General features: G+C 44.3%; 2 protein-coding genes and 1 long non-coding RNA gene across 4 annotated transcripts; 2 read left to right on the top strand and 1 right to left on the bottom strand.

Annotated features, from left to right (window-relative positions):
• The first annotated feature begins 33,120 nt into the window (after nt 1–33,120).
• Nucleotides 33,121–56,380, top strand: OSTM1 (osteoclastogenesis associated transmembrane protein 1). Its single transcript, XM_066613193.1, has 6 exons — nt 33,121–33,543; nt 38,577–38,691; nt 43,814–43,911; nt 49,649–49,810; nt 50,161–50,326; nt 50,934–56,380. Exons 1-6 carry the CDS (start codon nt 33,160–33,162, stop codon nt 50,987–50,989), a joined length of 981 nt encoding a protein of 326 aa, XP_066469290.1. The 5' UTR covers nt 33,121–33,159; the 3' UTR covers nt 50,990–56,380.
• Nucleotides 56,381–89,587: 33,207 nt separating this feature from the next.
• LOC136639178 (uncharacterized) lies at nt 89,588–104,938 on the bottom strand. Its single transcript, XR_010793653.1, has 2 exons — nt 104,826–104,938; nt 89,588–89,887 (listed from the first exon to the last, which is right to left on the bottom strand). It is a non-coding gene; the product is annotated as an uncharacterized lncRNA (long non-coding RNA).
• Nucleotides 104,939–105,094: 156 nt separating this feature from the next.
• Nucleotides 105,095–143,844, top strand: SEC63 (SEC63 homolog, protein translocation regulator). 2 transcript variants are annotated; one of them, XM_066613178.1, is made up of 22 exons: nt 105,095–105,118; nt 105,368–105,429; nt 113,712–113,811; nt 114,134–114,248; nt 116,422–116,534; nt 117,988–118,049; nt 120,169–120,227; nt 121,267–121,317; nt 124,107–124,215; nt 125,462–125,556; nt 125,639–125,771; nt 127,543–127,635; nt 131,580–131,734; nt 132,638–132,785; nt 133,072–133,154; nt 135,208–135,267; nt 135,980–136,156; nt 136,705–136,860; nt 137,574–137,675; nt 141,507–141,605; nt 141,707–141,811; nt 143,433–143,844. In XM_066613178.1, exons 3-22 carry the CDS (start codon nt 113,756–113,758, stop codon nt 143,574–143,576), a joined length of 2,115 nt encoding a protein of 704 aa, XP_066469275.1. In that variant the 5' UTR covers nt 105,095–105,118; nt 105,368–105,429; nt 113,712–113,755; the 3' UTR covers nt 143,577–143,844. The 2 variants fall into 2 exon arrangements, with proteins under 2 accessions (XP_066469275.1, XP_066469268.1); XM_066613171.1 differs by lacking the exon at nt 105,095–105,118 and having other exon boundaries at nt 105,289–105,429.
• Nucleotides 143,845–144,179: the final 335 nt, after the last annotated feature.

Raw genomic sequence — 144,179 nt, 5'->3', positions numbered from 1 at the left:
TAGAAACTTCATTTTTCTCTTCTTTTTTTTTTTGGTAAGAAAAGCAGGAGAATCAATTACACTTTATTTAACTGACTTTTTCTATGCTGAACTGTTGACCTAATTAAAATAAGCCTCAAATTATATACACAAAACAAATTATAGAGTTCCATATTATTTTTTTTATGGAATAAATATATACATGTATATGCTCAACCTTGTGCTGAATCTGATGTTTGACATTTTGCAGAATCTGAGAACTTCATATTTGGGCACAACACAGAAACGCCATCTCTAGACCAGGAAGCTTTTGAAAAGCTTGTCATTTCTCCCCCACCCCCAAGTTTCTCCACAACTGTAAGAGTTGGAAACTTGTTTTATTTTAAAGAAACTCAAACCAGGATATTCAGGAATGTGAAGCAAGGTTGCACTTTCTCCCCTCCATCCATCACTTCAGGTAGGAGGGGGCAGTGAAGTCTACCATGCTAAATGCCAGGTCAGTGGTAAGCAAAGCCGTAACTAATCCACATTGTGATTGCAGATGATTTTATCCTTCCTGTTCCAACTCATGCTTCAAGAGTGCTTACTTCAGATAACCTCGATTTGATTTAACATCTTCCAAGCTGTTTCTTTTTGGTAACCAAAAAAAAATTGTTGGATATTGATTGGTCACAGGGGTAATGTCAGGGTTGGCCTGGTCAGGCACTGGCCAAAGGCCCATTCTCATTAGTGGCGCCACCTGACTGGTCTCCCTCAGTGCCAGTAGCAGTAGTAGTGCCCAATGTGCCATCAGAGAGAAGGGCAAAGAGGGAGGCACTGGGGGGGCTCCAGAGCCCACAGCAATCTGGTACTAGTATTGGTTGGCCCATATCGCAAGAAGGGATGGTCATTTTTTCCACTTCTGACAAAGGGTTATTTTCCCCCTCATTTAAGAATGGGATTCTAGTTTCCTGGGAGATTTGATTAGCTAGTCATTTCAGATTCATGTCAAGATTCAGATTTCAGTTGATGCTTCATTTTCTTCTGCTTGTTTTGGTGAAAAAAATTCTGGTTTACTTGCATGTTTTTGATTTTGTTCCTGATTAACATGCACTTAGGGATTATGAATGCTGTTTGTTTCCTAAGCCTTGGAACTTGGTTTTGTAAAGTGGACACTTAGTTGTAAGTCAAGTAAGCATATACCCCATATCTTTAAGGGTGAGTGCTTTTTAGGAGGGGGAAAAAAAGACTTATTTTATATTTTGAAATCCAAGTGGTCTGATTTCCTAATATTAAACATACATTTATTATACATCAGTGTACTCGTCTGTCAGTTCTCTCGTATTTATTATGCATTAACGTACTCATATATCAGTCTCAGCAAGCGCTAGACTTCAAGCAGTCAGGGTTCCAGAGTGGGAGCTAACTGTTACGCCAACTGGGCAAGAAGCAGGGCTTAAAACAGGCAGTTGGTGAGTTCCACAGCAACAAAGACTGTCAAAGGCTCCAAACCAGCAGTGCTGATGCAGCAAGGCCAAAAAGGTGTGGCATCCAGTAGCTGGGGGTGGGAGGGTTGACCTGGGGGCAAACAGAAGGTAAGTTTAAAAAACCTTTAAGCCCTTGGGCCCCCTATGGGTCTCCTCAGATGTACTTCAGTTCTTTTGTGGCATATGTCTGAGGAGAGTAAAGGGGTGGGAAGTTCTGAAATGGAGGGAATAAAATCCGGCATGCACAGGATTCACCCCCTCCAGCCTCCTCCCCCTTGGTTCTTCCCTCTCCCCAACCAGTTACACTCTCATCCTCTCACTCCTTGTCCACTCTCACTGCTGACTTATCAAACCCAGCAGGTGGGTTCTGGCGGTGAAGCTGGGGCACTACCACCTCCTGCAGAAGGTACTTGCCATCTTCTGGCATTCTGTGACAGTAGAAGACTCTTCCACTGTCATAAACCCCTCCTCCTGACAGCCCAATCCTGGATAGAATAGAGCATGCACAGTCAAAACTGGACAGAGATCAAGATCTTAGAAAGCAATCCAGGAAAGGAAGCAGGAATTTACACCGTGTTCTCACACCACCAGTGGCAAGTTACTCAAACTGAGAAGAAGCCATCTCAAGGGAAAGCCTTGATAAGGGCAAGAAGATAAATATTGACCCTTAAGGTTGGCTGATGAATCAGGTGATTAACTGAGGCAGTCTGTTGCTGCAGCCTAGCCCAGTGGTTCCCAAATGTTTTAGCACTATGACCCACTTTTTAAAATGGCACTCTATTGGAACCCACCTAGCTTTACAAGACTTAAAAAAAATGTTTCACCTTACCAGCTGCTGAAGTCTCTGTTTGTACTGGGGGGGAAGCTGCCTTCTGAAGTATTTGTTGAGCTCCACGTTCATTGGATCAGGGCCATTCTGGTGGCATTGTACTTCCCTTCAAAGTGAACTAAGCCGTGTTGCTTATTCATGAGTAAACCATATGTGCTGCTCCATTTCAGCTTTCATAGGGTTCAATACATTTTCCTTCTCAGTGATTAGTTTTTCAATTCACTGGTGGGTTCCAACCCACTGGCCTAAAGGGTGCCCTTGAACACTGAACTCAGACTGCCAAGCTTTCAGGAGAAACAAAGCATTGATTGCACAGGAGATGCCTGATGGTTGGGAGTTCTACAGGGGGCCCTCCTTAATGGGTGTTCCATTCCTCCTCGAACCCCATGTGGAGAACCATGCCTATTGAAACCTCCACTCCCTGAGCCTGACAGAAGTGGGACTCCAGTCAGGCCTGGAGGGTTTCTGAGGCCTGCAAGTGTGTGACCACCCCCATTTGCGAGTCTCAGAATGCCCCAAAATGCATAAAAACCTTTTCTATTGCCTTATAATGCATTCTGAGGCCCACAGCTGCCTTAGTTTTTAGTGACCTTGTGACCCAAATCCTAAACAACTTTCCTGCACTGACATAGCTATGTCAATGGGGCATGTGCTGCATCCTGCAGTTGAGGGGCAGTCCTGGAGGCCTTCTCACCTCAGAGCTACATTGCCCTTACCACGGTGCTGGAAAGTTGGCTAGGATTGCGCCCTGTGTCTCTTCCCCCCCCCCCCCAAGCTGATACAGCATAATTGCTAGGAGTTAATGTCCATAAATGTTTGGCCTGTGCTTTCATGTTGCATTGTTTATCACTTTATCTACATACTCATGATAAAGGTGGGTTGAGGGCACATCCAGCTGCTGATTATCATAGTGCCTGCAATTATGAAGTAATGATGGACAGTAATGCAAGTGAATGAAATGTTTTGCTGATAGTGCACACTTATTAATTTCAGCTCACTTTTGCTACTGTGGTTCAATAAAAGTGTATTTGCTTTGACTAAAGACCATAGTCTTACAGGCCAATCCTGAAGGCAGCAGCTCCACCAGGTACAAAGGTGCCAAAACAGCTACCACTGCATCCAGTGGCAACTCCAAGGCCACCAGAGTTCTCATCAGGGGAAGTGGACTTTTGTCCCTTTCCCCTGGCAAAAGCCCCAGGCACTGCAATGGGGCTTCTCAAGTCTGCACTGGCTATTTTGCCAGCACATATGTGAGAGACTCCGTGTCAGGCCTTCTGGCCCTTCACGAAATTCAGGATCCAGTGGAGCAGAGTTCCACTGGTCCCACCTTCTTCCGGCCCTAGTTCCCCCTTCCCCCCAGGCCCTCACTGCTCTCCAGAGCTCTTACCTAGCCCTGGGCACTGTCTGGGCTGCCTCCACACAGGGTGTCGCAGTTGTGCTTTATGGCATGTTTGCAACATCCAGCATAGGCACTGCGTGTCTTTAGGATTTGACTTTTAGTGACTTGATTTAGTAACTAATATATTAATATCACATAAAGTAAAACTGTAATACATAACAATGTAGTGTAATAGCAACAGGGAGTATTAAACATGGACTGGGGAGATGTGGATTTATTTAAAACTTAATCAACCACAAAGCTCACTTGGTGATCTTGGGCTGGTGACTGGACCTCTTACTAGCTGACTTCACTGAGGGCATGATCCTAGCCACTTCTACTCAAAAGTAAGTCCTATTTTGTTCAATGGGGCTTACTCTCAGGAAAGTGTGGTTAGGATTGCAGCCTGAGTTGTTGAGAGGATAATCATAACACTATATATGTCATCCTGAGTTCTGTGGGAGAAGAGTGGGACACAAATGTGATTTAAAATAAATGAATATTAAACTAATAATACAGCAAAAGAAATTTTAAATAAGCATATCTTTCTTAAATAAATAAATAAATAAAATCCTTTGTGAAAGACATGACAGTGCTTCTTCTTGTTCTAGTCTAGTGACATGTAGAAAAAGAACCTGATGCTCTTATTTCTCAAAAGAGTGAAAAAAACTTTAAAAAGTTTGTTTATAGTAGCAAAAGAAAGTTACTTCCCACTAAGGATTATATTATGATAGGAGTTAACTGGAGCTTTGCAGTAAATGAGAAAACTCTCTGATTATTCCAAATTGAAAGGTCTCTGAATTGTAGCCTTTGAGCTTGTGTGTGCTGGCGTTTTATTGCTTATTTTCTGAGCCTGAGGAAAGAAATGGCATGGATACGAGTTTTGCATTTGTCCCCTGAGAAATACAATCAGAAAAAGAAAATGTACCCTGATTGTAAGTTCTTTGGGTCAGCCTGTCTCCGCACTTCAGAACGACTAGCTGGAGCCCTAGATACAAAATATAGCAGATCAGATCTTGGGAACTTGCAGTATCTCCTCCTGCTACAAAAGAGCCATTTTAAGGATGGTCTTCTGAACTGCGCAAGGAATGGGTAGCAACTGCACATTGATTGTCCTAAAGACAGATCTCTTGAAAAAAACAGAAGTCATGATAATGGATGTATCCCTTTCCATGAAACTGGCCTGTTTGGTATCTGAAAGCTGTTGGTTTTTTCAACCAAAATTAAAAGTCAGAGACATCAGTACTGCTACTTCCTTCTTATTTTTTTTTTTTCTTCATGGAAGCTGCCTGTTTCTCCTTTTGAGAGAGAGAGAGAGAGCAGGGAGGAGGAGTGGGTGGGGAGAGAGAGAGACATTTTCTTTCACACGAGCCCTCAGAATTATAGTTCATGAACTATTCAGTAAACTGACCGGCCTGAACCTCCCCTTCAACGGCCTAATCTAAGGGGTGGATCTATGTGTTTTGTTGCTTGTCAAAAACAATCACTCCTCGGCCCATTACATTTACAGCACGTCGTCCTTTAATTGGTGTAACACACTGAGGGCTGAAAGGAAGAAAGTCCCACAAAGGAGCCCGAGTGAATGAACCCTGACTCACACAAAAATACTCTTCAGAAGTTCAGAGCCGGGCACTAACAAGGAGATAGAGAGTCCGCTTGAAAAGGGGTGACGTTTAGAAATGTGCCACCTTGAAGATCCTCCCATCAAAGCCATGATAACATTGACAAGATGAAGGGCGAAGAAGTTAATCATTCCTGGGCTTGAACGGGGGGGGGGGGTTTGAGCAAAATAGGGGATCGAGAGGATCCCTTTGCCTCCCCCCCCCCACATCTATTTCTTTTGAAAGCATTTTTTCCAAAGGCCTCACTGCTTGTAGGTTTCTTTCTCTCCCAGATATGCCCCCCCTGCTATGCCTACAGTCGCTGGTCCTGATTCTTCCCTCGAATTAGCCCGATGACTTTTGGTTTGTTCTAAAGGGGAAGCATCTGCAAGGCAAGGATCCTTCTGCAGAGGTGGGAAAGGAAGAGACTGGAGTGGTCCTAAGGACAGGGGCGAGCAGAGTGAAGGCTGGGCCATTGATGATGGAAGAGGACGGGAAGGAAGAGAAGGAGGGAGACGGGAAAGGAGGATAAATAGCAGGGGGTGGGGTGGGAGGTGGGGGTGGAAAGGAGGGGGGCTGGGGGGAGGGAAAAAATCGAGTCCTTTCTCTGACAACTTTGATTACTGTGATCCGCATGCAATAATTACAACATATCTTCTGTGTGCCCAAGTCCCAGGGAGACTTTTCTTTCTCGGAGCTCCCAGCCATCTCTTTGCTTAGGGGCTGTCAGGGAATTGGTGAAAGGAGAGGAGGAAGGGGGGGAGGGACGGCAGGCGGGGCTGGGAGGGCCTGGCCGCGCTTTCTGGAAGGCTGCAGTTCAGCAGAGCCGAAGAAGTCAGATTCCTGCGTTCTCCTCGCTTGCCTCTCGCGCGCAGGGATGGGCGCCCGCCCCGCCCCGCCCCGCCCCTGGAGCTTCTTCTCCAGCCTCGGGCGCCCACCCCAGCTAGGAAAGAGGAAGGGAGCAGGGGACGCGTTTGGAGCGGGGCAAGAGATCCTGCGGGGGGGGGGAAAGACCCAACTGATTCTTCGGGTCGTCCTGTGTGCCACGCAGTGACCTTGCCACTGAAGCCAGCGGAGGATCAGGCCTGGAGAAAGGCCCCCAGTGGGTGTCTCTGCCAGGAGGGGCGATGACAGGGAAGGGAGCTTTCCATGAAGGGCGGATCAATGTCTTTGAGTGCAGCTCTGCTCTCACAGGGGATAAAGTCAGCTCTCCCTTCCCCGCTCGCATCATTCCTAGCTTTAATGAACTCCACTGCATTCCCTTTCTCTTTCTTTCTTTCTTTCTTTCTTTCTTTCTTTCTTTCTTTCTTTCTTTCTTTCTTTCTTTCTTTCTTTCTTTCTTTCTTTCTTTCTTTCTTTCTTTCTTTCCCATTCGGATGTAAATGCCACCTTTTGGGTGGGTGCCTGGAGTAGGGAGTTAATGATCTCTTGGACTGGTCTTCCCCTCCCCCCCGTCCCGTTTGCAGCATGTTAATACATTAATGCACCTTTCATTGCTGCTACACGCAGGCAGACCCCAGCTTTGTGCCTTGCGGACTGACCCCTGGTCCCTTTGTGGCTGAGCTGCCCCCATGCTCAAGCTGGGGCACCTTTATTGGGGGGAAAATAAAAAGGAGGGAAAAATCCCTCCTTCCCCCTCCCCCCCCCGCCCAGCCCAGGTTTGTAATCCGTCAAAAAGCCGCTGATTGCTGCAAGCGTAACTTTTCAGGAGGAGAAGCGCGGAGCCCTTGGAGAGAGCGCGGCTCAATGAATACATTGAGCCCGAAGGCTGCCCGCCTCCCCCTCCCCCCGCCCGCGCTTGATGAGCTTCTGCGGCCCTGGCGGGCAGCGGCGGACGGGCAGCGCCTTGATCCCCGCCCATTGTGAGCCCGGTCTGGGCCACTGGGACCGCCAATGGTGGGGAAGTCAGGGCTAATCCTCCGGAGGAATCCCGGGCAAAGAAAGGCAACAATAACCAAGTCAAGCGTAAAAAATGAAAGCGAAATCTCTATTCTCCGCCGCGACATTTCCCAGCGACGTCCCCAGAAATCCGCTCGCTTGTCATGCGAGTCAGACGCCCGCAGGAGGAGGCGGGTCGTGGCGGGTTGGTCGACTCACACGACGGCCGGAGCAGGGCCTCTCCGCTCCGCTCCGCTCCGCTCGCCCGGCCGGCCGGCCGGCCGGCCCTCCTCGCGTCCGCCCCGACCCTTCAGTGCAGGCTGACTTGATTCTCGAGGCGGGCGGGGGGAGCACCAGAGTCCCCACTGCGCCCAGCCTCCTCCTCCTCCTCCTCGTGCAGCTGAATGCACTGCTGCAAGGAGTGTGTGTGTGAGAGGCAGAGAGAGCGCCAGGGAGAGTGTGAGAAAGTGCGTGTGTACGTGTGAGAGAGAGGGGGGAGAGGAAGAGGGAGAGTGTGTGTGTGTGAGAGAGAGGGAGAGAGACTGAGAGCGTGTGTGTGTGAGAGAGAGAGGGAGATCGTGTGTGTATGTGTGGGGGTGTGTGTGAGAGAGAGAGGGCGAGAGAGAGAGTGTGAGTGAGAGAAGGAGAAAGTGTGTGTGTGTGTGTGTGTGTGTGTGTGTGTGTGAGAGAGAGAGAGAGAGAGAGAATAATAGCGAATGACAGAGAATTATGAATTATCCCAAAGGCAGCATCTGGTGCAGATCCCTCACTCTGGGAGTGTGAATGATGATGTCGTGCATAAACGTGGATAGAGCGTGCGATGTTTGTGCTACACTAAAGGAAAACATGCATTCAGTGCAGTACTGTAATTCTGAAAAGGAAACACCATGAACGAGGGGGTGACAAAATGCGTGGACACGGCAGACAGAGTGTGCAGCAGGGAGTGAATTCCGGAGGAGAAAGTTCACCAGGAGTGTGAGAGTGGCAGAGAAGTCAAGTTATCTGAGCCTGGTCGCCCTTTTCGTCACCCAAACGAGAGTGTGTGCCTGTTGAGAGAATGGAGGGTGCCCCTCTGCTCGTGTTTGTGGCTATTACACAACTCCTGAGAGGGCAGCTGAGTGTCTCGTCGGGGAAAGTGTGCTCCAGTGAAAGAAGGAAGGAAGGGTGCGGAGCAGAGTAGCCACCCAAACACAGCTTCTTTTGTGACATCCTGTACTTCCATACACTCCATCATTTGCATTTATTGTTTGAGTTACGCCTTGCGGGTCGCACGGTGGGTGTGAAAGGCTTGCTTTCGTATGTGTGTGTGTGAGGGGGGGGGGATCCAGGGGTTATGCTTCGGAGAGAGTTCCATGCTCGCCTCTTGAGGGGAGCCCAGGCCAGCGAGCTCGAGCTGTCTCCAGCCCTGGCTTTGGATACCAGAGCGTGAGGGGGGGGGGAGAAGACCGTCGAGCCTGTGCCGTTGGGCGGGAAGCCTGGGGAGGGGAGGGGAGGGGAGCGGAGAGGAAACGCCCGGGGCGGCAAAGCACCTTGTGGCCTTTGCGGAGCGTCGGGCCAGCGGAGTGCCTGAGCGCTGCGCGAACTCCCCGCCTGGCCCCCGCGGCTTCTTAGCCTGCTTGGGCGGAGAGGGGGAGACTTGGGCGAGGCGGCCGCTTTTCGAGCTGACACCTACGATTAACCCCCCCCCCCCCCAGGGCGTGATTCCCCTCCTCCGCAGCCAGCCAAGGGGCCAAGCTGGGCTCAACAAGCCGCTGCCAAGCACTGCGCGGAGGCGGGGAGGTTTCGGCACCTTTCTTGCTGACTTTTTATTTAAAAACAAATTGAGCCACCTGCATCTCTGAGAGTTTATCTGGCCTCGGAGGGAACAGACTTGGGGTCTGTGTGCGTGATTTGAAGGCTGCGCTGGGAAATCTCCTACATCTGCTTTCCGCAGACTCGGAGAAAGGCACCCCTTCGTTTACTGGGCAGCCATCCCCACCCGTTTCAAGTCAGGGTGCTTTACTCCTCAGTCAAACCCCTAACATCCGAGTGTTCTGGCCCCAACTCTTCCACCGCGGTGTGGCTTTGGGGTGGTGATCGTGCCCTTAGAGTAGCCCTCTCTGCCCCTTACTGCTCTCACCAAGCTCCTTGCCTACCACGCCCGCTCCTGAACAAGGGACTCAATCGTTTTAAGTCTTATCTCTCTGGGACTTCCGAAAGGGGAGTGTATTCCGTGGAAATGGCTGCCTTACCAACACAAACGCTACGTGGGGGACCCGACGCCGCCCTGTGAAAAAGAGGGAGATGTTGGGAATGCGATGTGAACCATTGCTGCCGAAGCCCTTCACAGAGGTGCAGACTTCTTCTAGAACTCCCTTGTATTGGTGCAGCAGGTTTGCCAGATAAAGAGTTTCGTGTCACTTCCAACATCTGTGCAGACTTGATAGTCTCTTAATGTCGCCGAAGTGCCAGAGAGTTTAGCTCCAGGAGTCTCTCTCTCTCTCTCTCAACCTGCAATCCTATCCACACTTTCCCGGAAGTAAGCCCCATTGAACACAATGGGACTTACTTCTGAGTAGACCTGCCTAGGAATAACTTGGGTGCTCTCTCTCGATCTATCTCCAGGTGGGCCACCCGGGCTGTCTCCCGAGTCATACTCTAGAGTAGTGCTGCTGCAGACAACATCTCTTTGGGGGGGGGGAGGAAGTAACGAGGATCGGGGCCTGGCTGTCAATCCATCCCCAAATCCTCCGAATCGGGCCACACCGACCGCTTTATAAGTATTGCAGGTGACAAGTGTGGTTTGTGTTTGTGTGTGGGAGTGTGACAGGGTGGGTGGGGGCGAGATTTCCAAAACCACGCAGGCAATCGCCCCCCCTCCAGGAGAGGAAGGTGGAGTTGGTTCGCTTCGGGTTGTCTTGGGAAGCAAACCCCCACCGCAGCCCCGCGTGGTGGGCGCCCTAGTGGCCGACAGGTTGCCCCTGGGTGCCGTCGCTGGTCCTCGCCAAGAGGACCCGGGGCTGCGAGAGAGGCAGCCTTCCGACGGCGCGTCCCGGCCGGGATTTGCATGCGAGCGCGGCCCCGCTCGGGGAAGGTGCTTGAGGAGCGCGGGAGGCTCTCTGCAGTCCCTAATTAATGATTTTTGTCCTCTTGTTCGCGGGCTCAGCATCTCATGCAAATGAACCCTTCAGCGCAGCCTCTCCGGGCTGCGGAATTAACTGACTCTTATCTTTAATGAGATGCCGCGCAACTTCGCCGAGCCCGGCCAGCTTTCTCTCTTGATTACTCTAATCAATAAGGAATGATAGAGGAGAATTATCAACTCTATTGGCTTTTTAAATGCTGCCGACGAGCCCTTCAGAGGCGAGGCGCTTCCCCTTCACTGTTATTTATTAACACCATCTTCAGCTAACGGAGAATGCAAATAGGAAAATGAACGGGGGGGAGGGGGAGGAAGGGAATGACTACACGCGCCAGGCTCGCCCCATGGGACCTACTTCTGCGTAGACGGGCAGAAGATTGGGCTCTGGGGCTCCAGTCCTAGCCACGCTTTCCTGGGAGTAAGCCCTACTGACTATGATGGGACTTACTTTTGAGTAGACAGGCATAGGATTGGACTCTATGGCTGCGATCCTAGCCACACTTTCCTGGGAGAAAGACCCATTGACTCTAACGGGACTTACTTCGGAGTAAACATGCATAGGATTGGGCTCTTAGGTTACAGTTCTATTCACACTTTCTTGGGAGTAAGCCTATACTGGGACATAGACAGGCATAGGATTGGACTCTCAGTAGACAGGCCTAAGTAGGCAGACATAGGATTGGGCTCCCAGTGTCGCTGCTGCCGTTGCCCTTCGTCTCCCGTTCACACGTTCGGCAAGCCAGCCGAGTGTGGATCACACAGGACGACGTTCGCTCCTCCAGCCTGCCTTCCTCCGTCCACCTGTCCAGGGCTCGCTAATAGTTGCTCTCTTTTATCTGGCTCGGGCCTTTCCAATACATTGTCCCTCGGGGTGCAATACACTCCCAACTGGGAGTAAGCTTCAAGGAACACCGTGGGATTTACTTCTGAGCAAGCCCGGAGCGTGGTGCTGACAGGGCTGTCTGACAGGAACGAAGCAGCTTGTTTGGTAGCCCTTCACAACCTTGACCTTAACACGACTTGCTTATCATCAATTGAAAACAAAACCAAACAACCCTGCGGGCCATTTCGTCAGGGCGAGAGGCTAGTCGGGGGGCTCTCTCTGTGTTTGGGTGTAAATCCACCTCCTGACGCCCGAAACTAAGTTTTTGGCTCCCTTAAAGACTCAGATCCAGAGAGGTCAGGACGTGGATCTGTTTACTTCCAACACACGATCATAATGTCTACAGCATCTCCAAGTTCCTGGTGTGTGCAACGCAAGTGAAAAAACTGCACGATTCTTTTAGTAGTCATGATCTAAGCAACTCAAAGGAGAGGGAGAGGATGGCCAAAGGAGAGGGAAAACCCCTTCCCAAGGGACGGAAGCTCGTGCCAATTCCTCCTCACTTTAGCCATCATTGGCACTACCAATGCAAGGAACCGATGGTTCAAGAACCAAATCCAAACGCAAAAGAGCAAACCACACATATCCCTGTCGTAAACACTCCAGAAATCCTCGACGACTGTTCGAACTTCCATCTCCGGCACCCAACAGTTTTCTACAACTAGAGATCAACTTAAAACATTGCAGGTGAGCAGATCACGAAGTGACCACCGAAAATCACCCACGGAAAGCCAAACCGCTGTGCAACACACGTCGCGTGGGTAGGCTGCAATCTCCTGGACGCTAATCCATGCAAGGCATGTTGGCTTTGGTTTTTCCCTGTAGCTGTGTGGTGTCAGGCTGGCAGGGTAAGGCAGAAATGTTGTGATTGCAGGGTGACCAGAGGTCATAACCTCCAAAGAGGACAAGGCCCCCCAAAATGTAGGACATCCAAGAAAAATGTAGGACATGACTCAATAAAAACCGAAAACACTTGTATACTGATTTCGTGCGGTTAATTGAAACACTAGATTACTCATTAAATTTAAAACTATATTACAAAGAATTTATTACAAGAAGGCCATGTGCTGTCTGCAGGAGTCTGCTCACAGGGAAAGGACATTTAAGTTCTTTTCCAGGACTCCAGGCTAAAAAAGAGGACACCTGGTCAGTCAACCTGCGTAATTGACCCAAGAAACATGAAACAAGAGTCCAGCAGCACTTCAGAAACTAGCAGGCCAATCCTATGCATGCCTGCTCAGAAGTAAGTTCCATTATAGTCAATGGGGCTTACTCCCAGGAAAGTGTGGGTCCCCAATTACTTGGCAGTTAAGTCCAATTGATCATAATGGGACTGACTTCTAAGTAGGCGTGCATAGGCTTGGGGAGACAATCCTTGTGAACGTAGTGGGGGTTTTACTACTAAGGTACTCTCGGGCGATGGACCTGCTGGTTCAGCCCTCTCGGGTTCAGCCCTGCTGGTGAAGGAGGCCGAAAGTTGCGTCCAGACCCCGGCGCGGCCTGGGGGGGGGGGGGCTTCGCTGGCGCGAGATCTCTCCTCCTAGCAACGTCCTCGTTATTAGGAATGATGACTCAACCGCCGGGATTATTCTGGACGGGAAGTTATCAAGAGCCCACTAATTTCGCATTAAAACCCATTGACTGCGAGCGCGTGATTGAAGGGTTTTTAACAATTAACATAATCAGAAAATGAGCGGAGATAATTTTTATTCAACTCATTACTTTTTAATCATGTATTTCTTTTAATTAATATCGTCTCGGTGGGGGAAAAGCAAGAGGGAGAGGAAAGGAGAAGAGTCTCCACCGCGTTGGTCCTGGCGGTGGAATAAAAAAAAAAAAATGAAATGGACGAATGAACATTTCAGCCTCGTCCCAAACTTGGGCAGGCCAAAAAGACCCAGAGCTGGAGCGAGGGGGGACGGAAACCCCCTTCCAATCCCCCCCACCGCGCACTGGGAAACCTCCCAGCGCAACTCGAGCGTGCTTACTCCCAAGTAAGTCCCACGCCTAGGAAGGGTGCTTGCGAGGGCAGCCCTGCAAGGGGCGCGTGGCTCCCCAGCCCAGAGATGGGATTATGGAGCCTTTGGGGTGTGCGCAGAACCGGTTGCTGCTCTGCCGGTTGTTTCAGGGATCCACTTTCCCCCAGAGACGCCTTCTAAGGCTTCGAAGGCATGATCAGTGACCCCTAGGCTGGCTGGCCCAAGCTGGGCTCTCTGCATTGCAATGCTGGCGAACGTCGCCTCCAGAACCACACCGGTGGCTTCATCGCCCGCTTCTCAAGCGACTTGTCGCTGGCTCGCGGCTGGGAGAGGGTCTGTGTGTCCTCACGAAACTTACTCGCGAAGCTCTTGGGGACTCTCCGGCACCGCTGGGAACCGTCGATCCAAGACAGAGCCCGAGCCTATGCCTGCCTACTCAGAAGTAAGCCCCGTTCTAATCCATGGGACTTACTCTCTGGCAAGTGTGGCGAGGACTGCAGCCACAGACCTCTCGGAACAAGAAGTGCCCTCATTGCAACCCCGAGCAGCGTCAGATCTGATTTCTACTCCCCCCCCAACTCCCCCCACGCAGTGTTTTTCACACGGCTCAGCTTTGCATTAAATAGATATTGCACCGGCATTCAGAGCCTTCTTCTTCTTTCCTTTTGATGGGTATTAAGTCCTTGCTCAGAAAGCTCTGGGGGACCAAGCAGGCGCTCGCTTGTGGTTTCAGGGCCACCCTATATGCGGAAGAATGAGCGCGTTTCTACCTGGTTTGACAATGAAGCTGTTCCCAAGTTTTATCAGGAGCAGTTGCTAACGAAGCGGACTCAAACTAGGCTGGCTCAATAACTGGCACGCCCGGGCGCTTTCTTTTCTTGGGGGGTGGGGGCTGATGGTGGGGGCGATGTGTGTGGGATGAGCACGTCTCCTAGAGTCGGTTTAGCCAGAAGAAGCCACCAAAAGTGATGGGGGAAACGAGAAACAAAGTCGACCCCTGGTGGAAGAAACGGGAAACGGCCCTTCTTCTTCCACCAGTCAGTCCTAACTCAAGTGCTTGTGAATCATCGTGAACTTTTCACACTTGGAGGAGATAACAGGAGGGGAGGCGGAGAGAGAGCCAATGGTCCTGGAGTGAGTGTAGAAAGAAAACGAAAAAAAAATGTGCTGGAAGGATTCTGATATGTGAAGATGCGCCAGCCCAGCGCTACTTTCCCCTTCAGTCCCACTTTATTTCTGCTCAGGGTGACCAGAGTCCTCTTTTTCCAGGACATGCCCTCTTTTTTAGCCTCATGTCTTGCAAAAGAACTTTAATGTCCTCCTTTTCCTTGCGAGCAGGCAGCACAGAGCATTCATATGATGAATAAATTCTGTGTAATAAGTTCTATGTAATATAGTTTTAAATTTAACAGTAAGGAATATAGTGTACAAATTAACCACATGGAATAGGAGTGTTTTTAGCTTTTATTTTGTCATGCCCTACATTTTTCTTGGATGTCCTACATTTTGCGGTGCCTTGTCCTCTTTTGCTGTTATGAGGGCTGGTCATCCTGTTTTGCGGAATCTTGCTCTCTTTGCCAGAAGAGCCTAACAGCCTGGATCACCTGGGCGTTGTTTACTCACAAGTAGTTTTCCTTGATTTGGGATCGCCTTTCCCCAAGTCAGTGTATTCAGATTGCAGCCTCACAGCCCAAGCCTAGCCACACTTTCCTGGGAGTAAGGCACATTGACTCTACTTCTGAGTAGGCACGCATAGGACTGGGCTCTTAAAGTGCAATCCAGTCCCATTGGGCACGATTTTAGTGACTGAAGTGGAAAGTGGCTTGCATCCAACACATGAGAGATCTCTCATAGGTGGGAGGGCAGGAAGGAGAGGATGGCAGGAAGCAAAGGAGGGGGGGGGAAAGGTTCTAGGTTTCAAACGACCAACATTTTCACTTAAGCCATTTCTGCCCAACGTTGCATATACGCAACAGGGATCAAATGCGTCCACCTGTGGGGTGGGCAGAAACGGGTTAAAACACATAAGAATATTTCCATCCCAGAGTCACGATTTCGGTTGCAATCCTGTGCACGTTTACGCGGAAGCAGGTACCCTTGTGCTCAATAGGGCTCCCTCCTTAGCAAATGGAGCGTAGCCTTCACCTGGCTAAACGCACCACAGAGCAATGACGACTCTCTGATCTCTCGTCCATCCATATGGATGCCTTCCTGAAATCTGTCTCGAGTGTACCCGGAGTTGATACGTTTAGAAAACGTAGCGAGGACTCTCAGAACTGGGCATGCACCTCAGTAAGTTCTCTCAATAGTTGGAGGCACTTTTCCAAGTGGGTGCTCCTTCGGACTGGGTGGGGGGGAGTAACTGGCCCTCCTAACCCCAGCAGTGTCTCTTTTGTGGTTGTCTGCTAGTGTTCTTTTGCATCTTTTTAGATTGTGAGCCCTTTTGGGACAGGGAGCCATTAATTATTTGATTTTCCTCTGTAAACTGCTTTGTGAACTTTTTTGTTGAAAAGTGGTATAATAATAACAATAATAATAATAAACAATCCAAAATACCTGAATGTGCAAAAATATAATAATAATAATAATAATAATAATAATAATAATAATAATAATAATAATAATAATAATAATAATAATGCTAGAACTACTATATATTGATGCCTATCCATCTCCATTTTTGGAATGACGTTCAGGAGTGCTACAGTGTTTACAGCACTGGAGATCTGCCCTGTATTTAATCTGCCAGCCCCTTTCAATGCCTTTCACAGAATCTCCAGCTCAGCCCTCCCTCCCTCCACTTTCTAGCTACACTAACAAGATCATGACACATTAACCTTATGTCTGGAGCATTACTGTCACTTTCTGCATCTCAGAGCGTCCTAGACGTCTTAGACAGCCACCAGCTTGGCTGCAGATTCCAAGGAAAAATCCCCAACTTGGTTTGGTTGTTGCCACCCAGATTTTACAGCTTTCATCAAACGTTCACTGGAGCGTGCCTTAAATGCATTTCTGATGAATTGCCAAAGGGGGACATACCTTAGTAAAGTTTTTTAATTTTATTTAAGGGAATAATACCTTAGTTTAGTGCTTCCTCCCCCCTTTAAATAAAAAACAGAACTCCTTCTTCTGATGAGATTTTATTTTTGGTTATATATAAAGATAGACAAATACAAAATCAATGTATATTGGACTCAAAGGGAGGGGGAAATCTACACAGAATGAAAGAGGCACTATAGAAAACTAATGCTTCCTAAAGTGTGGAAATAAAAACATTGCAGTTTGCATTACAGAAACACGCTTTATGTCAGTTATCTGAAAGTGTGAATATAATTGGTGGTTCATAACACTGAAGACAGACCTACCGACCTAAACATTCAGCAGCATGAGCTGGGAGGCTGAGATAGGCTGCAACTCCTTAGCCTGTGCATGGTATGTTGCAGTGGTCTTGAACCTTTTCTGTGCCATGACCCCAAGGAATGAATGAATGAACAAAATATGAGACTAGGGATCCAAAGCCAATCTAGCCCCCTTCCTGGGATCCAATCTGCCCACTGTCTGACCTGTTGAACCATTCCACCTTCCCGGCATCCTGTGCATCCTCACACAATGGGATCCTTGGTTTTGATAAATGTATCTATATTTTGGTAGCCACAACATTAACTGAGACTATCAGCTTCCATCCTTCAGTCTCGAAAGACTATGGTAGAAGCCTACAGCACCCGGTATTCCCAGGCGGTCTCCCATCCAAGTACTAACCAGGTCTGACCCTGCTTAGCTTCCGAGATCAGACAAGATTGGGCATGTGCAGGATAACAGTTGCTCCATGTGTGAATGTCAACACTCACTGTGCTGAAAGTCCTGTTTCCCCCCTTTTTTGCCTGCTTTTCCTTGCTTTTGACCTCTACGAAGCTCTCCAGTCTAACAGCTCAATCCTGAGCGGACCAGCACACAGAGGAGTAGAATCAAAATGGCTGCAGTGGCAATTAAGTTGGCTGCTGCTACATCCTATGCATGCTGGGCAGCTTCCAGGGTCACCTTATGGGAAGGGCACAGGCCACACAATGGAGCTACTCAACTGTGCACTGCGCAGAGTTGAGAGTGCAGGGTTGAGAGGCCCCATGGGCTGAAAGGCCCAACGCGGGGTTCTGGATTCACTGGTCCCACCCTGTCCTCTCCTGAGCCTTCCCTCCCAACTCTCACCCTGCTCTCCCTTTGCCCCAGAACACCTACCCCACCCCCAACAAACCTCTCCACCACCTGGGTGGCATGTGGCAGGCTTCCTCGCAGACTGGCGCTGAGCCATCGCCAGTGCTGACCCAGCACTGAGTGCCTTATGGCACATTTGTGACACTCAGTACTGGCGTAGGGCTGGCACTAGGAGCTCAGAATTGAGCTCTGTGATGCTGAACATGTTCAGGAGCTTCTGGGGAGTTAGTAGAGTTTGAAAATGAGTTGCCCAAACCCACAAATGAGGCTTCACTACCCCATTGGGGTCACAACCCACAGCTTGAAGAACACTGGTATATTGCATATGCATATGAGCATATGAGCCCTTCCAACTTAAGTGTTTACATCTATGGAAAGTGGCTGCTGTGTGAAGTCACTCTTAATTACCACTTAATAATCTTTATCACTAATTATTAATAACAATCATTTAATTATTATTGCATTTTTTGTTCTATCAGATTTCCAGCGTTTCTTTCAGGGATTTTCAGAAGTACTTAGGAGCTTTCCCTCAAGGTTGGGTTAGGCACTTCCTGGCCTTCAAGTTATTACCTACAAGAGTTCATGGACTTCTAGCTGACACACAACCCAATGGGATTGTTGTACTCATTTGTATGAATTTGTGCCACACATAAGGGTGATCAGGTGTAATTTAGGCCATTGTAATTTATTTTGAGCAGATGCTGAACTGCTGAGATTGTACAAATCACAGCAATAATGTATCCACCCACCTTGCCCAGTCACCAGTGTTGGAGGAATTTCTTTAAAACTGGTTTCCTCTTTAGGGGGGAAGCAGAGTAGCTTCAGCAGCAGACCCCCCTCTCTTGCTGGGAATCAACCCAGGGAGCCTCCCACACCTGGCTGACTGCTAATCAAGAAAGACAAACAACATTGGCTGGTTGAAGTTGCAAAGGAGATTCATTTACTCATGGTTCATTAGAAGTAAGGTTGCAGCATCTGATTGAGATCAGAGGTTACTCTAACTTAAAAGATAACAAGCTGCCTCGTCCTGCATGTGCCATGTGGTCAAGATGGCGGCACCAGCAGAGCCCTGCTGTGTGCCATCTTGTCTGGTCAGTGGTCGGTGAGGAAGAGAGGGCATGCTCGGAGAAGAAGGGATAGTTATTGTGTCTGGGCCATGCCCCCACATAGGTCATCCAAAGGGGACAGGTAAAGTGTAGGGTCACTGGGCTATGGCTTAACCCTTTCAATGGACAGTATCCTGCCACCTGTGGAAGCAGATGGAGTTGTACCAACTCCAACAACCAGCTTATACACCAGCATCTTCATAGGCAGTCCCATATATTCTTGTAGGCAATTATCTGGGAGTTAAGAAGCATTTCAACCAAGCTTCATTTTCTGGTTGTCCTAAATTGTGCTGGTGCAGCCAGGCTGCATGGCCTGCGCTGCATCCAATGCAGTTTAGGAGGTGGCTGGAAATCTCTTTGGGGTAAGGGGATAAATTTACCCTCACCCCAGGTAAAGCTCCAGCCTATGGGGCTTCTTGAATCTCTGCCAGCTATATAGCTGGTGCAAATCTGGGAAGCTCATGTAGGGCTGCCCAGTCCAGGAGCAAGGGTTAAGATATGCAGGAAGAGGTCTCTGCCAACCCAAACTGCTCCCAGGCCCAAACCTGCCCCTGTGCCACCCTACCCACATCCAAAAAAGCCACTCTCCACCTCCATCATGCTCATCCACCACCCTCACCCAGTCCCTGCACTGCTGGGCGCACACTAACCTGCTCCAGTTGACGCAGGGTTGGGATCTGGCACTGCGGAGCCAGAATGGGGATAGCCATGCTGGCTCAAATGCAGGTTTGGTTTGCACCTATTCACCTTACAGTAGACCAGTGATTTTCAACGTTTTTCATCTCATGGCACACTCATCATTCATTGGCATCCTTCAGTCTCGGAAGACTATGGTATGAAAAGTGGTTCTGGAACATGGCACACTGGCAAGGCACTAAAATGGTCAAGGCACACCATCAGCTTTTTGACAATTGACAGGGCACGCTGTGCTGTCAATGGGGGCTCACATCCCCCAATGGTCATATTGATAAATGACCCTCTCCCAAATTCCCACAGCACACCAGGGGACCATTCGCGGCACACCAGTGTGCCACAGCACAGTGGTTGAAACTGGCTGCAGCAGAACATTAGGCAAATCTGTATTCTAGAGATAATCAGACAAATGACTAATCCAACCAGCACATAAGACTGTTTCCCATGCCCAGCTTCCACTGGAGAGATGTGAAATCTGGTGTTGTGTGAGGAGGGTAGGGAGCTCCAACAGAGAATTCTTAGCACTCTCACAAACCACAGTTCTCAAGATTTGTAGAACACACACACAATTCATTGGTATAAACTGATTTGTTTTTGTATTGTATGTAAATGTTGAGAGCACTATGGAAAATAAAACCCTCTTCTCTGGGGATATAATTAGAACACCATTTTGATGCATTTATTCTAACATAGTTTATATAGTGTTGCTTTGCTATTGTAAAGGTAACCATATACTTTGCCTTTTACAATGATACTTGGTGAATGTTTGTTTTGGGATTGCAAATGGGGTCACCTTTTTTGCCATCCACTTTTTGTTTGTTTCTTGGAAAACCTGCAGACTAATCTGAGTTCAACTACAACTAAAGCTGGTGCTACATTATGTAGAGATGGTGCGGGAGAAGGGACAGACCCTCAATTATACTTCCTCTGATAATTTACCGCTAAGGCTTGGGAGGTTCACATATGGTGGGCGTGGAAGTTGTAGTGGGTTGCTAACAGAAGGGCAGTAGGTGCTACTGACAGTACTAGATTCTCAGGCCATGGATGACAGGAGGGCTGGAGACAAGAAGCAACTGACAGACCAGACATAGGCAGGCTGAAAGCAGCTATGAAGCAAACTGGAGACAATTTGGAAGCAGGCTGAAGGCAGACAGACAGGGAGCAGGGTGGAGGCAGACTGACTAGAAGCCAGAAGTCCTAAGGCATCGAGAAGGTAGAACAAGTAAGTTCCCAAGACTGAGAGAGTTCTGCTAGTTTTATTAAACAGATAAAATACAAACAAATTTTATACCTTACTAGCCCTTTCACAGGCCTGCATGTACTTGAAAGGGACCATAAGTTGAGATAAACTTAGATACTGGTATTCTAAGTTCTTGTGTGAATGCTGCCCTGAGCATTCTTTGTTGTTTGCTGCCTCATATCTTTCTTCATTGCTGTGACTATAGGTATATACAGACATACTGTACATTGTTTTAGCAGCTGATGGTGCAAAGCACCCTTGCTGCATATTTGAGAAACATGCAGTCTTCTTCCAAGGATTATGTTTGGGATGAGGACATCTGTTCTTCTACTTTAAAGCAGGACACGGATTTGCACAGTACTGATTGTCTAGTCCAGTGGTTCTAAAACCTTTTAGCACCATGACCCACTTTTTAGAATGACAATCTGTCAGGACCCACTGGAAGTGATTAACCTGGAAGTAATGTCATGGCCAGAAGTGACATCATCAAGCAACAAAATTTCTAACACTCCCCATACAAGAAAATCAAATAAATTAAGTAAATTAAAAGTATACAATAGGTACAAGTTTAAACATTTATTTAGAATAAAGAACCTTCTCTTGACCTCAAAGAGCTCACAGTCTTAAAAAAGACACAATCGTTCATTAGGAAAGAGCCACTGGAAAATATGTTCTGCAGGGATGAATAGGGACAGTTGCTCTTCTCCAGCGAAATATGCAAGAACCACAATTTAAAAGGACTGTCTTTACCCAGTTAGCAGGGTTACTGGGAAATCTCCCATTCTCTGTAGTGTTCACATCAGCACTGAAAGAAGATGACAGATAAACTGGTACAAACCACTTCTCAAAAAAGTATTCAGAAGTGTATGTGGTTTGAGCACATATAATTTAAAATTGTGCCCCTTGAACTTATGTCAATCAGAGAGTGGTATTCCTTCCTATAATTTTTGCTTTAAAGAGTCACTCTTACATGCTTTTATTCTTTTTGCAACACTGTTTTGTTCTTTTGGAAAGGAGCATTCTGTTCTCTCATCACAAAACCTATCTAGTATAACAGTCTTTCTTTCATTTTATAACGAATGGCACAATTATGGCTTAATTAAAAGCATATGAGTAAAGCAACCGGGAGCTTGTCAGAATCCTTAGAAATGACATACCACTAAATTGCTCAGAAGGAGAATCTTTTTCCTTTAAAATCATGTAAACTTATTTCAGGAGGAATCTTTTCAAAATAGCATGATTGCTTATTAAAACTGAACCCTTTCCTTGTTATGCTGTCACTACTAACACAAAACCCTAGTTTTTACCTTAAAAAAACCAACAGGTGCATTGCAGCAGTGTTTTTATTGTGTTCCATTTACAAAGAACATTTTATGTAAACATTTCAAGGCAAGAAGAAGCTTCTGCAGATGCCTACTCCATAAGACTTGCTATTAGAAATTTCTGTAGATAGATATAATTCTTTCCTACCCCAAATTATAATATGGGTCAAATATTGCAATTTTGGTGGTCATAATAAAATCCGACGTACTTCTGACAAATCTTCCAAATGCTCATCCACCTGGTAAAAACAGTTTCTTCACACATTATAATACATAATACATAAAAGTATTATGTATTTTGCATTATTGTGATATCTGCATACTTGTGATACTTTAACACATTCACGTTGATGGTGCCTTGTAGCCCTATTGCGCAGGCTGCGGTTTACCCAGGGTAAAAGGACAAATGTCCCCTTATTCCAAGGAGACTCCAGTTTGCTCCTAGCCAGTGTAAGATACAGCATAGGCTGGCTGTATGGTGCTGCTGCTGGTTAGGATTGAGCTGTGAGGTACATTTGTGATTATGAATGGGGTTCCAGTGGAGGCAACTCCTCATCATGCTCTCTTAAGAGTCAAGGCCAATTTGGCAAAAGAGTGACACTATGATATTCCACAGTTCTACTTCTTTTTTGAAATGGGGGCACATTCTGTAAAGTAACCAAGCTATTTTTGTCAGGCTCATGACTGACAGTGTGATAGAGACATTCAGCTTAGTGTGATTTTAACACTATGTGAAATTACTACCATGGGGGACTGTCTTAACCTTGACAAAAATAAATCAATCTATCTAAACATTTGCATCAAAGCTTCTCAGATTCCAGCTCAATACTAGACACCAGTTATTCTCAAACCTTTTAGCACAGGACCCACTTTTTAGAATGACAATCTGTCAGGATGCACTGGAAGTAATGTCATTAACCTGGAAGTGATGTCATGGCCAGAAGTGACATCATCAACTTAGGCTTCAAACCTAAGCAGTGATCAGCCAAAGGTCCCATTACACAGTGTGCTTTTATTGCTATTTTGCATAGCTCAGAATTCAAATGTTCCCACTTGGAAGTCAAAGTAGAACACCGACTTGGATTTTTATCCAACAACGTAGCCCTCCCTCCTTTCCACTACCCCATCTTCCCACCTGTTCAGGGCAAAGCACCATGCCTCTCTCCCACTGGGAGCCTGTCCTGCCCAGTAGCTCTGTGCCTTGTATGTTCAGCTCTGTATTTTCAATGGCGTCTGAACTAGGTGCTATGCGACCTACCTGAAATTGGCTCACGACCCACCTAGTGGGTTCCAATCCACACTTTGAGAAACATTGCTATACGCATTTATTGTATTGTATTGTATAAATTTATTTATTTATAGTCATAAACCTGCAGCCTTATTTGGGACAAGTTGCAGGTTCCTTGATGACTAAAGTCCTTTTTACATATGCAAGGAAAATTGTCCATGACAGAACAATGTGTAATATATTAGCCAATTTTAGATGAGATGTAGCAAAAAGCATGTGAGTTTAAAGAGTGGGCACAGGAGAACATTCCAAGGGCATATGAAATTTGACCAGTCAATACAATTGTTTGGCAAAATAACCTCTGGTTTAAATGAAGGGAGAACTGAAATAAACTGTATGAAACTCTTTTAGACCTTGTCTACTACATTGATTTTTTCCCCATGTCTGTTTTGGTAACTGAGATCTAGACACTGATCCAGTACAGCACACAACACAAAGGTATGGAAGGGAAGGCACCATTTACTCTAGTGATTTGAACTACGTTGGCTATATTTTTACTTTACTTTCCTCTCTAAATGTGCCTTGTCTTTGGATTACAAACCTTTTGATAAGGCCGTTGTTGTTGTTGTTGTTGTTGTTGTTGTTGTTGTTGTTGTTTAATGTCTTGTGTTGCCAAAGGCACCTGAGTGCTAGAACTAGGGCATATTTCCATTATAGGCAAGGCTAAGAACATAAAAACATAAGAACATAAGAACAGCCCCACTGGATCAGGCCATAGGCCCATCTAGTCCAGCTTCCTGTATCTCACAGCGGCCCACCAAATGCCCCAGGGAGCACACCAGATAACAAGAGACCTCATCCTGCTGCCCTCCCTTGCATCTGGCATTCTGACATAACCCATTTCTAAAATCAGGAGGTGTGCATACACATCATGGCTTGTACCCCATAATGGATTTTTCCTCCAGAACTTGTCCAATCCCCTTTTAAAGGCATCTAGGCTAGACGCCATCACCACATCCTGTGGCAAGGAGTTCCACAGACCAACCACACGCTGAGTAAAGAAATATTTTCTTTTGTCTGTCCTAACCTGCCCAACACTCAATTTTAGTGGATGTCCCCTGGTTCTGGTATTATGTGAAAGTGTAAAGAGCATCTCCCTATCCACTCTGTCCATCTCCTGCATAATTTTGTATGTCTCAATCATGTCCCCCCTCATGCGTCTTTTTTCTAGGCTGAAGAGGCCCAAACGCCGTAGCCTTTCCTCATAAGGAAGGTGCCCCAGCCCCGTAATCATCTTAGTCGCTCTCTTTTGCACCTTTTCCATTTCCACTATGTCTTTTTTGAGATGCGGCGACCAGAACTGGACACAATACTCCAGGTGTGGCCTTACCATAGATTTGTACAATGGCATTATAATACTAGCTGTTTTGTTCTCAATACCCTTCCTAATGATCCCAAGCATAGAATTGGCCTTCTTCACTGCTGCCGCACATTGGGTCGATACTTTCATCGACCTGTCCACCACCACCCCAAGATCTCTCTCCTGATCTGTCACAGACAGCTCAGAACCCAACAGCCTATATGTGAAGTTTTGATTTGTTGCCCCAATGTGCATGACTTTACACTTACTGACATTGAAGCACATCTGCCATTTTGCTGCCCATTCTGCCAGTCTGGAGAGATCCTTCTGGAGCTCCTCACAATCACTTCTGGTCTTCACCACTCGGAAAAGTTTGGTGTCGTCTGCAAACTTAGCCACCTCACTGCTCAACCCTGTCTCCAGGTCATTTATGAAGAGGTTGAAAAGCACCTCCCAGGACAGATCCTTGGGACACACCACTTTTCACCTCTCTCCATTGTGAAAATTGCCCATTGACACCCACTCTCTGCTTCCTGGCCTCCAACCAGTTCTCAATCCACGAGAGGACCTGTCCTCTAATTCCCTGACTGTGGAGTTTTTTCAGTAGCCTTTGGTGAGGGACCGTGTCAAACGCCTTCTGAAAGTCCAGATATATAATGTCCATGGGTTCTCCCGCATCCACATGCCTGTTGACCTTTTCAAAGAATTCTATAAGGTTTGTGAGGCAAGACTTACCCTTACAGAAGCCATGCTGACTCTCCCTCAGCAAGGCCTGTTCGTCTATGTGTTTTGAGATCCTATCTTTGATGAGGCATTCCACCATCTTACCCGGTATGGATGTTAGGCTGACCGGCCTATAGTTTCCCGGGTCCCCCCTCTTTCCCTTTTTAAAAATAGGCGTGACATTTGCTATCCTCCAATCTTCTGGCACCGTGGCCGTTTTGAGGGACAAGTTGCATACCTTAGTCAAGAGATCTGCAACTTCATTCTTCAATTCCTTAATAACACTTGGGTGGATGCCATCAGGGCCCGGTGACTTATTGATCTTTAATTTATCAATGAGGTCTGAAACATCTTCTCTTTTAACCTCTATCTGACTTAACTCCTCGGTCAGGAGGGGCCGTTCGGGCAGCGGTATCTGCCTGAGGTCTTCTGCCGTGAAGACAGATGCAAAGAACTCATTTAATTTCTCTGCCATCTCTAAGTTTCCTTTTATCTCCCCTTTCCCTCCCTCACCATCCAGAGGGCCAACCGCTTCTCTGGCAGGTTTCCTGCTTCTAACATATTTGAAGAAGCTTTTATTATTCCCCTTAATGTTGCTGGCCATGCGTTCCTCATAGTCTGGCTTGGCCTCCCGTATCACCTTCTTACATTTCTTTTGCCACAGTTTATGTTCCTTTTTATTCTCCTCATTAGGGCAAGACTTCCATTTACGGAAGGAAGCTTCCTTGCCCTTCACAGCCTCTCTAACTTGGCTGGTTAGCCATGCGGGCACCCTCCTGGATTTAGTGGAACCCTTCTTTCTTTGTGGTATACACCTCTGCTGGGCCTTTATTACTGTTGTTTTAAGCAGCCTCCATGCACTCTGGAGAGATTGGACTCTTTTTACCCTCCCTTTCAACCTCCTTCTAACCAGCCTCCTCATTTGGGGGAAGTCTGCCCGTCGGAAGTCAAGAGTTTTTGTTAGAGATTTGCCTGGTATTCTTTCCCCAATGTGCACGTCAAAACGGATCGCAGCATGATCACTGTTCTCCAATGGCTCAGTAACATTGACATCTCTAACCAGGTCCTGCATACCGCACAATATTAAATCCAGAGTCACCTGTCCTCTGGTGGGCTCCGTAACTAGCTGCTCTAAGCCACAGTCATTTAGTACATCAAGAAATCCGGTTTCCTTATCGTGACCAGAACACAAATTGACCCAGTCAATATGAGGATAATTGAAGTCCCCATGATTACAACCCTGTCCCTCCTTGTCACCTTCCTGATCTGTTTCCTCATTTCAAGGTCCCCATCCAATTTCTGGTCTGGAGGACGATAGCACGCCCCCAGTATTACATCGCTGCACAAGCCTGGTAATTTAACCCACAGAGATTCTACAGTGGAGTCAGACCCACCTTCAATCTCTACTTTGCTGGATTCTATCCCTTCCTTAACATAAATGGCCACCCCACCTCCAACACACCCCTCCCTGTCCCTCCTGTAGAGTTTATAGCCCGGGATTGCGGTATCCCACTGATTCTCCGCATTCCACCAGGTTTCCGTTATGCCCACTATGTCAATGTTTTCCCTTGTCACCAGACATTCCAGTTCTCGCACCTTTGCTCAGAGACTTCGGGCATTCGCATAAAAGCATTTGTACACGGAATGCCCCAGGGTGGGCTGCTTATTCGCTCCTTTGTCCCCCCATCCTCTCATTGTGCCAAACCGTCTATCACATCCCATCACGCTACCATTCCCAATTTCTTCTCCTACTCTGCCTTTGTCTTGTTGTTCTCTAACCTCCCTGTCCTCATCCCATAGGGATGAGGAGTCCCGAACCGGATGCCCCTCGGCTCCTGTCGGCCTTCCCCCAGGGATCAGTTTAAAAGCTGCTCTGCCACCTTTTTAATGTTATGCGCCAGCAGTCTGGTTCCATTCTGGTTCAATGGAGCCCGTCCCTCTTGTACAGGCCCCGCTTGTCCCAAAACGTTCCCCAGTGCCTAACGAATCTAAACCCCTCCTCCCTACACCACCGTCTCATCCACGCATTGAGACCCCTGATCTCCGCCTGCCTAGCTGGCCCTGTGTGTGGAACAGGTAGCACTTCAGAGAACGCTACCTTTGAGGTCCTGGCTTTCAGCTTCCTGCCTAAAAGCCTAAATTTGGCCTCCAGGACCTCCCAGCTACACTTGCCCACATCGTTGGTGCCGACATGCACCACACCGCTACCTCTTCCCCAGCACTGTCTACTAGCCTGTCTAGACGAGAAGTGATGTCCGCAACCTTCGCACCAGGCAGGCAAGTCACCATGCAGTCCTCACATCCATCGCAAACTCCCGTCTCTATGTTTCTAATAATCAAATCCCCCACTACAAGAAGCCCCCGACCCCCCTCCCGCCGAGGAGTATCCTGAGTGCGTTTGGATATGGGCCCATCCCCTGGAGAAGGGGTCCCCCCTAGGGGAATCTTTCCCTCCTCTCCAGGATGATGTCCTCCAGTCCCGAGACTTCCCACGCGGGCAGCCGAGGAGCTGCACGCCTGAGGTTGGGACAAAGCCTGATCGTCCCCGGAAGTCTCCCCACGGTCCTCCTCTGCCTGCCTGCGGTTCTCCAGGTCGGCCACCAAGGCTTCAAGGGAGCGGACGCGTTCCCTGAGACCCTGGAGCTCCTTGCACCAAGGACACACCCATGACTTATGCCCCAGAGGCATATAATCATACATGTGGCACTCAATGCAGAACACTGGATAGCCCCCTCCCTGCTGCTGGCTGTCTGACTGCATAGCTTTTTTTTTGTTGTTGTTGTTTTATTTAGGGGTCCTTTTAAAAACCCTACACTGGATAGCAGCCCTCTTCTCAAGGGAAGAGGAAGGGCAGTGTATGGGGCCCTGGCCTCCTCACCCTGCTGCTGAACTTTCAGTTTACCTGACACTTGGGGTCCCAGAGGCCACACGCGTCTGGAGAGAGTCTCACGCGATGGCAGGCCTAGCTTTATGCTCCTGGCTGGCTCCTCCTCCCTCCTTCCTTCCTGATTGAAAGGGGGGCTGGTCTTCCCAGGTGAGTTTACAAAAGCTCAGGAAGACAAAAGGCTGCTGATGGGCGTGACCTACTCTGCAGGCTCCTGAATGGAGTGCTTGGATTAGCCTAATGGGGCTCTTATCACCTCCTAAGGTGGTGATGCTGAAATTCTAAAAATGGACTATTTCTAGGTGGTTGGGAATTGCCCCTTACTAGGTTCTTTCCCTCCTAGTTCTGTTCTCTTAGGCTGGACTGTTTTGTAACCTCAAGCTAGTTTTTATTTGAGTTTGTTTAATTATTTATTGCTTTCTAGATCCTGTGTCCCAATTTACTGAACTGTTTAGGCTATGTTCTAACTTAGATTAAGTTTAACTTGGGTTGAGTATAGGGTTAATTTAAAACAAAGTAGAAAAATCTGCTTTCCACTTTATCCTCCTCCCTTCCTTCGATTAGGTGCTAACTTAGGTGCAGCTAACTTTCAACTTTGATTTAAGTGCCTGACCCTTGGGCTCTTACTCACGAGTAGGACTCTGCTCCTGCTCAGAGTAGACCTACATACCTCCCTTAGGTGCTAACTTTCAATTTTGCTTTAAGGTTGATTTAAAGTTAAAGTTAAGGTTAGAAGACAGGGAGTTAGAAAGACAAAGAGTTAGAAAGAGTACACTTACCCTCTCCTTGTCTTCCTCCTCTCCTTGTCTTCCTCCTCTCCTTCTCCACTACTCAGAGGTCTACTTGCCTTCTCCTCGCCCAGATGCTAAACTCTCAGTTTACCTGACACTTGGGGTCCCAGAGGCACTTAGGGTTCCCAGAGGCCACACGCGTCTGGAGAGTTTCTCCAAAAACTCTGAACAGAAAGGCTGTTCAGAAAGGCTGAACAATTTCTCTGGACATTTCCTTTCCATTTAATTGAAATGGAAATGTTATCTCAATTCTTTCCTTCTGAGCTTGCTTGGGAAAATTTTATGTGTCTGAAACAGGTTTCTAAATGCCAATATCCAACATCCAGGATCAAACTGCAGGCATCAGAAAACAATGGCCCAATCTTAGCATATGGCAGCAGATCTTGCAATCTGCTGCCATAAGTTCAGTTACAGCGACACAAAACATGTGCCTTCATCAGGCTCTCTGGAGCTGCCATCACAAACCACCAGAGGCTCTGAACCCACCAATGGCCCACCCAGGCTGCATCAGAGCAGGTAAGGTGGTGAGAGGCATGTTGTGGGTGGTTTGAGAAAGGACTGGGTTGGTTCAGGGGTGGGAGCAGGGTAGATCTTGGAGGCAGCAGTGCATGCTGGAACGTATCGCCTTTCCTGGCTCTGACATGGAAAAGAGCTCACATTAGTCTGAGGAGACCCAATGGCAATCAGGTAGTCTAAATATTTTTACATACCACTTCCAGGCAATCTTGCCATTCTCCACCACCACAGCATGCAGCATATGTTCAAGTCCATAGCATATGCAGTGATCCTGCATGCTATGGACTTGATTTCAAACAATCTTACTTGTTTACCATTCATGTGCTTACCAGTTTATTGTATTGTAGTGGTGGCTTTATTTTTTGAGGTTACTTGAGGACTGGCAGAAGTCATAAGGTAGGGTAAAAATATATCAATAAAAACTGAAACCTTAATAGTAATGTGCTCCCTACTTCTGAGCATTAAAAAAGGGTAACGCTCCATTTTAGTTTCCTTTGGGGGTAAGAACACTGGATACTGAGTGATGTCTCCAAAATACTTGTTTTATTTACAATTCTACAAATACAGCACATTAGAATTGGTACCTTTATCAGGTTTCAACTCCGTCAACCCTGCATCAAATTTCCAGAGAGTTTTTTGTGCAGCCTCCACAATATTGCATACTAGTTTCACTTAATTTCAGCTATGAACTCCTTAAACTCTGTCTCTAAACTCTGTCTCTAAATTAAAACTCCAAATCTGGCTACTGCTTCTCTGCTCTTTCCTTTAGCTCAGAGGACTGCCAATGTCTAAACACTGGGTTCCACCTACCCAGGAAAAAATGTTCTCCAGCATTAAAGACCATTAAAGCTCCTTTTTCAAAGTTCCTGGTTAGTCATTCAAAGTAATTAGATTCATTCACAGCAATCAGACAGCCAAACTCGAACTAATGTCAGAGGTGATAAGGTTAGAATCATTGAGTTGGAAGGGATCTACAAGATCATCCATCTGCCAGTGCAAGCAATCCACAATTATAATATCCCAGCTGGACAGCTGATAGATAGCTGTCCAGCCTCAGCTTAATGACCTCCAAGAATGGAGAGTCTACCATCTGCCAAGACAGGCCAATCCACTGCTAAACACCTCATACAACCAGGAGGTTCTTTCTGATGTTTAATTGAAATCTCACTTGTACTTTAAAGCCATTTGTCCTGATCCTATTCTCCACAGCAACTGAGAACAAATCTGCATCATCTTCCACATGACAGACCCATTTATGGGTACGGATAATGTCACCTCTTAACCATCTCTTCTCTAAACATGTTCAACTCCTTCAACCTGTCCTCATAGGATATGATCTCCAGACCCCACACCATCCTAGTTGCCCTCCTGGGGATTCACTCCAGTTTCCTCAATATTCCTCTTAAACTGAGGATCCCAGAGCTGAACATTCCAACTGGGGTGTGATTGAAGGCTGCTCTCAAGCTCTATACCAATGGTTCCCAAACTGTGAGCTCTGGCTTCCCAGAGAGCAGCGGAAACCAGCCAGAGGAGCCGTGGAATCCTTGCAAAAAACCCACCACCCTATACAATGTACACAACTGTTGCCCTGTTGGGGAGCTGTGGCCAGTGGCTCAGTAGGTCAAAGGCCCCAAAATTTTGAGAACCACTGCTCTATCCCATTTTACAGGAATACCCCCTTCCTAATAATTTGGATTAACTGCCATCTCTGCTTCCCACAACCAGAAAAATCCTCATTTCACTGTATATGTAGTAGGTTGGAAAGGGCGGCAAGAACCCCCAGCCAAGTAGCATTCTCCCATTGCTGGAGCCCTGCGATTATTTAATGGAAAAGAGCTCAGAATGCCAGATGCAAGGGATGGCACCAGGATGCAGGTCTCTTGTTGTCTTGTGTACTCCCTGAGCTGAGACATTTGGTGGGCCACTGTGAAATACAGGAAGCTGGACTAGATGGGCCTATGGCCTGATCTGGAGGGGTTCTTCTTATGTTCTTAGCTTTTCATACACACAGAGCACTTTTCTTGGTAATTAATCAGCATACCTAAAGTGCATCAATATAGATAAAAAGCAGTAATCTAGCAAAAAGGCTCACTTCTGTTTATATTTAGGAGGGGAGCATTAATGTGACCTGTACTATGATTTCTCTTTCAGAAATATAACAAAGCTCTCACCCAGGGCCTAAGAGAGGGGGATAAAGGGGGTAATTTGTACCCAGGCCCAGAGTCAGAAAGGGGGCTCAGGAGCCAAAGATGGGGGCCCAGAAATTTCCTGGGATCTTATATTTTCCTATTCCCCCTGGATTCGCTGCCAGTGAGGGATGTGTTGGACCAAGGAATGCATACACAGTGTCAAATCTGGGAGGAAACTGGCCTGCTGCAGTAGCTCTTTGGTGTGCAGATCCGCTTGCCATGAAGGAATATATAGGAGATCAGGGACACAGCAGAGGGGCTACAGCTGCTGCAGAAGTATGTTGTGGTGCAGACAGGACACTTTCCATTCTGGTGTGAGCATAAAAATGAAGGTGCTAATTTTCTACAATGATTTGCTATATTTAAAAGATTTTAGAGAGGCTTAGGAGTGCATTTGATTTTTTTCATATTACTGTATCTAGCTGCCAACACTGCATGGGCAGGTTGACCTGGGCTCTGCTTTGGGAAGCCCAGTAGATCTGGCTCCAAAGACTTTTCCGGTTGTCATCATCCTCTCCCTGCCCTGTTTTGACCCATCCCTACCCCTGTTCTGCCTGCTCTTGTCACCATCCACCCCTGCTGTGTTTCATCTCCTCCCCTTCCCCTTTGGGAAGGGGCTCAAAAGAAACTTTGTACCCCGTTAAAATTCCTCTTTCTCACCCCTGAAATGAGGAGGCCCCTTCTTCCCCCCTTTCATAATTTTTCTAATCCTATTGTAATAGCAAGAGCTGAAAGGGGGGGGGGGGTAAAGCATCCATTCTTTCAGAACTTTACTTGTGAGTGAAGGGCCCAATCCTAACCAATTTTCCAGTGCTGGTGCAGCTGTGCCAGTGGGGTGTGCACTGCATCCTGTGGTGGAGGGGCAGTCACTGGGGTCTCCTCAAGGTATGGCAACATGTGTTCCCTTACCATGGGGCTGCAGAGTGGCTATACTGGAGCTGGAAAATTGGATTGGGTCCTGATAGTCCAATCCTATCCACACTTTCCTGGGAGTAAGCCCCATTCACTCTAATGGGACTTACTTCTGAGTAGACCAGGTTAGGATTGGGCTGTGAGTCTACTAAGGCTACATGGTCCTATCTATACATTTCCTTGGACGTCCCATTGAATTCAGTGCTCTTTTCTTCCCAGGAAATACTCAAGGGTTTGGGGCTGCAGCTCTTTGATGTGAGACCAGGAAAAAGTCTGGAAAAGAGGAGAAAGTACTTCAGAGTACAGTAGATACGGATAGGACTGGGTTGCAAAAGGTGATCTCCATCTGGAGCACCGTCTTATGCTTGTCTACTCAGATGTCAGTGCCATTGTCTTCAACGGGGCTTACTCACAGGAAAACGTGCCTGGGATCGCAACCTTTGGCTGCAAGCCTATACGCACTTCCAAGGAGTAAATCTACTCTTAAGTCAATAGGACTTACTTCTGAGTAGCCCTTTCTGTTCTGTGAACGATGTATTTACTAGCTGTTGTGCCGTCTAATGAGGATGTTAGCTGGGAGTAAGCAGTTCTAACAAACCTCAACATCAGTGAATCGACCGGCTGCCCTGTGACGGCAGCCGGCGCTCACTCCACCCCGTTCTGCAAGACACTCACCGTAGCCCCGCCCTTCTCACGGGAGCCCCTCCCACCGGCCCGTGGAACGTTGATGGAACGTTACATGCGCACCAGCCAATAAGCGGCCTCGCTCCCCAGTTCCCGAATGTTGCCACACTGCTCTTGCCCCCACGTGACCCTGTCTGGGTTCCAGCCGCGCCCGCAGTCGGAAGGCGCTGCCGATCCTCCTGCGAGCGATGGGCCTGGCCGCGCTCCTCCTGCTGCCCCCCGTCCTCCTGGGCCTCTGCGCCGGGGACAGCGTCTCGCCCAGCCGAGGCTTCTTACTGCAGAGCGACCTGGAAGCCGGAGGGGCTGTGGGAGGCCGGCGCCGCCCCCTGGCCCTGGAGCTGCTGGACGAGGCGGAGGACCTGTCTTCGCTGGCGCCGGGGCTCCTGGGCGACCTGCCGCTGCTGCAGCTGGAGCCCGAGTGTAGGGAGCTCCTGGCCGCTTTCGCCAACAGCAGCGTGCGGATGATCGGCTGCTTGGTGCGAAGTGCCCGGCCCGTCAAGGTCTGCCAGAACTGCTACCGCCTGTACCACGAGGTCATGGAGCAGCTGGAGAACATCACCAGGGTCGTGGGGGTGCGTGTGTGCCTTTCTCCAAGGGGGGAAGAACCGGCTAGCGGAGAGCAACAGCCAGGCTTCCCCTTAGTGCCTGCTGAGGGAGAAAACGGGGCTGGGGCAGGGACTGGGAACCCAGTCCTAGGCAGGTCTACTCAGAAGTAAGTCCCACTATAGTCAGTGGAGCCTACTCCCAGGAAAGTGTGGATAGGATTGCAGCCGTAGAGCCCAATCCTATGCCTGTCTACTCAGAAGTAAGTCCCACTATAGTCAATGGGTCTTACTCCTAGGAAAGTGTGGATAGGATTGCAGTCTGGGACAGGCAGGATTGCCTTATGCTTTTTTTTTTTCTGATTTCCTTGAACCAGGGATTCCTGTTGCAATGAAGAAGACAAGCATGTTTGTGTGACTGAAAACGAATGGCATGTCTAGAATCAAAAGAAATTTCAGAAATGTAAATGAGGAAGTACTCTGGGTTACTCAGTTTCTTTCCTGGCTGTAAAGCCCAGTGTCTTGCTTCCTGTTGTTAGGAAGAGGGAACTGGTGGATGAGCAGAGTGAGGGCACAGCAGCTATATTATATATAGCCTATTATATATGCCCTCTCTTTGTGCCTTGGAAGACTTGAGAGTAGGTAGGAGCTCTGACTTGCAGTCTGGTATGCTTACCCACATCCTTTCTTGCATTTCTGCCCATACTGACAGATGGCATCATGATGGAGTCCAAAAGAACATCAGTTGCAGCTCAGTTGACTGGCTGGCTTTGTTTTCTTTGACACCCAAAGCTGAGCGACAATGGAGACTGTACACAAACACTGATTGCAGACAAGGGCAAGCAACCCATGGGTTTGCAGTTTTCTATTTTGAACTAATTTTCAGGCAGACCCATATAACTTGTGGTCCACCAAAGTGTATGTAATTTGCCAATCAAGCCATTTTTGTGGCTGCTGAATGCTTAATGTCCCTCTTTTGCAGCTCCATCCCAGCAGGAAAACCAGGAGGGTTGAGCCCCAACTGAGCCACCACAGATAGTCTCAGTGGGCTGTGTTGTCACGAATGTGTCACAGGTTATGCATGAGGTGAATTCGAGAAATGTACAACAAACATTCTGATCTTGAGTTGTGATCGCATCTGGAAAATGTTTGTAATCCTGTGGAATCTGTGTGTTGTATATAACTGGACCTATCATTGCCTTGGGTCAGCAAGATCTTGGCAGGAAATAGATTTTGAATGGTTGGAAAATCTGTATGGGTCTGACTAATTATGTCAAGTTGTCCACATGAAGGTCAGTCAGGTGCATGTGGTTAAAGTGAGTGGAACCAAATACTGTAATTTATGCCAGTTTTTTTTAGTATAACTGCTGGAGAAACTGGCTGTTTCTGTTTCCTGGGGTGTTATCCAAAACAAACTGAAAACTCTACATGCAGAGTTCTAAAATTCTTTCATGCAGTGCTCTAGTCCTGTTTTTAGTGGTGCTCTAATTTAGCTGAAACAGGCTTACAGTGCAATCCTATGCATGTCTACTCAAAAATAAGTCCAAGTGGGCTCAGTGGGCCTTACTCCCAGGAAAGTGTATATAAACTTACAACCTTATTGCTCAGTCCTGATAGAGACGAACACCTGTACAGGTTGCTGCACCAGACTAGGGTGTCGCTAAAGCACTCGATGACATCTGGTTAATAAGCAGTGCTGGTGGGAAGGCCTGCGCCATCCTACTGGTGCTGGATCCAGATGGCACATCTGACAGAGCAGATAAGCACCTGCTGGGTAGTGTAGGGCAGATGGGATCCAGGAGTGGGCTGGGATCAATGGTGCTGGTTCATGCCGAATGCTGTTCCCTCTCCTGGGCTTGAAAGCCTGACACAGGGCTTCTTGGACTTGCGCTGGCCATTTGGCAGATGCAGATCTGACTAGCCCCGCTGAGCAAGCTGAGGCTTTCCTTGTGATAAGGGGACAAATGTTCCCTTACTTTGAGGAGACCTCCAGTCTGCTGCTTGCCCACTTTGGATACAGGCCCTGCTTCACCAGCACTGGTTAGAATTGGGCTGTAAGTCTCATTACAGAAGATGGCTATGGCTTGTTCTAAAATATAGTATTGGATGTGTCTGTGAAGAGGTGGTTGTGGTTGCAATGTTGTGCTCCCTGTACCTGAGATTAAGACCCACTGAGTACACTTGGACTTACTTCTGAGTAACCATGCAGAGGATTGCACTGTAAATCTACTAAAACCTAATCACACTCATATGGTAGAATTCTGGGAGGACTGTACCACTGTAGAATACAGGTGGGGACTGCACCATTAATATTGTCTTGTGTTAGACTCACAAAGAGAGTCTGGTCCAACAAGAAGCTGACAGAACATACCAAGATCCAGGTATACAGAACTTGTGTCCTGAGTACACTTCTGTACTGCAGCGAGTCATGGACTCTCCGCTCACAACAGGAGAGGAAACTGAATGCTTTCCACATGCGCTGCTTCCGACGCATCCTTGACATCACCTGGCAGGACAAAGTTCCAAACAACACAGTCCTGGAACGAGCTGGAATCCCTAGCATGTATGCACTGCTGAAACAGAGACGCCTGCATTGGCTCGGTCATGTAGTGAGAATGGATGATGGCCGGATCCCAAAAGATCTCCTCTATGGAGAACTCGTGCAAGGAAAGCGCCCTACAGGTAGACCACAGCTGCGATACAAGGACATCTGCAAGAGGGATCTGAAGGCCCTAGGAGTGGACCTCAACAAGTGGGAAGCCCTGGCCTCTGAGTGGCCCGCTTTGAGGCAGGCTGTGCAGCATGGCCTTTCCCAGTTTGAAGAGACACTTGGCCAACAGTCTGAGGCAAAGAAGGAAGGCCCATAGCCAGGGAGACAGACCAGGGACAGACTGCACATGCTCCCGGTGTGGAAGGGATCGTCACTCCCGAATTGGCCTTTTCAACCACACTGATTCTGTTCCAGAACCACCATTCAGAGCGTGATACCATAGTCTTTCGAGTCTGAAGGTTGCCAACTACAAACTCTGCATACGGAAATACTCCTCTCTGAGTACAGCTTCACATCTGTAAAAGAAATTTTGCATCTTAACTCAATTTAAACTTTCAGGAGGCTAATTGGTCTATATTTATACCACTTTTTGTCAAGTGCCCTCAAGACTATTTATAAAACAAATCTAAGTAAAACACAAAAAATAAAATTTAAAATATAAATAACAATGCAGTCTGCAAAGGATAAAACAGCAAGCGATAGCAAGATAAAGTAGTGACTGAAACCTCCCATACCATAAGTAGCAAGTAACCAAAAAAAAAAAATATCCTCAGTATTGCTAAAAGCTAGTGAGTGTAGAATAGAGTTTGCTTGCTACCAAAATGACAGCAATGAAGGTGCCAAGCAAACACACTTAAGGGTTCCAGAGTTTTGAGTGTTGTCACAGAGAGATCCCTTTGGAGCCACCCACTTAGTTTCCAAGGAGCACACACAGAGCATTGTCTCTGAAGATATTGACTGATGGGCAGGTTCACATATGAGGTGACAGCCTTTTAGATACCCTAGCCTTTTCCTATTAAAGAAATTGAGCTCCTTGTATTGAGATAGCGTATCATCTTCTATTTTGAAAAAGAAGACTTGGTAGTGCTAGTACTACAGCATTTCTTCTGCATCCCATAGTTGGAGATGGGAAATTGAATGACTGAGTGGCAGACTGCAAAAATGAGCTGGTGTGGACAGACTCTTAAATATGCAAACTATTTCATTTCCTTTTCATGGGTGTAATGGACCACAGTTAATAGAATTAAGGCTACAGTCCTATGCATATTTTGTCAGGAGTAAGCTCCATTGAAATCAATGGACTGTTACTTCTGAATAAACATGTTCAGAATTGCACTTTATATTGTTTTCCTACTTTGCTGGTTTATGGATTGGGCTGGAAGCTAAATCAAGTGTTTTGGAGGAAAGTTTTAACATTCCTCTTTTCTGTTTGGGAAACGTTTATTGGGCTCACTTTAAAGGTCTTAGATCTCAAATAGCAGGTTTGAGAAGGACGCTTATCTGACATCTTGGAGAGTCTTCATCAGAGTAGACCAGTGTTTCTCATCCAGTGGTACTTGAGGTGGTGTCTGGTGGTATTTGCGGGACTCCTGAACTCATAAAAAGAGTCCCGCTGGATCAGGCCATAGGCCCATCTAATCCAGCTTCCTGTATCTCACAGTGACGCACCAGATACCTCAGGGAGCTCACAAGACAACAAGAGACCTGCATCCTGGTGCCCTCCCTTGCACCTGGCATTCTGAGGTAGCCTACTTCTGAAATCAGGAGGTTGCACACACCCATCACGACTCCTGCAGCTTGGCAGCGAAACTAGGAATGCAACCCAACAAACAGTGTTAGGAGGCTCCAAAGCATGCTTTTCTGTGCTTGTAAAAGCCCTCCCATCCACGTTGTGCACGTTGTGCATCCATGTGAAGTGGTATGACAAGAGGACAAACGTTGGGAAACATTTGAGTAGACAATTCAGGGGCAGAATGACCATGAATCTGTTATAAGAGAGCTTCATATAATCACTTCAAGAATGTAGCTGTGAACCAAACCAGCATTATGGTTGTTTTGTTGTAATACTTTTCCTGTTAAATAGTTACGGATCTTGTGAAAGTTTTCTCCTTTGTTATAGTCTCAGAAAGAGGTTCTTTTGTTTTTATTTATTTCTGGTTTTTTGTGTATATGTTGATGTAGTTCCTGCTCTCTGCTTGTATCCACCATGCCCTGAATTACCTGAGTTCATCTTCAGAGCATCGTCGCATGACAGATCAGCTTTTGACAGTGGTTTGGATTCAAGGACATTGTGACTTCTGTCCAACCCTATTTATGCTATTTCTTTAATGATTTTCTTTTTTGTCTTTCAATCTATGACAACTTGTGCAAAATGACCATTCTGTTGCTGAAATAATTAATTCTGATAAACTGACCTTGGCTTCTTCTGTGCACTAGAAGTGTTAAACCCCTTTTTAAAAATGTAATTCTTAGAATATGAATTCTAACGATGTCTCTCCCCTGCTTCTTTCAGAACACTTCTGAGAGTAACCCCTGTGCCAAAAGTCTCTTGATGTCTGATAGACTACAAATAGTTGTGATCCTGTCTAAGTTCTTTGCTAACACATGGAATAAAGCAAACTGCGCAAGTATGTATTTTGTTTGGCTACCTTCATGACCAGTATCACCATATCTATTTGATTACTGCTTACTCCACTTATTGAACTCCAGCAGTGAGTTGTTGTTGTTTGGTGCCCTCAGCTTACATAAGTATCACCTTATTCAGAGCTGGTTCTGACCTTTTAAACCTTGTCTTCAAGAAAGGGGAAAAAGAAGATCTGGGTAACTGTCCACCAAGTAGCTTGTTGTAGATACTTGTGATGATGCTAGAGCAAATCATTAAGTGATCTGTTTCTCAGCATTTGAAAAGAAGGTGGTGATTACAAGTCTTGCCTGACAAATCTTATCTCTTTCTATGACAGAGTGACTAGCTTGGTATATGGAAGGGATTCTGTGGACATAATATCCGTATTTTAGCAAGGCTTTTGACTGGGTTTCCCAGAATATCCTTGTGGACAAGCTGATGGGATGTGGGCTGGATGATGCTATTGTTAGGTGGATCCATGGTTGAACTGCACCCAGTCAGACAATGGTTACTTGTCAAGCTGGAGAGAATTGATGAGTAGAGTGCCTCAGAGTTCTGACTTGGGCTTGGTATTGTTCAATATTTTTATAAATGACTTGGATGTGGGAGTAGTGGGATGCTCATCAAATCTGCAGACAGCCAAACTGGGAGGGGTAGCAAATCCTTTAGAGCAGGGATGCTCAAAGTTTTTAGCAGGAGGGCCATGACATCTCTCTGACACTGTGTCGGGGGCTGAAAAAAAAAATTTAATTTACATTTCAAATTTGAATAAATTTACATAAATATATTAGAGACGGAAAATGAATGAATGAATTCAATCCAGTTTGATTCCATTCACCCTGATAAGGGGGGAGGGGAGATCTTCAAGCCAGTTTATGATTCTATTCACCCTAATAAGGGGGGAAGTGTCTTTTCTAGTGGCTGCCTGCTGGTGTTCTTTTGCGTCTTTTTAGATTGTGAGCCCTTTTGGGACAGGGAGCCATTAGTTTCTGATTTTTTTCTCTGTAAACCGCTTTGTGAACTTTTAGTTGAAAAGCGGTATATAAATACAGGTAATAATAATAATAAGGGAGGGAGATCTTCATGCCAGTTTATGATTCCATTCACCCTAATAAGGAGGGGGAGATCTTCCAGCCAGTTTATGATCTCATTCATACACACAAACGGAAGGGGCAGAATCTTCCACAATTTCACACACATACACCTACCTGCTCACCTGCCCCCTCGCCCTCCCTCCTTCCCTCCCTTATTTGCTTGGGTGGTATGTGCTCCTGCCTGGCCCCCTGCTTGGCTGTCTGCCTGCTCGCCCAGCTGCATGCCTGCCTGCCCACCTAACCACCCTTCCTCACTAGCTAGGGCAGCATGTGCTGCTGCCTGCCTGCCTTCCTGGCCAGCCAGTCCTCCCTTCCTTGGAGGCATGTGCTGCAGGCTGGGCTGGGCTCCGCTCCCTTGGGCGGGATCTCTCTCTCTCTCTCTCTCTCTCTTTCCCTCCCTCTCCTGCACTCCCCTGGCTCAGGTTGTAGGAGGGGAGGGGAGCCAAGCACAGCTGAGCGGAGCCCAGCCCAGCCCATGGGCAAGGCAGGGAGAAACCAGCCGGCAAGCGCAGGGTCTTTTATAGTGGGAAGTAACATGAGACCTGCAAATCTCACATTACCTTCCCACTGTAAAAGGCCCTTCACATGTGCTGGGCTTGTCTTTCCTTCACTGCCACTGAGCTCAGTGGCAACGAGGGAAAGCAAGGTGCAGAGCTTGTGCAGCGGGCCAGCGCGAGCTAGGGTGAGGGCCGAGTGCCCATTGGAGATGGGGGGCCGGATGGGGACACACAGCGGGCCACAAGTGGCCCGCGGGCCGGGATTTGGGCCCCCCTGCTTTAGAGGACAGGAACAGGATCTTAGACTACCTTCATTGAATGGAGAATAAAACTTATGTGGAAAAAAATGAACATGAACATAAGTGTAAAATTCTGCATTTGGGTAGGAAAAGTCAGAAGCACATATCTAAGATTTGGGATTCTTGCTTGGGCAGTAGTATGTGTGAAAAGGTTCTGGGTATTTTTAGTGGACCACAAACTAGATATGGCAGTGTGATGCAGCAGCAAAGAAGGCAACTGCAATTCTAGGCTACATCAACAGAATTATAATATCCCAGTTGTGAGAAGCAATGGTGCTGCTGTATTCTGCTTTAGTCAGACCCCACCTGGAAGTTGTGTCTGGTTCTCAGCACTGCAGTTTCAGAGGGATATTGACAAACTGGAACTGGGTCTAGTGGAGGGCAGCTAGGATGCTGAGGGGTCTGGAGACCGTGTCTTATGAGGAAAGTTTGAAGGAGTTGAGTATATTTACTCTGGAGAAGAGATGGTTAAAACATGTTAACTATAAATATTTGAGGGGCTGTCATGTGGATGATGGAATGGATTTGTCTTAGTTACTCCATAGGGTAGGACCAGGACAACTGGGTTTCAAATACCACCATTTAAATTTCATTTAGTTGTTAGGAAAACCTTCCTGATGGTAAGAACTGCTAGGTGGTAGAATAGTTTGCCTTGGCAGATGGTAGACTCTCCATCATTGGTGGTCTTTCAGCAGAGGCTGGACAGCCATCTACCAGCATGTTGTAATTGTGGGTTGCTGCATTGGCAAGGTTAGACTTGATGATCTTGAGATCTTCCAGCTCTGACTTTATGATCTATCCAGTCTATCCTGATAAACTATGTGCTTTGTAATGAAAATACCTGGCAGTTGTGATTTGTCATTGGAGGTCCTTCTCTAGATGCCCTTCCCAGTGACAGGCAGGTGATGCCTAGAGGCAGAGCCACATCTCTTTTTCGCATTCTGATCATATAACTACCTCCCAAGGGAGATCTGCCTGGCACCTCCACTTTTAAACTTTTAAGTGCCAGGCAAAGTCTATGCCTGTGGCAGGTAATTTGGTATATTGACTGTGGGCTGTGTTTTTTGTTTGTGTTTGCCTTTTAATTTTTTAACAACTGGTTATACATAATTATAACTTCTTTTGATTGATTAAATTTAATTACTGTAATTTATGTCCAGCATTTCTATGGTAGAATCTTGTTCAAGGTGGTTTCCAGTTCATGAAACTTTGCTTTAATGTTTAATGTTAAAATTAATGTTTTAACAATTTCAATTTTTTTTACTTTTTACTTTGTTTAACTTATTATGTTGCATAATTATTATGGAGCTTTGTAAGCTGCCTTGGGCATTTGCTTTGGCATGGGAAAGGAGGGATATAAATTTTCAAATAAATAAATGGAATCAAATAATTTGCTTGCAAGAAGCAAAAATGCTTTTATTTCAGTGGTTCCCGGACAGGTGGGTCATGACCCACCAGCCAGGGAAGCACTTGTTCCTGCCCCTTTAAGGGGCGGGGGTGCAGCAACATCCCCAGGATCCCCAGGATCACACTGCTTCCAGGGACAGGATCCCACTGTTGCAATCAAGTCTGGGGAGCCCTCAGCAGGGCTCTCTCACTGCAAAAGTGTATTAAAAAAGAAAAAAAACCCAGCACTTCTGGTTTTGTGCTCTGGTTTTTTTCCCCTCTTTTCAGAGTTTTGCAGGCCTAGGGAGCCCTGTGGAGAGCTCCCCAGACTCCCCCCCCCCCCAGGACTATGGTTGGTTGGCAACCTTCAGTCTTGAAAGACTATGGTATAAGCCTATAGCACCCAGTATTCCCAGGCGGTCTCCCATCCAAGTACTAACCAGGCCTGACCCTGCTTAGCTTCTGAGATCAGGCTGCAGGTAAGTTTAAAAAAAACACCAACAACTCTTCCTTTCCTAGTAGCAGAGCAATCTGAGTATCACATTTCCCACTCCCCAACAACAATTTACTCCCAAGTCCCTTGTAGGAGTTTGGAAAACACTGTTTTATTGTGTTTCATGATATGATGTTAACCACCTTGAATCCTGTTTTGAATCCTGTTTTGTGGGAGAAAGGTGGCATGTACTTTTTAGTGGCATGTACTTTTTAGTGAAATAGGATCAAAGTGTCAGGTTTTTATCTCTTGTTTTCCTGAAGCCTAATCTGTCTCAGGTTTCTTGTAGTTAGTGGCACTCAGGCTTCTATAAGGCAAGAGAATTGTGTTCAGTGGCTTGAATCCAAAGAAATGTTTGAGCTATGGTGTTTAAAAGTACATTACTAAAATGTTTCAAATCTTTTAAGTGGATTAGTGATGAACAGGTTGTTAGACTGACGAAGAAACAGGAATATGAAAATGCACAATGTTATGGCTTTTGCAGCTAGCTAGCTATGTATGAGAACTGCCAAACACCAACAGTTCTCAAATGCTGAACTGAACTTTATCCAGAGATGGGGTGGGGAAGAGGATTTTTTTTTCAGCCTTATTTATTTATTTGGCATGAGCCTAAACTACTTGGCCCACTTCACATATTTTTTCCCTTCTGCACCACTTTCTGGAAAAAGTCTTCCCGAGAGGTGTCATTGTGTAAAGAGTTGAACATCTGCTACCTCTGTGCTGTGGTTCCTAATCTGGATCAGGCTGTGCCTTTCCTGTTGTGAAAATAAGGCCCATACTAGATGATATGAGATTTTGGTTCTGTGTTTGTGTATGCGTCCTGAAGCATGCTCTATAATATACCCTCCATTTTTTCTTCATGCTAATAGAGTGCAGCCCAGGCAGCAGCTCCCTGGACCTTTAAGTCCATTCACCAGGTTTTCAACATCCCTTGTTCTTATCAGCCAATGTCAAGACATAAGCATGTACAAAGCAAGCAAAATTGGTTACCTGTTCTTAGTGATGTCTGTATTTTTGGACTTGGTTCTGAAAAATGCCAGTCCTCTCTCTTCAAATTTGATTTTTTGCTTTCCTGTATTCTTGCACAAAGTTTCTTTATGGTATCATGTAAGACATCCCTTAGTTTCTTAAAAACCAGAGCAAGCCTCTTCATCATGAACTCATTTCCTTATTTCATATCCTTGAGCCCTAACTGTATAACCAAATGACATGAGGACTTCCAGTGAATTAGAGCAGCAGTATGAAAGCAGATTGGATAAGATCTCAAAAAAACGAACAGAAAATACCCTAGTCTTAAAGGGACCTTTTGGAAGTGGATATTGACATATTAACATACCTGTCTTGTCTTCTTTCACAGATTGTTTGAAGAACAACAGTGAAGGCTTATCAAATAGTACTGTGAAGTTCCTGGCTTTATTCAATGAATCGTTGGCATGCTTTGAACACAACCTCCAGGTACTTGTGCTGTTTTATGTAAGGTACAGTTGAGCCCTCTAATTGTGTAGCAAAGACGTCTTATTTTTTCAGAGCAAGATGCAGTGAATACAATTCTCAAACTCTTATGCAGTTTAGGCAGGTAGAACAATTATCTATAAAACGCAGGTGTTCGCAACAGAGAGAACAAAATGCATTCTAATTAATGTTCACCTCCATTTCATATGCAATTATAGCGCTGTTTTGGTCTCACAATAGTTGGTAATTATATAGGAAGAGTCGTGTAATCTCTGCATATAGCAAATCACTTTCCTTCCTTATTCCAGGCCTTGTCACCTTCTGTTTTAACTACAGTATACGGGACTTCTGGTATTTTGTTGTAATGCATGTTTGGCCATAGAGGCCTAGCTACCTGGATACGTTTTGAAAAGTTGTTTTAAAATATATTTGATACAAGCTGTTCAAAACTTCATAATCTAGTTCTCCTGTCAGTGTTGTGAAAATACAATAAGTTTCTTCCAAAAAAGTAGCGTTTGAGTTCGGCGCAGGTGTGCATCCAAGAGTTACATTTTCATGGTTTTCAACCCTAAGTTTGGTTCAGATGATCAGTTTAATTGGTAGCTGTGGAGCTGTTTGCTGCTCAGAAGGATGATGGCACAATTAATGCCAAAAGCTTCCAGCTTTTTCTTGCTCTGAATTGGTTTCACTGGCTTTCATCAGGGCTGCTGTAGAATCCCAGCTCAGCGGAGGGTTTGCCATTTTTCTCTGACAAGGCTATCATCAGGAGGCTTTGACTAGCATCTTTGCGGGGTTAGTTTGAGAATGAATGACAGTGATTAACTGAGGAGGAAAGGGGTGAAAACTGAATGAGGTGACGAATTGTTACTCCTCGTTGTCTTGAAGGCAAAGTAATGGTATGAGCTGACTTCTCCTGCACAAGCATCTGCCAAGGAATCCTGATGGGTTTTTTGGGCCTTTCTTCCTGATAATCATGCTTAGGATTGTAGGCTATGCCATGGAGGGAGGAAGCACTGTTGTTGAATCAAAAACTCGAAATCCCTTCTGGTGTTCAGAACTAGTTGTGCAGCACTTTGGATCCTTTGACTGACTTGGTTTGAAACATGCTAGCTGAGAGTGCAACCCTCTTAATACTGGGAAAAATTGATGGCAGACCTCCCCACCCTCTTGGCCTGGTGTTTCAAATGATCAACTGCACCTGGGTTCTAAACTCATATTTGAAAATAAGCTCCATTGCTTTCTGTAGAAATTACTGTTAAGTAGTGCCCTAAGCAGACTTATACCCTTATTGTTCTGCTTGTTGTTAACTGCCTTTCCTGTTCAAGATTGTGCATGTTTTCAGTTTATCCTGATAGCTTCTCTGTGTCTACAAATGTGTTCCCAGTAATGGAAAATGCAAATAATGTTCGGTGTATGCGAGCACTTTTTCCTCTTCTTTTTTTGTTGATCTTTTTTGTTGAGTATCAAATGTTAAAATGTGCTGTTGTGATGGGATCCGTGTTACCAAAATAAACCACCTATTGTTGATGCACCATCATTAGCGTAACTGTTTTGCATTTATGTTGGAATAGTCGGGAGCTATTGAATAATAAGTGTTGTCAGCAGGAGGTAAATGAAAAGAATAGCACAAGTTGGGGGGAAAAATGGATTTATTGACAGCTTGAAAACATACAAATAAAGTTCACCCAGAGACCTACAAATAAGCCTCTGCAGGAAGCTCTGTTTAGCACATCTTGAAGTACAACATGTATCTTTCACATTCTAAACTTGCCTTTTCTTCTGAAGCTTTCCCTTAAATCATCTTTCCCTGATTTGAGGTGACTTATCCTCTTTACTAGGCATCACCATTACACATGAATTTCCCATCTTTGCATGTAGTGCACATCCCTTTCCACACCATTAGTTCTGTTAATCCATCTGTTTTTTAAGTGTGACGGTGGGGTGGGGTGGGGGAGACAATCATTTGTTGGGATTGTGCATTAAATTTTTTAAAAAATCTTTATTTATTTTAATTGACACACACAAACGTATAACATACATTTAGGAGTGCTAAATACCATATACCTTTACTAATTGATCATGCCGTATCTCCTAATCTACTACTCATCTACTTCAAGCTTTTATTAATTTATCCATTTATTTATATAATATATAATAAATTTTCCCTAATTCCCTATACTATATTTTCTAAATATTTATTTTCTATCAAGCTTAACTAACTTCAATTACTCATTAATATTAAAACAAAATAATCTAGTTACCAAAATATAACAACATATAAAATAATTCTTCCATCTATTGCTGACTCTTCTAATCATTTATATATTTCTTATATCATATATGATAAATTTTCCTCCCTATAATATATTTTCTAAATATTCACTTTCTATCATCTCAGCTAATTTAATTGCTCATTAATATCAAATAAAAATAATTAATTTCCAAACTATTATAAAACCAACTATCTCTTATAATGTATTCTTTACCATTCTCCCATCTAATTTTCCAATACTCCAATCTAATTCTCCAATCTAGTTACATTTCTTTTTCTTTGACATATTAACCACATATAAAACAATTCATCTACACGTTAACATTTCCAATTATTTTTTTAATGCATTCTAATTCATATATATTAATTTTGTATGTATTTTTTTTAGAATAGATTTTGACCATTATTATTAACCAGATAAGATCCTCCAATTTTCTTTAACCTTCAGGTTAACCCTCAGGTTTCTTTTTCTTTCTTTTTTTTCCATTTTTTCTCCTGTAACATCTTTAATAGTTTCTCTATAATAAAATCTAATAGATCCACACTTTCTTATATAAGAGATGTTCATTTTTCCAGTTAACTAGATTATATTTTCTCCTTCTTGTTCCAACAAATTTTGTATTTCGTGCACCCATGTTACTCTGTCCATCTTATCTATCTTGATCTCCATCTGTACCTCCTCTCCATCCTTTTGACTTCTTCCTGTGTCCAGTCTTCTGGTTTCATCCCCCACCAGCTTCCTTTCTGCTTTCTCACTCCCTTGATCTTTTTTATCTTCTGCTTGTTTCTTCGCATCTTCCAATTGCTGCTTGCACACATCCATCTGATGGGAGAGAGTCTCTAAACTGGCTTGAACCTGCAAAAACGAACTCAACTGCTGTCTCCCCATTGTGAGCAGTTTTTCCATATTGGTCAGGATCATTTGAATCCGAATATCTGGAATGGGCTCCATCTTGCAATTTCTCTCTAATCCACAAGATGTCCACAGCATATTATTCTCCTTACTTCCACCACATTTTATCAGATGGCATTCTTTGAATTCTTCTTACATATAACAGTGCAATTAATGGAGAAAAACAAAACGAAAGAAGCAGTCTCAAGAAGACAAAACTCTTTCAAGTATAATAAAAATTATGTCCACAAATAATTCTGGATTTTAGTCCACACACCAAATTATATTTATAGTTATAATCCACAACTGATTTATTCCACTACAAAGATAAAGAGCACTTTCAGCATCCTTAAAAAGTTTCTCATTAACGCCTCCAGTGTATTCAGGGCTTTTAGCCAAATCAGTCAACCTGAGCCAGGGACAATATTAACGCATACTTATCTTAAATTTCCAACTTAAACTTTACGCTTCATGCTTCTTCTTCCATATGGTATCTTAGCACGGATCCAGCAGCTTGATTGCGGACACTTCACCTCCCGCAATACTGTCCCTGACGATTAGGTTTCCGAGAAGAGAGCCCCCCCGCTGGGCTTTCAAACTCTGATACCTGCACCGTGGAAAGATCTTATCTCTCCTGATGAAGATCTTCAGACCCTCTTCAGACCTGCAGTTTTTTGGGGAAAAACAGACTGTCTCTCAGGAGCCCCTGGAGACACGTCTGTTCATCCACTGTTGGCTCCTCCTCCCAAGTCCAGGATTGTGTATTAATTTTTTTAACAGTTTTGAGCCTCTGGCTAGTGCTTTATAAAAACAAATAGCCCCAACTCTTGCTCTTCAAGTAGGCAATGAAACCTGCCTAGTTTCATTCCAATTTCTGTTTCTGAAGTAAAAACCTTACAAAAGGAGGGCTATTTATCAAATTATATTGGTGGTTTTAGTAGCTTTAGACTACACAAGCCCTTCCATTATTTTGTTTTTGGGAAGTTTATGTAGAGTCCGTAACCAGATTATTTTTAATAGTGAATATGCGAATGGTTAGAACTACTTGGATGAGATCCAGTGGCTGAAAAGTATGACTTCAGCAGGGACTGTGGCCTACAGGTCTTCCCTGCTTTCTGACAGTTTGTTTTTCGAAGATCCACTCTTTCAACACATTGCAGTTATACCTGGAAGTCGTTCATTCAACACATGCTCTGCTCTTTCAACCTCTCTCTGCTGTTCTAAAGGCTAAAATTTCCCTCCTCCGTGTTGATTTGCATATGGTATGGTGATTCAAGCTGTTTTGGTGTGTGTGTGTGTGTGTGACAGAGAGAGAGAGCATGCCAACTTTAGCTCCTGAACATAAGAACAGCCCCACTGGATCAGGCCATAGGCCCATCTAGTCCAGCTTCCTGTATCTCACAGCGGCCCACCAAATGCCCCAGGGAGCTCACCAGATAACAAGAGACCTCATCCTGCTGCCCTCCCTTGCATCTGGCATTCTGAGATAACCCATTTCTAAAATCAGGAGGTTGTGCATACACATCATGGCTTGTACCCCGTAATGGATTTTTCCTCCAGAAACTTGTCAAATCCCCTTTTAAAGGCGTCCAGGCTAGACACCATCACCACATCCTGTGGCAAGGAGTTCCACAGACCAACCACACGCTGAGTAAAGAGATATTTTCTCTTGTCTGTTCTAACTCTCCCAACACTCAATTTTAGTGGATGTCCCCTGGTTCTGGTGTTATGTGAGAGTGTAAAGAGCATCTCCCTATCCACTCTGCCCATCCCCTGCATAATTTTGTATGTCTTAATCATGCCCCCCCTCAGGTGTCTCTTTTCTAGGCTGAAGAGGCCCAAAAGCCGTAGCCTTTCGTCATAAGGAAGGTGCCCCAGCCCCGTAATCATCTTAGTCGCTCTCTTTTGCACCTTTTCCATTTCCACTATGTCTTTTTTGAGATGCGGCGACCAGAACTGAACACAATACTCCAGGTGTGGCATTACCATAGATTTGTACAACGGCATTATAATATTAGCCGTTTTGTTCTCAATACCCTTCCTAATGATCCCAAGCATAGAATTGACCTGTTTCCATTCCCAAAGGCGTTAATGAGAGTCCATTTGCAGAAATCTTTGTGTGAAAGCAGGAATTTGCAAGTTAAAAAAGCATTTGCAATTGGCTGTTAAAATAAGCATTGGAAGCAACATTTGTAAACTAAAAAAAGACCAGGTTCTGCTTTTCACCATAGCTCTGGTCCCTAACCTCTCGAATGAGTGGAGGGGTGCCTGTATGTGGAAGGGATTTTGATTTTCCTTTTGCTTTTCCAGATCTTTTCCTTTGTCAGCCATTAGTCAGATCTGGTTGGACATGCAGATACACTGAACTGGGGATTTTAACAAAACCACCTGGGAAGCTAAAGTTATATTTTACTGGGTTTTTTCCTTTGTTACCGGTTATTATAGAGAAAAATGGTCATGGTATATTGTTTGCCTGAAAATGAAACAGGGCAGTTAAATTCATTTTCTTGTTCTAGTTTTATGCTTCAGAATCCACCATGGTTTAAATCATCTTAATTTCCTGATCATAATTTTAGGGCCAGGAAGACAGCCTGCTGCCAAGTAACTATACAGAAGTATGCAAGAACTGTAACGGGACTTATAAAAAGCTGAACGACATGTACAACGACATGCAGAAGAGGGAACTGAAACATGAAGCTGGAGAACAAGCCCATCTGTGTATTGATGTGGAAGATGCAGTAAGTATCTCACTCATTCATTTCCTGCTGTTTACCCAAGCTCTAATATTTTATGATGTCCTACTTAAAAAAAAGAAAAGAAAAGTTTAATCCTCTTCTTTAGTAAAGGTAACTTATACCCAATGTTCAAAACAAACGAAAAACAACACCCAGGCCCATGAAAACAATAAGCGGTGGTAAAATACAATACAAAAGGTAAAAAACATAACCTATGAAGCCCTGAAATTCTTTACATTGTGCTCAGAGAACACTGAAGTGCAGAAGTACAGTCAGTCCTGACCCTGTTGGTGTCTGTGCAGATGATTGTTTGTGATGGATGAGCTTTTTACCAGGAATTCTCCTCTTTTTAGATGAACATCACAAGAAGGCTTTGGAGTACAACTTTCAACTGTTCTGTTCCTTGTAGTGATACCGTGCCGGTGATTGCAGTTTCTTCATTCATTCTCTTTTTACCAGTTGTGTTCTATCTGAGTAGTTTCCTTCACTCAAAGCAGAAAAAACGTATCCTGATTTTGCGTAAGTAACCTTGCCCTATCTTTACTGTTGGGTCTGCTTCCTATAGAAATTAATGCTGTGTGCTGCCCAAATAGTATTTTTTTTGAGATGAGTCTGGCAGACTCGAAACTATTGGGAGCTGTGCTACTGGTAAACAAAGCTGTGCCAGAAATGGCACAGTCCCATTGGCACTGTCATTTTGGCATCCTGGTGCAGTCTAGGAGAGACTCAAGAGACCAGGGAAATTGTATGGATGGCAATAGAGGCATGCAAGCAAGGTGAACTATTTGGCGTCTGGCTGCCCTTCTTGCCCCTCTTATGTGAAGGGATGCTGGTGTGAGCAGGATGAAGCTGTATTAAGCCCCCTCTGAGCCCAAGATTTGACCTTGGGCATCCAGTTGCCTATACCTATAGTTTTGGTCTGAAATGGTACAATCCAGGAAAATCTTCATCATGTGATTCTGTTGGATATGTGGATTGGCTCCAAGTTGCTTATAAAACCCTAGCATGAGGGAATAACTTTGTTAACTGTATCTGCTGCCTTAAATCTCTTGTATGTGGCTGCCCAAATGAATGGAGTGGGAGTTCTGCTTCACTGGGATTTTAAACTCTGTGCTTCTCTTTCTAGCTAAGCGGATCCAGTCAAATGCCAGTTTCTCCAACATTCAAGAAAAATGCAACTGAGCCTACAGAATGGAACCACAGTGGGTTATATAATAGATACATTTAATCACTCTGAAAGAACTTGTTTAAGTTCTTTGCATTGCAGCACAACTTAAACAAAATACCGTGCAATTTTCAATTGGTACGTGCACTGATATGGCAAACATTTTCGTTGAGACACTATGTAATCTCCTTTGTGAAAGAAAATAGAGAATATTTCTCTCCCCCCTTCCCCCCCCAGCACATTGTCTAAGTTGACTTCTGAGTGGTAACTTTTCAATTGTTCTCATTGCACATTCCTCTCATTCACATTTCTTATATCGAATTGATAACGATCTTGTATTAATTTCTGCATCTGAGTTGACAAGTTCGCAACTTATTATTTTTGTTGTTTTTATTTCTAACTTGAGTGCTGACTTTTCAGGTGTTGTTAGAACCTGGAAGTAGGACTACTGCCTTAACTGCTAATAATGTCCTGCCACTTCAGGCCATACATCTTGAACCTTACGCCTCAGACCAAATCACTTCTAAAAATGCCCTTCAGATCATTGAAATAGCTTCTGTAGTTTGAAATTGCCTTATGGCTGGTAACAGAGACAGCACAATTACTAGTTATGCAAATTATGTACTCTTTATGAAATTATTTCTTTGTGGCAATGTTGTGCCTTTCATACTGTCATGGAGAGGGTCCAGACACTTGAGTGCTGTGCTTAAGTGAGCTCTGCCAACATGAATCTGGGTTGTGCAAGAGAATCAACTGTGGGATCGTGCTAACTAAGGGACTGTTTACTTTTTTGTTGTTAAAACAGAGGCTAAAAGTTTGACTTTATACAGTGGCTGTATATTTAATGATTCAAATTATAAATAATACAAACGGTAAATTTTATTAAATTTTCAGAAGTATTTTGCAATTTTTTTGGTTGCCATGGTTGGAGGAGAAGCTACACTTTGGGGGAAAAAAACACTGGAGATGCTAAATTGTTTGGACTGGAACTTGTTTGAGCCTAAGATATAAATAGGTTTCTGTATATTTTGATGGTATTTTTTTTAACAGAGTTTTGAAAATGTCTAGATATGTGAAAGTACTTTAGTAACAAGCAATGCACATAGATTTGTCTGTTACTTTTAACAAGATGTAAAAATGTACTTCAACCTGAAATGTCAACTATTGGTTACTAAACTTTGTGCTATAGCTTAGTCACTGGTTTATATAAAGAATTTAGGTGCATTTAAAGTGCAATTCTATGCACACTTACTGAGGAGTAACTCTCACTGTGTTACAGTATGCACACTTACCTAGGAAACAATCCTACTGAACATATTGGGACTTCTGAATAAACATGAATAGGATTGCTCTGTTGGTAGATTCAACAAACAGTCAACAGAATGCTAAGTTTGTCTTTCCGTGGTGGTTTCCTGTAGCTTTAAAAGAATTTAGGGCAGAATAACAACTTGTGTGCTGTTACAAGATTCTTTTTAGATATTTTTTTCTTATAAAATTCAACCACTGAGGCTGCAGTGCTTTAAAAGGAAAAAAAAAAAAAAGAATTTGAGTTCTAGGGTGGATTCCATGGTTCTAAATAGATTTGGAAGCAATTCCCTTGAAATCTGTCGGACCAACTTCCTAGTCAGTTTAGTATGTTTAGTTTAGTATGCCAGTTAATTCTTAGTATATTTAGGACTGAGATTTCATATGGTTGCAAAACATAACCGAGAGCTCAACTGCCTTGAATGTGTCTGTGTGAGGCAAGCTATAGATTCTGGGATCAGAATAATTACTGTTTATTGTAAGGGCGTTGTATGTAAGGTATTGATTTATTTTACTATGTAAACTGCCTTGTGAACTACTTTTGTTGTGAAAAATGATATAAATATTCTTAATACTGATGTTTGTATCAAAATGCCATTCTAGAAGCTACAGAAAATGAAGTTATATGGAAGTGGTAGAATTCTCTTGTACAAAAAACTGCTTGTATGAAGAATGCTAATATATCAAAGTGGTGACTACACGAAACACTTTTTCCTGAGCTAGGAAAGGGTGCACACAGAGGGTTTTTTTGTGGAGGAACATTTAAAAATGCAACACTGCCCATACTCTGATAAGGGTGGGGCAGTCAAGAATTCTGCCACCTCGTTCTCCATAACTTTAGAAGAGCTCTTGTTTGCTTGTTTGTTGGCTATACATGTGGTAGGCTACAGAAGTGAATCCTGGGCTTGCATAGGCTTCCCCACTGCATATAGCCCTCCACACTCACATGCCAAATAGGCACATGGGTCTTATGAGTGAGGTGTTAGTAGAGTTGGAAGTGCTCAGTCAAACAGCATATGGAGCACATGCCTGAGTAGCCCCCCTTATGTTAAATTGTTATAGCTTAGCGATATCCCAATCAAGTAATAGGAAAACATCTCACCTCGTTTTCCTGGTATAGTTTCAAGCCATACCTTGCAATTGCAGTAATTGGAAAGGTAATGATGCTGTACTAGAACTTGACTGTACTTTAGTTGGTTCTCCCAATTTCCCCCCTCCCCAAATTAATTTGTCTTTGATTAAAGACCCTGTTAGATGTTAGTAAGTACTTGGAATTCTTAGCTTTTCAGGGTTTTCAGGGTTCTTAGCTTTTCAGGGTTCACAACCCTTAGCTGTCCAGGGTTGTGTGCATGTAGCAGGGTTGGCTTTCGGTAGGAATTCTCATGCTACAGAATTGCAGACTTGATTAGAGTCACCCACACCTTTGCTTTGTATAGCATGGTCACTGAAAATAAGTTTTCTTTTTTAAAAAAAAAACATCTCAGATTTGGCAGTGGTGAAAAGTGCTTGCTTTGAAAAGTGACCTGAGGTCTCCCCAGTGGGTGCATGTGGACTGTACTATTAGAGAAGAGCTTGCTAGGAGAGTAGGTATTGCAGCCTCTCAAACTTCCCTTCTTTCTAGGTTGGCCCCCTCCCCCTTGAACCCAAAAACATTTGTTGGAGCAAGGGAAGGCTGCAGACTTGTTCTTTCTGTTTCTACTGAGGGAGCTGTGCGCTTAGGCGCAGAATAGAGAAAACAGCACCATTCCATTCCCAGTTCTGTGCCAGAATGAGATAATCTTTTGTGGAGAAGGAGGAGGAAAACAGTACTTTGTAAATACTGTGCACTGGTTTGATCTTCTTTCCCAGCAGCCCCGTCTCTCTTGCCTCATTTTGCTGCTGTTTTTCTGGAATCTGTTAGTCTCACTGCTGTTGGGCTGGGCAACTCCCTGGAGTGGTGAACTTTAAAGTGTTATACTTTGTTTAACCGCCCCAAGTGCTTCTGGAAGTCAGACTTGCACTATATAAGCAATGCATATGTGAACTGTGTGGTGCATCTAGACACTCATGATGTTTGCAGGACTTGTCTGTGTACAGAGTGGGGCACAGCCAGAAGGTTTCCAGGTTGGGAACTCCAGATGAATGCACCTTGCACCTAGTTCTCAACAATGTCAGCTGTGGGATACCATTCACATTACTGTGACAGTGGGGGTGGCAGTGGAGAGGTAAGCTGTTGCTGTTGCTCTTTTTTGAGCCACAGGCTGAGAAGGAGAGCAGTGGCGAGCCCATATTCTCTTGTCCTGATAAAGGAGTATGGGCAATGCTGCTTTCAAAAAGGACAGTCTACCCAGTTTTTTCTGCCCATGAGGACCCAAGTATACACAGGGCCCAATTCTATTCAACTTTCCAGCACTGTTGCAGCCCTGAGGTAAGGGAGCAAACATTCTTTTACTTTGAGGAGGCCTCCGTGACTGCTCTGTCACCTCAAGATGAGGTGCATGCCCTGTTGGCATGGCTGCATCAGTGCTGGGAAGTTGGATAGAGTTGGGCCCAAAGTCTTTGTATAGCCCAAGTGAGTTGTATTGTCTCTTTCAAGCAGCTGAAGAGGAATAGCAGGAAACTATTGACGTATCTTCCAGCAGTAGTTTAGCTTTAAGCTAGCAGTAATGAAATTCAAAACATACAGCAGTGGGGAACCCATCTACCAGTTGATTGCCAGCTTTATCAATTCTAGGTCAAAACAATCTCTTGATGTTGCTTTGGAGCAGGGGTATCCAAACTTTTTGGCAGGAGGGCCGCATCCTCTCTCTGACACTGTGTTGGAAGCTGGGAAAAAAAGAATTAATTTACACTTCAAATTTGAATAAATTTACATAAATGACTATATTAGCAATGGAACTTGTATGAATGAATGAAGGTCTTGCAATAACTCAAGGCCTCTGAAAGGCCTTGCACAAAGCAAGGCCAGCCTTTCCTTTGCTGCTGCTGCTGCACCACAGATGTGAAACAGCAAGCAGTGAAGGGAGCCCTTTTCCCACAGCTCATTGGAGAGGTCAAACAGTTGGCTGTCATGCTGAGAACAGTTGCATCAGACCAGCGTGGGCTCCACCAAGTCTCTGTAGGGCCAGAGGCTTATCAAAGACTGGGTGTTCCCTGAGGGCCGGATTAGGAATCCTAGAAGCTGCAACTGGCCCCAGGGCCAGGGTTTGGGCACCCCTCTTTTAGAGTAATCCATGGTGTTAGGTACAAATGTTCTTAATCAAGTGAATTGTCTTTACAGTATTTTAAGTTCTTCCTCTAATGCACTAATGAGATCCTCAAACCACTTAAGTCAACAGAATAGCATTTGTGACAGGATAGGTCTGCTGAAGCAGCAGGGCTAAGCTGCTTTAAAATACAAGTATGTTGACACTGGATTTCAAGTTGTAAAACATTCACTTATATAGGTTGGATGGTAGAATTAAGTAATAACTTTAGGGAGCTTACTACCTAAAGATATCTGTACATTATTGATGAGGCAAGTGGCTTGTTTATTTTATTTAAAATGGCTATTTTGGTATCTACTGAATTCACATGTCAAAATGCTTGGATTTAGCCAGCTGTTGCCCTTAATAGCATTACATTGATTTGAGGCATCATATGATGGAAAGCAACTCAAAGCAATCTTTCATTCCTGTTGAGAAAGCCTGTGTGAGTACGCACTTCAGAATGACAGCTCTGCTCTCTCATAAGCTGTGGCTTTTTGAGCGCATTCACATCTAATATGTCTGAAAGTCATTACTCTTGGACATGGTAGTTAAGCACTTTAAAAAAAAAAATAAAGCTGCTTTTATGACTTTCCTAGCTGCTAAGCCAAATGAAAGTACTCATGTGATTTTTATTTTGTTTGCTCCTGTGTTAAGACAATTTAAGACACAACTTGTTTCTAAACAGTTGACAAGGCTATTTTACTGTAAACTGTAATGCAACATTTTTCATGTTGAAAATCTCTACATTGTTCTCTAATCTTTTTAAATGACTTTTCCTGTTTTCTGTGTTTGGTTTTTAACCTACTTCTATGAAAATGTCAGTAAATAGCAGCCAAAAAGATGAATTTTGCAAAATTACTTTTTAAATAACTTCTGTCAGGAGAAATAAAGATTCTTTTCAAGAACTGTGTCTCTTACTTGGTTACAGTATGTGTTTAGGAGGAAACAGACTGTTGAAGACTAACATGAAAAATAATATTTCAAAAAAGGAAGAAATAAAGCATAAATCCTAGGACCACAACATACATTGGCCATATGGCCAATCTATCACCTGCCACCCTTGATGGCTTGAGTGCATTTTTTGTGCCGGGTGCACGCATTGCCTGCTCATGTCTATCTCCTTTGGTTTTACTCAAATGTACTAAATTAATTTACAGTTGATCGTCATTGCCCCTTCACATGGATTCTGGTCATGTGATTGACAGGCCTTCCTTTCATTTTACAAAGGCTTGCTTTATGCATCATGCAGTGGCATAATTACAGGCTCCTGGGTGGGTCCTTAGTAGGACTAGACATCGTAGGCCCCTAGGTGGGGCCATGACTAGTAATTAACATCAAGTCCAGTTAAAGAACTGGTAACTGACATGAGTAATAATAAAACCACTCACCATATTTGCCACAGTGTGTACATAAGGCAGGGGGGAGGGCACAGCTAGATTTCTGGACTGTATGTGTGTCTATATATAAATATTTGGGCATTTGTTCATGGCAGGTTTAGGTACAAACATGAAAAGCTGTGTGGTGGTGAAGAATAAACATGTCATGTGCAAGCTTTTTTCACAGTAAAGGCGGCAAGTATATTCTGGTGGTGATGAAGGCCTTTTATGCGAAATGCTCCCCCCCCAATTATTATATGGGGTTCTGCTTTGGATTAGATCATTCAACAATTCATTAGAGCAGATTCAATCAGTTTTCTTATGAGGTGCTCTGCATTGAATCAGGCCAAATCCAACTTGAAACACTCGCGTGGATTAGAGCGATTAAATATTGGCTCAAAATATTCTATAATACTGACCCTAACACTCTCCTATATCATCTCCTTGATGACCCTTACTTTTCTGATAAACCTTGGAGCGCAAAAATAAAACAATTGGGAGTTGAGCCTGATTTACTTGGTCATTTGTCACAAGCCGAGGCTTTCAGGCTCATTAAAGGGAGACTCCTGGATATTCACTCTTCCAATATTTTATCTGCCGCCAATAAAACTTGTTCACCTTTATATTATCACTTGCCGATTAAAGTAGACGTAATTCCCAACTATCTTTACAATACGTAATATTGTACGATACGATATTACAAGACGTAATATCCAACTATTTTGGAATGCCCAAAAATTAGAAGGGCCTTTTCTATGGCCCGTTGTAATTCTATCCCATCTTCTGTTCTTTGGGGTAGATTTAATGGCATCCCTTTTCAGGAAAGAATTTGTCCCTGTCCTCAGCAGGTTGTAGAAACGTTAGACCACATTCTTCTTCATTGTCCGCTTCACAATGAGGCCAGAAGGAAATGTCTGGCCCTCCAATTTCACCTTAACTCCCTCGCTGAGGATTTTGCTATACTGCAATTTTTATTAACCTCCTCTGATTTTGACATTGTTTCTCAGATAGCTAAATTTATCTTACAAATTGTGGCGACTAATCTGAAGCGTGCCCCTACTCGTTGAAGTGCTTGGTTTATAGGCGTCATTTGTAGTCTGCCACGTTATACTTGTGCACATTTGTATGTTCTTTGTTTGTATTTTCAGTAATGCCTAATAAAGGTGTCTGAATCTGAAAAAAGAAAATGTTATGTGCAAAATTACCCTTTCACAAGAGTGCATCATGTTTACTGAGACCTACCACCCAATCCTCCAGGGCCATAGCACCATGGCAAAAATGCCATAAAATACTTCACAACCACCAGGAGGAGGCAGGCGTCTGTGTGAAGGCCAGTGCAGGTGGGTGCTGGGGCTCTGGGGCAGTCAGAGGGCCCAGGAGCTGAGTTTGCCACTGAGGGTGCAATCCTAACCCCTTATGTCAGTGATTTCCAGCACTGGCGTAACACTGCCAATGGGACATGGGCTGCATCCTGCAGTTGGGTGTCACTCACGGAGGCCTCCTCAAAGTAAGGGAATGTTTGTTCCCTTTCCTTGGAGCTGCTGGAAAGCCCTGACATAAGGGATTAGGATTGCGCCCTGAGTGACACAAGGGCATTCTTGGGCAGGGGAAGGTAGAGAGGGGTTGAAACTGGGTGGGGGAGGGTGGCTCATGGGTAAACCCTATAATTATAAAACTCAACTGCATTTTGAAGAACAAGAAGTGATTTACAAAATGTAAATACACCATAAGCCTTCCACAAAGGCCTGAAGCTACTCCTTCCAGCTGGCCCAACAAAAATTAAAGTGGTGGACCTTGTTTTGCAACAAAGACTACAGACTGTAGAGGACTGTTGTTTGATGGGACTCATTTATTTATTACTGTATTTATATACCATATCTACTTCCTTGTAGACTTGAGTGTCATAGACTAAAGGTGGTTTAAATAGGAAGGCTGACTATAAACCCCCCTTTTCAAATGTTCTGAAAAAGAGGCTTATAGAACCTCTGATGCTCCAGATATTTCCCCTGATAGTGCAGTCATTGTCCTGGCTGCATAGCCCTTGCCTTCAAGCTTCCACAGATAACCACAAATCAAGTCTCAGACTGGCTCTCAAGATGTTACCCATTTCTTGCCAGCTGATTCCTTCAGGAAACTCAGCATTCCAGTTGCCCATCCAAGACCACACTGGAGCAGACCCTGCCTAGCTTTGTTCCATAACTGCAGTGTTGCCACTGATCAGACATAACGTGAGTGCTCATGGGTCTTTCCTCTTGAAAAGGAAGATGGATCAGAAAGGGTCCCCCAAACGCTATAGAAATGAAAATGTACACCTTTAATTGGATTTGGAAATTAATTGAACCCAGACTCAGGTGGGCAAGAATATTTGTTTGCATTCTCCCTGTCAGGAAGGGGATGCACCAGTTAAATAACTCCACACTGTGTGACTTACAGTAAGAATGTTTATAGGCAGTACTGCTTTTCAAAGTAATCTCCATGCAGCATATTTGCTGGGCAGGTGGATCCTAACCTGCCCTGGAGCAGGCAGGCTGGTTGGCCTGCACTGCATCCAGAGCTGGGGTGGGGCTGGCTGTGGCACAATTTGGGGCAAGGGGAATTAATTCCCAAGCAATGTGACAGCGGGCCAAATGAGGCTACTTGGATCTAAAGAAGTGGTGCAGATCCGAGCAGTCCAGTGGGTAGGCCTGGCCACCCAGGAGGGGTGTTAGGATCTGCCCTAAGTGCTGGATCCAGATCCTGCCCTCTCCTGGGTCCAATTCTTCCATCAGCTTGCCCACCAGTTGCCCACCCCGACCCAGAATCACCCTGAAATGCCCTCAACTGCCCTCTGCAGTCCTTAAACCAGATTTGGCCTCCGGAGGCTGGTACACCTCCATGTGCTGGCCTGCCAACTCTCATGGTAGTGTAGAATGTGAATTTTAGTGGTATAGCAAAAACAGTGTATCATGTGGGAGATGATGTCTGCAGGAGGCTCAGATGGGCTTGAAGGAAACATGCAGTCTTCTTATGTTCTCAATTGACATGTCAATAGGCTTTGCATACAACACTCAGAAAAAGCCTCAAAAACCAAAAGCACACCTTCGCTTCAAAACAATTGCATTTCAAACCAGGCAGAATACAGTATAGACTACCTTATGAAACCGCTTTGCATTGCTTCAGATTCTTTTAATAAAATCCTCTTTGCCACTGAAGTAATTGAGTTTTTGTTTTGTTTTTTTTTCCCAGTGGGAGGGGGGAGAATGAGAGGGGAAAAGAACAGGGAAGTAATTTGCTTGTCATTTTGCCTTTTGATTTTTTTCCCCCCAATAATTGCTACTTTTCATCAAGTGATTCTATCCGAGAGATATGGACTGGTAATGGAGCAAGTCTTGTTTAACAAGATTTATAATTGGCATTCCTTCTTAGTATTAAGAGCTCTGAAACCTTGTGAACAATGGAGGATTTAAAAGAAACAGCTTACAGTAAAGGACATTCTTTTTTTAAAAGAAGAAGACATACTTTTTTTTGTTAATGAATTGACACTTCTTGTAAAGAGGGAACTTATTTTGTCCTTCACATTTGATGACTAATTTATAACAAAATGGCTTTAGAACAGAGTGTCAGTGGTATTCTGTCTGGCTCTCATGGCCTGCTTAATCAAGTGCTCTGGACTGTCTTTTTTTCCCCCTCCTAAAGGAAAAATGTGCCATTTCCATTTTGTAGCAATTATGATCTTCACACTGAGTATTGTGTTTTTATGGAAATTTTAAGGAGATTATTGCAGATAAATGTAATGATTTCAGTGGTGTGTTTTTTTTTTTTAAACTCATCTGAAATGGCTGACTCTTACATGCTTAATGCTTTGCTATAAATTGGCATCTTTAACCTTTATTTATTGTTAGGGCTTTCTCTAATCTTCTCTAGATCACATACGGGCCATACTTAACTTCTGATAATTCTCTGGACAATCATCTCAGGCTGCACCCGGAGAATATAGTTTTCGGTGTTGGAAATGGGCCTCATTGCTGCTCATCATATGTATGCTTACTTTCATACCAGGTATGCAGGCCTTTGCAGTGATTTAAAACCTCAGTTGTCTTTCTCTGGTCGCATAGTAGTCTAATAATATTGTCTGGTAATTTGTGGTCATTCTGTAGTTGTCTGCATAGGACTGGTGCCCCGACAGCCCTGCTGAAGATGGTCACCCCTGTGGTGCAGGCTGGTCCTCTTACAATGCAACCCTAGGCATGTCTACTCAAAAGTAAACCCCACTGAGTTCAAAAGGACTTGCTCCCAGGTAAATGTGGTAGGATTGCAGCCCTTATTGGTGAGGTGTGGTGGCTGAGAGACAGCTGCTAATCAAGACTAAGGGGGTTCAAATCTTGCCTCTGTGATAAACTTACTGTGTCAGTGGTGGGCCTGGAGGGGGGAGGGGGAGGAAACGCCCCAGGCACCATGCCCTGCTGCCTCTGTCTGCCACACTACCCCACCCCACCTGCCCGTCGGAGCTGTTCTGTGGGCAGGCAAAGCCCCGTGTGGCGCTCCGAAGCGCAAAAAGCATTTTGAGGCTCCTAGTGTGATCTTAAAGAGTAGTTCCAGTTTCACTGGGAAACCAGAAGAACTCTTTAAAATTGTGCCAGAAGCCTCAGATGGCTTTTTGAGAGCTGTGGAGCATCGCACAAGGCTCCGTTGTGCCTGGGTGAGCTTCCCCTGGGGGTGCCATGGGGGCCACGTCCGTTGCTGGTGTAGTCTTAGGCAAGCCACTCGTTTCAGCCTCAGCTCCCTAATTGCATATAAGGTTAATAATAGTTGTCTTATCAGATAATACACATGAAGTACTTCAAACACTTGAGAGAACTATGTTAAAGATATGTGGTAGTATTATTAACAAATGGATCTTTTGATGGATTCTACAGAACTCTTGGCACCAGACTAATACGTTCCGAACAGGAATTCATAGAAAGTTTCATAGGTGTAAAAGCTGTGTGTGATTACTTCTGTAGGCACCCAATTTACAACTTGGCCACATTCTAGCATAGTTCCATAGTACCTAATTGCTCTCTCCCTTCAGCAGACATCGCTAGCTACCTGCAGTTTAACAGAACAAAGCCCGTTGCTTAACTGTGGTATGTAATCTATTTTCTGACTGTGACCTACTGATGCTTAAAAGCCCATCTGTATTTGGCACTATGTTATACTTGTGTACGTATATTGGCTCACCATCCCATTCATCTTTAAGCCCAACAGTTTGACTGACTTTCCTTCATCAGTTGTGGAGCTCAAGGGCCAAATCAGCCAATTCATGATATTTAAGCCTTCGCCAGTTGAACTGGGCATTCTTTTAGTGACTGTTTACACTTTTGACTAATCTGGATAGTTGGCTTCCTGCCCAGAAGTTTCTCAGGAGGAGTGGGAGAACAGCATGATCAGCAATCTCTGATTTATTTCAGTGTTACTTTTGTTTGTAGGGTAGAGTTGCTTACCACATTTTGTGTGTCTTGAAGATTAGGCTTAGCTGTGCAGTATTCATCATTCGCTTCTTATCTCTGAATTTCCTCTTCCCTCTTAAGGTGTTGAAATGCCACATGAAGAATAAATAGCTCAACTACAGTTTGTTATTGTTGTTGCTTTGTTTAAATCTAGTATTTTAATTTAAGGTGTATGTATGGGTGTTTGGCAGGCAGATTCAGTTGTGCTATATAACCATTTAGATATTTTGGTTCTGTGGTAAAATGCAAGGCTATATTCAGATTTATAGTTATTGACTATTTCAGAACAAATGCTCAGGATCTGACTGGTACCGCTGCCCGAACGGCCCCTTCTAACCGAGGAGTTAAGTCAGATAGAGGTTAAAAGAGAAGATGTTTCAGACCTCATTGATAAATTAAAGATCAATAAGTCACCGGGCCCTGATGGCATACACCCAAGGGTTATTAAGGAATTGAAGAATGAAGTTGCAGATCTCTTGACTAAGGTATGCAACTTGTCCCTCAAAACGGCCACAGTGCCAGAAGATTGGAGGATAGCAAATGTCACGCCTATTTTTAAAAAGGGAAAGAGGGGGGACCCGGGAAACTATAGGCCGGTCAGCCTAACATCTATACCGGGTAAGATGGTGGAATGCCTCATCAAAGATAGGATCTCAAAACACATAGACGAACAGGCCTTGCTGAGGGAGAGTCAGCATGGCTTCTGTAAGGGTAAGTCTTGCCTCACAAACCTTATAGAATTCTTTGAAAAGGTCAACAGGCATGTGGATGCGGGAGAACCCGTGGACATTATATATCTGGACTTTCAGAAGGCGTTTGACACGGTCCCTCACCAAAGGTTACTGAAAAAACTCCACAGTCAGGGAATTAGAGGACAGGTCCTCTCCTGGATTGAGAACTGGTTGGAGGCCAGGAAGCAGAGAGTGGGTGTCAATGGGCAATTTTCACAATGGAGAGAGGTGAAAAGCGGTGTGCCCCAAGGATCTGTCCTGGGACCGGTGCTTTTCAACCTCTTCATAAATGACCTGGAGACAGGGTTGAGCAGTGAAGTGGCTAAGTTTGCAGATGACACCAAACTTTTCCGAGTGGTAAAGACCAGAAGTGATTGTGAGGAGCTCCAGAAGGATCTCTCCAGACTGGCAGAATGGGCAGCAAAATGGCAGATGCGCTTCAATGTCAGTAAGTGTAAAGTCATGCACATTGGGGCAAAAAATCAAAACTTCACATATAGGCTGATGGGTTCTGAGCTGTCTGTGACAGATCAGGAGAGAGATCTTGGGGTGGTGGTGGACAGGTCGATGAAAGTGTCGACCCAATGTGCGGCAGCAGTGAAGAAGGCCAATTCTATGCTTGGGATCATTAGGAAGGGTATTGAGAACAAAACGGTTAGTATTATAATGCCGTTGTACAAATCTATGGTAAGGCCACACCTGGAGTATTGTGTCCAGTTCTGGTCGCCGCATCTCAAAAAAGACATAGTGGAAATGGAAAAGGTGCAAAAGAGAGCGACTAAGATGATTACGGGGCTGGGGCACCTTCCTTATGAGGAAAGGCTACGGCGTTTGGGCCTCTTCAGCCTAGAAAAGAGACGCTTGAGAGGGGACATGATTGAGACATACAAAATTATGCAGGGGATGGACAGAGTGGATAGGGAGATGCTCTTTACACTCTCACATAATACCAGAACCAGGGGACATCCACTAAAATTGAGTGTTGGGCGGGTTAGGACAGACAAAAGAAAATATTTCTTTACTCAGCGCGTGGTCGGTCTGTGGAACTCCTTGCCACAGGATGTGGTGCTGGCGTCTAGCCTAGACGCCTTTAAAAGGGGATTGGACGAGTTTCTGGAGGAAAAATCCATTATGGGGTACAAGCCATGATGTGTATGCGCAACCTCCTGATTTTAGGAATGGGTTAAGTCAGAATGCCAGATGTAGGGGAGAGCACCAGGATGAGGTCTCTTGTTATCTGGTGTGCTCCCTGGGGCATTTGGTGGGCCGCTGTGAGATACAGGAAGCTGGACTAGATGGGCCTATGGCCTGATCCAGTGGGGCTGTTCTTATGTTCTTATGTTCTTATGGTAGTTGGCAACCTTCAGTCTTGAAAGACTATGGTATCGCGCTCTGAAAGGTGGTTCTGGAACAGCGTCTAGTGTGGCTGAAAAGGCTGATTCGGGAGTGACAATCCCTTCCACACTGGGAGCAAGTGCAGTCTGTCCCTGGTCTGTCTCCCTGGCTATGGGCCTTCCTTTTTTGCCTCTTAGCCTCAGACTGTTGGCCAAGTGTCTCTTCAAACTGGGAAAGGCCATGCTGCACAGCCTGCCTCCAAGCGTGCCGCTCAGAGGCCAGGGTTTCCCACTTGTTGAGGTCCACTCCTAAGGCCTTTAGATCCCTCTTGCAGATGTCCTTGTATCGCAGCTGTGGTCTACCTGTAGGGCACTTTCCTTGCACAAGTTCTCCATAGAGGAGATCCTTTGGGATCCGGCCATCATCCATTCTCACGACATGACCGACCCAACGCAGGCGTCTCTGTTTCAGTAGTGCATACATGCTAGGGATTCCAGCACGTTCTGACTATGGCATGACCTATGGGGAGGGGACCATGTGGTGGTGGTTTAGTGGGGCTGTAACTCAGTGGAAGAATGCATGCTTTCTGTGCTGAAGGTCTCCGGTTCTATCAGCCAGCAGCCAAATATCTGACCTGCTAAGTCAAGTCTGTATGTGACGTTTAGTTTCCCCCCACCCCCACACTGCACTTTTGATCTATATTTTCTGTTTAGGATTTCCAGGTCCCAGAGCTTCAGTAAAACTAGCTAGAAAAATTGCCTTTTCAGGCCTAGTAACCTTCAGCCTTTTGGCGCCTGGAAACTTTTACCAAAATACCAGCCTTGTAATTGTATATAGGTCTAGTCCTGTCCCACCTTGGCTTCTCACTCCATATCACTGCTGCCACATATTGTTCCTCAGGTCCTGGTTTCAGACTATTGCTACCTTTGTCCCACCTGCTCTGGCTACCTTGTCTCTAGAATAGACCAACATCACCAAGCCCTTCTATTGCATATAGTCCTTCATGCTCTTGTATGCTTTTCCCCCCATCAAAACCCCATCCCCAATTGCCCCCCTTTTGCTTAAATTCCTTGTCTGCTCTGCTCATTCCCTTAAACCATCTAGTTCATTTTTGAGCTGCTTCAGATGATACATTTGTTGTCCGATTGGTTCCATGAGTTAAAAGCTGTGCTGTTACGGTGACTGTGCACACATCCCGGACCCTTCTCTGCTACTTTAAAAATAGGTTTAGCAGCACATGTGGACCATCCAAACTGTCACCTCCCCCCCCCCCAATTAGGCCAACCAAATGGGGAAGCAGGAGGAGGGGCAGGATGTGTGTGTGCCAGGGATACAAATGTACTTTAACATGAGGGCTCAATTGGAACATAAAAGCACCCAAACTGGCCTCTTTTTATTAATTAATTGTGTGCAAACTCTTATTTTAGCCTCTTTGTCATAGGTCCCCTTTTCCTCGGCTTCTCTGTGTTGTATTTATTTTTCACATTTTTATACTGCCCTTCTTCAAAGGAGTTCATGATGCCTTTCCTCCTTTTTTTCTCCACAACAACCCTGTGAGGTAGGTTAGGCTGAAAGTGACTGGCACAACATCAGTGGCAGAGGTAGCGAGGGGTGTGGGGTGGTCCACCCTAGGTAACAGCCTAGGGGGAGTGACACCACAAGTGACCAAAATCACTAAAATCATGGTGGTTAGGAATAATATCATCATGCTATATACCGTTGGATGTGGAATTTATGGCTGAATGCAATGAAAAAACCCAGGAGTGAAATATTCTATTCTATTCTCAATTCTGTCAAAAATTATGGCCAAGAAACCAGAAAACAAAAATGCATGGAGCCCTATGGAAAGTGAAATTGTGCTAGTCACGCGATTGCTCACAAGTAGGCAAACTTGCCCTAATCCATCAGAAAGGGCAGGTTGAGAGGAGTCCAATGACACCAGAATGGTTCCAATCTGATGAATGCAGCTGCCCAAAAACACCCAAGAAGGAAGTCCTTCCCTCCAAGCTGACAAATGTATTGAGCTCTATGAAAAGCCAGACAAAGCATTTACTTGTGAGTAAGCAAACGTGCCTTGGCTCATGGTCAGGCCAGGCAGAGGGAAATGCGAGGCCACCAGAATGGTCCCAATCTGATGAACGTGGAGCTCAACAAATGCTCCAGAAGGCAGCCCCCTCCCCAGTAAAAAGAATAAAACAGGCTTGAGCTGATAAGGTGAATTTTTTTCTTTTTTAGACTTGTTAAGCTAGGTTGGTCCTGATAGTGATATGGTTTAAATATAAGAACTTAAATTGAACTGGGCCCTGTGTAGGGCTGAAAATCTCACTGATTTTGTATGTGTGTTGGAGGGTGGGGGTGTTATTGGAGGCAGGCTACGGAGAAAATTCACTTCTTGGAACAGGGCTGACTTCCCCTTATTTAATTATTTGTTTTTTTTTAATTTACTTATTTATAATTATTTATTTTAATTTGCTTGATGATGTCACTTTCAGCTATGACATCATGTCCAGTGGAACCCATGACAGATTATAATTCTAAAAAGTGGGTCCTGGTGCTAAAAGTTTGAGAACCACTGCCTTAACTCAAAGTGGACCAATGAGGCATCCTGGGAGGGGGGGAGTGACACCCTAGTGGCCAAAATTGTGGAAATCATGGCTTTTAGGAATAATACCGTCATGTTATATACCATTTGATGCAGAATTTCATCCATTGCTTGTGGGGAAATATTCACTGCATTTATTTTGTGGCTATTATTATTATTCATTTCATGTCAAGACAATTACTATCTCTCAGTCTCACCTACCTCACAGGGTTGTTGTGAGGACAAAATACAGGGAGGAACCATGTGCACCACTGTGAGCTCCTTAGAGGAAGGGTGGTATAAAAATGTGAATTAATTATGGGCTCCAGATATCAAATGACCTAGTTACGCCACTGCTCAACATTACACAGGAAGCTTTATGGCTGAACAGGGATTGGAACATGGATCTTCCAAGACTAAGTACAACACCAGAACCACAACACTATCCTGGCTCTCAAACTCTAAGTTTTGCTCCCAGTAGTCAGCCTGACTTTGTCTAAATTTTTAATCCCAGCTGAACGGAAACCTTTCTCTTGCTGCTCAAAGACTGGACTACAGTGTCTCCCGAACAAAAATTCTCTGGCACTGTAACTGCTCAACTCAATCAATGTCAGAAGCCTCACAATGTTGCTATAAAATATAAACTGCCACAATGTCACTATAAAATATAAACAGCCTGATTTCTGTGCATTGTCCTTTGAGTCTGGTGCTTTTTCAGCTAAACAAGTTATGAAATATTTGTCTACCTGCAAATGAGAGGGAAGAGGGCAACTATTAGAAAGTTATTTAAAATATTTAATGAAAATGAGGCACTTGCTAATCACTCAGTCAAGCTTTAAGTTAAATACTGAAAATTCCACTAAGGGGCCAGCATCATAAGTATCATGGATTGCTGCAATTAAACCCAGTGTCTTAAATTATTCTTAATACTCTTTCTAGGCAGCTTTTCCACCTGCTTAAGCTTCATTCCACAAGTCTTTATTAGACCTGACTGTTGAAAAACACCAGGCTAAATTGGATGGCAAACAAAAAACAATCAATATGATGACTTCTTTCAGCCCAGTCCTGTCCCCTGCCACTCCATAACATGCAGTCGTGCCAATGGAGCTCCACCACTAAAGACCCATAGGACTGGGCCATTAGTGTCTGTGAAAAGATGTGCGATATGAAGACTGCTTTACAGCCCAGTCCTAACTTGCCCTAGAACAGGCAGGCCTAGAACAGGCCTCGCATTCAAGGCAGGGTTGGGGCTAGTTGTGGCTCAGTCTGGGGCAAGGGGAATTCCTTACCCTTGCTCTGGGTAAAGCCACAGCAGTCCCAATGGGGCTACTCAAACCTGCGCCACCTCCTCATAAGAACATAAAAACAGCCCCACTGGATCAGGCCATAGGCCCATCTAGTCCAGCTTCCTGTATCTCACAGTGGCCCACCAAATGCCCCAGGGAGCACACCAGATAACAAGAGACCTCATTCTGGTGCCCTCCCTCCTGCCCCCCCAGATCCCCGTGCCAGCCTAGCTTGGTTGGCGCGGGCTCACCTGCTGGTCCAACTGAGCAGGTCTCATGTTGGCCTCAGGAGGCTGGCTCACATCTGTGCACCAGCTTCCTCCTCTCCTGGTGGTGTGAAAGTGCTTTACGGCACTTTCATGACACCAGTGGACCTGCACCAGCCCAAGGTGCGGTCTGGAATGCACCCTTAGTGTGCTTTTCCTCTTCAATAATTATGTGCGTTACTGATCGATTTGCTATAATGAACACAGCTTTCATCTGGAATAAAATTTGCTTCTTGAAACCCAACTTCAGGGTGCTTAATGGCACAATTGTATACGTTAAGAAAGCCAGTCTGGAGCAGCAAAGGATACGGTTTAAGTCCAGGGATGCAGTTGAAGAAAGTGGTGATGTCATCAACAGAGGCACTTAGGTTTTGCATTTGAAACTTTTTTGCAGGATCTTAGCTAAGATGAGACATCAGACTCAGCAGGAGGCAAACTGAGAAATTTGCTTAGGGCCACCTTCTAATGTCTAGACCAGTGCTTCCCAATCTTCTTCAGTCCATGATGTTCCCTACGCTTCAAACTCAGTGTGTGGCTCCTGGAAGTAACTGGCTATGACATAATTGCTAGTTATTTCTGGGTTTGGAGATCCACTGCGGAGCTTCAAACTGTGGTAAGAGGCTCAGGGCAGATGGGCAGGCTTTTCACACCTGGAGCTCAGCCCATCAGGCTGAGCCTATTACTGGCATTAGAAGTTCCATAGTGAATCTTGCTGCTGGCTGGTTGGTGGCCCACAATGCCCCGAGGGAGTGCCTTGCAATGTCCCAGTGCATTGTGGTACACAGTTTGGGAACCCCTGGTCTGACCATCCTCTTTCCCAAGAGCTGTCTGAAAGGTGGTATTTAGCTCATGGTACATTAATTGTGCAATCCTATGCTATAATTCAGGGGTGCTCAAACATTCAACTTTAGGGATGCTGGACCTTTAACAAGTGTATAGAAGAGAGAATTGCAGCAGGTGCAACTTGTCATCCCACAGATGACAAGCTACACCTGCTGAAATTCTCTCTTCTATACACTTGTTAAAGGTCCAGCATCCCTAAAGTTGAAAGTTTGAGCACCCCTGCTATAATTGATGCCATGCTGCTGCAGACACTGAGAACAAAGAGGCCCCTCCCCTTCAGAGTCCCGCCCTGAGTTGAAACCTCTACAGCTGTTTCAAGGGTTACAACCATCTTATGGACACATCCATATTAAGCATTTAACATGTGAGTCGCTGCTGCCATCACACATGCATCTACAGTTGGGGAAGATGCCGTTTATTGACTTGTCTTTGTAAAGTACGTTTTGATGGGGGAATAAGAGCAAGTTGCCTTTAAGTTGTACCAGTATTAAAATAGCTGCACTGCCTGTTTATTTCACATGGCTATAAGGTATTCTTCTGTTCCAATTTATTGGATCTCTCTCTGTTTCTCAGAGCGTTGCTTGCTTCTAGATGAGACATAAAGCAGATGTGCTTACCATGTTGACCTGTTGTGTGGGTTGCACATAGCCATTTTTGTGATAACCATCAACTGGAGGGAAATTTTCCTCCAGATGGGGAAACTCTTATATAAGTGGATGGAAATTTGATGAAGAAAATCTCTGCCCCCACCCCGAAGATACTTTTCAGGTTAGATTTGCAGATGGGTCTGAGTATTACCTCCTCTGGTCTTAGATTTTAAGCTCTGGACATTTTGGCAGCCTTCAGCTTGGCTGATATTAAATAAACACAGGGAAAATGACTCTGGACTGAGTTAAGTGTGAATGGCTATGTGGCCTGCTTTAGGTTTTCTGCAGCCAATGCTTATTCAATGAGTAACCTAAGCTGACCCTGACCTTAGCAGGATTCATAGAGTTCTGGTTCTGCAAAGATTAAACATGTTTCTTCATTTAGCAGTTTAGCCATGCTTCTTAACTGGCAGCAGGCACATTTCCTGCCTGTGTTTCGATTACAGCATTACTTTAAAAACAGTGCCCACATTGACCTATGCAAATAAGCTTTATTTGCCTGGCTTAATATCTCCGTGTAATTTCTTTCATCCCTAAGCATGTGGGAAACTTTGACACACACACCCTTTCCACTGCCAGTTTATTCATGATCTTGTTTAAGTATTTCTACAGCACTGAGCAGAACAGGGCCCCAGTAAACACACAGGGGTAGCCAGATGAGATGTTCAAACTGAAGTTCTCTTTGCCTCCAGTTTTCAAAGCGTTCATGGGTGGGAGGATGTTCAGAATGGAATTCTGAATTCAAGAGCCCATCAAGAAGACACACCATTCCTGGCCTGACCATATGGTCTATCTCAGTGTTATTGGAGCAATGTGGGACCAGACCATGGAGAAACAGCTTCCTTGTTGCTGCAGTAACAGTAACAGCATGATTCCCCCCATGCCCCCACCTACATCTCCGCTGCCTGGCGGTCCATGCACCCACTGAGTGGTGGAGCTCTGGTGCTCCACTGGTGCTAGCCCCATGCCAGCCAGCACAGGGCTAGCACCAGTGGCATCGCTAGGGGGGTTCGAGGGGTGCGGGCCACACTGGGTGACGCGCAAGGTGGGATGACACGCATTGGGAATGACGTGCTAAAATTGGGGTTTTAGAAGCAACCCCATCATGCCATATACTGTTGGGTGTGGAATTTCCAGCAGAATGCAATGCAAAAAACCAGAGCGAAATAGCTCATTTCCTTCAAAAGTTATGGCCAAAAACCAGAAAGAAAAAAATGCATGGAGCCCTATGGAAAGTGAAACCGAGCCGTATCTCGCGTTTACTCACGAGTAGGTGTACTTGCCTTAGTGTGTTGGAAAGGGCAGGCTGAGAGGAATCCAATGACAGCAGATTGGTCCTGATCCAATGAATGCAGCCCCCAAAAAACACCCAAGGAGGAGGTCCCTCCCTCCCAGCTGCGAGTGAATTGAGCCCTATGGAAAGCAAAACGAAGCCACGTGGCCGTGTTTACTCATGAGTAGGCAAACTTGACTTAGTCCATTGGAAAGGGCAGGCTAAGAGAACTCCAACAACATCAGAATGGTCCTGATCCAATGAATGCAGCCCCCCAAAAACACCCAAGAAGGAGGTCCCTCCGTCCCAGCTGCAAATGTATTGAGCCCTGTGGAAACTGAAACTGCCTCATGGTCGTGTTTATTTGTGAGTAGCCAGACGTGCCTTGGCTTGTGATCAGGCCAGGCAAAGGGGGATGTGAGGGCACCAGAATGGTCCTGATCCGATGGAACAGGAGTGCAACAAATGCTCCAGAAGGCAGCCTCCCCCCCCCCACTAAAAAGAACCGAAAAAAGAGGCTTGAACTGGTAAGGGGCATGTTTTCCATTTTGCACTTGTAAAGGCAGGTGGGTCTTTATCTTGATCTGCTTGAAATAGAAGAACTTTAAACTGGGCATTGGGGAGGGCTGGAAATCTCACTGATTCTTTTTGGGGGGGGGTGTTACTGCAGGCAGGCTACAGAGAAATTCACTTGTTGGAACAGGACTGGCTCCCCCTTATTTAATTATTTCTTTTATTTTAATTTAATTATTTATCATTATTTATTTTAATTTGCTTGATGATGTCACTTCTGGCCATGACATCACTTCCAATGGGTCCTGGAGAGATTGTCATTCTAAAAAGTGGGGTCCCGGTGTTAAAAGATTGAGAACTGCTGCAATAAAGTGTTGGTAAGTGTGTGAGACACTCTACAAGTTTTCAAAATCACTAAAATCAGAGTTTGGAGGAATAACATCATCATATTATATATCTATCAATGTGTAATTTCATGCAGAATGCAATGAAACAAACCACACTGAAATATCTGTGTTCTATCAAAAGGTACAGCCAATAAACCAGTGGGAGCAGGGCGATGGTACATCACTACGCCCACCACCTGGGGTGTTGCCCTGCCCACTGCATGGGGTGATGCACAGGCTTCCCGCACCGGGACACAAATCCTAGTGACGCCACTGGCTCGCACCTTATGGCATGTTTGTGACAGTGCGCACTGGCTTACTTTAGGATTGGGCCCTGAGCTGCCTCACTGGTGAAGGCAAAGCGTTCTGTGAATGTTCAGAAGCACTCCCTTCATTATTTTTTCTTCATATATTTCAGGGCTGCTGTTCCCTGTTGAACTCTGGTCAAATATAAGAACAAATTAGGTTTTAGACATAGATTTAGAATGGTTTATTTTGCTTACATTTCTGTCTTGTCTTGTCTTCCAGGAGTTCAGATGGTATGTCCAGTCCTTCATCCTCAGAACAACCCTGTGATGTAGGATAGGCTGAGAGATAGCAGTGACCGGTCCATAATCATGGTCCATGATCACCCAGTGAGTTTCATGGCTGAATTGGGATTTAAGCCTGGATCTCCCCAGTCTCGGGGTCTACTGGATGGAGTGCTTTGCAACAGCAGAACAAGATGGCCACAGAGTACTCCATTTGCAACCATTTTGGGAGCACTGCTGCAAAAGGCAGCAATTCTTCCTGTCCATTGCTGGACCCTGCTGCAGCCACTGGAGCAGGTAAGGCAGCAGCAGAAGCAGGGAGGAGGTGGGGAAGGGCAAAACTGGGCAGGCAGGGGACAGGAATGGGGGGCAGGGAGGTTGCAGGAGGGGGTGGATGCGGCAGAGATGGGACATACTGGATCCTATTCTCTCCATCAGCAGCCTTCCTGCCTCCTTCCTCTCCTTGGACTTGCACCAGCTACAGAGCTGGCTCAGGTCTGAGGAGACCCATTGCAGAAGGGAAGGCTTATGGAAGTTAAGGGGATTTAAATCTCCTTTCCGCTCTGAAGCCTCTGGACTCCTCCCCACTCCCACAGGATATAGTGCACTCCTTTTCAGTGTGCCGCACCAGCGCAGGGAGAGGGGGAAGATAGAATCTGGCTCTTAGTTTGACAAGTGAACCACTACACCAGACTGGTTTTCATTATGTTATCCCTTATCTTGAAATTATGAGTCAAGTTGAGCCTTGGTCATATTTATAGTAGCTGTGCCTTGACAGCTTACTAGATGCAAGATGTGACGTTCAACCAAACTGGAACGCACATATTCAAATTAGTCCTGAATCAAGCTTTATCCATACATTAACCTTGAGACCAAATCTTGTTTTGATCATCTATCAGAACCCCACTGAACCCATTGGGGCCCTGAGTGTTTTCCATCCTACTTACAGATCTGTGAGATCTGAGCCTGATCTTGATATTCCATGATAGAAATCCAAACAGATTAACCAAGCTCAGGAGAAGCACCAGGCTCTTGCTGGAGAAAGGCAAAGCATGTACACAACAATTATTTTTCAAACCGCTATGCTTGAACACCTGCAGGGTTATTTTTAAAAATGTTTATTCCATACAATGGAGAACATAGAAGGGGTTAACTGTAAAAGGAACCTTTTGATCTCATCCACTAAATAACCATATCAATGGCTCTTTTCAATGCCTTTTCTGTGAAACACATAGAAGTCATGAACTGTGAAGAATCTGCATCACAGGACCAAATTGTGCCAATTATAATGAGCAGGTGCTACTACACTGATGTCAGGGATGTGGAAGTTAGATCTGAATTTGCCTTCCAAATTTAAGGAAAGGCTCATACAAATATTGTAAACAGTAGGCACTAGCATGAAAATTGATAAACACTTGAACAATGGGAGACAAACAACATGGCAGCCTCAATGGCCCCACCTCCCTTTGCAAGAGCCCTCAGGCCAGGATGAGCTGCATCAGAGAAGGGGCAGGACCGCTTACATCTTGTCACAGTTATCACCCAGATAGTCAGGGAGAGATTCCAAACCCTGGCAGGATGCAACCCACACCCTCTTTCACCAGCCGAACCCACCTAGCCCTTGAGGATAATGTGGTCCACTTATAACCCCATAAGCACCCAGGTTCTTTTGAAATACATTCCCTTGGTCAATAAGCTGTATTGCACTTCATCTTCTAAACTGAAGAACTTTATTACAAAAAAAGTTAGTACTTAAGGGAGCCCTTGTTGCTCCATAAACATTAGCATCATACATTTACAGTAGCATTCAAAATAAGAAAAGTTAGCTAGCTTATCTACAGGATAGTAATGTTACTGAGTTACCAACATTGCAGGACAGTCAGCAGCATAATACTCTGTCAGCTGTGTTCTAACATGCTGTAGCATAAGAAATGCTAACCTAAACTTCCTCTGTGTGTGTGTGTGTGTGTGTGTGAACCCACACCCAGGTTTTATACTCCAAATTACAAATGAATCACACATGGACAGCCTCAGTCTTCTACTTAACAACCAGCTTAAAACCTCTCCTAAAGGAAAAGGCCACTTGCCCAACCCCGTGACATCTTCTCCTCTCAGTTTCCCCCATCAGCTTCTTTCATGCCTGCAAAGATCCAGATTAAAGTGCTATTCATTTATTACACAGAACTACACACATTTTGCTATCGTAAAAGTTAGACGTATTCTTGGGTATGTTTGGGCTGCTGAATTCAAAAATAGCATTGGTTTTACCTGATTGGTTCTAGTTTGGGGGCTATGGAACGGCCCCCTTATATGCTGATTCAAGCAGCTTCCTCATGATCCTTGAATCATCAAATAAGGTAGCTATGCTGTACCCCCAAAACTAAAGCCAATTGGGCAAAATCCATTTTTCGGATTCAGCACCCCCAAAATATACTAAATTTGTTCAAACTTCCTTGGCAACTTAGGCCTATGTGCAACTTTTTGTTGCACTTCTGTGCAACGTTGTTGCACAACTTCTGTGCAAACTTCCTGTGCAACTTTTTGTAGGCCTGTGTTATAATTTACATCACACCTGTCTATAGATGACATACCCAAGGCAGTTTATAATAAAAGATCATAAAACACAAATGGTAGCAGATTAAAACCAATCACATAATTTGCAGGGTAAGAATAAGCCTGGAGCTCTGGTGGGGGTAACAGCAGTTTGGGGGAAGGGGAAAGGTACTGGCGGTGAAGGATTAAGAGTCCAATCCTGAGCTTGGTGAACTGGCTTACCGCCATTGTGCACTGTCACAAATGTACTGTAAGGCATGTTTGCGGACCCTAGTGCCAGGCGAGCGCCGCTGGTAGCCCAGTGCTGGCCAGCGCTGGTCGGGCACCTGACCTCCACTGCTCGATGGTTGCGCAGACTGCTGAGCAGCAGAGAAGTAAGTGGGGGCTTGGGGGCAGGCGGAGGGGAGGCATTCCAAGGAAAGGGAAGGTGAGCAGAGAGCGAGGAGAGGGCAGGGAGGAGGCGTTACAGGGAGAGGGCAGGGGGAAGCCTGTCGGGGGAAGGGAGCAGAGAGGGAGGGAGGCAGGACCAGTGGAGCGATGCTTCACCAGATCCAAAGCCTCCGTGTTGGGCTCACTGCCCAACAGTGGTTTCTCGGCACCTCCGCAGCTCCATACCCCAGGCAGCTCAGGTTTGGGCTGTAAGCATGCTATCTCCTTTTGTACCTACTCTCATGTAAATCACCCTTCCTGAGGAGCTTGCTTACCTGCAACTACAGTTTGCACGAAACATGTAGTTTGCTCCTGAATGCCTGTGAATAGACTATGAATATAGAATACCTTTCTCTCTCTTTTTTTAATGTCAACCTGTGCTTTGTGCAAACATTCAATGTTTGATTTTGGTGATTGGTCTAGAAAAATGGCATTCTGTCCACAGTGTACAGGGCTGACCCATCCATGAAGCCAACTGAGGCAGGTAGCAGATTGGCAGTGGAATCCATCTCTGGCCTTTTGCCGCTGCTGCTGCTACTGCTCCTCCAACTCCCTGGACTGGACAATGAAGACTGGGATGGTGAGCTACCTCAACGTTCTCTTCTCCTCCACTCAGCCTCTTCCACCATCCCCTTGGCTAGAGCATCTCTCTGATGCTCTCCTCCCAGTGCGCTTCCTCTCTGTTCTTCTCCTCTTTTTCAATTTTCCAATTCAGACAGTGGGATGAACACAGACTGGCGCAGTGTTAGAGAAGATGGCAGCATCTGACATCCTTTCTCAGGAGCCTGGAGGTCTTGGGCCAACCCAATAAAGGCAGATGGCATGTAAGAGCCAGTGAAGCCATGCGAACAGATGTTTTAAAAATATCCTGAAGAGCTTTGTGCTATATAAGGGTCCAATCCTATCCAGTTTTCCAGTGCTGATGCAGCTGCAATGCAGCCCTGAGGCAAGAGAAGATATATTCTGTTGCCTTGAGGAAACCTCAGTGACTTTCCCCCTACAGGATGCAGAGCATGTCCCATTGGTACAGCTGCATTAGCGCTGGAAAGTTGGATAGGATTGGGCCCTAAGACTGGGAGAGGTGAACCAACAAAGTTTGCAACCATGAAAATGTGTAGACTTAACATATTGGTCTTAGAGGTAGATCGTGACCCCAAATTGGGTTGCACTCCGACCTAAGGAGCATCAAGCAGCGCAATGACACCATCACCATTTTCTTTTTGTTTGTGTTTTTAAGAGGAATGTAAGAGAAAAATAGATGTGAGCATGTTAAAAAAAAGCTGCCATGTTTCAGGTGTTGAATGCTGCTCTGGCACATGCTACTCCTTCTGGGAACAGTGGCTCTTTGTGACGGTCCATGCCTTTTAGTTCTCATTCTCTAAGCCAGGGGTGCTCAAACTTTCAACTTTAGGGATGCTGGACCTTTAACAAGTGTATAGAAGAGAGAATTTCAGCAGGTGCAGCTTGTCATCTGTGGGATGACAAGTTGCACCTGCTGCAATTCTCTCTTCTATACACTTGTTAAAGGTCCAGCATCCCTAAAGTTGAAAGTTTGAGCACCCCTGCTCTAAGCCCATGAATCCATTGAAGCTGCTGTGGTTAGGCTGCTTTCTCTCACAAGCAGTTTTTTGGATGAAGCGTGAATACTCTGCTTTCCTCCTTTTTCATCAGCACAAGTGACAGCTACCCACAGGTCTCAAACTGGCTACAGCCCTCGACAAGTATGCTCTGGGACAAGAAGTGCTTGCTGATTGGTGGTGAAGGTGGTTCTCCCTCTCCAAGCCTTCAGCTGCACGCTGACATGTGATCCGACAGGGATGGTGATGCCACCAACAGCTGACCTATCACAAGACCTTGGAGGAAAAAAGTCAAAAGGAGCCTTATTTGTTCTTTTCCAGTGCACAGTTCCTGGCTCGTTGATGCTTGGAAACAGATTGACTAGCATAATAGAATGATTTTGTAATCTGTCGTAATACCATAAGCTACAGGCCCATAGACTTTGACCCCTCACAGGTATAATAATAAGCTCTTTTATTCAGCTGCACATGCTCCCTTGATAGGGAAGTCTTTTTCTAATTATATATCCAAAGCATATGTTTTGCCCAGAAACAAAACATATATTCATTAGGGAAATCCTATAAGCTGGTTTCTTTTTAGGAGCCAGTTAACTAATTGTCAGTTAAGAAGTTGTATTAATATCGTGCTGTAGCTATTCAGTCACCTAATCTGACAGCTTTATTAAAATTATAGCAGTGCCCCCTTGATGCTGTTCAGGTTAAGAGTTTTAGCATTTCCATTAGTAGTTGCTTCTTTTTTTTTTAGTTTAGAGCTCAGCTGTATAAATTCACTGTTAATATACATCTGTCATACAAAGTCTCAGATCCTGTGTGAATTACTGCGAGGACAGAAAAGAGAAAGGGTAGTTTTCACACCTCACCCTTATTTAGCAAATCCGTCATTTTCATTTTCAGTCATTATTCTGGAATTCAACAGGCAGCCACACTTCGATGAATCAAATCCACCACAAACCAAAGTATTAGCAGTCTGCTGGAGTCATGTAAACTATTCAGTGTAACCATGAGCATTCATAAAAATATCATTGTAGAGACCTTAAGGAACATATTGGCTTTGTGTGTGTTTTAAAACAGCACAGTGGAAGTTACAGTCATTAAAGAATGACTTTGTTGAGCCACTCATGAATGTGTATACTTCTGTTTCCTGTGATAGTTGTGAAGCATCACAATTCTTTTTTCCCCAATGGGGCATTTATGTTTTTCTTATATATTGGTTGTATTCTAAAAATGGTGTTCCCCACCTTTCCCTAAACAAGGCACAAGGTGGCTTAAAGCAACACATTTGCATTAAAAAAAAAAAACAAGCATAAAAACAGACCAGACAGAGAAACAACTTAAAAGGAGCAGCCAAGAGCTTTTAGCATTCAGCATGCAATCCTATCCAATTTTCCAGCTTTGGTGTACCCACAGTGCAGCCCCATGGAAAGGGCACAAATGTTCCAATACCTTAAGAAGGCCCAAGTATCTGCCCCAACACCACAGGGTGCAGCACACTCTCCACTGGCACTACTGCACCAGCACTGGAAAATTGGATAGGATTGGGCCCTGAGGTGTCCCTTCAGTTGCAGGTAAAATTACAGGAATTAGCTTCTCACGAGAACATTTCTTTATTCTTTTCATCATGGTTGCAGGGTTTTGGCATTTGAGTTTATTTTTGATTTCAGGTTTTTAATTGTGATGCCCTGCTATTTTTCTTTCGTTCTTTCTTGCTCCTGATAACTGGGTAAAGGGACACCTTTTAAAGTATCAACTCTTTTATATTTACCAGGGGCAGAGCAACCTTCCCTGCCCATCCCAGGATAGCATCCCTTCCAGTGGCTATTTGCTGATACCTTATTTATACCTTTTATCTGATTATGAGCCTCTTTAGGACGTTGACTCTTACTTTGCTATGTAAAGTGTTTTGTGAACTTTTTTGTGGAAAAGTGACATATAAATATTCTACACTAATTGTGGAGCCTGTGCCCTTACCCGGGGAAGGGGGTGAATGTCTCGTTCCCCTGTGGAGACTCCAGCAGCTCCTGTGGTGCCCATAGGATGCCATGGTATCCATTTTGGTGCTGCTGCTCCTCTGGGCGTCAGGCAGTTTAGGAGTGGGCAGCCCAGCAGCATCTAATGCATGTGGCCAACTAGTTTCCTGCTCGCTCTCTCTTCCCCCCTCCCCCCCTCTGTTTTATTTTGGTGGCAGGGGGAATCTGCAAAAACTTGATCTCATTTTAACAGTTGATTCTGGATGCCCCGGCAATCATCACTTATTGAGGGGCATTCCAGGTTAAGCATCTCCAGTTTGAAATTTCCTTTTTTTAAAGGTAATGCACACTTCTAACCATGTCCTAATCAATGTATTCAGAGTGGGAATAGTTTACTTAATGGCTCTGACTGTGCACATGTGTAAGCTGGGAAGAACAATAGTGAATGCTGCTGCCCTAAGGTGCCTGCCACTGCTGATACCAGATGATGAGCCAGTGCCACCTCCAATGTACGTTTTGCTGTTAGAAGCCAGATTCATCTTTTAAAACTATCTCAAATTACAGGATTCATTCTTTGGGATCCCATAATGAGTTATGTCTTAAACAGGGTTTGGTGGGGATGGCTGTTAGAGAAACTGTCTGAAGGCTCCAAGCCATCAGCCTCAGCTGTTTGTCCATAAAGAATACATTTTCTGGGAGAAACTAGAGTGACATTCCCGAAGGCAGTTGTAGAATCATTTTGACCAGACTGCGTGCAGCACATCCTGGAATCATACGCATGAAAGCATTAGCTGGAAGCTATGACTGGTGACCTGGAATTGACTCAGACATTGAAAAGACTATAAACAAGTGTGGCACATGGCAGGCTACATGCCATGACCCCCCAAGGTCATCTCTTTTTCCCTGGGAAGTGAACAAGAAGCCTTGGATGGAAGTTCCTATTGTTTTGCAGGTCCTTTCCAAGGGAAGAACATTTTGATTGTGGCAGACTCCTACTCCAAATGGCTTGAAGGCCTTAGTCCCATTGCAAACATTTCAGGAGAGATCTGTCTACTGTTGGATTAAAAAAAAAAAAAGGAAAATAGACATTTCTCTTTCTTTGTCTCAATGGTCCTCGCGGAGAGGTAAGAAAATCTACCTTGCATCTAGCAGAAACTCCTCTAATTAAGTCTGCAGAAAACATCCTGCCCTCCGTCTCAAGACTGTTACTAACTGCAGACATTAAGGGCAGTGGTTTCCAAACTCCTACCAGAGAGTTGGGAACCACATTAGTAATTGTGGGGGATTTTCAGTTTACCAAAGGCTTGATTTGTCCTATGGAGGTGTCTGCAGGGCGGCCCGCATGTCCCAGAGGCTGGTGCTAGCTAAGTTAAGTGAAGAAAATCCCCCTGTTCCCAGCTACGGTGTGATCCGGGGGATCACGTCACTGCCATTCCCCCCACCCTGCTCCAAGGGGGCAGACACAGCTGCTTCCCAGGCTGGTGAGTCATGACCCACCAGTTTGGGAACCATTGGTTTAGGGCAGGGGTGTCAAACTCATTTCATACAGTGGGCCAAATATCATTCATGATGCCTGCTGCAGGCCTGAGTGATGATGTCATTTGGCAGGAAGTGATGTCATTAAACAGGTCAAAAGCAGAAATAAGCACTCTGTTGTTGTGGAGGAACTCATTAGCTGCAAATGACAGCAGAGAAGATGCACAAATCTTGATCATATTTCAAGATATGGGGGTGCCCAAATATCATGCAGGCCATCTTTCAGCAGTGAGACCTCAGCATTGCTCAGCAGCTGAGAGCCTGAGGGCCAGATAAAAGCTTCTCTGGGCTGCATCCGGCCCCCGGGCCTTATGTTTGACACCCCTGGTTTAGGGCATTTTCAACAGGCACAAGTGGGGGGAGATCAAAGCCAGTGGTGTAGCTAAGATATCTGGTATGCAGGGGCACAAAAACTTTTTACACCCCCCCCCCCATACAACAAAATCTAGAACTAATTGCAGTGACATAATGATGTAACTGCCAATTACTTCCTGAGGATGTGGACAGACTCCTTTGGAGTGTGAGGCCATCTGCCTGCCTGCTCGACCCTTGCCCAGCTTGGTTGATAAGAGCTGCCCGGGGTGGGCTGGCTGAGTGGACAGGGAGGGTGGTCAACTCTTCCTTGATGGAGGGGACGTTACCACTCGCTTTGAAACGGGCGGTGGTTCGCCCCCTCCTGAAGAAGCCCTCCCTGGATTCCACTGTGTTGGATAACTACCGGCCAGTCTCCAACATCCCGTTTCTGGGCAAGGTAATTGAGCGGGTGGTGGCGTCCCAACTCCAGAGGGTCTTGGATGAAGCGGATTATCTGGATCCTTTTCAATCTGGCTTCAGGCCGGGCTTTGGGACGGAAACCGCCTTGGTCGCCTTGGTGGATGACCTACGCCGGGGACTGGACAGGGGGAGTGCGTCCCTGTTGGTCCTGCTGGACCTCTCAGCGGCTTTCGATACCATCGACCATGGTATCCTTCTGGGCGGATTGGCCGAGTTGGGAGCTGGAGGCACTGTTTTGCGGTGGTTCCGCTCCTACTTGGAGGGTCGGTCCCAGATGGTGGTGCTGGGGGATGCCTGTTCGACACCCTGGCCCTTGAGATGCGGGGTGCCACAGGGCTCAATTCTGTCCCCCATGCTATTTAACATCTACATGAAACCGCTGGGAGAGGTCATCCGGGGGTTTGGAGTGGGGTGCCATCAATATGTTGATGACACCCAGCTCTATCTCTCCTTTCCTACAGACTCCAGGGTGGCGGTTGAGGACCTGGAGCGCTGTCTGGAGGCAGTGAGGATCTGGATGGGGGCTAACAAGCTGAAATTAAATCCAGATAAGACAGAGGCTCTCCTGGTTAGGAAATCCTCGATGCAGGTGCTGGACTATCGGCTTGCGCTGAATGGGGTTGCACTCCCTCTGAAGGAGCAGGTCCGCAGCTTGGGGGTCCACCTGGACTCGCAGCTGCTCCTGGATTCCCAGGTGGCGGCTGTGGCAAGGGGGGCCTTCGCTCAGCTTCGGCTGGTGCGCCAGCTGCGGCTGTACTTGGATCGTGCAGACCTGGCCACGGTGATCCATGCCTCGGTGACATCGAGATTAGATTACTGTAACGCACTCTATGTGGGGCTGCCCTTGAAGACGGTTCGGAAACTGCAACTAGTGCAGAATGCGGCGGCCCGTGTGGTTACTGGAGGTAGGCGGTTCGACTCTGTCAGTCCGCTTCTCCAGCGGCTGCACTGGCTGCCCATTCATTTCCGGGCTCAATTCAAGGTGCTGGTATTGACCTTTAAAGCCCTATACTGCTCTGGACCAGGGTATCTTAGAGATCGCCTGCTCCCGTACAATCCGGCTCGCCCTCTTAGGTCATCAGAGAAGGCCTTTTTACAAGTGCCGCCGCCTAGGGAGGTACGTGGGGCGGCTGCAAGAAATAGGGCCTTCTCAGTAGTGGCACCAACACTATGGAACTCCCTTCCCCTTGACTTAAGAATGGCTCCCTCTCTTGAGACCTTTCGGCAAGGCCTGAAGACCCTTCTGTTTAAACAGGCCTTCTGAGTTCTTGGCCTTTTAACATCTTTTTAACATCTTTTAATATTTTTTCTACAGGCCTGATTCTTTTATGACTTGCTGCTGCTCTATGCTCTTTTTACCTATTTTTTTTACTCTGACTGCTGTTTTTAGTATGTGTTAATATGTTTTTATTTGTTTTTTAAATTGTTTTTAATATGTTGTAAGCCGCCTTGAGTCCCTTCGGGGAGAAAGGCGGGGTAGAAATAAAGTTATTATTATTATTAAAGTTATTATTACTTCCAGGTTATGGTGTGCTTGTCATGGTTGCGCACAGCTCTGAGCGATTGACAGCTTTTTTTGCCATTTTTTTTCTTGAAAAGCGTGGGGGGGGGGAGAACAGGTCACTCAACAAATTGGTAACCAGCAAAAAATTCAGTGTCCAACTTGATGACACTCACACAACTGAATAGAAGTACAAATATTAGCTTTGATTATGATTATTAAGAATTAAGAATTATTAAGATTATGAAGAATGTATGTACTGCTTTTCCAGAGGGGTTTGCATCACCCAGTGTGAGAGCTCATTGTGTCACCTCTATGATGGACCTCTTCCCATACCAGACCATACAGAATAAATTACAATATCATATGGACAACCTAAATTCAGTGGCATCACTAGGGTTGGTGTAACCCCCATTAACTTTATTTATTTGAATATATAACAATACAGTTTACCAAACAAATCAGTAACCAACCAAAAAACGACTGGCCAACTTGATGGCACTTGCACAACCGAATAAGAGTTCTAATATTAGCTTGATACATGGAAATGAGAGCTGACTCATACTAACAACTTATTGGTTCCCTGCTGTGTCATAACAACACCTTATTAGCTCTCAGAACAGTCAATCTCATTGGTCAATTTTGAATTAAAGAAATGCACTCTTTGTTACCACTATGGGACTTACTTCAGAGTAGACATGCATAGGATAGGGCTCACAGGCTGCAGTCCTACCCACACTTTCCTGAGAGTAAGCCCCATTGACCATTATGGGACTTACTTCAGTGTAGACATGCATAGGATTGGGCTCACAGGCTACAATCCTACCCACACTTTCTGAGAGTAAGTCCCATTGACCACTATGAGACTTCAGATTAATTACCGTATTTTTCGCTCCACAAGACGCACCTGACCATAAGACGCACCTATTTTTTAGAGGAGGAAAACGGGAAAAAAATATTCTGAACCAAATAGTGTAATAAAATATTTATTATTATTATTATTAACAGTATTTATTAACAGTATTTATATACCGCTTTTCAACTAAAAGTTCACAAAGCGGTTTACAGAGAAAAATCAAATAACTAAATGGCTCCCTGTCCCAAAAGGGCTCACAATCTAAAAAGATGCAAAGGAATACCAGCAGGCAGCCACTAGAACAGACAGTGCTGGGGTGAGGTGGGCCAGTTACTCTCCCCCTGCTAAAAAAGGGAGCACCCACTTGAAAAAGTGCCTCTTACCCAATTAGCAGGGATAAATAGTTTAACAAACTATAACATAATAACATTTGAACCATGTAAAGTGAACAGCAGTCAACAGTGGCATTAAGAACCATTATCACTGTCATTAACAAATGGAGAGACTTAAAGGTTTGGGTACTCTAGTTTTCTGGAAACCCCAAGAAGTCATCATCGCTAGAGTCAGAATTTATGAAGCTCATTTGCTCACAATCACTGACATCACTTTCTTCGCTGTCTTCATATAAGATCCCATCTTCACTTCCATCTAAGGCATTGCTAATGCCACATTTTTTGAATGACTGTACAAGGATCTCCTTTACTGAGTCCCATGATGTTTTCACCCATTTTTTCAGAAGTCTTCCAGGACGTTCAGACCACACCTTTTCAACCCATATTCTCATTCCATTTTCATTCATCCATCCTGGCATGAAGATTCCCCCCCCTTCTTAGGGTGAATGTGATCATAAACTGGCATGAAGATCCTCCCCCTTCTTAGGGTGAATGTGAGCATAAACTGGCATGAAGCATAACATGTGCACTCTTTTTTGCAGTATTCGCTCCATAAGACGCACACACTTCCCCCCCCCCCACTTTTTTGGGGGGAAAAAGTGTGTCTTACGGAGTGAAAAATACGGTATTTATAATTATTTATTTTAATTTGCTTGATGATGTCACTTCTGACCATGATATCACTTCCAATGGGTCCTGGACAGATTGGACAGTCGGCATCCTTCAGTCTCGGAAGACTCTGGTATCGCGCTCTGAGTAGTGGTTCCGGGACAGTGTCCTCTCCAGTGCACGAAGCCTGGGTAAGGTAGATATGGAGGATAGACTGTTACCCATGCAGCAAATCCCCCCTCTCCACGTCGCTGAAATGGTCCAATGGAAAGGCAGAAGCCAATACGGTTGGTTCCAGTGGTGTCGCAGGAGTTGCCAGAACGTGACTGTGTTCAGCCATGAACTGCCTCAGGGACTCCGGCTCCGGATTTTGCCTCGAGGTTGACTCCTGAAGCCTTTTCCATGACTGGATGTAGCCACAAGGCAGTAGAGGTTTGGGATCAGAGTTTTCCTTCTCTCAGATGAGCTGCCTTTCCAGGCTAATGAGTCCCATCTACCTGGGACAGATTGTCATTCTAAAAAGTGGGTGGGTCCCAGTGCTAAAAGTTTGAGAACTGCTGCAATAAGGTGTTAGTAAGTTGACACGGGATGTGTGTGTGTGAGACTCTACAAGTTTTCAAAATCACTGAAATCAGAGTTTGGAGGAATAATACCATCATGTTATATATCAATCAATGTGTAATTTCATGCAGAATGCAATGAAACAAACCACATTGAAATATCTGTATTATAACAAAGTGTACAGCCAAAAAACCAGTGGGGGCGGGGCAATGGTACATTACCACGCCCACCTGGGGCATTGCCCCACCCACTACATGGGGTGACGTGCAGGCCTCCCGTACCGGGTGACTCGAATCCTAGTGATGCCACTGCTCTGCTGGCTTGAGCAGCCAGCAAAGGAGACGATATTATTGTTTTGCAGCAAGAACTGAAGATGGGGATCTGTGAGAATCAGTCTGCTTTCAATGAATGTTAATATTATTCTGCTTTGCAAAATTGTTTGCTCTTTCCCACGCAAAGTTCACTCTTTTGCAAGCTAGTGTTATTTTTATCCCCCACCAAATTATACAAAGAGAAGAGTGAAAAGAGGTTGTGAGACAGGAGTCACAATCACTTCCATAACTTTGTAGCTGCTGTTGTCATAAACAGCTCACCCATCAACTTAGGGCCCAATCCTATCCAATTTTCCAGCACCGGCATAGCCGCAGTGCAACCCCAAGGTAAGGGAATTAATGTTCCCATACCTTGAGGAAGCCTCTGTGACTGTCTCCCCACTACAGGATCAAGCACATGCCCCATTGGCATGGCTGCACCGACACTGGAAAATTGGATAGGATTTGGCCCTTAATTACCTAGTTTGGGCCCAAATCAAATCTGGAAGAACAACAAGAGATGGGAAGGGCTGTCATCTCTAGGCACACCTTGAAAAGCCTGCTACTCACATAAGTACTGGCTGGTTCTGTACGTTTGTATTCTAGCCCTGGAATCTGTATGAAAACTTGGGCTGAAGTCCTCCAGTTATATATGATAAAAGGCTAGGCTATTGGGCTACAGTAAATTAGCAGTCCTGTTAGATAAAATAAGATATGATGCACTGTTTTTCTTTTTTAATTTATAAAGCACTTTCTGAACTCCAAACATGCCAGCAGCGGCCACTGTGGTGTGCCATTAAAGTATTTAAATCACTATGGTTGACAAACCAAAGTATTGGAATAAAAGAGATATAAACAATGTTTTGATGCCAAAAAAATGAATTCAATGAGACTGAGCAAAAGGTCATTTCAGCTGTAGGGTTGTAAACAATTTGGGAAACATCTGACCATTGTCTAGCGAATGATTCATTTTTGTCTTCCCCAAAATATGTTAGCAATATGGATGCTGTTAGAGCACTCTGAACGCTCATTGTTTACAAACAATCAGTCACTCACTTTTGAAATACTTTTTTCATTTTCTAAAATGCTAGACCACTCTTAAGACACTAGCTTAAAATTGCTAATTTAAACAAACAAGGGAAAATGAGAAAAAAGGCTTTTGAGATAATCCACTTACTACATCTTTGTTGTGCCTCTCCTCATAATTCCTGGGGCCCCAGTTGCTAGAATTAATCACAACCCTTGTTAATTTCCAGAGATGAAGCAGTGGCCTCTCCAGCTTTCATTGTCCTTATTTACAATATTGTCGTTCTGTTCTAATTCCTTTGAAACACAGCAGTAAATCCGGTACCTCTTAAAGTGCACAGCCTTATTGGAATATGAAACCCATTCTCTGTGGGGAGCTGCTCTCTTTGTGGATGAGATGGGAAGGGGGGATGGGGAGGAGAAAAGAAGAACCAGAGCCGCCACCCCCATAGTTTTATGAAGCTAGAGAGAGACATCTCTTGGATGGTGGAAAAATATAAAAGACAATCACATTGTAAGTTCCCAAAAGTATCCGCAAAGCTCCAGGCCAGCCAAGCCAATGCTACTGGAAGACAAACCTAATTACAAGAACAATACATCACATCTCCTTGTTCCACTACAGAAGTTGCTGGATCCAATGAAAATGGACAGAACATTGTTAGATTAAACAAAAAGCAACAAATTCAAAGCAATTTGTCTTCTTGGGGGTAAGACTAATTGCCATAAAGAGACGCTGAAACAAAAAAAAAGGGTATCTATAGATTTTTATATATGGAGAAAAAGCTATCTAACTTGCAGTGCTTATCATAAAACAAAACCCCATCTAATGTTAGCTGTTAGGCTCACCAATAATCTCTCCCTACTAGAGATTTGGATCCAGTTTAAACAATCAACAATAAAACTTTTTTCCCCAGGACTGTACTACTTCTAGATACAGGTTGGGGGAAGGCTGCATGCTGGAACACCCTCCCACAGATAAAAGTTCCTGCATATAGGCAACTATAATTCCAGGGGGAAGCGTAGATAGCTTGCCATTTGCTGAAGGCCATTTTGTTTCTTCTCATGTGAGAGTATTAAAAATGAACACCTCCCTGGAAGTCTAAAGTGCTACAGACCAAGAAAAGTCTGACCATTTGCGTTTGCTGGTTGTATACACTGGGCCTCAGATGTGAACTCAATGATGGAGAGAGGAAGATGATCCAGCTTGGTCTACTGCTGGGTTCTTGAAACAAAAATGCAGATTGCAACTGAACAAACTGATCCATCTTTCCTGCAAATTGAAGTATCTCATCTCAAATTCAGTTTCATTGATGCAACTGCACCGGAAATGGGCATGCTGTATGGGGGGGGATCTTCTGAAGGGAAAGGGGAATAATTAATTTCCTTTTACCCCTCTGTAAGCCTCCCTCTGCAGTTGATCTCCTCAGACTTGTGCCAGTTTTGACCTGTGGCGCCAGGCCTGTGGTGCAAGTCACAGGAAAGAAAGGGAGTCGAGAGACTTGCAGAAGGCTGGAAAGGATCTGGCACCTGTTATTGCCACCGGATCCACTCCATCCCACAGCCTCCCCACCCCCTCCACTGCCTAACCTACTCCGGCAGGAGCAGCAGTGAGGTCCGGGGAGCATTGCTCCACTTATGGCAGCGCTCCCAAAACAGTCATTGACGGAGTGCTCCGTGGACTGTAGGTGGCCATTTTGCAACAGTGAAAGCATGTTCACTGTCCACTCCAACTGTGCACTCCAGCTGGCAGCCCAGTTCTGGATAGAAGGGTTAAAGTAACTCACAGAGGAATCCTACGCTGATGCTGTGCCAGTGGCTCTGCTACAACAATGTAACATTGGTGGGATGCCTGCTGTAGTCAAAGCCCATCCAGCACAAAGGGGAAGGAGGAAACAAGAGCCCAAGTTGCACCCCACTGATGCAACCCTACCAGTCACCCTACCAGCATCTATAGCAACCCTGACACAGCCCAGCATGCTGCTGCCTAGGCAATGAAGCCTGCCCAAAGATGTCCCCATAAGCAGCGGCACCCAGTCAGTGACTTGACATTGGGCTGATATCAGCTGGACCCTGGGCTGATATCCCACCAGTCAGGAAGCAAAATTCCATACCCAGATGGAAACTCCATTGACGTTCATGGGTACTACTCCCAAGTAAGTATGCACAGGATCATAGTTGGACATGGCATGCTCAGTCATGCAGCCCTGTAAGCCCCATGGGACACTGTAGGTCCCATGGCTGAGTAGACTTTTCACATAGTTGGCTGGAAACATCCAAGGCAAGGGCAGGAGAGGAGGTGGAGGCATATCTTGAACCCACGGTGGAGTCATACAGAGATCACCTTTGGCATTTAGCATTCCCAGCATCACAAACAGGTGCATTTGGCTCAGGGACTGTAGCATATGGCCAATCAGGGAGAGCACTACAGAAGCATATTCCTGCATGTGACCCAGGGCAACTGTGGTAGCATCCCACCCATGCAGTCTTACATCCCTGTTGCCCCATTGCTGGCACCTGCTGCACAGAAGGCCCCAATGCAACTGACATTCTGCTCTCTTATAAAATGATCTGCCTCCATTCATCATGGCAGCACTGAACAGGCGAACTGCGACCAAGAAGGGGCTGCTTCTGTCTTGGGCCGAAGGAGTCAGAGACTGGTGTTTCTGCAGGGCCCTGGTGGCAGAGCCCCACCCTGAGGCTCACTGGTTAACAAGTAGGGTTGGGAGAAGGGATCTGATAACAGACCAACAAAGGTATGATCAGGTGAAAGTTTTTTGTTTTTTTAATTGCACAGGAGGAAAGAGAGACATCTTTCCTGGGGAACTCACAGTGGGGTTGCCAACCATCTCCTCCTAGAAGGGTATTTTGCCTTTGCAAGGTATATGAGAAAAAGTCAAGGTCTGGCTGTACCAGTTAGTTTGCTGTCTGTACTGGAATTTGCAAAGCCACAGGAGCCTGTCTGGAACAAGTAGGTCAGCAGCTCATACTGGTCACTGTAGGCAGGTGGTGGGCTTCCCTTGGGGTATACCTGGAGTCCTTCCCTGTTGGATGGCTGCCTGTGTAGAGCAAGAAAAAACACAGAGAATGGCAACAGCATCAGCAACACAGTCTCTGGATGGGTGTGCCTCATCAGTATTTGTGAGAGAGCAGTGCCACCAGCGTGCATATGCAGAAGTGTATAAGAACGGCTCCCTCTCTTGTAACTTTCCGGCAAGGCCTGAAGACCCTTCTGTTTAGACAAGCCGTCTGAGTTCCTGGCCTTTTTAACATCTTTTTAACATCTCTTAACATTCTTTAACATCTGCTCACAGGCCTGATCCTTTTCTAATTTGCTGCCCTATGCTCTTACCTGATTAGTTTTTATCTGACTACTGTTTTTATGATATGTTTTTATCTGCTTTTAAATTATGTTTTTAACTTGTTTTAACCTTGTTTGTAAGCTGCCTTGAGTCCCTTCCGGGAGAAAGGCGGGGTGAAAATAAAGTATAATAACAATAATAATAATAAGTGTACCGTTGCGATGAGCACATGGACTCTCTTAGCAATATCTTTCCTTCCCTGGTGGGGGTTGCAGTGGACCTCTGTGGGAACTCTCGGTGCTACCCCATGTTACAATGCTGCAAAGGAGCTCTCCTTATTCTGAGCCATTACAAAAGGAAGATCTGGTTACACAGTTGACAGTAAAAACACATCTGATGGTACTGAGGGGTCAATATGGGGAGAAGGGACATCTTCACTACTTTCCTGTGGGAGTGCAGTTTCCTTACTCCCCTGGTGGGAATGTTGGAGTGGAGATCCTACTGATGTGTGGGGCCCACACATCAGTGTGTGATGTGTGTGCTTATGTGTGGTGCCCACCTTCTGGGGCAAGGTGCCTGCAGTGACAAATCTGGGAAGACAAGGATTAACAGAGTATTAACAGACTGTTGTGAGGACTGCAGGCTGTTTGTGTAGATAGCTCCCTTTATACACCAAATGCCCTTTCTCCACAGTTCCAGTGTGTGTGATGCCTGTGTGCACGACATGGGGCCAGGAAGGTATAGCTCCGTGCCACACACTGTGCCATCTGAGTTGTGTCTTCCTGGCAGGTGCTTTTATGCTGGGGCTGGTGTGCTATGATTGGCTGCTGTGCAGTCTGTACCCTATGCTCTGCTGTCTGACTCTGGGCAGGGCAAAGGGGGTGGGTGGTAGTGTTGGGATTTTCAAGGGTTCCCTACCTCCCCGTAGTTTTTTAATGGGTTTCACCCTTCCCACTCCAATTCTAGCCTTTTTCTGGCATTGGGGCAGATATGGCATATATTGACTCTCTTTTTATCCTGCCCATGTAGCCGACCCATTTTGGGTTGTATGCCAGTGGAAGTTGTGCCAGAGGCTGAAGTATGTTGGCATGTTGCTGCATCAGCATTCAGGTCGGACACCAGACTGGCTGCTATGCTTGTGGGACATTCATTGTGCCAGCATTTGAGGACATACGTCATGGTACTACTATACCATGGTACTAGCATACGTCATGGTACTACTACTATAGGACTGCACCTTTAAAACACATATATATTCAATTAACTGCATCATGTATTGCTCCATAATGGTTCCAAAACTTGACTATTTTATTCTAACTACATATAGTAACCTATATTTTAATTTGCACCATCATTTTAGGATTCAGCTGCTCTAAAGAGTTCTCCTAGTTCTTCACCTCTAGTCACGCCATTCAAATCATGCTGCAGGAGTGAGGACCAGCTCACATATGACATTTGGAAACTGCTTGAAATGGCACACCACCCATGTGTAGCAACTCAATGTATGGGGCTGGGCAATTTTTCTTCAGGCAGCCTCAAATGAGGGTCTTCTCAATCAATTTAATAATACACCTAGAACACTGGTAAATGTTCTTTTTAAGGCTGCATGCTTTAATCAGTATTCCACTAAAGCTTTACCTGATTAATCTGAGGGGGTTAATTTTGATTGGTGGGGCCACGAGTTAAGGGCAAACTTGTTTACTTTTTTGAGGCTATTTTTGTTTCTGTTGTGCTACTGTAATAGAGGAAAAAAATATTAAAGGTGGCCTTTCCATCTGGCAATGGGTGATAGCTTTTGTTTATTACACTGTAAGTTATCTTAAATTTCAGTATCTCAAAAAGATACTGAAAAAAAAAACATTTATGCTGAGTTTTTGATATGCACATTTACTTACATTTAATCAACTGGTGTAAGATCAATCAACTACAAATATTTTAATCAACTGACAGCTCCTACTTCAGTATTTAGAGATGGGTAATTGAAGCTGAGCAATTGTGATTGTGACTCCCAGATGCCAAAGCTGAATCTGATCCATGGACTTCCTCTTGAATGTTTTCATGCGGAGTTACATTCTATTTGCCTATTGTATCCTCTTTTGCCCCATCTCTACTGGAACACAAAAAGACCAAAGTACTCGCAAAGGAAAAATAGTCATGTGTGAAAGGTGGCTCGTCTGAACACAATGATGGAAAGGGAAACCTTTATTCAACCTTCCTTCACCACTGGTTAATCCTAGACATTTTTCTGGAAACATTAGCCAGTGTGCAGATTAACCCTATGATATCATTATATGACTACTATTTTAACAGGAACTACACATGCAGTCTGCTACTAAGCATATTGTTTGGAAGTAAGCCAGCAGAACCTATGCAAGAATGGCAGCCTTCTACTCACAGTTTCTAATGTACCAGAAAATCTGGCCTGGCCTGTTTTAGCCTATCATGACAGCTTCTTATATAGGAACTAGCAAGCAGGGATAGAAATTCGAGTCAGATTACTCAAGTCCAAGCTGCAAAAGTCAGTGTTTTTTGCTGACTCATTGAGACTCGAGTCACCCATTCCAATGACTCAGGCATTGACTTGAATCTGAGGCCACTTGACTCAGCACAGATTCCCCACGCATGCACACTGGAGTCTGTCTGTGTCTGGGTGTGCAAGACCTCATGGAGCCATCATTCAGACCAGGCAAGCAGTAGGGAAGTTCCAACCAGAAGACAGGGAAGGATTAATGTTTTGCTTTTGCATCGTGCAGGAGACAGGAGTGGGCTCTGTTGTCCATCTCTAAAAGAACCGATGGACATTGGACAAAGGATAGGTGGTCTGGTTTTTTTCTTTGGATGAGGTAAGGCAGAAGCAGGAGCCCAAGGGCAGTTCTTGCTTTAGGATTGGCTGGATAAGCCCAGGGAGGTGGAGGAGGCAGGGAAGAGGAGGGGAGGCAGTTCATAGCAATCACGCTTTCCAACTCATGGCTTGGGTGGAGGAAGCCTCATTGAATGACCGGTGCAAATTAGTAGAGCTGCAAAGGATTGGGTCATTCTGGTAAGCCTCACAGCTGCTGCATGTGGCCCTCCTCCTTCTTGCTGCTTCTGTCCTGCTTTCACACAGTCCATCCCACCCCCTCCCACCTTATTTACAGATGGGATGGGGACATCAGGGGAGTGTTTAAAGAGAACTCCAACACACACACACCCCAGCAGCAGCCCCTTTTTTTCCACAGCTGGCTTTTTAAAGGGAATGACTCAAAAGTCCCCCATTGGCAACCTTCAGTCTCGAAAGACTATGGTATCGCGCTCTGAAAGGTGGTTCTGGAACAGCATCTAGTGTGGCTGAAAAGGCCAATTTGGGAGTGACAATCCCTTGCACACTGGGAGCAAGTGTAGTCTGTCTCTGGTCTGTCTCCCTGGCTATGGGCCTTCCTTCTTTGCCTCTTTGCCTCAGACTGTTGGCCGAGTGTCTCTTCAAACTGGGAAAGGCCATGCTGCACAGCCTGCCTCCAAGCGGGCTGCTCAGAGGCCAGGGTTTCCCACTTGTTGAGGTCCACTCCTAAGGCCTTCAGATCCCTCTTTGTATCACAAAGGACATCTGCAAAACTGGAGTCTTTTCAAGTTGCAAAAACTCAGGCAACTTCAAGTCTAGGCAACTCAGAAAGTTATGACTTATTTTTGAGTCAAATTGCGGGGCTGGAGACACATGACTTGACTCAAACCGTGCCTGACTTGCCTATCCCTGCTAGCAAGTTAAACTTTTCACACATGGGGAGAAGGTCACTCTTTGTTAATTGCTGACAATAAAGCACCTGTTAAAAACCAACCTACAGTTGCTAACTGAAGAGCTGGTAACCACTTGATACAGCATGACATCTTCTTTGTGATTGCCTAAAGAGGAAAATTAAATTATGGAACTAATATAAAGAATCTTTCCTATTGCTGATTGAATATACATGGCAGAAAGGCCAAAGAAAGATGGAGAACAAAGACACTTTAAACATTGCAGATGAAAGTCACTGCCCAAGGCTGATCTCAAATATGCCACAAGGGCCTACACAATGTTTCCTGTATTTCATCTAGTTACAGGTGCTTCTGAAGGGTTCACAAAGAACTATTCCATCTCCTATTTCTGTCTCTAAGAAGAGTATGTCACATAAATCTGTTTGCTCACACTTCTTGCTCTCCTAAACATTTTAGAAGTTATAATGTCCTTCACTGTTAACCCTAGATATACTACACTGGAACAACATCATGTTAAAAGATTTGCCCTATTATTCCATGTTGGAGAAATGCAAGTATTTAGTGTTCGTTTCTGATTTGAAATCCATCTTATTTGACCTAGTTAACAACTGAAATGGTTTGGGAAGCTGGAGGTTTAGTGTAGTTAGAGTGCCATCTGCTGAACGCACACAATATCTGAATAGTCTGTATGATTGCTGATAAGTACGAAGCTGGTTTTGATAGTGGTCCTGAAATCATAGGAGCAAAATGACCTAGGCTGGAGTCACATGTGTGCTATCAAGTGATTTAATAACTTAGAAATCTTTCACCCATTTCAGTTAAAGATATATGTGACCACTGTTCATATTATGGTTCTCCTGCTTTAAAAGACAGCACACTTACTTCAGCTAGTACAGCTTTTCTCAAAACTGTGGGTGGGGACCCAATTGGTGGGTTGTCACCCAATTTCTGGTGGGTCCCACAGAGCCTCCAACAAAAATAAGTGAGATAGAAAGATCAGATAACTAATTGCCCCAAGCCCTGAGGCTATTCAAAAATCAGATCAAAAATCAAAGCTGAGATCCTGCCGTTTGCAAGCTTGTGTAAATAAAGGGAGATAAATGTTTAAGTGTCTTATTTCTGGTATGTTTTTTCCAAGTCTGTCAATGACAGGTAGTGGGGGCAGGTGAAGGATGGATCACATAACTAAGCCCTCAAACCTTGAGGCTATTCATGGGGCTGCCACATTGTGAGAACTTGATTGAGTTTTTTTTTGCAAATAAACACAATATTACTTGTGAATAAATAAAAATATTATTTATTTCTAGATCACCTGTTTTTTAAAGTTTTGTAAAGCTATAAGAACATAAGAGACCCGCTGGATCAGGTCTAAGGCCCATCTAGTCCAGCTTCCTGTAACTCATAGTGGTCCACCAAATGCTTCAGGGAGCACACAAGACAACAGACACAACCTGAGTCCTGGTGCCCTCCACTACTAGGTGGGTCCCAATAGAGTGTCATTTTAAAAAGTGGGTCCTGGTGCTAAAAAGTTTAAGAATCACTGAGCTTGTGCATGGGAAAACATTCTTCCATTTATCCATCACAGATATAGGTCCATACTGGTCTATGACTTGGACAAAATCCCATCATGCCAGTTTGACAGTATGCAACTCCCTCTTTCTTTCAATGCCTGTCCCATCACTCTTTCCTTCATTTTCACCTCTTTCCAGTGAAATCAATATAGACAGGAGAAAATCTTATTGGTTTCATTGATACCGATTTCCTTCATCCTGTATTTTCACTTGATTCGGGTGAAAATGACTGGTATTGTGGGAAACTTTATCAAGCTTTTTAGAGTATCTTTTAAAAAAGTTTTATTATAACAGCATGAGTATACCACAAATACACAACCTTCTGAAATTAAAAACCAACACATGGCTTCAACTTTGATTTACAGGTTGAGTCTCATTACTCGGAGGGTTCCATTCCCAGGCCACAAAACATTTTTGTGGGCGGCAAAAAATGCACTATAGCAAATCAATTTTAAAAAACAAAGTCTCTTTCCTCTGGTGATTTGAAAATAGCCTGGCTGACCTTTGTAATGCACACAGAGGCCATCAGTCTCTCTCTGAGTTTAGGGTTCACTAGGAGGCAGCAATCCCTCCCTTCACCAGGAGCCCCAGCAAAGGGGAAAGAATGGAGAAGGTGATAATCACTGCCATTTAGCCTTCCTTCATCTGCTCAGGGGGAAGGGAGAAGTGAAGCCTTCAGAGAGAATGATTGATGGATTGTCAGGAGACTGCCCTCTCTCGCATTATTAAAGGATTGTTTTCCTTTAATTTAAAGGGCCCTTCTCATCAGCTTTGAGATAGAAAAATCTGTGGATACTTAGGTTATACCTGTAATCACTTGTATTGCCTGTCTCTCTGCAACAGTAAAAAGCAGTTTTTTAAACCGTGATTTTAAAGGGGTGCATTTTTCCCCTTCTCCAGGGATCAGCACATTCCTTCTCATTTGCAGGGGCCATTCGTGTTGAGTCAAATCTGTGTATAAAAAATCCATGTATAACAAGGCTGGACCTGTATTGGCAGCTACAGACCATTAGATCCATTTTTCCATTAGCACCCTTTTCAGTTAGCTAGCTATCATACAACTGTTTTTTTTTTCTTCATTGCAAGGCAGCTTTCTACAGTTATTGCGGAGATTATTTACATGGATCTTTGTCATATACCTGTTCAGCATGCGGCAAACTAAGGCTGTAATTCTAAATATAATATATTCAGTATTCCTTATGCAAAGCTGCTAAACAGAAGTATAGTGTTACCAAAAAGGCTGTTTTGTTTAGGGGAATTAGTATATTAACCTTTTGGAAACTTTTGGGACCATAGGCTGGATAACAAGACAGCATAAAGCAAAGAGATCCCTTGCCTAGCTTAATGAGGAGACTGGGAGAAAGGTAACTTTCAATCAAAGGATTATATTTTTATTGCAAAAACATACAAAGGTAAACATAATACACATGGAGAATTGATAAGTATAGATTTCTAGTACTTGTGTATAGTGTACCTAGCTAGTGGTGGCTGCATGTGCTATGTATTTGGGTGCATCCGAAAAGGAATCAGAAACGGATAGGGTGTAGGGAAGTATTTTATGGGTTCCTTAATCTGCTAAACCCAGTTGCTGACTAAAGATGGGGGAGAAGGGAGGAATAGATAGGGAAGAAGGGAGGGAGTTTAGACGCAAGATATATTTACCTGTCCGGTGAGGGGGCAGTTGGGGGAAGAGTCCCATGTAGGACCACTCCCGCAGGAGGGCAGTCAGAGAGAGCGAGACATGTGCTCTCAGCTTACTCTTAAGGGGTTGTCTGACCTGGAAGTTGATCTAGAATAACCGGAAGTATCCCAGAGCTGTGCACATGCTCAGTATACACACAGGTAAAAAAAAAGGTGGAAGGGTTCAGCAATCAGCAAAGCCTTACTCTGGGGGAGGGAGGCAATCTGCATAAGGTGCTTAAGAGTACAACAAAAGAACAATAGACCTTTTCCTCCGGAGGTGCAGGCTTGTTTTGCATAATCAGGAGACATTCCTGGACTGGAAGAGGGGATGTAATCACAACTTGTGACCTTTACCAGGTTTTGGGAAATTGGGCTTGTTTTCTTGGCCTGCATGATATCTTAGTCCATAATATATATACAAAATCACAACTTGGAAGGGAAAAGGGGATTTTCACGTAACAATAGTACAATGCTATCTGTGCAGTGCAGTTATTAGCTCAGCCTAACTTTGGGCTCTGCTTTTATTTTGGGCCTTACTTGCTGCTCCTACCTGTTTTTCTAGCTCCTAATTTGACTGCAGCCCCTCAGGTTTTGATCTGGATTCTTTACAGCCCTGATAATCTTACCTATTGTTTTCCATTTTTCCCCCTCTGGCTTCTCCACTATCAGAAATTAGCAAGTACAGATGCTCATTTTATGCAATGCTTTGTCTATGTCTTTGTGGTTAGACAATTCTTCTGTGCTACATCTGATGCTGCATCTCTTCCGTATATCAAAGCACTTTGCTTGTTCACCTTTCATTGTTGCACAGGCAACTTTTCTTTCCAATATCTGCAAGCAAATGTCACTAGCTAGGTTTTTCAAGTGCCCACTAAGATGCACTTTACTTTTCAAAAGATCTCCGGTCATATTCAGAATTTCATTTGTTCAGAAATACTAAATAATACCAGTTGAGAAACATACTGAATTGGTTCAATATTTGCTTAAGTTTTGGGATGAGAAACATATTCAGAAAAAGAACTTCCAGAGGGGTAGCCATGTTAAGACTGTTGCCAGTAAAAATAAAAAGACTTGTGGTACCTTAAACATGAACCAATTTATTTCAGCACAGGTTTTCATGGACTACAATTCACTTCGTCAAATTAACATTTTAACACTGGTTGAGGGAATGGCTGAACAAAATCATAAGAACATAAGAAGAGCCCCGCTGGATCAGGCCAAGGGCTCATCTAGTCCAGCTTCCTGTATCTCACAGTGGCCCACCAAATGCCCAACACAAGACACAACACAACCTGCGTCCTGGTGCCCTCCCCTGCATCTGGCAATCAGAGGCAGCTTGCCTCTAAAACCAAAAGCTTACACATACCTGCTATGACTTATAACCTGTAATGAACTTTTCCTCCAGAAATTTGTCCAATCCCTTCTTACAGGCATCCAGGCAAGATGCCATCACTACGATGCTGGAAAGTTGGATAGGATTGGGCCCTAGTGTTACATATGCCCAATTCATTTGATAACAATCTTCTTCATGGTTGCTACACATTGTAGTCTTGATAATGTTAGCTAACTTATTGAGAACATCTAAGTTTCTGTACTATTTTAGCTGGTAGGACCAGATGTAAGCTACACAAGATTATTTACCCCTGAAGAAAATTGCTATTGAAACATATTGAGCAATTTACATGCAATAATAAGTTTGGAGCACCAGTTCAAAGTTCTGCCTTTGTTTTCCTCTTCTTCTGGTGCTCTCTCCCTCTTTTTCCTATTTAAGATTATTAGGGAATTAGCTTTTCTCACAGCCCCAGCTCCCTGCTCTCCACTCTCACATTATGAAGAGAACAATAATGACGCAACTTACAGGGCAATTGAAAGGCTGTTATGTGACTCTAAATTCTATTACTATGTTCTTTACATAGGTGTTGTTAACACATTCACATTTCATTCTTAAATCTAAGTTTAAGAAAAATGGGAACCAAGTTCAGGCCCATATGCCTTCTTAGGATGTTTATTCTAGAAAAAAAGGATTATCTTAACATATTTATATCACACCTTTTTTCTGCCTGGTAATACACTTCAAAAGCAACTGACATAATTTATATAACATATTCAATAAACAAGCTTCAATTCAATTCAATTCAATTCAATTCAATAAAGAAGCTGACGGAACATACCAAGATCCAGGTCTACAGAGCTTGAGTCCTGAGTACACTTCTGTACTGCAGTGAGTCATGGACTCTCCGCTCACAACAGGAGAGGAAACTGAACGCTTTCCACATGCGTTGCCTCCGACGCATTCTCGGCATCACCTGGCAGGACAAAGTTCCTAACAACACAGTCCTGGAACGTGCTGGAATCCCTAGCATGTATGCACTGCTGAAACAGAGACGCCTGCGTTGGCTCGGTCATGTCATGAGAATGGATGATGGGCAGATCCCAAAGGATCTCCTCTATGGAGAACTCATGCAAGGAAAGCGCCCTACAGGTAGACCACAGCTGCGATACAAGAGGAAGATTCTGCAAGAGGAATCTGAAGGCCTTAGGAATGGACCTCAACAAGTAGGAAACCCTGGCCTCTGAGCGGCCTGCTTGGAGGCAGGCTGTGCAGCATGGCCTTTCCCAGTTTGAAGAGACACTTTGCCAACAGTCTGAGGCAAAGAGGCAAAGAAGGAAGGCCCATAGCCAGGGAGACAGACCAGGGACAGACTGCACTTGCTCCTGGTGTGGAAGGGATTGTCACTCCCAAATTGGCCTTTTCAGCCACACTAGACGCTGTTCCAGAACCACTTTCAGAGCGTGATACCATAGTCTTTCAAGACTGGAGGTTGCCAATACATTCAATAAACAATGTCCTCTTGTTCAAGTTCCCTCAAGTTTATAGCCCTGTCACACAGGGCTATAAACCACTGAAGACAGTAGTCACATTGCAGACTGAAAGTGATGTCAATTTATTTTCTTTTTCACATCTGTTAAAAAAATCAGCCCACCCCACTGCTAACTTCAAATTCTAGGGGTATCTCAGCAAACTACCCAAGCTGCTTTTCTACCATCACTTCCACCCCTAACTTCAAGTTGTAGGGGTATTTCAGCAAACTACCCAAGCTGCTTTTCCACCATCACACAAATGTTGTGAATCCCTGACACCACCTGTGTAGTCACAATGGACCCTAGCAGCTCCTCAGTGATGCAAACACCCTTATAAAAGCACCAAGAGAACAGGGAGAGGAGTTCTGGAGCTTGCCCTTCTTTTGCTTTTGCTTTTCTGGAGGTGATCTTGGTGCATACACTTCCTGCTCTGTACCACTCCTGTTTCAAATGAACAGGGTTCAGATCTAACTTTAGCATGGGGGAAACACAATTGCTCAGTTTCAATTATCCATCCAAAAACTTTCTTTTTAGAAGTGTACACCTTGCACTTCCCCACAATCCAAACCCAACCAGACCTATCTGGGAACACATCTATCAGGTCCACTCCCATCTTCTCAAGTTTATCCCAGAGTCTATCTCTATCTATGGAATCAAAGGCTGATTTTAAATCTAAAAAGGCCACATACAGTCAGGATTTATTCTGAGTCCTTTGTTTGGAGATTAGGTGGGATAGTACCACACACTTCAATTGACTTATTTGGCCTAAAACCCACTTGCTCTGGGCCTATGATGTTATGATCAGAAATCCAGGCCAAAAGGTTCTTCAGTAGATGGGAGGCATACATTTTCCCTGCTAGGTCTAAAAGGCTGATTGGCCTATAGCTGGGGGGAAGTTTTTTATCCCCTTTTTTGAAGATGGGAACCAAGATAGATCTAGTCCAAGTGTCTGGAAGTACCCCAAATTTATCAATTCTGGTGAATAGTTCTGCGATTATTGGGGCCCACCACTCTGGTGCTTCTTTATAAATATTAGGAGGAATTGAGTCTGGTCCTGCTGCTTTGCCCAACTTTAACTGATTAATGAGAGAAAGAGCTTCATCCACTGAGACTGCAGGCCAATCTGCGAGATCTAACGGGAGTGGCATATTAACGATGGAGATAGGTTTAGAGTCATCAAAGAAGATTAATTTAAAATGTGCTTCCCACATTTTAGCTGGAATTGCTGTGAAACCAAATGAGTTTTTATAGAAACAGCCTGATATAATTTGCCAAAAGTTCTTAACGTTTTTAGATCTCACAGATTTAATTAAATGTGACCATCTCACTGTTGCATTGCAGTGTAATGAAGTTTTAATAGCCTCTTTGAGTTGGGCAGACAGCCTAAAATAGTGTTGTAAATTTGATCTATTATTAGTATCTCAAAATTTATTGTAAGCACTTCTTACAGTGAACTTCAGTGTCAAGCAAATCTACTCTAACTTGGTAAAATTCTTTCTCCCGCCCTCTGTTCTTTGAGGCGGAGGTATCCGGCCCAGTTTGTTCTGGAGGGTTGATATTAAAGCCTCGAATAAAGTCACAATCCCTAATTGGTTATCTGGATCCAGAGTAGACAACTGGAACATGTCCTCAGTTTGTAGCAATGCGCCAAAGGACTCTTTAGTGGTTGTATCCCATTTAATTCTTTTAATTATGTCAGGATGACCGTCTTCCACCTGAGTGTGAGAATTGTGATAGCAATCTGAGAAGTAAGCCAAATCACATATTAAAGGTAAATGGTCACTAGACTGTGGGTATCCAATTCTAAAATTCACTATCTGTGGGAGGAAATAAAAGGGAACCAAAATGTAATCAATAACACTCATACCTCTAGTTGAAATATGGATATACGTTCCTTTATCCCCCAGATAATCTAGGCCATTTAACCAAGTGAGGCTATTGGTAATACAAAATTTAGCCAAAAGAAGCCCAGCCGCATTAATTGTTTTATCTTTCGACTGCCTTTCAAAGAGACAAAGCTCTGGTAAGGTCATATCAATAGGCAGATCTAAGATTTGATGAAAGATGTCATTATTGTGTCCCAATATAGAAAGGCAAGAGATTTTGGCAGCAGCACAAAAAAAAATGTTCGCCCCTAAATTTTCTTCTTAACAATACCTTTGGCAAACAACCAAAGTACCTGACCTTCTTAGAGTGCCCCTTTGCAAGTTGTTGCCTTCTAAAGACCTACTTGGTAGGTTTAGAAATGCCCCAAAGGAAGAACGATTCTGCAATTGTGGCCTCAGAGAGGCAGACTCTCTTCCACACATTGTTCTGCATTGTGTTTTCAATCAAGTGCTCAGAGACCAGTATCTCCCTTCATTGTCAAGAATCAAAAAAGGTCTCTCTGAGAACACCTTTTTACAACTTCTGCTGGCGGGTGAATCTGAATTAGTGACCCTTCCAGTTGCTAAATTTTTATATTTGAGCAACTTGAAGCGAGCTAAGCTGCTGGTCCTAAGCAACTTGGAGCAACCCTGTAAGTAAATTGTTGTGTTTTAACCCTTATTATTATTGTTTTTTTTTTAAATCTCTTTTTTAACATATACTTTCATACATGACTGTCTGGAGATATTAGTTGTAAAACTATATGCCTAATAAAGGTTTGTTGTATGTTGTATGTTGACATCTATCAGGTTCTTCACACAAAGGCTGAAATCCTATCTTCACTTACCGGAATAAGCTCCACTGAATATAATGCGACTTATTCCTGTGTATACATGGAATAAGTCTTATCTTCTAACATCTTCTAGAGATTATGATGCTTCTATTTTTTCCCAGTACAGCCAAAAATATTACTTTTCCTCTCCCTTTCACTCAACATACACAGGCAAGCAGACCCTGCCAGTTGGGAAACCTTATAATTTTATCATTTCCAAACCCCAGTTTGCATTCCTGTTTAAAACAATTGCATGTCCTAATTCACAGGCAATGAAATTATTCACGCATCAGACTGAAACCACTTAACAATTCTCATGAATTAGACATCACTGCTTCCTTCTTATTTATACTGAAGAGACAGGCAGACACTGATTCTGTAGATAGTAGGTGGCCCTTTTTAACCAGCTTGGGTGTAATTGCTATCTAGACTTAATTAGGAGTAAGCACTGTTGAACTCAACTACTCACAGGATTGAGCTGAAGAAAGCCCTGTTAGAGTTAGTTCAAACGGCTTACAATTTCATGCAGCCTGGTTTTATGCATAGGGTGACCTGGGACAAAGTGCCTATATCAGGGCACTTCATACAGAGGGCCAAATAGCATTCATTATGGCTGCTGGAAGCCAGAAATGATGTCATTAAGCAGGAAGTGATGTCATTAAGCAAGTCATGACCAGAAATTGGCACATTTTTCTCACTTAGGAACTGTAATGGAAGATCAGAAGATCATCAGGTAGATGATGTGGTGTTGACAGCGATTCCCTGTTTTGACAGATGGTTGACAGCTCTGGGAAGGGCAGGTTGGCTCCACAGCTGTAATCAATCAAGGCCAATGGAGACCTGGTTGGACACTTGAGCTTCATTTGACCTTGATGGTACCGGAGCTGAGGTAGCTCACAGCTGAGCTGCATTTGGCCTTAACAAGGGGCTGCAGGATAAAAGGCAGCTTCAGAAGGTGCAAAGGGCTGACCCAGCTAGGAGTAGGATGCTGACCAGAGGGAGGAGCCTGACCCAGAGGGACACCCGGATGTACTCACACTGGGAGAAGGGGACTGCCAGAATTCTACTGGAGGACACGCAGAGGAGAGGACTACCAGGACCCTGCTGGAGGAGACACTCTTCTGGAGAAGAGAGAGGAAGGGACTGCTGAGGCTCTGCTGGACACACACTCTGCTGCATTGGACTGCTACTGGGAAGATTGGATTGCTTTGGAGATTGAGCTGTGGACTTGGACTGGAGGCGTCAAACCTTCACCCACTGAGTTAAGTGGAGTTTTGGGGAGGGAAAGCCTCTGGACAAGAGGACTTGCAGGGAGTGTCTGTGTTTGTAGCAATAAATTCTTGTTAATTGCTATAGATAAGGAGTTCTGTGTTCATTCCTTTGCACACCACAGCTGTTGTTTCTTGGAAAAGGAGGGTGTTAATTAGCCAAAAAGCAGGCATTAGAAGGGAGTTGGGATATTTGGATGGGACAAATTGGCGTAGTTGGCAGGAGTCAAAAATCAGGATAGGACAGAAACACAGCTGCAAATGACAGGAGAAAATATGCAAATCTTGATCAAGATATGGGAGAATCCCATTGTTGTGTGGGCTATCCTTTCAGCAGTGACAGCAAAGCTCAGCTGCTGAGAGCCGGTGCTGGGAGAGCCTGAGGGCCAGATAAAGAGCTTTGGGTGACAGCATCTGATCCCTGTGCCTTATGTTTGACATCCCTGGCCTATACCTTTTAACAATGCTACAGAAGAGGAAATTTGGCAGGTGCAGCTCAACCTGGAAGGGTTTAAAGAGCTGTACCTGCCAAAATCCCCTCTGCAGGTCAATGGTTAAACCCATTTCTGCCCAGCCCAAAGGTGCACACATCTTATCCTTGTGGCTAAATGCAATGTTGGGCTTAAAAGTAGTGGCAGTCCCCCTTTGTATCTGGTCACACTACCAAGGCAAATGCATTCAGAAGTAAGTCCCACAGCACAGAGTTCAAAGGCCTTAGAGCCCAGTCCTCTGCCTGTCTACTCAGAAGGATGTCCCATGAGAGTCCATGGCCTTACTCCCAGGTAAGTGTGGCTAGGATTGGGCTGTGGGTCAGGTAAGGCGACAGGCAGAGGAGGCTGCAGCCTATCAACGGACCACGTCAGGGCCCCACACAAAGTTCGCACCTCTCAGGCACCCCCCGATTCCAACCGGCACCCCTTACGGCCGCCAAGCATTATGACGTCACCATTCGCCCTCGCGCTCGTGCCCTCGCGCTCCCCTCCCCAAAACAGCGAGCGGGAGGCAGGGCGGGAATAAAGAAAGACTGACAGCTCAGCCTGCAGCCAATCCGATCCAAGCCCAGCGAAGGCTCCGGAAGCGCTCGTGACGTCACAAAGGTGGTGACGGTGCCTGCGCAGTGACACGTCCGTCTTCCCTGCTGGGGCCGGCGCTGGCCGAGGCCGAAGTTGAGGCAGGGGTCGGAGGAGAGAGAGGGCTGCGGGTGGGGAAGGGAGGCAGGAAGCGAGCAGGCAGGAAGGGGGCGGGGCTGCGCTGCTCCTCTCGCGGGAGCCCCGGAGAGGCCGCCGCCGGGCTGGGGCTGGCCGCGGTGAGGGAGGAAGCGCGCACGGGGGAAAGCGGAGAGGGGGTGGGGCGTGCGAGCGGCCATGGCGGGGCAGCAGTTCCAGTACGATGACAGCGGCAACACCTTCTTCTACTTCCTCACCAGCTTCGTGGCCCTCATCGTCATCCCCGCCACCTACTACCTGTGGCCGCGGGACCAGCACGCAGGTGAGGGAGGGAGTGCGAGGGCGGGCGGGCAGGTGTCGCCTCTCCCGCCCCCTGTGCGCCTCCCGCCCTTCTCCACACTCCCCGCCAGGCCCCCTGAGGCTCCCCTCTTGGCCCAGAGGCTCAGCTGAGCTCTGCCCCGCCCCACCGTCCACTCGAGACTCCCACCCCCTCAGCTGCTGCCTTCCACAGTGCGCGTGCCAAGGGCAGCCACTCACTTCGCGGCTCTGGGAGTGCCACAGGTGCCAGTTGGACTTCCACGCGTGGTGTGGGTGTCCAGAGTGCCTTCCGCTCTGCCTTGCTCCGCGTGCCACGTAGGGATGTGTGCTGGTTGTGGGGGCAAGGTGGGGAAGAGAGCGTGTGCTTATGTGTGGCTTTGTTTGGGGTTCTTGTTGTAGGACATGGGAGTGCGCAGTGCGCTTCGCTGTCGCGTGTGCATACAGTCCGAGAACATACATGGATTGTAGCAAGTCTCAAAAGATTGTGCAACTGAGATCATAGATACACAACTGGGAAGATACTGCCATCTGTCCTCACAGTTGCTAGAGTTAATTGGATCCTCTGCGTAGGAAAAAGTTGTCCACTGTTCTCATTGTGAGCATGACAGTGTTAAGGTCAAATTAATCTTCATTGAATGGCCTTGTATGTGCACCTCAATGTTGTTTGGGGAGCATTGGCCCAGCACCTGTGCACCTCCAACCCTTCTCCACACTTCATTCCTTATTATCTGACAGTGATGTGCATTCTGTGACGTGCATTCCTTATTACCTTATTATCATTCCTTATTATCTCTGATGTGATGTGCATTCCTTATTGTCTGACAGTGATGTGCATCATTGTAGCTTCAGTGAGTGGCTTCATCCTTGTAGCTTCAGTGAGTGTTCCAGAATGGGCTGATAGCTGTTGGTCTCCAATAAATTGTGGTGTGCTCCTTGGTTACTTGCCTATGTGGTAATGTTACTTCCAGTTCTGTGGGAGGCTCTTGAGAAAGCTCTGAGAAGACTGTAGAATGAACAGGTTATTGATAGAGATGTTTGAAAACTGTGTTACTTGACTCCAAAGTAAGCCTTGTGTTCATTAAGACTTAGATTGTAATCCTATCTTGCTCACTGGAAGCAAACATCTCTAGTTATAGTTGGTCATCTTACGCATGTTTTCTACCCTGTATATTGGAATTCCAAGGTGCTAGAGTACATCAATGTCTTTCCTTTGCCACAGTACACCAGGGTCAATTGGTCACATGCTCTCCATCTATTGTGCTTTATCACTGAATGATATTCTACTTATGAGGAATACTTATGAGAATATTCCTTATGAGGAAAGGCTACGGTGTTTGGGCCTCTTCAGCCTAGAAAAGCCTGAGGGGGGACATGATTGAGACATACAAAATTATGCAGGGGATGGACAGAGTGGATAGGGAGATGCTCTTTACACTCTCACATAATACCAGAACCAGGGGACATCCACTAAAATTGAGTGTTGGGCGGGTTAGGACAGACAAAAGAAAATATTTCTTTACTCAGCGTGTGGTCGGTCTGTGGAACTCCTTGCCACAGGATGTGGTGCTGGCGTCTAGCCTAGACGCCTTTAAAAGGGGATTGGACAAGTTTCTGGAGGAGGCATCCATTATGGGGTACAAGCCATGATGTGTATGCGCAACCTCCTGATTTTAGAAATGGGTTATGTCAGAATGCCAGATGCAAGGGAGGGCACCAGGATGAGGTCTCTTGTTATCTGGTGTACTCCCTGGGGCATTTGGTGGGCCGCTATGAGATACAGGAAGCTGGACTAGATGGGCCTATGGCCTGATCCAGTGGAGCTGTTCTTATGTTCTTACTTACCAGAATTCAGCCGATGGTACTCTTTTCCTGCTTGCTATCATAATGAGAATAGTCATAAGCCAGCCAGATTGTCTTGTATTGCCTTTTGTTTTAACCTGTGCTCTTTTACATCTACACAGATATCTTTATTGTGTAGCTTCTTAATAAGTTGGGTTTACTATTCTAAGGGCGCAGTCCTAACCAACCTTTCAGCACTGACTTAGCCTTAATGCAGCCCCCAAGGTAAGGCAACGAGCATGCCATTACCTTGAGGAGGCCACCTTGACTGCTTCCCCACTGCAGGATGCAGTGCATGCCACATTGGCACAGCTATGTCACTGCTGGAAAGTTGGTTAGGATTATGCCCTAAGTAAGTGAAATCTGATGTTCATCAGGTGCTGGGGGGTGGTGGAATGTGTAAGGAAAGGCATGACTACACATGGGATGACTCTTCTAGAGACCTGTTAAAATGTTTGTTGTTTCTTAGTATTTTGGAAAACGTTTTGCTTCCTGATCAATGCTGGAGCATAGCTGATAGTTTTTAAATTTTTTTTCAGTTTTTAAACTTGATTGGGCAGCTGGATTTTGGTCTTAGAGTTAGACATAGTTGACTTATAGAGCTTAAGAAAAGAAATTCAAGCAAACAAGACACCAATCTTACTGTTGGTTCCAGCAAAGCAGGTGGACACATGTGGAGTCCTTTCTCCCAAAGTTTTTAAACTACTCGTATCACTCTTGTAATCTCTTATGTGTTCAATTTAATGTGGTTTTTAAGTAATACAGGTTGAGCCTCATTATTCACTTGGGTTCCATTCCAAGCACTCACCTGGATGGTAAAAAAAACACACTATAGCAAATCAATTTAAAGTTTCTTTGCTCAGGTGATTTAAAAACAGCCTTGCTGACCTTTTGACTCTTAAGAGTCATTAAGAAGACAATCAATCAGTCATCCTCCAAGCGCTTCACTCAGTTCCCTCCCTTCACCAATGCAAAGCTATAACCTTTCTTTCACTTGCTCAGGGGGAAGGGAGGGGTCTGCTGGAGAGAGAAGGACTGATGGATTGTCAGCCAGCTGCCCCCCCCCTCATTAAGGAGGCTATTGTTCAAGGACTGTTCAGTTTTTGAAACTGATTTTAATGGGGTGCGTTTTTCCCCTTCTCCAGGGATCAGCACATTCCTTCTCATTTGCATGGGCCATTTGTGTTGAGTCAAATCAGTGTATAAAAAATCCGTCCTCTTTACATTTGTCCTCCTTACCCCGATAAAAGCCCCAGCCTGTCCAATGGGGCTTCTCGAGTCTGTGCCACATATTTCACTGGTGCAGACTTGAGAAGCCGTGTATCAGGTTCAAAAGCCCAACATGGAGGATAGGTTGGGCTTGGCAGAGTTTGGCGGAGGAGGCCTCTGCCAGGCCCACCCCCACCCTAGGCCTGTCCCTCCCCCATTCCACCCTCTCTCCACCCAGAAACACTTGCAGTCCTTCAGCCTGCTCAGTTCCAGCACAGGATGCAGCAGTAGCCATTTGGAGCAACTGCTCCTATGGTGGATTGGGCTGTGAGTCCAGGTATTATTGACAATAAATAGAGAATGTTAGATTCAGTATTGTGCCTGAGCTATAACTAGTATGCTTGTATTTTTTGGATTTTTTTCTGTTTTGAGGGAAAAAAGTATAAATATGTTTTAAGTTTTTGTGCAGTGTTCTGCTACCATAAGAAGTCTTTTTGACGCACTTGAACAAATCCACTGAGTGCTGAATGGATTTTAAAAAATCTGTTCTTGGCCTTTGGGATGTGATTATTGTAACACTTTCTTCAGGAACATGTAGTTGATAATTGCAGGATACAGCTGCTACAGTTAGCAACATGTTCTAAAGAATGTACACATTTGGTGTGCAAAGGAACTAGGAGAAAGATGTCAATGGATCAGCTGTGTGTTCTCTGTACTGCAGTCTTTTATGTGACTTGTCTGTCATTGTAATAAAAAATATCACAGATAGGAGATACATGAGCTAGACTGCAAACATTATGTTCTGGTATGCAGAAGATAACTATGTGGGATATAACTATGTGGGATATTACAATGAGGCCTATTCCTACTATAACTGAATAAAATAATTGTAGCTTAAAATCACTCTTGGGAGCTGCTCTTATCAAACTTTCCAGCCCCGTGGTAAGGGAACAAATGTTCTCTTAACTTGTGGAGGCCTCTATGACTGCCCCTCCACCACTGAATGCTCCATTGGCACGGCTGCATCAGTGCTGGAAAGTGTTGAATAGGAATGGGCCCTTGGTTAACTTTGTAAGTGCCATGTATCCTAGCCCACTCAAACCACACTTACTGAACTAATGGAAGCAAGTGTGACTTGTATTTGATTTGTATCCTTCTTTTTGTCTGGTGTTCTCAAAGTGGCTTAATATTCGTAACAACAATTCAGTTAAAATTCTTACACAGAAATTAAAAATTCCAGTTGTGTAATGGAACATACTGGGTCACAGATTTGCTCACAGAGCAAATATAATTTTAGTTTTGCTTGCCACTTTATCAGTTTATATCCCCTCTGATTTGCAGCCCTGACTGAGATTCTCAACCAGCTGGATAATAGAATACAATTGAGGGCTGTTTGGTATTTTACTTCTTTGTTGCACTCTGATGAAATTGGGAGGTACATGTTGTTGATTGCTGGACTAAATCTTGAGTCATTTCACTGTGGTTGCAGGTAGTGAGACCTGATTTGGGAGGGGGCAGTCGCAGCGGTGGTGGCAGAGCTCAGGCAGCAGAAAGCATTTGCCTTTTCCTGGTTTGTCTACCACAGTGGTTCCCAACCTTTAGGAGACCACAGACCAGTATGGCAAAAATTGGAATTGTCGTGAACCGCATGCAACCTCCCACCCCCGTAAACAAAATATACATTTAAATTTGTAATATAGGTGGCCCTCATTATCGATGGGTTTTCATTCTGTGGGTATTCAAAAACCATGGATATTCAAAACCTGTGGTTACTTCCCCCCCCAATCCTGACTGGAGCTGAGCTCTAGTTGTTCTGGAGGCCCCTCTGAAGTCCACAGAGGTCTCAGGCAGATGTGTGTGGCCTCTGTAGGCTTCAGAAGAGCCTCTAGAGGCAAGAGGAGCACAGCTCCTGTCACCTCCAAAGACTCCAGGTTGGCCTGCACTATCGGTCCTGGTACCCGTAAATGAAGAAATCCGTGGGTACTTCACCCACGAATAGCTGCCTGTAATTAGAAAAGATTAATTAGATTTATTATTAATAGAGAAGATTGTGGTTTGTTGCTTCTGCTGGTAGCTGTAGCTGCAGGAGGTCGGTTCTCCACCCTTTCTGGTGGTCTGTGGGGAACTGCTTCCTCAAAGAAGTGATCAAAAGTGATTTTTTCCCCCCCCGAGACCTTGCGGGCCACTTCTCAGGTTCTTGCGGACCACCTGTGGTTCCCAGACTACTGTTGGGAACCAGTGGTCTACGGGGTATAGCCCTACAACTGCAGGTAGTGGCTTTGAAACTTGCATAGATTGCTGTTGCTGTGTACATTTGTGTCCAGAGCAGATCAGCAGCACCACGTAGGCTGTTTCAATAACCTGTGCGGAAAATCTCATGTGTCGACCAATCCTGACTTGCATTTTCTTGATAAAATTGATTTTTTTGTGGATATACCTGAGCACTTTGAACTGGGATGCTAGTGTAGCACAAGTACAGATTATAGCAGATTTCTAATGAAGTGAGCAAAACTGAGTTGGTTTATCCTTGTTGGTTTGTATTGTGAATAGGCAATTTCGTATTTGGAATTCTGTGAAGCATGAAGTGTTCCACAGTTGTGGAGAGATCTGTGATGATTGATCTGCTTTCCCAAACAGAATAGGCTGCAGACATTATGTCATTTTGTTTTGCCAAAAAGAGAGTTAAGATATAACCAATAGTTCTGAACCACATGTCTAATGCTGTAATCCTAAAACTGATTTGCAGTGAAGTTCCACTGGTACTTAGTTTTAGGACATTGGCCTGTCAATATTAAACCTGTGCAGTCATTAGATTTTGTCAGGTTGCTCCAATCATTTCCAACACAAGACCTTCTCTAAAGACCTGTGGTGTTTTTCTTTAACACACATGCCACATTTCTGGCTATAAGCACCCAGAGTAGCTATTGTTAATAATGGATTCTCATGTTCTCAAAATCTTGTGTTGGATCCATGGAAGTATTTATAGCTTAGTTTACTTGATAAAAACTGTTTATAAAATTCTGTGCAAGAATTGAGTTAAACTTTAATGTTAAATGTCAAGTTAAATGTCAGCTCATTTATCCCTTTGGCTTTTTTATGCATGAATGGCTGCAGTGTAGTCCACTGTCTTAAACAAGATGGAGAAAAAGTAGATGTCTTGCTACTTTTAGCAGTGAGCAAATAGCAGTGCACAACAGTAATAAAAACATTTTTTTAATCTTGTATTTTGATTTGTTCTGTTAACTTATTTGCTTCTTGAAACACTCATATGTAATAATGGGTTGTGACCATTTATATTGCTAAAGGGGAAAATGCAGTTTTGAATTTGTTCTTGATTGTGAAATATTGTGCCAAGATTTTTGAATGGAGAATCTTAACCTACCTTAAACGCTAAGTTAATATCTTATTCAATCGTTTCTTCCTGGTAGAAGGAAATAGAAACTGGGAAACCTAACATTGGTGTCCAGCCAACACCTTTCCAAAAGAAACTAATGATGATTGCAATCAAAACTTTTATCAAACGTGTGTGTGAAATATGGGAATACTTAAAAATGAAGTCTAGTAAATATTTTGCTTTATATACCTACAAATTATAGTTGCTTGGTAGATTCTGAAAGCTAGTGTCGACATGCTAGCATTAACTAGGATTAAAAGGGATCAGGCTGTGGAAGGCATCATCATTCGGTCTATTGTTGAATCAGGGTGAAAGAAGATGGTAGATTTATGCACAATATGAGGAAAAAGCATCCTGTGATGTAACCCTAGTTATGACCAACCTGGTCATATTTGCACAGGCTCTCATTTTTAAAGTTCCTTTTTAAAAAAAATATCACTAATTTGAATATAAATCGTACTTAAACACTTGGGTGGTTCACTCTCAACCTTGCAGTGTTAGACTGGAACCTGGAGGAAACGATAAAGTTTTTATTGCTGTAGTCTGATAAGTGTGACTGTTTTAGTATCTATTATTAATACCTTCATGTTAATATTTGGTTTGTGTTAAAATGAAGAGCCTTCTGCATTTAAGATAAGAAATAAATTTCTTTTAATTTGCACAGGAAATTGTAGTTCATAGTGTATTCTGTAAATAAATAAATGCCACAATCTTCAAATCACATTTGATCTTTGCTAATTTGTTTATGTCTCTTGTGACATCTTCACTCCTAGTAAGACCCGTTCTTTGCACATAATTATAAGAGGACTGAGGAGGGCATAGCTTAGCACAATATGGACCTGTGAGCCACTTTTTGTTCTCCAAAGGTCATATTGAAGCTATAGCCTGAACTGGATTGTCACATCAAATTGCATGTTTTAGTTGCCCTGATTTTATTTGTTTAATATAATTTGTGAAGATGACTTTTGAACTTGCTTTTCTCTGCTTCTGAGAAATAAATGGGGGTTGGACTGTTGCAGAGAGAGAAGAATGTAGAGCACAATCCAGGAGTGCCCTTGGGCCGTCTCAAGTCCCTTGTGCCGGTCCAGAGGTGTCACAAAAGTGCTGTCACTTTTGCGCCACTGTGGGAGTCAGGAGGCTGGTGCACAGATGTGCGCTAACCTTCAGAAGCTGAATCCAGCCTCACTGTTCTGGTGGAATGGTGAGTACTTGCCATCTGAATCACACCAGTGCAGGGGTCTGGAAAGGGTGGGGGGAGGGCAGAATGGGGGTGTTGTGGGGTGGAGGGCGGGTGGGTCGGTGGGAGGACTGAACCCAGAAGGAAACCTAAAACCTAAGCCAGGATCCTGCACTTAGGTTGCATCCCAACTCCCAACCTCCTTCCCAAGAGACCCAACCTTACACCAGGCTGCCCAGATCTATGCCACAGATCTTAAGGGGGCACAGATCCGAGTAGCCCCATGGGGCAGCTGCCACGCAATATGGGGTAAGGGGAATGAATTCCCCTTACTCTGAGTTGTGCTGCATCCTGGCCCAGCCCTGCTTTGGATATAGCGCAGGCCAGCTGGCCTTCTTGCTTATGGGCATTTTAGGATTGGGCCGCCCTCTATGTATTGCAAGAGTCAATTGCATGACCAATTGCATCACCAATATGCAAAGAGTCAATTGCATGTTATGAAGGCTGGCAAACTTTTGAGCAAGACTAGGAAAGAGCTGGAATTGTGCCCTTAGAATTAAAACACTTTTCTTTTCAAGCTTAGTACTGGAAACATTGCATTTAAGAAGAGAAATTCATTGTTTTGGTGCTACTCCAAATTAAAATTACTTTTTCCCCCCCTACACAGAGCAAATTCGCTTAAAAAATCTAAGAAAAGTATATGGAAGATGTATGTGGTATCGACTGCGATTGTTAAAACCCCAGCAGAATATAATTCCTACTATAAAGTAAGTATATTTAATTTATCTCTTTAGATTTTTCTCACTGAATTTTTTTGGGTAATAAATGCCCATTAAACTGAAAATATTTGAATAATATTCAAATTTGAATATTTGAATAATTTGAATAATATTTGAATAATAAATGATTATTGAAGATGAATGTGGTGGGCCTAGTAGTGGGCTGTTGGAGTCATAATTGTAAAGGAACTGAGGAAAATGACTCCCAAGTTGAGCTTCAGCTAATAACATAATTTTATTGAGCATTCACGGTGGAGGGTATGGGATCTACAACTCTAAATATTTCCTTTTTCATCTTCTATTTCAACAGGAAAATAGTTTTGCTTGCTGGTTGGGCATTGTTTTTGTTTCTTGCTTACAAAGTTTCCAAAACAGACAGAGAATATCAAGAATACAACCCATATGAAGTATTAAATTTAGACCCAGTAAGTAACATCTTTCGTGTTTTAACTCTATAATTCAGTTTGACATAAAGATACATATAGTGTTGCTCCTCATCTTATGGAAGAGTTATGTTCCAAGGTTGGAGCATAAAGCCAAAATTGCATATGCTCAGAATTATCTTGAAAATCTCTTGCAACCCCAAAATATGTGCTGTCTCTTTAAAAATTACAAGAAGCAGGCCAGAACTGAGACTGACTGAAGGAACAGCAGCTTCATTCTCTGATCTCATTCTCACTCTCAGGCTTGTATTTAGTAAGTGGAATGGTGGGTGGAATTGTCTGCACTATTTGCTGCTGTTCTTTGGATTTTTGTTTGCTGAACTTGTGTAGTTCATGCAAGTAAACTGTGCAAGATGAGGGATGGCTATACTTTTGTACAGAATGTAGGGATGGGGAATTCACAAAGATGTAATTTTCACTTTTCTAAAGTGGTACATGAAATTAAGAGGATTATGTAAAACATACTTTTATGTATTTAAGATATGTTTTATAAGTACAATATCTTCATCTTTAGGGTATTACCACACTTATAGAGAAGTCTTTGTTTGAAGTAAAGCACAACAATGAAAAGAACAATGCCAGTTGGTGCTGATTTTTTTTTTAGAAGTGGGGCATAGATGAGACAATTGGCCAATGGCATTATTTTCTGTAGGGCAAAAATTGCAGCTCAGAATTGAAGTATTTGGTGGGAAAATATGTTATTTCGTAGACTGCATGTGTATTCTTGAGTCTTGGCATTTGAAACCGTTCCAAAGTTTTGCTTTTTTAAATATAAAAGTACTGGGTTTCTTACTCATAAATTATAGGGAGCAATGATACATCTCATTAAGATAATGACTGTGGTATAATTTCTTATATTGAACCAATCAGGATTTGGCATTTGGGGTTTTTTAAATTTTCTTTGATTGAAAGAAAGCTCTACTTGATCCTGTTGGTGAGTGAGGTGGAGAGGTAATAGGATATTTCCTTTAATGCTGTACACATTTGATCCCTGTTGCATATATGCAACGTTAAGCAGAAATGTCTTAAACTGTAAACTCTCTGAAAGCTGTAGCTTAAGCAGTGGCGTAGCTAAGGATCCTGCTGCCCGGTGCAGAGCTGAAGATGATGCCTCGGAAGTGACATCACTTCCGGGTTTTTATTTCATACCCACTTTTTAAAAACTGCAAAATAAATCTGCCACATCTCCTAAGCTGCTTGCTGCCTTCCCCCAGGACCAGCTCCCTCCTACTCATCCCCCAAGCTGCTGCCGCTTCTCCATCACCTTTGGCGCGCCTCACCAGCCAGGCACGTTGGACTTCAGGGGGCAATGGGTACACTGAGGCCAGCCCTGCACCTCCAGGGGCTGTTTTGTTTGGTGGGCGGAGCTCGGTCCCGCAACTGCTTCACAAGGCAGGGAAAGGACCTGTGGAGAAGCCCTCCTGCTCGCTCCCAGTGGCTGCAGGGAAAGGAGAACTCAGGGCAGGCGGGCTGGTAGGAAGTCGTGCCTGACTGTCTGAGGCTGCCATCCTATCCGCCCTTACCTGGAAGTAAGCCCCATTGACTATAATGGGACATACTTCTGAGTAGAGTGTGCATAGGGTTGACTCTGATGAAGCCTCGCTCCCTGTGGGGAGGAGGACAGAGAGGCAGGCGGAAGAAAGTCGTGCCTGACTGAGGCTGCTATCCTCTCCACACTTTCCGGGGAGTAAACCCCATTGACTATCATGGGGCTTACTTCTGAATAGACGTGCCTAGGATTGGTTGTGAGTGAAAGAAAGGCTTGCTTGCTCACAGCGGCTGGGGGAAGAAGGACTTGGGGCAGGCAGCGGGAGGAAGCTGTGCCTGCCTGAGGCTCCCATCTGCCTGAGGCAGCCCAAGGTAACTTGTGTGCGCCCCAATGTTGCCCCTCAGCCCCGATGTTGCCCCTCAGCAGCCGTAGCCCAGTGCATTTGCTACCCCCTGCATCCCTAGCTACGCTACTGAGCTTAAGTGTGGTGTTTTGCTTTGATTTCTGTTTAAGAAGAGTGGGTTGGCCAAAGTTTGAGGGAAAAACATGGTATTAGAAAATGGCCCTGTTCCATTCGATTTTCCTTTCTCAGGGCTAGCTCATGTCTTTGTAGACTGAGGAAAGTTAATGTATTTAGTGTAACTAATATAGAACTTTATCTTTTAGGGAGCAACTTTGTCAGAAATTAAAAAGCAGTACCGCTTGCTCTCACTGAAATTTCATCCAGATAAAGGAGGAGATGAAGTTGTGTTCATGAGGATTACTAAGGCTTATGCAGCGTAAGTTCTCTGCACAGGAAGGGAAGTTTGGGCCTGCTGCCCCCAAAACAAAAAAAGACACCTGTAGGTGCCAACAACCTTCTTCCAAACCTTTGAGCTGGTTAGTCTACTTTAATGTCAGCAATTACAGACAGTGGCTGGCATCCTGACTCGTGTTTCGCTGTCAGGTGCTCCCTCCACAAACACAAGTGTCTTCAGTAAACAGAAGGGGTCCTTTCACAAGAGATCATTCTTCTATGAACGGAACCACTCCTTCTGTTCATGGAGGAAGCTTAATTTGTGGAAGGGGCTCCTGATGGCAGAAGCACTATCTGGGATGTCACCCATTCTTACCTGTACTGAATTTTTCGCTGCTCTTGCTTGCTATTGGTATTTTTCATCCTATAGTAGCAAGTTTCAGACTGGGTTGTTCAGCAGCGTGTAAATGGTAACATTTGTTCTTATTGTCTGGCAGTTGGAAGAGATTTCCTGAGGCAATAGTCTAATCGCTAGATTAAGACTTAATCTTAATTTTTTCTGGTGTAACTTGTAGTAGTGGACAGAACACCTGAGTTCCAGAAACTTATTGCCACTCACATGCAGACATGGTTCTTCATCCTTTGGATCCTCTTCAGTACGCATGTTCTTCTGAGAAAGAAGTTCAAGCCTGTGATAAATTCCAAGTTTTCCTTTCAGTTTGTATAAACCATGCAATTTTTCATCATTTATAATGTCAAGGGTTTCACAACCTTTTGATTACTCAGAAGTCTGTGGTTTTAGAAGTGAAACGGGGAGGAGAAGGGGTGAACAACTACTAGCTGTGCACTTAATAGAAACTTTTAGTTTGGCTTCTGCCCCAGAACTGTAGGCTCTTTCTTTATAGCAAGAAAATATCATTTCGATGTCCAGTCATAAAACTGTAACTCTTCACGGTCTCTCTCTAAAGCAGTGTATACTAATAAAATGCAAACTAAGCAAAATATTATACGTTACCACTTATTGTGGAATTTGTAAGCCACCTTGGGCAATTGTTTTGGCATGGAAAATGCAGGATATAAATCTTTTAAGTTAAAAAAAATCATTAATTAAAAATGTCTTATACTAAAACATCACTTTGATTTGGATAGAATGCACATCTGGAGATCTGTATGCACTTCCCCCTTCAAACTTTTAGCCAGCATTTTATCAGTACAGGTTTTCCTGTTTTTGATTCTATACTCATTGGCTAGCAGAGGTCACTGTTACTTAAGTGTAGTCATGGCTTGATAACACTCTTGCACTCTGAGTCTGCGGTGCTTTGCTTTACCTGTCAGCAGTGCTGTTCAGGATCTTATTCCATCCTGTTCAGGATCTTATTCCATTCCAGATGTTTTTATAAGATCAAGGTGTTTGTTGAAATGTGTTTCTTTTTCCTTCCAAAGAAATAATAAAATGATTTTTAACATTTCTTTCCCCCCACCCTATCCTTTGTTAGTTTAACTGATGAAGAATCTCGAAAAAATTGGGAAGAATATGGCAATCCTGATGGGCCACAAGGTAATCCTTTTGTGTCTTATTTAGATTTTAACTTATTTGGCACCTAGCTTATCCATTTTGTCACAGTGATAGCAGGCAGGTCTACCATTTTCATTTAGCTTTGCGGTGCTTTGAGGTAGGCTAGACTTGGTAGTAATGATATGTCCAACTTCATTCCAATTAGTTCTGAGCGGGGATTTGAGCTGTGGCATCCATTTCACCACACTGTTCCTCATAGAAACCCAAAGAGAGCCAGACCAGCAAATGTCTGCACATTAGGGTTGTGGATTGTAATCTTCAAATGCTGTGTTGTCCACATCTGCATTCCAGTATCATACATGGGAATTTGTGACGTAATGAAAGTGTGGGGGCAGGAGGTGTGGTCCAGAGGTTGAGCTGCATGAAGACTGCCTGAAGCTAAGCAGACGTAGCCTGATTTCATGCCTGGACGGGAGACAAGCAGAAGTCACTGATAAAGCTGATATGATGAGAGCGAGGAGTCACTGTTGTATGCTGTGGTGGGAGGATGGACTGGAATGTTGGAATGCTGAAAATGTCATTGACAGGAACGATTAAAAACTGGAGGGTCCCCAGCTCTTGATGTGATTTGTGTGGTTTTCAGTGGAAGCTCAAGGCATATCTTGTGCAGTTAAGAAAGAGGACTTCACCCTGAAGGAAATGTGTGGAGACAGATTAATTAAATATATTTTTATATATTGCATCCACTGGAGGCAAGAGGAGCTGTGCTTCCCTCCTCCAGAGGCTCTTCTGAGTGCTGCAGAGTTCCACAGAGGCTGTGTCCACCTGCCTGTGGCCTCTGTGGACCTCAGAATGGCCGTTCAGGTAGAAAAAGTCACTTCTGTTTTTTAGTTCCTTGTTTTTTTTGTTGTTTTTTTTTGCGAAACTGGAAGTGGCTTTTTGTGCCTTTAAAAGGCATTATGAGGGCTGGGGAAGTCCACAGTGGTGAATGCAAGCGGTCTCTGCGGGGTTTATAAGAGCCTCCAGAGGGTTGGGAATGTCCCTGGTATCCGTGGTTTCAAGTATCCACAGGGGTTTTGGAACTGAACCCCCGTGGATACTGGGCACACCTGTATATAAATAAACATTCATGTGTGTAAGTTGCAGGCAGAATTGTAACTATCAAATGGAATACTTAGCAAGTACAGTTTGTTCCTCATAATTTCACAGCAGACACGCATACGGACTTATGGGGCTATGCAGAGTTGACTCCAGGAACATTCTAGAGATGTAGCTAGGAAACATGCTCAAAAATAGGTCTTTTTCTATCTGCCTGTGCCTTGGTAGTAGAGTGAGCATTTTCTTATTCAATTATAACTGTCTTGATGGCAGTAGAGCAGGGAACTTTCTTTTGGGGACCTCTCCCTGCAAGCTGTTCATTTTCATCCACTTCTGGCTACAGGGCTGGCATCCCTTATTTTTCTTTCATTAATTTTTTTGTTGGGTTTCCTGCCTGCTTGTGGTGCAGTGGGTGGTGTTCAAATAATGCTATGGTTATGAGGGAACTGTATCCACTTCAAATGAGCATGACTGATATTTGGTTTGTCTTGATGAGGAGCTTAGACTCTTGTCCCTGTTGCCAGAAATTCACCAAACAAGCCAGTGCTTCCAGATTAAGTGATTCCTTTTAGGGAAAGGCTTTGGTGGCCACTGCTGCCAGTCAATCTAGTGTCCACAAATACCATCAAGGAACTTTGTTTGGTATTAGCTCTGCCCAGCCCTCCCATCCAGTCTTGAACTCCACTCACTACACTGCTTGCTTTTGGGGGAGTGGCAGGGCTCCAAACCTCCATCCAAACACTTTGCCACTGCTCCTCCTGCTTCTGCAACTCCTGAAGATGCCCAAGAAGAAGAAACTACAGTGTGTTCTCAGCAATTATATAAAAGAAACTGAATAGGAAGGCACTAGTCCATCTCCTCGAGTAATGTACAAGTAGTAAACTTTTTTTATTCAAAGGGAAGAAACTAGAGCAGTGGCTCCTTAGCTATAACTCTTAATTGTTACCAGAGGTGTGCATAATCCATAGAACCCATTGTGACAATATGTTACCATTATATATAGTGTTCGAATTCTTCGAGTTGCTCTCTTGCCACTTCACAACTTTTCCTTTGTTTTTTGCAGCTACCAGTTTTGGGATAGCATTGCCAGCATGGATTGTGGATCAGAAGAATTCTATTTTGGTAGGTTAACATTGCATTCTCTGCCAAATCAGTTGTCAAGCTGAAGGCCGCAGTGCAGACTGCCTGCAAGCATGCAGGGTTTCCATAGTCATTTATGGAGAGGCAACAGTCTATGTATTCATGGACTGCATGTAGACCATGGCCTTTTTATGTACTTGCCCAGTTCAGAGTTGTGATCCAGTTCTGAAAAAAAGTTCACACACTTGCTAATCTATTTGTGGTTGATCAAATATGATGATTCCTGAAGACTGTCCTGTGGTGCATTATGGAAAGCCCGTGTTGGTCTTTGCTCATCATTCCATTTTTCTGCTTTTAAATATTGTTGCTTTCAAATGTACAGATAAGTTGTGATGGTGAGCCAAGCTGCAGGAGAAGACAAAACAATCCCTGCTGCTAAATCAGTCTGACGTGGACTGTGGTGCTTCTTTCCCCACTGTCTAGTTCACTGTGCCATCCCTAGAGACTGTCACTACTTTACCTTGATTCTAGTGTGCCACAAGCAGGCAGCAGGATCAAACATGCTGTTCCACATTTGAGTTGCCTGTTTGAAGGAGTAGTTAAAATAACCAAAATGGCGTAACCATTTTTGTCTCATTAGTTTCAAATTCCCATAATCTGAAGTTTTAAACCAAGGAGCCTAATGAGAGCATTTCATTTTGGTTGCTGCACTATAGTGATACTTGTTTATATAATTTGTTTATGTAAATTGCTTTTAAATACAAGGACAATGCTGATATTCTTATTTCCCACCCCTACATTTGAAAGTGTATATCTGTGTTTAACCTTGTAGCTCTTGGATGATTTTAAACAGGCTATCAAGAAAAGCATAATGGCAACTTTCAGTACATGTTTTATAGACTCCTACTTGTTTGTCATTGGTTTCTGAAATATTTGCTTCAGTGCTTAGAGGTTGTCCCTTTCAAACAACCTAACAGAAGACCATAATGGTGATGACTTAGTATTGACTATCCATACATAATTATTCATGACCTTGTCAGGAGTTTTCTGATGATGATGGTACTTTTCTCTTTATATCTAGGTTTTGCTGGTGTATGGATTGGCATTTATGGTTATTCTTCCAGTAGTTGTAGTAAGTACTGTTTTAAATGTGAGGGGGTGGGATTTGGTAAAACATCAGGGGATGGGAGAAATCCTGGACACTATGCCACTTGTTCTCTGAAGTGGTAATCATTTATAGGTCCAAGAACAGTAGTTGATTTCTATTTGAAGGGTCAATATGGAATGGTGAGTGCACTCTTAAGGCAACATGTGGCAACTGCAAGGACTGACGGTGATATTCACTTATTAAAGATCCATCAGCTTTAGAAATCACAGTTTTGTTTTGTGATACCTTAACTTTCATTTTTGACCATAAGAACATGCAGAAGTAATTTATAATGTTTCCATAGGCCTTTCATCTAAGCATGACTCAATATGAAAAGAAAATGGTTAATTTTGTGCCATCTATGTGACAAAGAAAAACAGTTCTGCTCACAGTCTAAGAATTGACACAAGGGTGGCAGAAAGAGCAGGGGAGGGAAATGAAACCTGTGATAAAAGAAGGGAAAGCCTGGGAGCTATCGTTTTTAATAAAAATTCAAGAAGTGAAAACTGTCTACTTTGCCTTATATTGGATAGTGAGGCTGATGATGATGAGCATCATGTACCACGTTTCAACAATGGTCACAAAGCTGTTCACATAGCAAATAAATGAAAATATGGTTTCTTGTCCCAAAGTGCTTTCAGTTTTCAGGCAAAGAGATACCAACAAGTAACTGCTAGAAGATACGTCATACTAGGATGAATAGGGACAATTGCTATCCCCCTATGTCAGGAGTGTCCAAACCTTTTGTTAAGAGGGCCACATCATCTTTCTGACACTGTCAGGGGCCGAGGAAAAAAAAATTAATTTACATTTAAATTTGAATAAATTTACATAAATGACTGGGCACAATCCTAACCCGCAGTTATGCCAGCATAGGAGGCCCTGGAATGTCACAAACGTGCCGTAAGGCATGTTTGCGCCTCCGTGGGCGGGAGCTGCGTCGGTGCATTCAGAAGCCTCCGCGGCGTCTCCCGCGCTGCCGCTTGTGTCAGCGTGCTCGCTTGTGTCAGCGCACAAGTGGCAAATGTAGGCATGGGGGGGTGGGAGGGGAGCGTTTCTGGGCAGGGGGAGGGCGAGCGATGGGTGGCCCTGGGGGTACGGGGAGCGGGGGGCGGAGCTGGGACCCGGCTGTTATGCTGGATCCCAACCCCCGTCCCTGGAGAGAACGGAGTGGCTTCCAGTGGGGGAAGTTTCTGGGCAGGTGGAGGCCGGGTGATGGGTGGCCCCAGAGGCGGGTGCACGGGGAGCCGGGAGCGGGGCTGGGACCTGGCAGTTACCACCCCCAGAAGTGGCGCAGGTCCAAGGAGACCCATTGGGGTGTGTAGCCCTTGCCCAGGGCTAAGGGGAAGAGCTTCCCCTTGCTGAGCTGCTGTAGCCAACAAACCTGCGTTGGATGCAGTGCAAGCCTCCTGGCTTGCCTGCTCCAGCGCAGGTTTGGATTGCGCCCTGGATTAGAGAGGGAACATATCTGAATGAATGAAGGCCTTGCAATAGTTCAAGGTCAATCTTTCTGTTGCTGCCGCTGCATCATCACAGATGTGAAATAGCAAGCAGTGGAGGGAGCCTCATCCCACAGCTCACTCGAGAGGTTGAACAGTCGCTCTCACACTGAGAGCAGTTGCATCGGGCCAGCACGGGCCCCAGCAATTCTCCAGAGGTCCAGAGGCTCATTGGAGCCTGGGGGTTCCCTGTGGGCCAGATTGGGAGTTCCTGAGGGCCACAAGTGGCCCCCGGGCCAGGGTTTGGGCACCCTGCCCTATGTTATACATAAGAGCCACAACTTCTTGAAAGGTGTGTCGTAGACCAGCTGGCAGGGGTCGGAAGGTATTATGCTTTGGGCAGCACAATACCAACACTGCCCTTAGCTGGCACAGGTCCCTTGTGCTGGCTCCCGTGTGTTGTGAATGCACCAAAAAGAACATTTGTGGCTACTTGGAATGTGCACTGGCCCAGTAAAGCTGGAGCAGTGCTGTGACTGCTTGAGTTTGTGTCATCTCAGGCAGACTGGCACAGGGGTGGGAGAGGGCAGAAGGAGAGAGGAACGGAGGCGAGTAGGGGGCATTTCAGGGTGGGGGGTGGATTAGGCCTGGGAGGGGGTGGGGCTAGCCATGGTGGTGCAGGGCAGATTCCAACCCCTGTCCCCAGCTCGAGCGATTTTGCTTGGACTGCTGGGATTGTGCCTGCAAAATTCCATGTGCAGATCCAAGTAGCCCCATAGGGCGTCTTGTGGCATTGCTTAGGTTAAGGGAACTAAAATCTCCTTACTCTGAGTTGTGCCTCAGGCTGCACCAAACCTGAACTGGATAGAGTGCAGTCCAGTCGGCCTGCCTTTTCCAGTGCAGGTTAGGATTGCACCCTTAGTGGGACATATGGCCTTTCAAGTATGCAGTATTCTCCAACAATCTTTGTTAATGTCTAACAATACCCCCAGATGCTTTCTATTTTTCCCATTTCCAGTAATAGGATGTGATACATAATGTGCCACCATAGCTCCATCATTTTTACATCTGTTCAGGGCACAGGAAATGTTTCTAAAGTTCCACAAATTGACTTTTGGGGCCTGTACGTTTTGATCCTGTTGAGCTAGCAGTGTTGTAGAGAGAACTGTCAGTAAATAGGCTTTCACAAATTAAATTTCTTCTGATGATTTAAGTGTATTATCATCTTGCAAGAACATTTTGCTTTAGTACTCAGTGGAAGTACTAGTCATAATTTAATTCATTTGTGCTTGTATGACATCAATAGCTGTCACTTCCTATTTTTAAATGTTTTAGGGTTCCTGGTGGTATCGATCAATACGTTATAGTGGAGATCAGATTCTCATTCGCACAACTCAAATTTATACCTATTTTGTTTATAAAACAAGGAATATGGATATGAAAAGTAAGTGTTTAAGAAGCGATGAAATATTGCACTCTGTATTCATTTCATTCTTGTGCTTTAAATGATGATGATGATGATGATGTAACATGTTGCAATATATTGAGACTTTTATGAAATAAACTTTTCAGCAGGCTGTTAAACTTTATCCCTAGGTTTTCTACAGTGTGTTGTTAGATTCCATGAGGGGGTGGGGATGTGACCAACTGAGACCAACTCACTGTAGTGGTTAACCAATACCTGTGCTATACCTCTTCAGATTGAGTGGTGGCTCACATGGTTGAATGCAAAAAATGCCTCCATGGGGGGGGGACCCTCCCTACCCCAGCAGCTACGTAAACATAGCAATCATATTGCTACCCTCCCCCATCCCCGCACAAGGACTTACAGGACTGTACTAGAGCGCTGTGCATGAAAAGAGCAACTAAATCTAAAGAAGTTATTCTCGTGCAAGAACTACACAGTGCAACCTGTTATAAATGAATTTTTTGAACTGTATTAGCAACCATTTTCCTTCAGCTTTGACTTCAGTCCATGCGCAGATGTCAACAAAAGATCTGAGTAGTCTTGTTGGGAGAGTATTTATCTAAAAATGGTAGGCTGTTTTTTCTAGACCTCGGTCTCCTATCCTGGTTCATTTCGGCAGTCTGCAGTCCTCTCTTGGCCACTGAGAAATGGATTTCAAGAGTCTTCAAAATGAAGTTGATGTCTCAGTGTGTGTCTCCATGTGCAGACTTAGGGGAATGGATAGATGGGGTAGACTGTTCAGAATGAAACATAGGAAAGTACATTTCATAGGTTATTCTGATGTACAGACTTGCTTTGTGGTGTTGACAAGTGATAGGCTTAGTGCAATATTCTGCATGGGCACAATACCCATTGACATTGTGATAAATGAAGCAGCCTCAGAATGTTTTCGTGAGCTTCCCACTTCTCTGAGGATGGAGGGAGGGAGGGCAGGCACAGTGCAGGAACAAGGAAGGAAATCTCAAAAGAGCACTAAAGTGTACAAAAAGTTGCTGGGCCCAACAGTGAACATGGAAACTTGATTAAGAAAAACAACCTTCTTATCTTAAAATGGCCACATTTGGGAAGGCCAAAGCTGTTTGTTAAGTGCTAAGTAAGCAAAGGAGTGTGGGAAGATGGTAGAGAAGGGTCTTGCTGAACCAAAGTTTGAGAACTGCCTGTTACTTTTCATGTGTTTGATAGTGAGGTCACTTTGCATTCAGACTTTTGTTTTTCTTTGTAGGACTTATAATGGTTTTAGCTGGAGCTTCTGAATTTGACCCTCAATATAATAAAGATGCAGCAAGCAGACCTGTAGACAACATTCAAATACCCCAGGTTAGATATTCTTGAAAAATGTTTTGCTGTATGTTGGTGCCAAAATTCAATTTTGAATAACCTCTTTCTATCTTATTTTTAGCTCATCAGGGAAATTGGCAGCATTAATTTAAAGAAAAACGAACCTCCACTTACCTGCCCATACAGCTTAAAAGCGAGAGTGCTATTATTGGCTCATCTTTCCAGAATGAAAATTCCTGAGACACTAGAACAAGGTATTTATGCTCTTGAAGCTGTTGTGGAGGATTATGTCTAGATTTTGAGTCAAGTTGTAAATTGTACTTTGTTTTGGTCTAATATTGAGGTGTTGTTTTTTTATGCCAAGTGTGTGTATATTTGTGATGTGAACCTGCCAGAGAAATTTCACTCAGAAGAAAGGGTTAATGCTGGGAGCAGGACCTCACAGGGGGAGGGGATCAGGTTCCACCTGGAACTAAAGACAAACAATGCCTGGCCAGGGGAAGGGACCAGACCTCTTGAGGATGGTTGGGCTCCAGAAATAGCTTCCTGCATGTAGTATATTGGGTAGTGTTACTTAATCAGAAGCCCTGGCTGGAGGACGCAGCTGTAGCTGGTTACTGGGGAAGAAAGTTTATAACTACAGGATATACCTGTAGTTATAAACCTTCACAACTTAGCTGTGACTAGTGGAATTTTGGTTTACAGCAAACCTGCAACTATAGCAGTGCAACTTACTTTCAAAAGAAAGGCAAGGCGTGGCCATGCAGCTTCTGTAACTTACTGCAATTGTAAGTTCCAGCCTGCCATGACCCCTTGCAACATTTTGACCTATCCACACACTTCAGACTTCAAAAGAATCCCTGATACTTTTCCTGTTGTCATCTGAGATGGGGTTGGATGGTATGAGGCCATCCCATTTGCAACATTTAGGCTATTGCATGCCCTCCCTGAGAGACCTCACTGTCATCTTCTTATTTGCAGTTCATAGCCAATTAAATACTCGTATTTCAATGTGCCTTTCAATAATACACATATCTTATTCTGCTTGTACTAACTGCTCACTGGCTTCTCATATTTTTGTTGGAACCTCACTGCTTGCTTGTTTTTTTTTTCTGCTGTTAATATTTAGTTGTTTTGAAGGCTCCTTCAAAACAAGAAGCTGAAAGGAGAGATAAGAATATCGCCTCTCCTTTCAACCCTGGTGTGTCTGTCATAAAAGAAGGGAAAGGTGCTGTCCTTCCCTCTCTATTCACCTCCAGCACATCCCTGTAGCTAAGCTACTCAATTTTACTACTCCCAAAGCACAGTACCTTTTCTGCACAGGAATAAACAGCAGCCATTTGCATACTAGATTAGCGTCAAGAGTTGTGCTTGGAGGACAGTATTGGGTTGAGGGTTAAGGTTCTGCTCCACTTCTAATGATCCAAGGCACTTAAAATCAGGTCTGCACTTGCTCCTAGTTGCATAACCCCATTTCGGCTTCTGTCTCTCTGGCACTAAAAAACATAGTCCTCAACTGGTGAGTCAAAAGCCGCAAGTAATGTGCATCCATAGTGCTGCCAAAATACACACCATTTTTCCTTTTATTTAGGATTTAGAGAAGAAAGAAGTTGGAAGGGGCTAAAAGTGAAAAATGGACAAAAAGACAGGGTGTGACCACATGTCTTGTTCTAATTATTGTGTGGATCAGGGAATTTCAACAGTTACACCCCACCCCATGAGAACTGGACCATCCAAAATTCCTTCTGCCTTTGTATCTTATCACCTAGTAGAAAGACATCCAGTAAACAATTAAAAGTGGATCATTCAAAAGTGGTGATGGTGGCAGGTCTGTAAAAACTGATAACTGCTACTTGACTGTGTGAAATACTTGCACCCAGATAGATGCACACATTTATTAATTGTATGCCAAGGTTATGTTTATAGCCATGTGATAGTAGGGGAAAAAACGAGCTGAGTGAAAGTTAACATTCAGTGTCGGTCTTGGCCACTACACAGAAGTGCTCAGTATTTCATGTTTTACAGATCAGCAGTTCATCCTCAAAAAGTGTCCTGCTCTGTTACAAGAAATGGTTAATGTAATCTGCCAACTAATAATAATGGCACGTAGCCGCGAAGGTAAGGAGTAAATTATTATATGCGAATTAGTAATTGTTTCTTTGCTTCTTTGTGAAACCTACAAAATATTCAAAATTTTGTCTGCTAGTAACTGTCGCTGATTACGAGGAAATAACTTACCTATGAGGACAGCTAGTCAGCAGTCTAAGGGGAGGGAACATAGTGCTTGAAAAATTATTTTCAGATGTCCTAATGTAGGGTTAATAGTCAAACATTTGACTTTTTTGTTGAGTTGAGTAAATATTTTGAGTGAAAAGATGTATTGTATCCTTTAAACTCTGTACTTCAAAACATAGCAAGATGTCTGACTCAGAACAATATTTTTTAAAATATTGGGGTCTTTTAATTTTAAAAATGTTTCAATTTCATTAAAGTACATGGAGTGTGTATTTGTTTCAGAATAAGTGTGCACATCTGGTTCCTTTTTCCTTTCTTTTGAAATTGTCTGTAGTTATGCATGGGGGTCCAAAAGGAATGCATGCTATTCCTTTTATTTGAACCCTGTTCATTTTCATTAAGGGATTGGGTCTTACCTTGTAATATAGCAGTAGTGGGCTTTTTAAAAAAAAAAAAAATTCAACACCTCCAACATATGGGGGCAGAAGAATGCATTTTCTGTTGGTTGCCACGTTCCTAGATCTTGCATAATTTCAGGGCATTATGAGGAAAAGAATTTGTTGCCATGTTTTTCTCCCCCATTGTCCTCTCCAATTATTCTAAACCTGCCACTTCTGCTGTTCTGTGAGGTAACCCCACCTAATAAAAATACAGGTGCGGCCTATTTATCCACGGATTTTTTTATCTGCGGATTTGTCTCAACGCGAATGGGGTGGGGGAACCAAAAGTCACACGCACCTTTGCCCTGCACTGGTGTCTCGCTCCATTTCCAGGCAGCCCAAAACACTGCAAAAAGGCTCTGCCTCGCCTAGGCAGGGAAGTAGCCCTGGAAGAAGTTCCACTTGCAAAGGAACAGTAACACTCCTGGAGCCCCTGAGCCAGTGAAGAGGGGAAGGGGGGGCCGAAAATATATATAGCCAGAACATGTGCAGGAAGGTGCACTCTCTCTCACTCACACGGGCAGGTGTGGTAGCAACAGAGGTGATTGCTTTAAAAAACCCAGGGAGTGTTTGCCAAATCCCCCCCCCCCATTGAGATGGTGCAGGCAATCACAGACACCAGCAAGCAAAGCATGAGATATAGCCTACAATCCTCTCCACACTTTCCTGGGAGTAAGCCCCGTTGACTGGAATGTTCTTACTTCTGAGTAGAAACACATAGGGCTGAACTCTTAAAAGATCAGCATCCCAACTGTGAAAGAAGCCGGGCAGCTGGCAAACGGAGGGGGAGAAGAGGGGATTTCTTTAAAAAACCCAGGGAATGTTTGCCAAATTCCCCCCACCCAGTAGCGTAGCTAAGTGGGTGCAGGGGGTAGCAAATCCACTGGGCTACAGGGTGGGGGGGCAACAATGCCCATGTGAATATCAGGCTACTGCAAGGCATACACAGGAGGAGAGAGGCTGCTGTAGGCATGCAGCAGGAGACAGGAGATTGGGGGGGTAATAGTCGACTCACTCGCTCCTTGCTGCCATCCCCCACCCTTAGCGACTTAGATTGGGCTGCAGGTGCAGGGCAGAGCAACTAGTCCAGCAGCTGAGATGGTGGTGGCGGCAGTGGCAGCAGCTGCGGACTGTGTGGTCTGCTGCCCTTTGCCCTCCGCGACTGCTGTGATGTCTGTCAGGAAGATCGATCTCTGCTGCCTGTGAGGGCAGGGGGCAGGGCAACAATTTAGCTCCAGACAGGCACACAGGAGAGAGGCATACAGGAGAGAAGAGACACTTGCCCAGCCCTAAGCATGTGTACTCAGAAGTAAGTCCCATTATAGTCAATGGGGCTCACTCCCAGGAAAGTGGGGCTAGGAGAGGATCCTGAGAGCCCAGCCCAGGCGTGTCTACTCAAAAGTAAGTCCCATTATAGTCAATGGGGCTTACTCCCAGGAAACTGCATAGGACTGTAGCCTAGGTTCCACTACAGGCGCGGACTGGCAGCCAAGAGGGAGCTGCTTGATGTTGCTCCTTTTCCGTTCTCCCCTTGCCTTCCCTCCTCCCTGCCTTCCTGGCTACTGTCTCACAGTGCCAGTTACGGTGGGCTTGGGTGCCACGATCTTCTCCTCCAAACATTGTCAGGCGGGAGGGAAGAGCTGGCAGCCAGACACTGGGCGCTGGGACCAACACGAGGAAGGGGGCAAAAGTTTAGCTAGTGCGTGCCTACAACTGCAGCCCAATCTAAGTTGCTCACCAGGGTTGCAGTCATATGCACACTTTCTTGGGAGTAAGCCCCATTGACTATAATGGGACTGACTGCCAAGGAGGCATGCATAGGATTGGGCTCTTGGCTGTCTGGCTGTGATGCGTTCCCTGCACAGAAACCTGAAGAGAGCATGCAAGGCAAGCTGCAGGAGCACTGAGCAGCACCTGGCACTTAGAGCAGGCCTGTCCTTTCCTCTTAGTAACCATCATCTCATCATTTATTTGTAATTCATCTATCCCTATTCTATTCCAGTTCCTAAAGGTAAGCTGCTGGCTCTTAGGATTTTCTCCAGCTCTCTGCACCTCTATCAAACTGTATATGCACACTTTCCTAGGAGTAAGCACCATTGACTATAATGGGACTTACTTCTGAGTAGACAGGCACAGGGTTGGGATCTAAATTAAATATGCCTTTTAGATTTGTGGAAGTAAGAGGGGTGGTGGTTTGAAAGAGGGCCCCTTTGGTTTCTTCCCTTTTTAGAAGCCTTCAGTGATCTCTAAGAACTTTTTTATTTCAGCAAGCCCTCTAATTTTAGTCTTCTCTAGCAGCTGACACCTGCTACTTTTATTGATGGTTTTATGATATATTGTATTTTATGTGCTTATGTGTTCATCCTTTATGCCTGTGATTGTTTGCTGCTTTTTTACATTGCATTTTACAGTTTTATTTTAGATGTATATATGTTCAAATTGTTGTAAGCCACTTTGGATGCCCCTCAGAAGAGAGTGGGATGAAAAATTAAATAGGTAAATAAATAAATAACTCAACTTAGATTTTAATTCATACTACTTATGGCCCAGTCCTAACTTTCAACAAATGCTTGCTTTTCAAAATATTAACTAACATTTCTCACTCACTTTAATTAATAAAAAAGACCCAATTTAATTAATTAAACTTGATTTCATTGCAGGGGGGGCTACAAAGTGTTCTTTGCACTAGGCAGCAAATGGCTTAGCTACGCCACTGCCCCCCCCCATTGAGATGGTGCAGGCAATCACCAACACAAGCAACCCCCTCCATGGCGCAGGCTATCACGGACACAAGCAAGCCTTCCCATCAAGCAAAGCATGAGATTTAGCCTACAATCCTCTCCACACTTTCCTGGGAGTAAGCCCCATTGACTACAATGGAGCTTACTTCTGAGTAAAAGCGCATAGGGCTGGACTCTTAAAAGATCAGCATCCCATGTGAAAGAAGCTGGGCAGCTGACAACGGGGAGGGCTGAGTACAGAGCGGAGGGGAGGGGATTGATAACAGCTGCCTTAGTTTCCTTCCATCTGGAAGTGTCAGGCTGCAGTGTATTTGCGTAACTCTATGGAATTTAGCACAACACGTTTTTTGTTAATTGCAACGAGTCACGGAATGGAACTAACGTGCATAAATAGGCTCCACCTGTAATGGGAATTACAAAATCATTGAAATGGGACAGAACGAGTAAATGACCATGTTTGTGTGTGTTTAAAAACAAAAATGAAAGTAATAATGACTTTTTTCCTTGCATATACCTATAAAGTAACGCTCTAGGAAATTGGATCATTTGGTAGTTCTTTGAACCTTTTATAATATTGCCTGAGTTCTTTCAAACTCACATTGACAATTCCATGTATAAAATTCCTCTTTCCTTTCCCTACCCCCAGAAAGAGAATTCCGTGCTCCATCATTGGGATCCCTGGAAAACTGCATGAAACTTTCACAGATGACTGTCCAAGGGCTTCAGCAGTTTAAATCTCCTCTTCTGCAACTGCCACATATTGAAGAAGATAATCTGAGACGGGTTTCTAATCATAAAAAGGTGAGACACTATAGATGAATCATGTTATCTTTCTTTGCTAAAAACTTGGGAAAATTCATTGTTTGAGCTACTAGTTCTAAAACACTTTTGTCCAAAAAAACTGTACTTCATATGTCTAAAACAGGGGTCTCCAAACCCTGGCCCGGGGGCCAGATGCGGCCCACAGCAAGCCTCTGTCCGGCCCGCAGCCAGGTTTCTTGTCCCCTGAAAGCCTCTGGCCCACTCAACGGAGCACGACCAGAGCTGAGCTCTGGTTGTGTCTGGAGGGTGTTCTGAGGGCCAGAGAGGTTGAATGAATGAGCCCATTCATTCATTTATTCACTCATCTAAGTTCCACCTTTTATTTATTTAAATTTTATATTTAAATTTTTTTCCGACCCTCAGCACCATGCCAGATATTTGATGCAGCCCTCTGGCCAAAAGGTTTGGTCTAAAAGAACAGAAAATGGACTGAACCCTGAGTAGGTATATGTTTTCCATAGACTATGCTTCCTAAACAAACCAGGCGCTTGCTTCTGTGCCAGGAGGCAGCAGTTATACTCATACTGTTGTCACTACCTACCTTGGTGTGCTGAGTAATGCAAGGCTAAGCAGCTGCTGAAATATCAGTTGACAGCACCAGCATAGACAATTGACTGCTGCTTTCACCACAACTGATGCTTGTAGCAGTTATGTGTCCACTGGTCCTGGCCTTTTTAAAATCCAGTCACTATCTGGTATTACTGAATAGGTGGAAAAGGTGGGGTAATAGGTGTACAGAGCTTGATGCTGGTGTGGTTGGCTTGAAATTAGTGACTGACTTGGCTAGGGATGGACACATGATGAGAGGAAGTTAATACACAACTGATGTGATATTGTATTTCACCCAAAATGGAAATCAGTATTTGCTTTTGCTTAACACAGTACAAAATCAAAACCATCCAAGACTTGGTGAGTTTAAAAGCATCTGATCGCCATAATCTCTTGCACTTCCTTGAAGATGAAAAATATGAAGAAGTTATGGCTGTCCTTGGGAGTTTCCCACACATTACCATGGATATAAAATCCCAGGGTAAGTGGTGGCATTCTGTGTGTGTGCTCTAGATTATTTTATATGTGTTCATGTTGTAGTATGAAAAGTGTCTTCAGATTTTTTTCCTAGGATGTTCTCAGTAAGGTGGAGATCATACCCTCGACAGTTTAGTAACACTGATTCACTAGCAAACTACATTAAGTCATTTCTGTCCAATGTTGCATATATGCAACAGGACCAAATGTGTACACCTGTGGGCTGGGCAAAAATGGGTTAATTGAGAAACCAGTACAAAACTGAAATATCTTTTTCTTTTTTATCTCAGTTTTAGATGATGAAGATAGCAACAACATCACAGTAGGATCATTGGTCACGGTTTTGGTCACCTTAACAAGACAGACAATGGCTGTGAGTATACAGTGTGCTTAACCCTTATTGTGCAGATTTATCCTGGAATTCTAATTTCATTAAAATGTCTTAAATTTATACCCCAGCTTTCCATAAATGCTCAAGGTAGCTAACAAAATTCTTAATAAATACAACTCAATAAAATCAACTATACAAATTTAAAAGATACAATGATAATGAAATTTTTAACATATATATCCCAACACAAATCCCACTGAAACCTCATAGCAGCATACAGCAGTCAGAAGTAAAAAAAAAAAAAAAAAGCCATAAGCAGTAAAAGACAGCTTACCCCAACACCCCACCCACACTCGAAGTACCAATCTAAACAAAAACATCATCAGCCCCTGCTGAGAATATCTTGAAGCACGAAGCTCCTTCATAAGGGAAGGAATTCCACAGCTGTGGTGCCACCACAGAAAAAGCCCTGCTTCTCCCCATCAGCCCCTAACTTCTGTTTCAGGCAACATTTGAAGCACATTGTCAAATGTTCTTACAGGACTGTCTGGAATTTATGGAAGCAGACAGTCCCTAAAGTACCCTGGTCACCAGTTGTAAAGGTATTTAAATGTTAACATCAGCACTTTGAATTAGAAGCAAACTGGCAGCCAGTGTAGTCACTGGAGCAATGGCCCAACAGAGTCAGGCTGCTGATCCCTAGCAACTGCATTCTGCAGTAACTGCAGTTTCTGGACCAAGGGAAGCCCCATGTAAGGGTTTTTTGTAGTAGTCTAACCAAAACCTCTCCTCTTTCCTCAAGGTAGGGGGCAGCATCATTTGTGAATACACATTTTGAGTTTAGGTTGGCCCTCGTTATCTACAAGAAGTCAATTCCCAGACCTCCTACGGATACTGAAACCCACAGATAATTGAATTCACAGGTCGGACCCATAAAGGACCTCCAGAAATGACTGGAAATGCCTTCTAGTTGCATCTGGAGGGGTTCTGAGGTGCACTCACAGCCTCCCTGCACCTCAGATGGCCTGCCAGAGCCTTCTGAGACACACTTCCTGTTTTTTCACTAAACTGGAAGTGTGTGTCAGTAGGCTCTGACAGACCTTTTGAAGTGCAGAGGTCAGGCATGGCCTTCCCACACCTCAGAAGGCCTCCTTCTCAACATAACTGGAAGACTCTTCTGGTCTCATCCGGGTGCTAGAGTGATCCCTCCTCACCCATGTTGGGTCAAATCCGCCGGTCCTGAATACATGGATAAAGAGAGCCAACTTGTACTAAAGGCAGCCAAAAATTGTTCACCTCCTGGTTTTATACTCTGTCCTCTTAATATCATTCCAAATGCATTATCACAATATCAGTAGCCCATATAAGCTGAAGACTTTGTACTTGGGGTGCCTCAAGGCACAGCTTTAGTCCAGGCCTAAATGAATCAATTGAGGGGCGAGTGAGTTTTTATAAACTGAGTTTCTAATAGGAAAACTTAATCCTAGATTGACTCAAGATTGCATTTGTTGTACCAACTGGAGAATGGTCTTTCCTAGTAATATTAATGTCTGTTCTTTTGAATTAGAAACCAGTGAACTGTTTTAGACTTTGTGCATGAGATACATTTTGAAATACTACTATAATATAGAAGCTTCTTAGTTTGTGAAATGGCTGCAGTTTTTCAGTATTTAATGAGGTTATGGCATGAAAAAGGTTGAAGACCATTGTATTAAGGCTGAGAAACAGGAAAGGCTGAGTTACTAATTTTCTAGCAAGGCACTTGCTTGCAAAGACTTTAATGTGCTTACTGTCACTATCAGTGAAGCTTATGTAGTTCTTTTGAACTCTGCAAAATTTCTATCCCTCTCTGCTTTAAAGCCCTCAGAGTGGCTTAGGCCTGACTTACAGGTGTCATACTGAAATAACAATATGTACATCTACTTATGAACCAGTTCAGGGTTTTTTGTATTGGACAACTGGTTTCCTAGAATGATTGTTGGAGGGAAGTAACACTACTAAACTCCTGTGAGATTGGTCTGAACTGAATTGATGATCTGTGCATTACAAAAGTGGTATAGGGAGACTAACCTACTTTGCTTGCCCCTTTATTTAGGAGGTGTTTGAGAAAGAGCAGTCTACCTGTTCAGCTGAAGAGCAGCCTGCAGATGATGGTGTAAGTTCAAGAACTGGTGCTCATGTTTTTTTTAAAAAATGGAGAATTAGCTGTATAAGAAGCATGCACTTCTCTCACTTTTCTAAGTGCACTGCTGAGCACATTCCTACCCTGACACCAGGGTATTGACGGTCGTCTTGGAAATTAGGTTTGGTCTATCTTGCCTACTAACTGCAGCATATAGCTACATTCCGAACAGGAGTCTTAACTAATCTTTGACCTTCCTCTCTGTGCTTTGACTTCTTCCTCCATCACACTGACCTCACCACCTGGCTTGTACTATTGTTCTTCCATCCTGTTAAGGATGAGCTGCCTACTGCTTCCAAGGGGAATGCTCTATGGACCAGAATTGAACATATGAAGCTGCCATACTGAGTCAGACCTTTGGGCCGCTTAGCTCAGTATTATCTGCATTGATTTTCTATAGCCCTCCAGGGTTTCAAACTGGCCTACCTGGAAACACCAGAAAATGACCCTGACACCTTTTGCATGCAAAGCAGGGGCTCCACTGCTGAGTGGCAGCCCCTCCTTGGCAGATGGGCTGCAGAGTCCTGGCAGCTGCCCTTTCTGGGGGTTACTGAGGGCACTTTCTTATCATAAATTGCTTATAAGGCTCTGCTGAAGTCTTTTGTTCTGACAGCTGGAGCATTTGAAAATGACTTGCCACTGACGTAGCAACTCTTAACAATAACATTACTTCACATCTTTGCAGCAAGGAGATGCTAACAAAGTCAAGAGCAAAGGATGGCAACAAAAGAGCAAAGGAACAAAGAAGGCTTCAAAGTCAAAAAAGAAAAAAGTTTTGAAAAAGAAAGCTGTTCCGACACCTGCACCTCAGCAGCAAACCAAACAGCAGAAGCAGAAGCAAGCAAATGGGGTCGCTGGAAGTGTATGTGTGAGCAGAAATACATCGAGATGAAGGGTGGCTTTGCTCTAAGGTTGAATATGAAGTCCAGTGAAGAACTCCAGTTGCAGGGACAGAACGGAGCAGTTTGAGTTTATGTCCAGAAAAAGATTATAGTAGCCAGCAAAGGAATGATTTGTGAATTTTAGGCTGCATTTCGTCAGTCGCCTCACCTATATTAAAGTACTTTTCTTCTTAGAGGCAGGTTCAGTACTGATTGGTAGGAGAGGAATCATGGAGGCAGGACTTCTGCAGACTTGTCACCCAAACCTGCCTTACCTTCTTAAAAACAAAGCCCACTATATTAGACTGAGTCCCTATTAAAATGCTGTTTTATTTGTTTGGCAACTTGTATCTTCACATCAGTCTTCATAAGACATTCTGTAACAAGTCCGAAAGACAGTTGGGTATTCCTGAAGCAAAATGGCACAGCACAGTATTCCTAAGTTCTTAGTTGCAGCATTGGTTAATCTCTTGAGTCCTGTGTCATTGTCTGATTCTGAAGGCATTACACGGTTGTCCTTTTTGTTTAGGAAGTCGTAAAGGAAGATGACGATGAAGTTTCGGATAAAGGAAGTGAATCCGATGAAGATGACACCAACAGAGACTCTCTAAGTGAGAAAGATGATGGAAGCGATAGAGACTCAGACAGAGAACAAGATGAGAAACAAAGCAAGGATGATGAAGCTGTAAGGCTTATTTTTCATTGCATGATGTCATTGTCATAGGGCTGGAGAATTAGCATGAGGGTCAACTGGTATGATCACATGTTTTGGGAAAACTCTCTAAATTAGGCGGTCCCCTCAATCAGAAAGGGAATACAATTTTTGGTAATTGAACTGTACATAATGTATAGGAAGCAAATGCTTTTGTGGTTGCAACCTGGTAGCAGATAGGCAGAGAAGACTATAAGGCCTCATGTAAACATTTTGTTTGTACAGTGGAAGCTGTGATACCATACTAATAATTGCATTGCGTAAGTTTGCATTTGGTCTTAGAACTAGAATTCCAGAAGATGGGGCCTCCACAAGTGCATATAAAATATTCTCCTGTCCTGAACAGCTTTATATAATGTAATGGTAAGTGTAGGGAGAACTGATGGCTGCTGTCAAAGAATTGTAGTGGTGATGACACTGAAATAATCTAATCCATAGTTCAGAATATAAAATGACACTGGTCATCTTTCACTGAAACATAGACATGTAGAGGGTGTTGTGAAAAATGGTGTAATTAATTTCCATTGCTACTTTATTTTCAGAATAACTGGTTTTCTTCCCTTTTGTAGGTGTCTATAACATTGAAGTGCATGTTGCACTCTCATTTTTATGTGCTGACTCTTATGATGCTGGAAAATTTCTTTTGAAGACATTAATGAACAAATTTAACTCTTTGCTTTCATCAGGAGTGGCAGGAATTACAGCAGAGTATACAGCGAAAGGAACGAGCTCTCTTGGAAACCAAATCAAAAATAACTCATCCTGTTTACAGTCTCTACTTTCCTGAGGTCAGCAAATAGATACCTGTAGTAGTAATATTGAGATGAAATCATTCATTTTACCTGCTACAAAGAAAACTTTAAGTATCAAAATTATTTTTATTAATACTGTAACCTTTTAAAAAGTATTTTATGGTATACCTTTTAAAAGCTAATTCTTGAACTGTTCTTCAACCCATAGACTTTAATCAACTATAGTGCCACAATGTGGGTGATTCAGTGGCTGCCATTTTTATGTACAACTACATTCTTATGCATCCTTTATTCACAAAGGAGAAATTTCCAGTGAATTGTGCATTTAAACTTTAGGAAATAGGATTCTCTGTTTCTGCAGCAACTGTTGTCGAGAACTTCTTAGATTTTCCATTCCTTTTCCTTACAGAATAATAACTTAGGTTTTGCCAAGGCTGTTATCTCTTTCTAAATAGGAAAATAAACTATTCCCTGAAAAAGATGTCAGGATTGCACAAATTTCAGTGCAGACATTTTCCTTGCAGAAACTTACCCTCCTTTTCTAGTTCAACACACATCCTGGTTCTCTGGTGTGCCTGCATTTACCATCCATCTGTTAGAAAGGGAAATTGCCCATTTGACAGGAAGTGTGCCACCTTTAACCAGGCATGTGCTGTAGATTCCAGCTGATGATCCCCTTACAAAGTAAACCTTTAGAATTGAAAGCTACATCTTTGTCAGGGCATGCCAAATATAGGGTTGAATGTTTAGTTTTGTCGCACAGCTGGGGCCAGGCTACACATTTTCTCAAGATATTGCCTATTGTTGTCTTATAAACTTTGCCTTGCCACAGACATGTTAAAAACAGTGAAAAGTATTTCGGGCTAAGTGCCATCTAAATTTGAAGAGATGTCTGACAAGATTACCAAGTTGCATTAGCCTAGAGACACAAAGTGAGATTATCATTTTCCTTCCAGGATGTGTGACCCAGGGAGCAGGTGGAAATGTAAACAAAGGGTCTGAGGCATGACCAAAGTCTTGTGGAAATATGGCCTGTGGGACAGTGTTTCTGGGAGAACAGGTCACTGTGTATGCTGGTATATGAAATAATATTGCTTGAGATAAGTGTTGATAATAGCATAACCAGGAATAAAAATAAAATGGGGGTAATTACTCACAACACAGTAATAACAGAACACAAGGTGAACTTTGGACAAACTGAAGTGTTGTCCAGCACTATTCAGTAGCATGCATGCTGGTATAGAGAGGCAATAGAAATATACAAATACCAAAATAATACAAACAAAAGAGGCCATGAGAGTAAGTGATGCATGGTTGGCAGCCCTGAAGAATATTACTATGCGGAGAGCAAGGAATCTGTTACAGTTGATAGTGAGGTTCTTAATATAGTGAGTAATCATTCTGAACCTACAGAAGAACAGATGACCACTAGGCTTCAGTGCTCACTAAAAAAGTGCAGTCGCTGAGTTAGCCCACCAAAGCAGTGGGTGTAGCATTAGGATTTTGTTTAAAATTTAGACCACGGCACTTGGCCCAAAATACTTTTCAGTGTTTTAACATGGATGCCATTTGTGAAAGCCTTAGTATGTTTGCCACAGATTGCTGAAGAGTAAACTGTCTTGAGGCATACATACTAAGCAGATGGCTGACCTGCTGTATCAGGGTGTTGAAGACTATAACTTGCCATTAACTGATTCAATTATTAATGTCAAAACAGCCTTTATTTTTGCAAACAGTTGCCCTGTTTGATCCTTGGTTGAAGTGTTTTTGTGCCATTAAGAGTGTAAATTAGACACTTAGCCTTCAGCTAGACCTATATGGTGAAAATTGGAAACCTCTGGTGTGTATTTTCAGACAAAGCAACTATGTTAAGCTTATTAGCTTGCATTGGTTTAATAAGAAATGTTCTACATACAATCCCAGTGGTGCTGCTCACTCTAATTTTGTGTACTTTAAACTGTCAGACAGTGAAAGTAACCTTAAAATATAATCCTTCATGTCAACTTCATGGAATCAAGGTCAGAAGATCCAGGCTGATTTTGATGGATTGGTTGGTTGATTTTATTATTCCTGATATCTGCAGCAAAAATACGTGAGATAATTGTGGAATGAGTCCTTTTGTTTTTGCTTTTCTGTGTCAGCTTCTTGTAGTAGAGAATTTGACTCAAGGAGGAGACTGCTTATCAGTTCAAATTCAGATATAAATTGCTCTTTATTGCAGAGTTAAAATTTGACATACTGTTCTTTCTCTTTGCTCCAAACTTGAGTGCAGCCTTGTGTACTAGGTCTGGTAGAGAGAATTTCAAATATGGGTGCCAGGTATATGAAGCTCAGGACAGGAGCTCCACCTTCAACTCCTGGGTTACATTTTGTTCCTGCTTGAGCAGAAGTCATAGAACCTGCCCTACTAGGGATAAACACTTTTTTAGGCCCTGATTTTCTTTCTTGCCTGTCTTCTCACTTATTTCTTCTAAACAACTTGGGCCTAAGTTCTCAGAGCAGATGAGGTGGTAAATATAAACCTTGCCATTACAAGCTGCAGTTTTAGCATGATGGAAAAAAAGGTGTCTCTAGATGAATTAACATGTTGGGGTGGAAGAGAGGTTGGGTTCCCTTGTTCTTATGCCCGTTTTTTATGCACAGGGAATGTTTTGTAGAATTTTTTGGTGTGTTTTGTGCATATTTCATCATGAAAGTTCCTACTGCAAATCTGAATGAAATGGTGTAGTTGAGACACATCTGGCCTTTCTTAGCGCTAGTATTCTGAAGAAGAAAAATGAAGATGAGGTTCTAGGGCAGAGATTCTCAAGCTGGGGTGTTGTGATGTCCCAGTGAGAGAAGCCCTGTCTGTGCCCCTTTAAGGGGTGGGGGGGGGAATGCGATCGGGATGATCACATCACTGCCAAAGCAGGGGCTTTGGACACTTAACTGAGCTCATGCTGGTCTCCAGGGAGGGGGACACCCATGGACACCTCTGCAGAGCTCTTCAAGCCAAAATCTAAAAATAAAGATCACGACGCATTCCAATTTGTGATTGTGAAAGCCCAGGGAGAGATACAATCATTCCAGTCGCGTCACTGTATTCCCCCCTCCCTTGCAAAGACTTACAGCAGGTTCTGAACTGCCAGACAGTTTGGGAACTGCTTTTCTAGGGAATCTCTCTTCCACCACCCATTAGCATTGGATCAGGGATGAGGTATAAAGTAGCTGGGCCTCCTGATTGCTCACAGGCTAGAGATGAAAGAGATGGAGCACCAGAATATGGAAAAATGCTGAGATGAACCTTTATCTGAAATGTAGTTTATCCCTTGAAGAGGTATAAAAACCCCAGTGTTATAATAAAAAGCCTCCAATTGAATTATTTCTCTTGCAAGAAAAGCTTTCTTGAGATCCTGTGTCTAAAAGCGCTCCCACTTGACTTTTAACACTTCTTTAGGAATAAATCTTTTATGATTTGTTACAATATTTGAGACCCACCTTCCTCTTGTGCTTTCCATTGTAAGGGGCACTTTTTCAAGTGGGTGCTCCTTTATTTAGCAGGGGGAGAGTAACTGGCCCAGCTCACCCCAGCACTGTCTGTTCTAGTGGCTGTCTGCTAGTATTCATTTGCATTTTTTTAGATTGTGAGCCCTTTTGGGACAGGGAGCCATTTAGTTATTTGATTTTTCTCTGTAAACCGCTTTGTGAACTTTTAGTTGAAAAGCGGTATATAAATACTGTTAATAATAATAATAATAACCCAACTCAAGCCTTTTGAACCCCTGCAATTTGGAAGTTGTGAAACTTTAAGTCCAGTTGCCCTGGTGATGCTTGGGATAGGGTTTTTGAACTGTCTCCAATGTTCTTTCATTTCCTTCTCCTCAACAGGAAAAACAAGAGTGGTGGTGGCTTTATATAGCAGATAGGAAGGAACAAATTCTTATATCTATGCCATATCATGTGTGTACACTAAAAGATCGAGAAGAGGTAAAGTATTTTCTCACTTTCCAACATTTCATTTGAATACTTCAGAGCATTAAGTGATGAGTTGTGTTTTTTTTGGCTTGAATACATTTTTGTTTTTCTAGGTAGAACTAAAGTTTCCTGCTCCAGGCAAACCTGGAAACTACCAGTACACTGTTTATTTAAGATCAGATTCCTACATGGGCCTGGACCAGATTAAACCATTGAAGGTAAATTTTTCTGTCATTTATAGACTTTGACTCTTTTTTGCTGCAAAGTCAGTGCAAATGTTAAAGGTGACTATTCCTATGTGGAATTTAATCAGCATATGATTTCTTACCTGTTTTCCACACTTCTTGTTAACATTGCATTTGTCATTTTGTTCAGAGATTGGTTTAAATTGTAAAGAGACTAAGGTCAGACTTCTGCTTAAGAGTACACTGGAGTGAAACAGCATTTTAGTCCCCCAACAGACTCATTTCCAACACCATCCGAAAAGTTGTTGCACTTCGTTCCAAATTCTTGGGGCCACCCACAGCAGTCACTGCATCTACGCAACAAAATGTCAAATGGGGCATAGAACAGAACCCTCCCATTTCATGGTAGTAAACTGGGAAGTGGGGTCTCATACTGAGACATACACTCTGTAGGCTATGTACATTCCAGTCCACATAGTGTTACTTCTGCTCACAAAAAACGTTTTGGCAAGGGGGAAAAGAGATTTGTTTCCTCCAGATATTTTGTTCCACATTTCGTTACTGGTTAAAAGGAACACCTCGCACAGTGCTCAGTTTCTTGTGTTTGCATGTATCTGCATGCATAGCTACAAAAATGGGCCCAACCAATCTTTGTGTATTGAGGTACTATCATTAAACAGTGGTTCTCAAACATTTGAGCACCAGAAGCCACTTTTTAGAATGATAATCTGTCGGGACCCACCAGAAGTGATGCCAGTAATCTGGAAGTGATGCCATGGCTGGAAGTGACATCACCAATTTTGGCTTCAAACCCAAGCCATGATCAGCTAAAGGTCTCATTACAGAACATACTCATGCTGTTCTGCATAGCTCAGAATTCAAACATTCTAGCTCAGAAGTCAAAGCAGAACACACACTTGGATCCATCTCCAACTACACAGCCTGCCCCCCCCCCTTTCAGTGTCCCATCTTCTTGTCTGTTCAGAGCAAAGCAACATGTCTCCCACCAGGAGCCTGCCCTGCCCGGCATCTCTGTATTTTCAGTGATGGCTGTGGTAGGTGCTATGTGACCCACCTGAATTTGGCTTGCGACCCACTTAGTGGGTCCCAACCCATAGTTTGAGAAATACTGCATGAAGATATTACTAGAAAGTATGCTGTTCACCTTTTTCAAAACATTAAACCTTTTGTCAGTAGTACTTGGGCAGGAATTTTAGCCACTTCAGTATGTCATCCAGAGATGTAGAAATAAACAACGAATGTGCTTTTCACACTAATGTGCAGTTCTTTGAATAGTGTTGTTTTTATTTAATAGTACTGTCCGTGAACCACTTCAATGAGTTAAGTGACTTCTTCTGCTGGTGGAACTTCAGTGGTCCTCCATGAGGGGTTCAAGGATTGAACTGTTGAACCATGCATGCCTTTTCGGGTTGTGATAAAAAATGCAGCACTAGACAATTATTTGTTTTTCACAATGCATGTTGTATGTGCTAAGGACTTTACAATCCAGTTTCAGCCTTTCATCATTGTTGTGTTTGTTTACAATTCCATGTGCCATCAGCATTTGATTACTTCCTGAAAATAGAGATCTCTCCTAACTATTCCTCTCACTTTCTCCTATTCTTTTCTCCCAAATCATCCACTCTGTTTACAGCTGGAAGTTCATGAAGCTAAACTGGTGCCAGAAAATCATCCACAGTGGGATATAGCAATAGAGGGAGATGAGGACCAGGAGGACAGCGAGGGATTTGAAGATAGTTTTGAGGAGGAAGAGGAGGAGGAGGAGGAAGATGTCTAGACAGTGCTATGAACTAACTGTGTTACTTTGGACATCTCTGCAAACTTTTGACCTGGAAAGGGATTGAGACAAAAACAATGCAGAAGTACTGAGAAGGTGGAATTTTTTTAGTTTCTCTTTACCAATTATGAGTGCTTTATGTAACTTCCCAGTGGAGGTCTATTGAGCAGTTGGTATGACCTGGAAGATGCTTATGGTTCTTCATAGCCTTTAAGTACAGGACAGTGCATTTATTTCAACTGAAAATAAAAGTACATTTTATTCTAAATGTCCAGAAGTGTGGGCTATGTTCTCTGATCAACTTTTGTTCCAAGATATTCAGAGGTACTATGATTAAATTGAAGCAATCTTTAAATCAACTTTTCACATTAGGTTTATTTTAGAAGTTGTTTGACCTATTTGAAATTTAACACCCCCCTCAAATTTCTGTCTTGGGTAAAGATCCGAGATCTTTTGCAGTGGTACCCAAACATCGCAGAAGCAAAGATTATTCATAGCTTTAAACCTTCTGTTTTGCCTCAGACAGATTTCAGAACATTTGAACTTCAGAAATTGGCATCTTACCACTTGTTGGGTACATTCCATATTGTCATGAGGGCTGCT

This window comes from Tiliqua scincoides, chromosome 1 (assembly GCF_035046505.1).
Source record: "Tiliqua scincoides isolate rTilSci1 chromosome 1, rTilSci1.hap2, whole genome shotgun sequence".
Lineage (NCBI taxonomy): Eukaryota > Metazoa > Chordata > Lepidosauria > Squamata > Scincidae > Tiliqua > Tiliqua scincoides.
This window is presented reverse-complemented; position numbering and strand designations above follow the sequence as displayed.

Excerpts from the sequence above, each read along its gene's own strand:
- OSTM1 (XM_066613193.1), top strand. The coding sequence starts at position 33,160 with ATGGGCCTGGCCGCGCTCCTCCTGCTGCCCCCCGTCCTCCTGGGCCTC. Across the intron at positions 43,912-49,648 it reads GCTTTGAACACAACCTCCAG|GGCCAGGAAGACAGCCTGCT; the intron begins GTACTTGTGCTG and ends TCATAATTTTAG. Across the intron at positions 50,327-50,933 it reads AAAACGTATCCTGATTTTGC|CTAAGCGGATCCAGTCAAAT; the intron begins GTAAGTAACCTT and ends TTCTCTTTCTAG.
- SEC63 (XM_066613171.1), top strand. The coding sequence starts at position 105,306 with ATGGCGGGGCAGCAGTTCCAGTACGATGACAGCGGCAACACCTTCTTC. Across the intron at positions 105,430-113,711 it reads GCCGCGGGACCAGCACGCAG|AGCAAATTCGCTTAAAAAAT; the intron begins GTGAGGGAGGGA and ends CCCCCTACACAG. Across the intron at positions 136,861-137,573 it reads AAAGCAAGGATGATGAAGCT|GAGTGGCAGGAATTACAGCA; the intron begins GTAAGGCTTATT and ends TGCTTTCATCAG.